Here is a 142879-nt window from a genome sequence, read left to right as displayed (position 1 = left end):
TTCTGGGATGGGGATGTTCATGGTACTGTGATGGGGTTGCCCACGGGCCATGAACCAAGAGGTGGCGCTGACAGACTGCCGTCCAGCAAAAATCACATTATTAGCTCCATCAGCAGAGGAAAGCAGACAGATACCCAGCACAGACATATTTTTCTCTCTTATCTCCATGCACTCGGGCTGGACAAGGCATTCTCAGGCACTAATCTCGTATCTGTCCTGCATGGTCTGCAGCGTCCCTGAGGAGGCAGTGAGCCACTGGGCTTAGGAGTGACACATGGCATGTGGCACTCATCTTCCAGGTCTGAAGGCCACGGTCAAAGGCAGCTCTAATTAAATTAAATTGAGGGAACTATTTTTCTGGTAAAGAAAACATGATTGCTTTGCTGAACAGTGGGGGTTAAGTGAAAATGAAGAATGCTTGCTGTGCAGAGGAGGGAATGCAGAATATTTCTTTGCCCATTTCAGCCTTTTTCTTTTTTTTTTTTTTTTTTTTTTTTGGGGGGGGGGGGGGGGCAGGGGGTTATACCTAACCATCCTGATTCTTCTTTGGGGCATGTCTTGTGGAGAGGCAAAATTCTGACTGAGCCTCTGGTTTCATAAGTTTCTTTTGGCTACTTGGCAGCTCCCAGCAGTTTTGCAGTTGAGTCTGTGGTGCACTTGAAGAAAAAGCACTTTTTTCAAAGAAAAACCAAAATCTACGCTAAGCTGCAAATGATGTCTGACAAGCAGGTGGCTGCAGGTAAAAAACACCCTGGCACATTTTGGCTGCCTTTTCCTCAACATCTTAAAGCATTTCTGGTACTAGATATGAGTCACTGGAAATCCCCACTGTCTAGCGATGCTCTTCCGCTGGGGCTCTTCTTTCATACATCGTTTGGCTAATGATGGTGCAGCTTCACGCATTGCACCACAGAGTCCATATTCAGTCTTTCCAGTAAAAATAAATAAATAAATAAAACAGCTTCACACATTGCACCACCACAGAGTCCATATTCAGTCTTTCCAGTAAATAAACAAACAAATAAATAAATAAATTTTGGTAAATGAGAGAAAGAAAGGTACAGAGGACATTTGTTTTAGACAGCAAGAACAAGCATTGCTGATGTGCCGCCTTGCAAAGAGCTCAACTTCTAGAGGGTATTACTCACATCTTTGCAGTTCAGATATTAATAGCCTGAGCTGTGTTTGCAGTTAGGAATGACTTAACTCCTTCCCCAGGAGCCTACATGGGAGAAAGTGGTGGATGTATTTCACATGGGCATCTGGACCAGGTTAAAATCCTCCTGGCTTCTGCAGGCTTGGAGGAGATCAGAGCCAAGCTGGAAACAGGAGGCTCACGTGGCCCCGTGCAGTGATACACCGCTATCTGCAGATGGGAAGGGTAAAACACAGGATCTCCTGCCTCCCTGCATCATGCGTAGCCATGGAAAAACACAACTCCACAAAAAGGTGGGTGGATTTATACCAAAAGGTGTGCATCTCCTTCTATTGAAATTCATAGGGTGAAACACTGGGCAGTGTAACTCCGTCGGCAAAATACCTATTTTATTTTTGAGGCTGAATTCATGTCATCGATGGGTAAAAGAGTCAAAGCTGTATCTCAGACGAAGACTACACAAGGATGATTGAGAGGAGAAAACCCCTAACAAGCGGGTCTGTAGGGCAAATAGAAACAAATACCCCTTTATGTCAAAGATTTGGGGGAATGTTAAGGCTTGAGGAAATTTTGGATAAAGCAGCAGAAAATTAAACTTGTACACGGAGCAAATTCCCACAAAAGCCTAATGGAAGGAGGAATTTTGAGTGGCAGAGTTGGGCTTGGAGATGGCCATTCAAAGCTTTGAGAGCCTGACCTTACAACCCCTGTGCTTTTTTTCTGACCCTGCAACATTGATTTCTGTGTATCCTGGCTCAACTACAAGTTTTCTGCTTACAAATCCTGAAGAAATCACTAGACATCCAGACCAGTTTGAGCAGGAGGGACACCTCGTCCCCCAGGGCTGTGCCTCAGGTGGCTGGCAAGGAGAATTCTCAGCCACGGAGGCTGGAGAATCTTTTGAGGACAGCATAGGGCTTAATATAATGTTTTCCATGACACTGTAGTATTTTAAGATCCTGGATAAATATTAACACCCTGGATGGGCATTGAAACCACGTGCAACCCTTGTGCCTGGGATAGGAACAAGCTTTGGGGCACATTGGTGTGCAGGCAAAGGTGCCACCCTCATAGGTGTGGGGTGAGGAAGGGATCACACCATTAGATGCTGAGATGACATTATGGTTATACTGGAGGGGAGAATGAAACTCAGCTTCAGGACAGACATTAGCAGTAACTGTGAGCTCTCCTTACCCAGCATCAGCCTAATGGGTACAAATCTGCCAATTAAGTGCTGATTAAGGTTCATCTTTAAACACGTCCTCCCTACTCAGCAAAGTGCTTGCATGCATTTAGCTATTAGCAATAGGCTGTTTGGTCAAGGTCATTGTCCCTTTCATCTAAAGGATCTCAAAGCACTTGATGAAACTCCACTGCCTTTCTCTGTGGTAGGTAAAGGCTATAATGTTATTTTAATATCATGAACCTAATTTATAAGGATAAATTACAGTGGGAGATAAAGAGCACATGGATCCATGTGGATAAAAATAAAAATCCATATTGCCCCATTATCTGGCATTGGTTAAGCTTCTGCTTGTATAAGTTTTTTTGGCTAATTTCTCTCCTTTTTCTTTTTAATGAAATGCTATTTATTTATAGCTAAACGCCAACTTTGAAGCTAGAGCCAAGCATTTGGGGAGCTGCTCAGATAGGGCTCTTGAAAAGGAGAATTATGTCTGTTTCAGATGTTTCCAGAACTTATTGTTTAAAGGCAGCAAGAACTATGACATTTCTCCCAACGAGCTCTCCCTCCCCTCAGTGTTTCTACAGGACATGGGCAAAGCAGATGTCCCCAGAGCTGGGAGAAGTGGTGACAAGTGTGTGTGGGGGGGAAAGGCATCAGGGAGGGGATCAGATGAAAGGGGATTTGAGGCAGGAAGCCTCAGAGGACAAGCACTGGTGCAGAGTTCCCTGGGAATGTCAGCCCAGCACTCACAAGAGTAGGAGATGCTCAGAGGTGGCGAGAAGCTGTGTCAGGTTTCGCCCCAAAAAGCCATCCTCCCAGTGGTCAAGACACTGGCCACCTTTTATGGTGTACCGTGGCATTCACTGGTGTGCTTAAAGTCTGTAAGATTCTTGCAAGCCAAAATAAAGCTTTTATTAGGCCAAGGCACAAGGGAGGGGAGTCAGCGTGCAGCCTTCTGGCACCATGGACAATGTCTTTGCCACATTTTCAGGTCTTTCTTTAATTAATTTCACCACTTCCCTTTGCAATGGAAAACCTTGTTTATTGTGGGCCTTCAAACACCTGCAGAGGAGTGGAAAGCAGACAGGTTCCCATGGATGCAACAAATCACACTGCATCTGGGATAGCACTTGCTGCATGCCCATCCTTCCAGGTGATAACATTTCAAGCCAAACCCAAGATGGATGACAGCACACACCGACCTGGGGAAACCCAGGGCTGCATTTCCCTCCACAGTCCTCGCATGGGGCTCACCCCGTTTCAGTGACCTTCACACTTACAAGCAGCAAGGGGGCAGCTATTTTTGGTCGCTTGTCCAATAACCAAACCATCCACATGGCCCTGGGAAGCTCTTTGCCTGGAACCACCGCCTGTTGGCAAAGAGACGAAGGGATTATTGAATTGCTGGATTTTTCCATGGCTCCTGCTCTGCTGCCTGAATTACATCATGCCCTCCTGACCCGCGATAAGGCAAAAGGCAGAGGAGCCTGACAGAGAGCCTTTGATAGTGCGGGGGGACATTGGCTTGCCTCCAAAGATGATTGCAAGCAGCACATACCTTCATTGCATCACATTCACCAAGCAATTCCTCGAGGGTGATATAACTTCCTCCAGCAAGGGAGGCTCGTGCGGGGCTGAGCTGGAGACAAACTGGGGCTCTATCTCAGAGAACAGCGGGTTTTTTGAGGGAGGAGAGGGGGAAGATGCAGGACACATCCTCCCAGTTACGTGTGTGGAGCAACCCGGACAGATCAGACATTATTTAGCAATCTCCTGGGAAATAAGGCATTTTGCTGCCCATTGATAGACTCCCCATTCTTAACCTATTCCTCTCTGCCCCTATGATTACAAACACAAATCACATGGCATGTTTTCCCCAGGAGCTTTAAAGAAGCATATCCATTTGGCCAACTAGGTGTCCTTACATAAGCAAATAGCCTACAGCTACAGCACTCCTCCTCCAGCCCAGTTGCTTTCAGGTTATGTGAGAGTCTGGGGCTGGATGGCAGTAGTTCAGGCTCCCAGAAGCAGCTAGGCTGCTCTGGAGCAATGCAGCTATAGCAGACATTGCAGCTAACAGCACTCTCTCCCAAGGACTGTGAGGTTGACATCAACCTCAGGACAAAATTGGTCAAGACAGTGTGTAACATTTGAAAGGAGAGGCTGATAACATTGTATTCCCTGTGTCTACTTCCCATGAGTGCTCCCCACTCGTTTATTTTAGAGACATCACCTGTGCATCCCTGGAAAAAATTTTCCCAGTCTGTTGCCAGCACAGAGACGCCCACTTCTCTGGGACACGCTGACAGGCAGACAGAGCCTTTAAAGCCCAAAACAGGAGCAAACCAGTGTGCTGACCAGGGGAGAAGTGCCTCTGCAGCTGCTCTGGGAGTGCTCTGCCCACTGCATTCATCCGACTGCAGCATTTTCTCCTTCAGTGGGACAGCACTGCTTCACCTTCCTCTGGTCCTTTCTTTGTCATTGCTGCATCCCACCCTTGTTCCTCAGCAGCTACAGTGAGGCAAGGTAATATTTAAAGATGAATGGCTATTTTTTATTTTTATTTTTTTCCCCCCAAAGGTTCAAAGTTGCTCAAGTCAGGAATATGTGGTAGGAGACCACCCACATCTGCAAGAACTAATTTCAGGAACAGGAGGGGGTAGATTGAGTTTCCCCACTACAGGTCCTTCTCCATTCTCTCCTGTGGAGCAGACAAGAAGCACAGCATCCTGCCCTAGCCCTGCACCCCATCCTTCAGCCCCAGCCTGAGAGTCTGCCCTGTGGATCACAGAGCAACATCAGCCTCCCAGTTGCCTTCATGCACTCTTACCTCTCAGCTTTTACAGGTTAGACCAGAAGCCCCTTACAAGACAGAGCCTTTCCTAAAGCACGACTCTCTCTCCTAAATAGCATAGCATCTCTTCTAGCTTTTTCTGAAAGCATTTTTCCTTCCCAACCCTTCCTTGCACAGGAGAAGAGAGAGATCTGCTTTATGCAGACCCAGACCCACCCATTCCCAGCACCTGCAGAGATGGGTGGTGGGGCTGAGACAAATACAGCTAAATAGCTAAAGCTGTTAGCCCTTTCCCCTTGCCCATGCAACCAGCAGGTTGGGGTGCTGCAGTGGGTGCTACCCCCACAGTCCTCAGCATCTCTGACACAGGCGGTGTACAAGTGTTACAAATACTGATGGTTACAGGGATTCTTGCCTTTATTTTATGAAATGACATGGGGAAAAGTTTCCAAAGCAGAGCTGCAGTGTTTGTAAACAACTCATTCAGCAAAACATGCCCAAAGCCAAGCTTTTTATCCTATATCCACCATACCATGTTGGGCAAGAGGAGGGAACAGGGGGGTCCAGTCCTGTTTGAAGTGCAAATCTAAGCTCACCCTTCACTTGGGAGCCATTAGCAATGTGTCCGTAATGCTCTAAGATCTCCAGTTGTCCCCCTGGAAATCTGAAAGCTATTAGCACGCTTGAGAAAGGGAGGTAAATGAAAATGTGTTTGCCAGTTTCACCAGATGTGAGGCCAGTGTCATGGACAGATTTTATTATTCTATAAATACCAGGGGCAGAAGGTTGTTATTAGCCACTCAGTAATTAATACAATGTGCAATGGCCTCAGACATGGCCCACCACTTAATGTCCAATTAATAGCGTGCTGCCCTCCTGAGCACGTGTTAAACTCCACAGATGTTGCACAAAGTCAGAAGAAGTGTAGGCATCAGGCAGAAGTATCCTCGACTGCAATCCTGAGCTCAGAAGACAAGATTATCGGAAAACAGATGATGTTAAATACTGCAGACATCAAAGCCTGCATGAACACATTTCTGCACATATTCAATATGCATGCAAGGAATGCCTAATACGAATGCACAAACCAGATATCTGTGTATTAAGAGGCAGCTAAGTGAACAAATCCCAGATTTGCAGATACCCATTGCATGCTAATAAGCTGCTTTCATGCACTATTAGCATAGCTGTAAGCTCCAGAACATCTGCATGTCCAAGGGCACTGCCTTCTGATGCTGAAAGCCACTGCTTACTGCAGCACAAGATGTGAAAATGTTCTGCTAACTCGGACTGATGCTGTCGTAAAAACATTGAAACCATTTTATTAATGGGTGCTCTTGTTCCTCTTCCAGCAAGCCAGGGAAATATCTGAAGCTGGAGGTTTGTAGCAGTGCTCCAGAAAGTAAAGACTGATGGATGGATTTTCAAAGCAAGCCAAAGGGTAATTTGAGATTTGGATATTTGGATGATAGCACGAAGGTGGCTGGGGTGGTGCTGAGCTCCTGCTGAACTGGGCTAATGCCAGGGTGGTAAGAGAGCTCATGAGTGGTATGTGAAGGGAAAGCTATTCCCACAGCAGCTCAGATGTGTTGGCATGAAAAAATGGGATAAGTACCTCGCCCTGATATGGGAAATCAGGAGCTTTCATTACCGGCTGTATGGAAAAGCCCAGTGTGGAGCATGATAAATTGATTACGTGCTGTGCTTGCCAGCAGCAGCAGGCATGGGACCCAGTGCCCTAGTATGTCACCTTCTACCCTGTATTATTGTGCTCTTGAAGCTGCCGTGATCAAAATGAATGATTTTAGGAAAATTAGGTGTTATTTGTGGTTGAAGCCACCTATTGCCTGCATCCTACCGAAGCCAGCATTTTACCCAGGGATATCCACGTGCCTGTGAGCTCTGGTGGGTCCCAGCTGCAATGTCAGCACCCACCAGGAACTTGCTCCTCTGCTTATTGATATAAGTCATTAACAACATTTCCTGAGGATAGATATGATGTGCTACCAATGATGAGCACTGTTTAACTCAATTAATTGTCTGCTGCTGGCCAGAGATGGGGTTTTGGAGCCCTTTGTCCTTCCCTGAGCAGCCTGGAGCTTTGCTGCCACACTGGCTAGAAAGGCTGAGAGGTGGGAGTCAGCAGACAACAGCAGAACAAGCAAACAGTAAAACCATTGCCACTGTTGCTTTCCAACCTAGTGCACAATAAATGTGAACACATACACCTACGGAATCCAAAATAACTCTGGAGAGGAACCAGCCGTCCTCACATAATGCCAAGAGCCTCCACAACCTACCTAAAGCCCGGGCCACTTGACAAACCTCTACACTCATCTCTACCAACAACCCCACAGAGGCTCATGTTTTGATTCCCACTTGCAAATTTGGATCAAGTACAGCTATTTGCTGTGAGATGTCTCTCCCATGTGTACCCAAAGCAGGAGGCAGCAGCCAGGGCTCAGTACATACTGACATTATCCTCTTTGAGCTTGGCCTGAAGTGTAAATGCATCCAGAAAGGTGGTGGCTTGGAGCTTAGTCCTATCTGTGTTATCTGAGCCTCTTACCTAAGCAGCCTTTCTCTTTTTACATTACATGAGGCTGGGGGGGGGGGGGGGGTTTCTAATGGTTTGTAGTGAAGAGGCTTTAAAACTGCTGGCTTTGGGGGCACAAACCCCTACCTTCATCCACATGCCCATCACCCTGCACATGGACATCGGCTCACAGGTTGCTCACACCACTGCGATGGCTTTTTGGCTCCAGCCTCCCAGTGCTGAGGTGGGAGAGAGTGTAAGTTGCAATGCAGCTTGCTCAAGTGATTTATTTTATTACATGTGTGTAAAAGAGTCTTGGCGCTTCACAAAGGGGTCACTGCCAACTTCAGGCTAGCCAGGCTATACCCTGGTGTAAAATGAAATGGATGAACAAGAACATTTTTCCATAATAACAGAGTGAGAGATGCAAGCGATACTCCTCAAACATCCATCCTTAATTCCTTGACCTTTGAGCAGTCTGGCAGCTGGCCCCTGTGATGAGCAGAGGTGATAAAAGTGCTTGCCAAGGCCTTGTTTCCCAGCTCCAGCTGGACCATCCAGCCACAAGTACTTGCATCCCCCCCCCCCAGGACCATGCAAGAGCCATTTCCAAGCCAATCCCACACGCAGCACTGGGACAAGCTGGGTGGCACCTCTTCAACAGGGTCAAGGCAGGTGCCACTATGTGTGATACGCATGCTGAAGCATCCGCTGTGTCTCTCTTTCCTTGCTGGACACTCAGCTTTTTCTAAAAATAAAATAGAGTGTCTACTGAAAGCTTTAGCTCTGAGTCTAAAACTCCTAAAACAACTCATAAAGCTTACAAATTGTTTGACAGATGAGACCAGCCAGGTCACCAAGGGGTTGCAGAAGAGCATACAAAGCCATGCACACTGAAGTCTTCGAGTGCAAGGAGGAAAATATCCGTCACTGTGATAGCACGATAATCCGAGCTGTGTCAGGCCCAGCATACCCTATGGGGTTCCTCCGATCCCCTCTGCCTTCAGCAGAGCTGGCTCTCAGCAGTGCCCCGATGCATCCCCTCCTCTTGTTTACATCCCTCAAACATTTTTGGGCTGTTCTCATATCCTGGGGTAGTCTCTGTGTCGCCAAACTATAGGGATGCAGCTCTTGTCAGCAGGGCTGAGAACAGGGTTATGGTCCCTCAGGAGGCTCCTGCTCCCAGTTCTTGGAGGTCTTGGGGTGAAAAGCCACTGGAAATTGAGATTTATCATCCAGAAAAAGGAGGATTTGGGCAAATATATGTTGTCTCTTGTTCTGCTTGGACAGCTTTTACAGTAAGGGGATTTTAACCTGTTCCTAAGAGGTGCTGCTCCAGCTGATAATAAGTAGCCCATTCATTATTCAGCCTAATTTCACTGAGCTGAGCCCACTGACAGAGAACTTCCCCTCTGCAAACTGGAGGTGCTGTGCTGCTGTGAGCCATTCACTGCCTTACCCTTTTCTTTTTTCCCTTGTTCCTATGATTTTCTCAAGTGCATGGATATAAAGACTACAAATGCCATATAAGAACCCTCCTTTCACCCCACTGCGCTGCCAGCACTGCCGATCTCAAGCAGCTTCAGGGCTGTAACATGGTGGTAGCAGGGCCAGAAGCTGGCAGGCACTTTCTCTTCTCTCTCTTCTTTTTTTTTTTTTTTTTTTTTTCTGGCAAGACGCATCCATCCCCCAGGCCACAAGGCTGGGAGCAGCATAAGGATCCTGCAGGCAGAGTAGGTCCCAGGGGAGGGAGGCATTGGGATGCGACGAGGTTATCTCTTTAACAGGTTTCTCCTGTCCTCCAAACATATGTGCGGTAACACATCTCTGGAAAATATGTGAGTGGGTGAGTTTGGACTCGTCTCTCTCCCAGATGGGACATTACACAGCCCACATCACAAAACCATCAGACGTGGTTTGACAGAGCTGCCAGCACCCCCATCCCTTTATCAGAGGCCCAGAAATGTCCATATGATCGCTCCTCTCCCCCAAACCTTCTTTTTGCTCTCATTTGCAAGCAGGAAATGTGTTGGCAAAAGGGTCTGGCCAGAGCAGAAAAAAAAAATAATAAATTAAATGAGAGGGAGGAACAAAGTTTCAAAAGGAGAATGTGGAAGAGATGAGTCTTGGGGTGGCCTGGGGGTGAATTATCACTGAGCATGCAGCATCAAAGCTGGCACCCTAAAGGGCACACATATCTGTGCTCACACCCCTAGGACAGCAAAAAACAGCTGGTTTTGCCGAATTTTCCAAGAAGAGCTATGCACTTCTGCTGCAGGGCTGTTTCACAGCATCCTCCCCATCCCCTCCTGTTACTGATACAGCACAGGGAGATGCTCGCAGGCTGCACAGCCCCAGCAAGTCCTAGCAGCATCCTTAAGATGGAGAGAACTCACTTTTGGCTTTAAACACCACGTAACCCAGGCTTTTTAGGGCTGTTGCTTAATATTAAGCACTCAGCAAACTAAGCCAATTTGCATCTGCGAAGGAGGAAGGCTTTGCTAAGACTGAAGTGACATCTGAATTCAACAGCCCACAGCTGGGAAGCATTTCACCAGCTCCAGAGATTGTTCTGGTGTAAAGAGCTATTTCCCTGCAAACAACCGAGCGTAATTCTTAGGAAAACCATCTGAGTCCTTGGCCTTAGCTCAAAACACATTAGAAAATCAAAAGCATTTATTTCATCCAATTTTTCTCCTGAGCTTTGTTCAATACTATCCAGAACAAGTGTGCTTAATAGACCTTGCCTTCTGACTGCAGACACCTTTCATAGCTTTGCTTTTTCATCACATATGAACTTAGATATTCATCATCTGAAATTCGGTTAGTAACATACTCTCATTCACTAGTCCCATATTTGCATTTTGTCCTCTGTTTCTTAATTAATTTAGTATGTCAGGGCTTATAAATCACTAAATTCATTAACTGTTCACATTTCATTTTACCCCCCAAAATCTCAAAGTAGCACAGACAACTTATAACCTACCAGGGATGGTGGTATAGGGAACAGTCTCTCATATTAAGGTTTGCTGTGTTTGTAAGGTGTTCAGATTTGCTAAGACATGGCAGATTTTGTGGAGGCTGGTGGGGAGACAGGAAGAAAACTTTGCATTCACAGACTGAACTTACAATTTTGACAAAATTTGGCGAAAAAAGAGTCCAGACAATCTAATCCCTGTCTTGTTGTTTTCCAAAAGGATGTTTGGGTGTTGGTTTGTTGTTTCTTTTTGTTTTGTTTTGTTGCGTGTGTGTGTGTGTTTGTTTGTTTGTTTTCAACTTACAAGTATCTTTTGGTCTTAAAAATGGAGCCACAATAGCAGGGTTTACTCCCTAACAAAAAAAAATAAAAAATAAAATTAAAAAAAAAAATCCCCCTTCAGGTCAAAAGAACCATTTGCTAACTTCCGAAAATAAATGAATTTGGCACATCGTACTGGTTCTCTTTGGTTTGACCTTACCTGAACTTTGCTTGGCTCCTTTTCCCCCTCGTTGCAGCATTCCTCACTGATGCATTCCCACCTGCTTTGGTTCAAATCTCACGGATGGATGCAAGGACCTTGTTTTGTCAGCCCTGGGACATCTCCATTGGCTGGGCTCTGAAATGGGTGCTGCCAGCACCCGGTTTTGAGGTGGGTGTGAAAACTTCGCAGATTCATGCCGATGTGCAGACACTCTTGGTCTTCAACACCCTGGAGATGCTTTCAGGGAAAAAAAACAGCTTCCAGGGCTAAAAGCACTGGCAGCATTAGGTGCAACAGACTGTATTCAAGCTCGCAAAACTTTCTTTTCCCAACTCTCCTGCATTTCCTAAAAAGCAGAGTTATGATGCTTTCCAAGGATGAAGAAGTGTCTGATTGCAAACCAGGACCTGCAGGTAACAGATGCTGTAATTTCTGGGGTTTTCCTCCATAAACCAGTATCAGATGAGTCAACCATACATGTGATGGGAGTGAGACGGGATTTTTTTTTCCATATCTTGAGACAGTGAACACCTTGTCACTTCATAAACTGGGCAGGCTCCCATTCAACTTCCATCAATCAAAAAGCCCAAGTACTGAAATGAGCTCACAGAGACCTTTGAAGTATACTTTGGTTTGGGGTGGGTTTTTGTCTCCAGTCTTTCAGAAAATTATTAGTTTTTAACAAACTTGCCACCAACAAAAAGACAAATTTTCTTTGAATGTCAAAACAGGATGTTTTTGACAATTTCAGGACATTCTAAAAGATTTTTTTTTTCTTTTTGAAACAGGAAGCTCGTTTGAAAGCTCTTTCCTGCAAACAGTTTCAGTTGTGACAAAACTAGCACTTTCTGACACAGTTGTGTTTAAAAAAAAAAGAAAAAAGAAAAAAGATGCCACCCCCAAAATATTAAAAATTCTCTTCCAGGAAGCTCAGTACTCAAGGTGGGTGTGGATTTTTGCCCCTAAAAAAGCCCATAAATGGGTAATGCATACAGATTGAAGCAATGTGGCAACCAGGAGGTGGGGAAGGGGACAGATGAAGTGGATATATGGAGATGAAGACCATTCCAAGTAAGTCAAGGGAATATTCCCATGACAGATTGCAATCCAGAAATCTCCCCTGCATCCCCAAAACTGAGCAGGGAGCACCTCACAGGGTGCAAGCGTGATGCAAGAGGGAAAAGGAGGTGGTGGTGGATGGTGGAGGAGCCCTGGTGCAGCACGGTGCTACTCAAAATGCTTGACTCTCAACGAGGAACTGAAACAATATTTGCAAGTCAAACGCTTTCCCCTCTTTGCACACGGGGAAATGTGGCTAGGGCAGGTCAAGGGGGGCTAAAAGACTGGTGGGGGTCTCCTGGTTGGCTACACATAGGAGCTCTTGTGCAAGGCAGGGAGGTGGTCAACACTTCATTAACTGGATGAAATCCAACCCATGTCACTACCAAAAATGATGCCAAAGCAGTGGGAGCTAAAGAGTTTTGGGGTTTGCTAAGAGCTTTTGGAAGTCCAAAGCTGGGGCTTTGGAGCCCTGGATCTTACTGCTTATTTTACTCCTAAATCATTCCGATGTTGAAGTAAGTCTTGTCCTTGCACGGCTTCTTGTCCAGTCCCCTCCTACATGATTTGCAAACTGTTTGGAGAGCCTGGGGTATGCTCAGGATGGGGCCTTGGAACATTTCCCTAAGAGGTCTCCCTGAATCTGCCACCAGAGCTTGCACAGTTTACCCTAGGCATCTCCTGCCTCGGAGCTGGAGGAGATGCCATCCACCCAGCTGTTGGAGCACCAACATCCTCGCAGTGAGGCTGGAGGATGCTGTGCTCATGCAGGATCCACTGCGGCCCTTTCACATCCCCGTGTGTAACCCTCAGCTGGGCCACATGTGGGATGCATTAACCCAGCTGCAGATGGGGAGCCTTTCCAAAGAGCTCTCCTCCTTCCACAGCCTGGGTCCCAGGAGCAGCGGGTGGAGTCGGAGCATTTCCAGGATGGTAATATTGCAAAATATTGCAGAGAGCTCTCCCAGGGCTTGTATCCTGCAGGTACAATGCACCAATGTGCAGAAGGTGAGTGCAGGAAGCACGGGTGCAGAGGATTTGTATTTTGGTTTTCTGCACTGGGTGAAGGCTACCCACGCTTGCCCCAGCGCAACCAGTGGCCTGGTGTCAGCAACCACAATGACAACTTATATACCCAGCTCTTCAGGCACAGCTGTCTGACCCTTGGGTTCATTGCAATATGGGAACAGAAAAAAAGATAACTTGTTTTATGCATGGACACATGTCTTCCAAGACATTACTCTTTTATTTACTTATAGATGGAACCAACACTTCCTGGCCTGGCTTCAAACCATTGCCACCTTCCTTGGTTTGCATCTGATCCTTGAGAGGACAAACACAGCTTCCCAAAAGCTTCAGCTGAGGAAGACTGGCTGTTCCTCTGAGACGTCCCTTCAACAGGGGGTATCATTGCTAAAGATGGCCTGGGCATTACATTTGCACAGGGATGGGAGAATACCATGAAAGCCCAGCTCTTTGAAGCCTCAGTGTCACCCACTCTCCTCAAATGAGCCTCTGCATGACAGCAAGACCCCAAAACCGATAGCAGAGGGCAAGGTAAAATCGCCATCGAACGTCAAGCCTGTCTTCTGTGTTGTTGGGTGGTCTGAAAGTTATGGGTTTAATACGATGCATACACAATACTTTGCATTCATCTTCTATATTTCTGCCAGGCTTTTGTGGTGACTTGCAAGAGAAGTCAATGTCAGAAGGAATGTAATGAAATATTCATTCCTTCTGTTAAGGAAATTCAGAGAAAGGCAGGAAGAAGGAACCAAATGTGAGATCAAGACAGGAAGATGTGTCCTGCTCATTTCATTTGCATTTCTGTAGCCCAGAGCAGGGAGAAGAGAGCTTTGGCTCCTCACCATCAGGCTGAGGACAGCAGCAGAAGGAAAGTCCCAAAGAACATGAAGAGACAAGAAACTCCTCCTGAAACTGCAAGGGAGAAAAATGTGGGTTTATCTGAAATTCATCAAAGAGAGAACATTGCTACAAGAAATACGTCTTTATTGTCTCTCACATATAAGGGCACAGAAGCAGGCAAGAAGTCTGTCTGCTGATTTTCTCCCAAAGTCCTGCTGCCCACTCCGGCAGCCCCATCCCACTGCCTACCCAGTGCCTCCCATCATTGAGCAGGAGCTGCCTTCTGAGCTTGGCATGAACAAGTTCAGCAAAAAAGAGATGCAAAAAATATTTTGCATCTCTTTTGCTTTTGGGAAAGGGTTTCTAAATATGAAGCCCAATATGAAATTTTTCCAGCCCAGCCTTTTCATTTCTTCTCCTTCCTGCCCTAACAGGATGAGGACGAGGCACATCCTTTTTTCCCCTCGAGGCAGCACAACACTGGTGACGCTGAAGGCAATGCCCACCTCTGTCCCTTCTCCTCTCTCCATGAGATTACTGAGTGGCACTGGCTGGCTGAATTAATGCTCAAGTGTTCCCCATCAAAAATGTTCTACGGGAGTGCAAAGCACTAATAAAATTGTTCCCCATATGGGATTTTCAGACTCCTTTTTCCTTGTCTTTCATCTAATTTGATTAACTTAGCTCATTTCCTGTTCTCCCTGTGATCTCGCTTATGAGATGTGCAATCACAGGTTTTATTGCAGCCTGATTAGGATCAGTAAATGACAGGAGGGAGCTCTGCAAGCACGACCTCAGCCTGGATCAGCAGTTTGATCGGCTGCTTCCATGTCCTCTGGGTCCCTCAACTACGTCCCTGCACACCAACCAGGGCATGAAGTGGCCCCAGGTACCAGGAGGGGTTTGGGGGCTCCTGGGCCAGGCAGGGCACACTGGAGCATCCCAGAGCTATGCATCACGGGTGGGGAAGGGTGTCCCAAATATTGTGCTGGATGTACCCCAAATTTTCCTCTGCTACCTTGGTGTTTGGGGTACCTGTTTTGAACTCCTCCATGCAGAGTATCAATGTGCAGAGGAAGAGAATTGGGCACCTGTGTTCCGAGCCTTGTTATCTGCTCTGACCTTACTGTTTAAACAACTTAAAGCCTTCAAAAAATAAATACACTGGGAGAGTTTGGCTTTATTCAGCTCCCTGCCTGGCAGCGCTCCTAAAACATCCAGGAGTTCTTACAGAGCTACTTAGCATAATATTTGACACTTCTATCACTTCTTTCATCCTAAAGTGCTTCTCAAGCCCAAGACCACCGCTGGAGTCAAACCTCTGGTGGGATAGTGGAGTTTTTCCCTATGGGCCAAATCCTACACCCATGCACTGTGCTGAGCACCTCAATGTCCTAAAATCAATGAGATGTTGCACTTCCATGAGGACACAGAGAGGGTGGTGCTTCTGCAGAGAGGTTGGGGAGCACCAGGAAGTGGTGCTGCTTTGGGGCAAGCTTTGTGAGGATTTACGGCCAGGGACTGTGGTCTGAGAGGGCTTGGGTTGGGTTTTGGCTGACAGTGGCTGCCTTTGTATGCAAAATGTGGCAGGTTTGGTGTGTCTCAGTTCTTCGGCTGCTTTCTCTGGGAAAACAGTGGCTTTGGGAAAATAAAAATATGCCAAAACATACCTGTACAAAATATATAGGATATTGAATTTGGCTCTGCAATATTCTGCTGCAATATTGTCTGGTAGGGTTTTACTGGTTTTAATACCTAAAACAGGGCTACCACCACCCTGGAGGAGGTTCCTACATACCTCTACCTTTGCAGCCACTTGGGGTCTGGACAGGGTGATGCTTTCTGGGCTTCAAGAGCAGTTCTCGGGCTGGAAGAGCTCTCAGGTCATCATCCTGCCCCAGGAGAGGGTCACAAGGACAGGACAAGGGCAATTATGCTTTGTGGAGAAGCTGATAATGCCTTGGAAGCAGATGATGAAAAAAAAAAAAATGACCTTGTCCTGGTAATTAAACCCCACACTTAACCAACACAGGGATGAAAGCCCTCCAGCATGCCAGGAGTTGCACAAAGAGGGTTCAGTGTAAAAAGCCCCATTCAGATGTTGCACTTGAACTCATTCCTTACAACGCAGCAAGATTTTAATCTGTTGTTTTGCTTAAAATTGCCACAAAGAGGTGATTGGCCCCAAAGTGCTCACCCTCTCCATACTCGGCTGCAGATATATTACACAGGGTGGTTAAGGTGGGAGGAGATGCCTTTGGGTCCAGCAGGAGTTTGTGTTGGTGATGAAGAAGGATGCTATGGAGCATCATGTGTCCAGGCAGCATCCTGAGAAGCACATCAGCAAATTGAGGCAGGATTGGCAGCAAAAAAAAAAAAATAGGCAAATCTGGAAAAGCTGGAGCCTGGGGCTCACTATGGAAGCTCTCCTCCTCCTCCGGACACCCAGATATTGCTCGGCCCTGGAAGCTGTCAGGCATGTAGAAATGGGGTCTGGCTGACATTAAGCAGGACCAAAGGGTTTTATTAGCAAAATGCAAGTGGGACTGCAACTGAGATCGGAGTGTGTGTGGTGGGGGAGCAGGAGACGCAGGGGACAGGCTTGAGGGAGGATGGGGAGAAGAAAGTAAGCACATTAACCCCTCCACCACTGACTGGTTCCATTCCTCTGCTACCTCAAATTTGCCCCAAATTTTGCCCTGCTCCATCCAGGCTCCCATTGTTTGGGTAGTAGAAGAGGGAACAGCGTCCAGGCAGGTCTGTCAGTGCTGGAAATTTTGTTGGAGAAGGATGGCATCCCCCTGCTAATGGTGCTGGGGATGGGAGAGATGCAACGCGTCCACGAGCTGCCTGCACAGCCTGGACTGAAGTTGGAGGGAAGGCTATTATATAATTACCAGCTAATAAAGGGCAATTGTAATGGATAGTGCTTGGAAAGCCAAACGAGGCTGACCATGGAGTTTCTAGGGAGACCAAATCATGACCTCATCTGAAGCAGCCACCACAGAGGAGAAAGGGAGGCTGCAGACCCCTGCCGTGCCAGCCCAAAAGGGCACGATGCCTGTTTGGACTCAGGCCCCCAGCCATGAACCACCTTGGAGATGTTTGGCCAGCCTTTCCTGCCCTCCCCATCCTTCTGATGCTCTGCGAGCTGTTCCTGGTTGTGCTTAAAACCAAACATTTGGGGAGCTCCAGGCATCGGAGGCACAAATACAGGACAACGTGACAGTTTACCCCCAGCCAGGTGAAGCACAGTCCCTGCATGTGCACACAGGTGCTCTCATGCCCCTAACCCCATTAACACAAGGCAACAACTTGTTAAAGCCTGCACCAAAAAGGGTGGAGACGAATTGCATCCGCTCCCCCAACTCCCACCTTCTCCCACGCTGCATTCTCCAGCCAGGGCAACCTCAGCCCTGACTGCTAGTCCTCCGAGCCCCTGTGCAGAGCCACGAGATGATGTTTAAAGTGTCTGACATGGGAGCAGGTGATTAATTTGTCTGGGGGCACAGGGGTGCAGCTCACATTACAACCTGGAGCTGCTCCTTCCAGCTGTGGAAGCGGATCAACAGGTCCCCAGAAGAAAGAACATTTATTTATTTGCTTTATATAATAAATACATTTAATCCTTAAGTTTTGGCTGGCCTCACAGCCTACGGTGACCTCCGGCATGAATAGATGCCTTGTTTGGGAGCAGGCAGCGAGGTGGCATGGCAGTGCCCACTCACCTGCATCCCACAATGGGGCGTGAATGCTGTGCGGGGTAAGGGGAGAGGGCTGGGGGCCTTTTTCTGGGCACAGGAAGAAATACAGGGAGGGCTGAATGCCTGAACTGGGTTATCCATCCCCAGCGTGCAACAGGGTTATTTCTGCTGCAGGGAGATAAAAAGCTGCGAATGTGTCCAAGCCAGGTGTGCTGGAGATGTATTTCCTGGAGACAGGTGAAATGCTCACTGGAGGGGACTGAACCTGAGGCTGTTTTTGGAAATGCACCATGGGCTTGGGCTGCTCATTGCAACTCACTGGATGGATGACATCCAGAGGGGAAGATGCTGCCTGCCCGCTTGCACCTTGCAGCAATCCTTGGTATCTCCAAGCCATTCCATGGTCCCAGACAAGGAAAAGCATCCCGGGGATTATTTCTTCTCCCCTCCCTGCCACAAGCATCCATCCTCTTTCCCCACTGCAGTGTGAGCAAAAGTAAACAAAGCAGCCCCAAGGCAAGGGCCGGTGCTGCTGAGCCCCCCCCACCAAGCAGCGGGTGGGACATGCAGACGGGAGGGGGCTGCATGGGGCTGATAACAGCTCCGGAAACCCATCAGAGACACCCGGCCCCGGCCCTCTGCGTCTCATCAAAATTACCTGCCAGAGGAGGCTCCGCTCCAGACCTGCACCTTGTCAGCTTTTATGGTAATAGGAAACAGCTGCTCGTGGGGGATGGCGAGGCGCAAGTGAAAGCCGGGAGGGGCTGGCAGAGGGAAGGAGCCATTCATAATTTTTGCTCCTTGCACGGGGCTCCGGCACAAGGCAGAGGTGGGGAGGAGGCACAGAGGTGGGGATGCTGGGGATGCTTGGCCCCCCCTGGGCTGCCTCTCGCTGCTGGCCCACCTGCTCAGCTGCTTGGAGGTTCTCACTTAGTGTGGAGCTTCCCAGCCCCAGCCCAAGGTCATGCCTAGGAGATAGTTTGAAGTTTTTTTTCTGCTCCAAAGTAGGCTTTCCACACCTGGAATTGCCTGCAGACCTCAAATCACTGCTCTGCATTGCTCTCCAGGGGGATTGAGCACCCCCCATGCAGGGTTGACTGCTGGATACAACATCACCTCCACCTCCATCCTGCATCATTTCTTCCTGCATCCTGCATCACCTCTGCCCGCATCCCACATCATCTCTGTCTTCATCCTAAATCATCTCTGTCTGCATCCCGTAACACTTCTGCCTGCATCCCACATCATCTCTGCCTGCATCCAGCAGCCCAACCCTGCAGCACCCCAAAACTTTCACTTGCCCAGGATTTCCACCCTCTTCGCTTTGGGAAGAGGCTTGCTGAGGGGTGGGGTGAGGATTTACACATGTGCCCAGGACAGGGTTCTGGGAAGATCAGGATTGTTAAGGAAGCAGCTCCATAATCAGGTTAGCTGTGCTCGTTTTCAGAAACAGGTTGCTGCTAACAAGTTTTAATTAAAACCATCTTCATGGTGTCAGCAAGTTGAAATAAAGGGCAGCTATTAATATTGAGGGTAATTCTCCCCTCTGTACCAGCAAGCAGGCAGTGGGTTTGATGGGCCATCTTCAGGCATTTCAGTTTGGGGGTGAATAAAGCAAAATTTACAAAGCCAAGGGTGCTGATAAAGGGAACAGGGGCTGGAGAAGGTCTTGGACCCTGCACCTTGTGCAACTGAGGCTTAAGGTTTCTCCAGGGCTTAAAACCACACACGGCAGGGGAAGGAGAAAGAGTTTTCCTGCTGAAAAGCCCAAATATCTACTTTTGTTTCCCGTGAAAATGCAAGTTTTAGACCCTCTGAACCTCTGGAACAGATTTTCCCCTCACTCTTTCCCAGCCCTGGCTCTGCCCTGAGATTTCACAGCTCATTGCAGCCTGGCTTTGAGTACATCTTGAGTGTTTTAAAGACGGCTCTTTCATGCTCCCTCCAGCTTTTAATGCACGAATGTAACTGTGGGCTCAGCTCCTTACATGTGAGGGGTAGGGGTGGCGTGGGAGGGGACTGATGCTGCTGAGCATCAGCGGGTGCAGGAGAGGAGCAATAGGAGCGCAGCCCCGGCAGGACCTTGTGCTTTCTACCTAAATTCACCCTTACAGAGGTCTTAGGATACAAGTGTGTTTTGGGCATGGAAAAAGGCCTCTGTCTTTCTCCTTACAGTTGGGTTGTTCAAGGGTTGTTCAGATAAGAGATTTAATTCACCAGAAAAAGAAATTCTGGTTCAGTCATCAAGTGGAAAAGGAACTCTAAACTCCAGGGGCTCTTTCAGTTCATGCCATTCTCCCACTCGGCCCTAAATACAAGAAGTATTGCAATGCTGCACTCTCATCATGGAAATGCAACATTTTTGCTCCAAAACCATGCCTGCAGCCCAAATCTCCCACTGCTGTTGGCTTTTTGTCTCCCTCTTGTGATCAGCCTGGAAAGCTTTTCCAGCCAGCTCGCTGGGAGGCATTGGGATGTTGCTTTCAGCACATTGGGCCTCAGATCACATTTTGGGGTTATTGTGAAATTGTTGCTGCTTCTTCCTTTGCAAGTGCCGAAGGCAGCACAAAGAGCTGCCTTCTTGGTGCCTCTGCAGGGCTGTGCAGAAGGAATTGCCAAGGCACAGCTCCTGCAAACACGTGGGCACAAGCATCACCTATCCTCTGTGATGCCCAAGGACTGTGACTTGCACACAGACTGGAAAAAAATGCATTTTGGAAACAATCTTAGCAACTCTGCATTGCTTACCCAGAATGAAAACACCTCAATTTGTTATGAAATTAAAGGAAAAACCTGCTGGAATGAGTTTATTTGAGCTCTGGTGGCTTTGGAGCAGGCAGAGGGATGGGTTTTGGCTGCACACGGTGCCTTTAAGACCCCAAACGGCAGCGAAAGCCCGGCTGTTCCCAGTGCTGGCCAGAGGAGCAGGCAATTGGAAGCAGATGTCAGTGGCGGCAGCTCAGTGCCCAGGGCACGGCGAGGGGCGTGAGCAGCAGGGGCTGAGCCCCTGCGCCATTGCTCCAGGAGGGGCCGAGCCCACAGCCCCCCAGCTCCTAACCCAAACCAGATGGGAGAGCACAGCTTGGTTTGGGGCTTGGGCAATGAAAATGGATCATCTGCCAAAGGAGAGTGAGATGTTCCAGGGAGGGGGATGAAACTGGGGACAGAGCCCTCTGGTGATGGGGCTTTTGCAGCATCTCCTTTGCAGGGATGCTATCACAAGGGTGCACATACAGTGTTGAAAAACATGAGCTGGCTCACAGGGTGCTGGCGTTCAGCTAAACCAAGCAGGTTGAGCTGTTGCAAGACTTTGCAAGAGGGTTTTTGTCTGCAGCTGGAGCACGCCCAGCAACGGGGCTGCTCCAGGCGCCTGTCTGGACAGCAAGAACTGTGGAGCTTTTTCCAGCCTGAGAACCAGAGCTAATCCTTTCTCGTTTCCCAGCCCCGACTTATCATGGGTTTGACAGTACACAGGTCTGCCTTTGCCTTTGCTCCCAATCGCTCATCCGGGAGAAATCCTCCTGCAGCAGGAGTGAGGCGTGAATGCAGCAGCTACCTCCTGGCCTGCTGCAGGGCTGCGATTTCACATGGGAAAAATGGCAAGGAAAAGTCCTGGTGCCCTCATCTTCGGAGAAAAAATGTTTTTTGGTGGGGGGGCTGGAATGGGAGACGACACCTCTGTGTACTCCATGCTTCTGTTCAGACAGCCCAGGGAGGATTTTTGGGCTGACAGAAGCGACATATTGCCATGCAGGATGCTATTACAGAAAAAGACACTCAAAAAGCATGGCGTAATTTCCTCTTTTTACCTTTTTGTTCAGAAACAAAAAAATATAGAGGAAATGGTGTGCTTAACTACGTCATCGCAGTAGCTGATCTCTATCTCCACTGCACATTTCATGGGCATCTGTCTATCTGTGGGAAAAGCTGCTACATTTCTACATTTGCAGCATGGCATGGCACGGCATGGGGACAGCAGCACAATGTGCTGGCTTTGTTGGAAACTTTATTCTGGGGCTTTCTAACCCAAATCTGGAAATGTAACAAGAATCCATTTTTAACCACTTTTTAAGGGGAAAAAAAAAAAAAAAAGAGAGAGAGAGAGAGAGAGCGTGAGCAAAAGAGCACTTTTCTTTTGCCTGCACAAGGCTGGGACTCCACTCTGTGTAAGCACACATTCCTCCCGCTCCCTTTCCAAACCGGCCTTGGAAAAGAACAAAATCATTGAATTAGCCAAGTTAATCAGGTGAGCTTCTGACGCACCTCATTTATCTTTCTTTCAAGGCTGAGCCTCGGAGACCCAAAGAATGGGATTAGCTGCAGTGATAAACAAAAGATCCCAGACGGCCGAGAGATTTGTGGATTTTCCCCTGATCTGAACTCTGGGCTGCACAACCCAACATTTGCTTTTTATTTCTGACTAAGAGGAAGTGACGGAATTGGGTTTTCTGCCACACTTCAGTGACCGGTTGAAATAGCCTGGATGAGATGGGATGAAGGTCCAGCAAGGTGATGACCATGGCTTTGCCCTGTTTTGGGGCTAAAAGAAGGGTTTCCTCAACTCTGCCCTCTCCCCTCCCCTCCTGCCTGCGTCTCCCTGTCTGGCAAGGCAATGGGAGCTGATTCTTGGGTTATACAGAGTGCAGGCTTGGGGTGAAGCAGGAGAGGATCGTGAAGCTTTCACAGACTGCCTGCAGACACCCTTGGCCACATCCATTCATCACCCTGGGCCCAGCCCCTGTATGCAATCCATCACTTGCAGGAGTCCTCTCTGCCCACAGCATCCTCCTGATGCCTTGCAGACACACAGCAAACCCCTCTCCTCCCCCTGTGTCCCTAGATTCAGCAGAAACTGCATTTGCCATTAAAAAAAAAAATGCTTTCCTTGCAAACATTCCCACCACCCATTGATATTTTATGTTCAGCTGGGGATTTGGGGTGCTGTGGAGCTACTGGCCATGCTGAACATAAGCAGCAAGGCAAAGTTGCTCTGTGTCTGGAGGATGTCATGTCAAATGAAAATGCGTCCCTGGCCCTTTTCTGCAGAGCTTATGGTTTGGGGATAAGTGGAAGTCCTTTGCGAGGATTATGAGACACAGAGACAGGGGGGTTCAAAGCCCTTGAGCCAAGTGAAAATTTTTTAGCAGCTTTCTCCTTTCACATTTGGCTTTTCTTCCTGAAATGAAATATGTTCCTTCATCTGGAATTTCCTGAGAGGAGCACAGAAACCCATAGTCATGGTTTGAAAAATTATAATTGATCTCTTTAGTTCTGTATTTTGAAGGAAAATCTGTTTAGCTGGATTTTTCAAAAAACTCATTAAAAAATAAATAAATCTCAGATGGACAGCAACAAGCATTTTTCCATGTCTGGCAACTAAGTCCTGTAAAGTCTTCTGACAACTGCAAACTTATTCCTAAAACTCCTAAATCAGCATCATTCAAATGCTGAATATAAGGAATACATCCTTATAGAAACTTGTAGGCTTTTTTTCCCCTTACTTTAAGAGAAAACCACCAAGGAAAGTGGTATGCTGTGTTTAGTTAACGTGCTTTCTTGCTTTTGAAGATGCCCTAAAACTGGTCCATGAGGGCTTGAATGGATCCGTGGTCCCCACAGGGTGGGACTGGTGTGCGCTGAGGGGAGCACGCCTGGGTCTGGAAATGAGGGGACACAAAAGACCAGGTGAGAAAATTCAGCTGCCCACGAGTTTTAAATGGTTATCCAAGCAGAATCTTTATTTCTGTAGCAATCTGTAAGAATTTATTAAAGGGATGGATGGTGGAAGGGAGGAGAGATGTTTCCCAAAGAATAATACAAGCTTAAGCATGCATTGAAATTTAACCTGGAAATAGCTCCAAAGACCCTATGAGCCGACAGGGTTGGACTTTCCTTACATATTTGTAGGGTTTGGGTCTCATGTCTCAAAGCACGAATGGGGCTGGCAGGTTTCAAAGCAACCCATTGCCTCTGCGATGCTCTGGCCCCTAAAATCCCTCCTGGAGGGCTTTGCTCTCAGCATGGATTTGCACAGAGTCCTCCACTGCAGCTAAACGAGCACAGAGCAAGGGGAGAGGAGTCCTGGGCTGCCTTTTAACATGCTCACAGCTCTTCTCGCAATCAGATCGGCTTCCTCCAGATTTCTTTTTCCCTACTTCAGCCTGTTTTCAAGGGTACCCCAACCCATTAGCAACATGAGGCATCGCCATCCCTGCAACCACTAGATGGTGCCAAGAGAAAGAGCGTGGGAGGAACAGAGTGAGGAAGAGGAGGGCACCCGCGCCTCCAGCTGTCCCCTGCCACCCGAAAGCCTGCCCGTGGGGTGAGGGACAACCCCCAGGTATGGACAGTTTGCAGCTGAAGATCTCCCAGCCCATGACCGTGGGGAGGCATCGTCCTGGCTGGCGAGTGTTTGGGACCTCACGGTGATGAGGTTGTGGCCGGAAAGTCCTCGGCTGGTTTTGTGCTGGGTTTGCCAGCTGGTATCACCCCATGTGGTTGGGATCACACCAGGAGTGCTGTCCCAGATCCTCCTGTACTGTCCCTATCAGATGTCCCTGGTTTCTGCAACCAGCAAAGATGTGGTGCATGGGAAGATGGAGATTTCTCTGCCCTCATGAAGAAAACCTGTGACTATGCTGGAATGGGACCTGGAGATTGTTCCCAGCAGGGCCCTTGCAGGCTCCCTGTGGGAGAAAGCATGGATGAAAATAGGGCTGGGGTGGGGTACATGGGTGTTTCAGGTGGGGCTGCAGAGATGACAGCCTTATTGCAATTTCTGGGTGCAATGCCTCCTCTGCCTTCCGGAGCCTGCAAGGATTTGGGCCACATCTTTCAGTTGTAGTGCAAGATCAAAAGAAAACCTCATTTGGCTTCATTTCAATGAAAGCTAGAAGTTTGAAAATGCAAAAGCCAAGTGAAATTTCTCTGTATCTGTCAGCCTGCTGAATTTGCCCATCTGTGTCAAGCTGCATGACTTTGTGTCTCGCACTTATTTCTGGTTCTCCTAAGAGACTTGGTTCCCGGAATCCCATGCTTACAGATGAGCCTCAGCTTTCTTCACTTTATTTCTTTATTTAGGGAGCTTCTAGAGCTATCAGAGCTGGCTCCATCTCAAAAACCTGAGCTTGAGACACCTTAGAGGCTCAGAAAGTTGTGGCCATTCCCAGAGGTTGCATAAAATGGGCTCAGGAGCTTTGAGGTCCCCTCCATGCTGGGGGAAGATGGGAGGGCCCACGATGGGGTTCTCATTTGCCTTTCACTTTTTGCCTTGGGAGGGATCCTGTGGCTTGGTCGGGTCAGACTCAGCACCTTGAGCCATGCATTCACATGTACAGGCTTCAGTGTCCAACTGGATTATGGAAAAAGACCAATAGTGCAGAAAAAAAAAAAAAAAAAAAAAAAAAAAAAGCAGAAGCATTGGATTTCCAGTGGGTCACCCGTCACCCTCTCCAATGCAATAACAGAGATCAGTGAGTAATGCAGGGTGCACATGGGGGTGAAGGGATGGGATGCGCATGGTGCTCTCCTGGGGAAACTGAGGCATGGAATGCTTGGGCTGTATGGTGGCACAGCTCCTTGGCAAAAGTAAAGGGGCAAAGCACCCTTTACCTACATATTTCCCACCTAATAGGGGAGAAAAATTTGCCTGCAGCATGGGCAGCTCTTTCTCCTTTTCTCTTTGTCAGTCCTGGGGTTTGCTTTCTCCTCCTGGGCTGGAAAATCAAGGCAAAAGCAGCACTAGGCTGGGTTTGGCATTTTCTTCTCACTTTTTTTTTTTTTTTCCCTCCCTTATCTTACAATCAGCCCAGCAGCAATGGGGTGGAAGAGCAGTGCATTTCCAGAGAAGGAACCACTTGAACTTGCTCACCAGGCCAAGGCGGAGCCCTCGAGGGAAGCTCTTTTTTTGTCGCCCGGTCACCCAGGCAGGGCTCAGCAAGCAGCGGAGAAGCTCCACGGCTGGGCTGCGTGCTGCTCCGCTGCTTTTCTCTCTTTAAAAGCAAGTCAAACAGGAGCTCAAAGCCTCCATTAATGAGCTCTTTTCCTCCCCTTCGCTGCCGGGATGCCCGACCCTCGAAGCGTGCCGAGCATCCTCCTCCTCGCTCCTGCGCCCGCGCCTTTCCATCCTTAGAAGCCAGCTGCGGCATGTAGGAGAAAATGCCCCTGTCACGGCTGTCTGTGCTGTGTTATTGTTAGTGTTACGTTACAAATCCCGTTTCCATGCTGAGGTCCCAGGGGGGTCATAAACAGGGGAGGTCAGGACCCTGCCAATAAACAGGACCCGAGCCCCACGGCGGCCTCCCCGCAGCGCCGCAGCCGGCATTTGCCAGCGGCACCCCGGCCACTCACAGCCCATATCCTCCGGGTGCTGGCTTCCAGCCGAGCAGCATCCTTCCCTTGCAGCCAGGGCACAGAAACCCCCTGAAAACACAGCAGTGCAGGGTGGCTGGCACTGCTTCCAGCTGCTTGCTATAATTAACCACCTTGTGGAGCCGCAGTTTTAAAAATAGGCGCAAGCAGGAATTGTTTTCCTCCCTGTTCATTTATGTTTTTGGCTGATGTTGTTGCCTAGTGGCAGATTCAGCCAAGTGTTTTGCCAGTGCATATTTGGTGCACGGCTCAGCGGCCAGTTGTAGGCGTGCAGTGCTTTCAGGGGTGCAGATATATCTGAAAATAAAATCAGGTGTGGATGGAAACTCAGGGCTGATGCTCTGGGCTGGTCCCTCATGCACACTGCGGGGTGGGTTTGCTCTCCTGCTGGTGTGTGGGGTGCTGAGCATCCCGCTGGGAGCTGGGCTCCACAAAGCAGTTGTGATCCTGAGCAGCAGCCAGGAAAAGGTTAACACAGAGATTTCCCAAGGATCCAGTGGGACAGGATCCCATCTGATCCCATGAGGAAGGTGCATAGCAGCTGATGGGGCAAATATCAGGAGCTTAGTATTCTGCAAACGCCTCCTCTCACCCTCCTCCCCAGCACTGCTGAGGATGTTTCTTATTAACGTACGGCTTTAGTTTGCTGCACAGGGTGGGAAAAGGCTGGAGAAGCAAAAATCACCCAAGTGAGGGCTACAACTCCAGCTCTGCTGCCTTTCATCCCACTTTCCCACAGTCTTCTCCAGCATCTTCAGCCCTCCCGTGGTTTGGGATTACAGCCCTGGGTAGATATATTTGCAGAACGGGGGAGGATAAAGGAAAAAAAGTGGGGCTTAAAAAGGGCTGATCCACTGCAGGGATGTCAAGCAGCATTAGGCTGCTTGGGGACAAAAATGTAAGCGTAGGAGGGAGAGAGGAGAAAAAAACTGATGGTATGAGAAGGCACAGCCGAAATAACCGTGCTTGAGCTCAGGGAGGCGTGCAGTTATTAACACTGTGCTTCTCCCAGGGACTTGGAACTGGTCAGGAATCTCAACTGCCCCATGCAGGTAGCTTGTGAGAAGGGATAGCTCAGCAAAACAGACTCCCATGGCTCTTTTTCTTTAAAATAAATAATTAAATACATAAAATCAAAAATTAAAAAAGAAAAAAAAAAAAAAAGAGGATGAAGTTTCCCATCAGCAGCAAATTGCCACCCAACAAATTCTTGGGGCTAAAATGTTGCTTTTTTTTTTTTTTTTTCCTACTGAGATGAAAGCCTTTTGAAAACAAATATCTGTCCCTTGCCTGAGCCAGGCCCACCGAAAAGCCATCGAGGGCACTGTGGGTGGCAATGGCATCTCTGAAACTAATCTCAGTTCCTCCCTCATAATGCTGTGGCCACCAAAATACTGGGGTAGGTCAACATTTTTTCTTTCCTCCAGTTAATTTAGCCAGCTGAGAAGACAATTTTACCAAAAAGAGAGGTTTATGCAGGAATTCATGAGGATATTGCTCATGTCAACACCAGCAGGTAAATCAGTGTGTCACTTGGGGAATAGTAGTAACAACCCACAGTAAAACACAGATATTATGAGGACCATATAGTAAGAAGCATTGAGGTTTCCGGATGATTTAGGTGTTGAACCCCCCTCAAAATTGTACTTGTGCTCCAAAGGAAAAAAAAAGAGGGGGGGGAGTTTGCAAAACCTCCCACCTGTGGCTGCCGTGGGAGGGTTTCAGGGTGGCAGTGGCACTAAGCTGCCCAAGTCCTAAAGGCTTTGATTGCACCTCTGCAAACCCCACGCCCAAGGAGCAGCTTGCTGCAAGCCCACGGACTGAAAGGCGTTCCTGAGTCACACACCCATGTGGCTGCCCCGAAACCATCCTGCAGGTAATGTGTTAACAGAAAAAAGGAAAAAAAAATGGAGACAGAGTGAACAAAGAAGTGCTCAGCTCAACCTTGTGATGTCCCACCACCTGGGACTGAGGAGAAGTCCGGCACCAGAGCAAATATCTGGCTGGTCAAGACCAAAGCTCCTGCGACTGTGAGCTTTTGCTGCAGCCTGAAGCTTTTCAGATTGGTGCACCTCATGCGTGGCTCACAGATTTGCATCTGCAGGAGTCAAGAAAGGACCAGCATTTCTTAAAAGACTTCTTGGTGCTTCTCAGCACTTGAGCAGAGGAGGCCTTTGGGTGCGTCGCTGCTTCAAAGCTCTCTCCTGTGCTGCACCTCTCTGAAAATCAAATACAAGCAGCAAAGAGATTTCTCTGAGTCTGCCCGGGCTGGGATTCTGAGTGTTGCCATGAACACCCGCAAAACCAAGGCAAACAGTGTGGTGACTCAGTTATGTGTGATATCAGTTTCAAGTACACGTGAGAAGAGCTCCCCGTCTCACTTGTGTGCGCGGGGTGGGTTGGGAGCAGCCCATTGTAAAGGCAGCAGCGCTTTTCTTCACCTTGCTTGGCTTTGTTTTGTTTTGTTTTGCAGGCGCTTCACCCAGAAGCTGAGCAGCACTTGCGATCAAGATAAAGGCTGAATAGCACCAGAGACCCTGCAATAGGAAAAACAAAATAAATAGGTGCAGAGAGCTAGGAACCGCAGCTGTCGGTGGCAAGAGCGAATGCAGGGTGGAGGTGGCTGAGGCTCCTGCACTGACTCTTGAGCGGTTGCATGGGGGGGAAATCTGGGGACAATTCAGCTGCGACAGCCCAGCGGAGAAAATGGCTTTATGGGCTCAAAGTCCTTCCTCCCTCCTGATGATATTTAGCAATAGGGATGGAGCATCTTCTCTGTGGCGACTCGCAGATCAATGCAAATTGGTGGAGAGGAGCTGAGGTCAGAGATGAGATACACTTTCTGTAGGCAGATTTTAATCCTTTTGCAGATCAAAGCTTTTAATTGCATCATTTTTCTAAGGAGGTAATAGCTAATGGGAAGGGAAAAAATCACTTGCAGGTGTCAGAAGATAAAATGGAGGAAATCTCAGACATTTCACCCCCGGTGATTTCACCACCTTGCCTGCCAAGCCTCCACATCATCCTACCATCAGAGCAACGAGCGGGCAGCAGCAGGCATGGGAATGGGGAGAGTGAAGTGTCCGAGACTAAATATTGGTTTAAAACCAAGACCTGATGCAATTAATCCGCACGCTCTTAAATAAACAGTCTCCCTCCTCCCTGCATCTGTCTGCCCACATTCCCTGCTGCAAACCTTTTTTTGCTTTTAGCAGAAGCTTTGCCTTCACTTCCCAAAGCAAACCCTGCAGCATCCGCGCTGCGTGTGCAATGGGGCTGGTTCGCATCCTGCTCTAGTGGTATGGGTGGCTATAAACACAGACACAAAACTGTCACATTTGGTCCTTGGCAGCTTTGAAATTCAAAGGATGCTTTGCAATGGTGAAATTTATGTTTGTATATTCTCTATTTATATAAAGAGGGAAACTGTGGCAAGGGGACATGCCCTGCTTGTGTGCACAGGACAAGTGATAGCAGCTTTGACATTTCACACTTACTGGAGGATTTTGGAGCTCGTTGTTATGTCTTTGGTAGAGTAGATGAGGGGTTGGTAAGCAAGCCAGCAAGAAATTTCTTTTGTGTCCAGGGAAATTTTGACTGCAAGTGAGTCAGGGGAGGAAACTGTGGTGAAAAGGTCAAAATCATCTCCAAAAATGCAAACTGTTCTGTACTTTGACAAAGTCACCATTTTTTGAAGGAAGCTGATATTTTCCTCTGTACAGCGGTATTTCACCCAATAAAGAGAAGTCTTGAAAACTGTTCAAGTATCCTAAAAAATATCATATAAAGGAGTTCAAGCAGAAAGAAATCCTCCCAAACCCCATGCAGACCAAAACAAACAGGCAAACAAAAAACAGAATCACATAAAAACCCAAAGATAAACAAAGGTTTAAAGGTTTTCAATTGAGAACGAGCTGAAATGGGTGAACACCGGTGTCATGAGCCTCCTCCCTGCTTCCCCTCCTTTTTCATTTTTTTCTCCCCAGAACAGGCTTTTCTTTAGAAACCAGAGGCCTCCAGGCCTCCATTTGTCGAAGCAAAAGGTTCTTTTTTTTAAGGGAAATGCTGAAGGAAAGCAATGAACTCCAGTGACAATTTGTGTTCAATAACATCCCCAATTTCAACCGATACATTTTTGGTTTTTGATCAGCCATGAGGCTTTTCCCTCCATGAGAAAATATTTTAAAGCTCTCAAAAGAAAGGAGCAAGATGTACTCAATTTGATGCAAATACCAGTAAAAAAGCAAAGCTCCTCCATCTTTCTCAGCCCATTTTGCCAGTGCTTAGTGGCCAGAGCATCCTGCAGGCTGGGGATTTCACCTTCTTCCCATCTTTGTGTGTGGAGCTGCAGTTTGTTAATGAAACTTTGCTGTAAATGTATGCCCACCTCACGCTACGGTAACCCTCACCAGTCCCAAAATGAATGGGCTTAGTGCTTTTGATCCCTGTTTTGCCTCTGGCTCCATCCCCCAGCCCCAAACTTCCTCCTCTTTGCCTCGTAAAAGGATTTCTCCCCAAGAAATGCAGTTACTGTTTTACTGATGGGGTCAGGACCTTTCTTTTTTTTTTTTTTTCTTTTTGGTTTTATAGCCCGCTAGGGAGCGAGGCTTTCCATCTGGGGAGATGTGTAATGCAATCCCAAAATAACAGCACAGCGGGTCTCCCCATGCCCCGTGCACAGAGGAGGACCTGAAACACCCGCCCCATGGTGCAGGACCAACATCACCCATGATCAATAGGAAGACTTATCTGTATCTACATGTGTATCTATACCTATATGTATATTTGTCCCAAAGCCACTGTTCCTGTGTGTTACATACATAAAGAGCCTCCTAGTTATAGCAAAATGAAGCATGTGAGGGTGGGAGTATCATAAAGTGGCTTTGCCCCCAAAGAGATAGTTACAACACCTGGCTTTGGGCTCTTCCATCCAAAAAAATCTACACTTCAGTGCAGGTGCTGGGCCAGATGCATGCCCCTATGGATTCACCTCAGTGAAAAGAAAATGGAGCTGTGGAGTATTTTCTTTATAAAAAAAAAAAAATGGGGTGGGGGGGGAGGGGAAGCTCTTGCTAGCTTTTGATTCACTCCCCATCCACCGTGAGCCATGTCCAGATGGGGGGGGGGGGGGGGCAGATGGTGACAATTCACTTGGTAATGGTGAATTCAGTGAAACACCGCAGTGCGAGGGGGGCTGTTTGCACCTATTCTTCTAGTTTTCTTCCATCTGTAAGAAAACTTCTGCCCTTGTCTTTAAAGCAAGGGACTGGTGGCATTAGTGAGGCTCTTTCTCCCATCTCCCCCCATGCGTGCAGTCAGCAGCTGATCAGCATTAGAGGCTGGTGTGAGGGTATGCACAAGTATTTCTCTTCTCATGGAGAAGCTGCAGGCCACTAGAAAGCCAAATCTGGGAAGTTTCCACAGAAAACCTGTTCAAGGAATGCACCAAGGGACAGGATGGTCTCTAAGTGCTGATGCTGAGGCAGATCTCAGATGATGCTCCTACAAAGGAGAGCTGATCAGGCACTGCAGCTCAGCAGGTTTTCCAGTCCTTTCACAACGAGGCATTGTGAAAAAAAAAAAAATATGTGTTAACCTCAGCTTTCCTTTTTCTCGAAGGAAAGGGCATATGTGTGCATGCGACAGCTGCCTGTGTGCTGCAGAGAGCAGAGAGGGAGGCAAATGCCCGGGGGAGCCGCGGGCTACCAGGCCTGCCGACACACTCATCTTGGGAGCCCTGACTCAGCCTGAGATGCCAGCCTCCAGAGGTGGGTGTGCAGGCAAACGCACCCCCCCCGCCCCAAGCACACCTTTTTTGGCATCCCATCTCCCTTATCTGCTCTTTCCATTTTGCTCATTCATCACTCGGTGTGGCGCCGTGGTCGGGCACCATTGCTCTGTGGGTCGGTGTGATGCTCAGCACTACCCAGCCACTTCTGCATTCACCTACAGTTATCATTCCTGTCAGTGTTACTCCTAGCATCGACCATTATTGTAATTAAGGAGAGGAGAGCATCCCTTCATCCTCACGGGTCTTGCCCTGTTGTTTTCAATGTGAGTTGCTCAAACCAGTTTACAGGGCTCCAGCACCCAAACCTTGTGAACGTGATCAGGATACTGGTGTGAAGCTCCCAGAGTAGCATGGCCAAACTGGTTTGCATTTGTAAATCAGTCAGAACAGCAGGCTAGGGCTCAGGATGGTGAGGTGAAGGATTTTGGATATGGGGTCCCTTACACTGGGCCTTCTAGAGCATTCCCCTGGGGTGTGCACACTGAATTGCAGTGGAAAAATACAGGGCTGAACACAGGCAGGTGAGATGACACCTCAGGCACTGCTGTCAGGCTCTGCCTGGGCTCTGCAGGTCTCGGCATCGATTGAACGCCCACAGGAGCTGCTGAGGACTGACCCAGCTCATGTCATACACTGGCTGGCACCGGGTCCTGCTGCCCCAGCATCCCAAGGGCTGGCAGAGCACTGCTTGGGCTGGTAAATCAATACAGCAGGGGAGACTTCTCTTAAACCTACTCTGAAATCCCTCTGGGCATGGGCTAAGGGTCTCCATGAGAACTTTTCTCCCTGGCTACCCATCCTAATGCCCCATGCCCCTTGTCTTTACCTCCTGGACAAGCCTGTCAGCCTGTGAAGATGCCAAAAATCAAATGGAAGGATGGATGCCCAGAGGGTAGAAATCCATTCTGAAACCTTCAGCAGCCCACGCTAAAAGTGGTGCCACTGCCTACGCCTGCTACAAGTACCAGAAACAGCTATTTTGGTCAAAAATCACACCCATAACTGACAAAGCTGCAGCAGCACAAATAACATTGTGGGGTAGTTAGGGCATGGTCAGATGATAAAGCCACATGTTCCCCATGAAAAATTAGCCCGGGTATGGCAGGCAGGCTGACTGGAGGGGTTATGCTGTTACATGTGGTTTATCTAATAAGCAAAGCCCAAATATACAAGGAGGGTGCTTTTCAAGTCACCTTTTCCCATTCTCCCTTTGTTAAAATGTTTGCTGTTTCCAGCACAGACAGGAAATCAAACTCTGATATTTTTCCCTTACAACCAAAATAAACAGCTATTTGTTTTAGAAACATGGCTTGGAAAGAAGCATGTAGGCTTTTCCCTAATAACTTGATCCCTCTTAACTCCCAGATAAGATCCCTGTAACATCAGTTCCTTTGGAAATCACAGGAAAGACAAATAGATATTAGAAAAAGAGACTGGTCCCCTTATTGCCCAGCTCGTACCCACACTACATCAGCCCACCTTTGTCTTTTCAAAAGGGATTTTCAGTTTTGAAATGAATGTTCACACATATTTGTTGGTTCAAAAGGGGCAGAGAAGGTTTTAACCAGGCTGGTGCACTGCTCTTTTCATAGGTTTATTTAAGAAAAAGAAAAAACAAAGGGGGGGGGGGGGGGGGGTGTAAGGGGAAGGTGGCTTTTGGAGAAAAATAATAGAGAAAATACTGATCTTAATTTTTTATTATTTTTTTTTTTCGTGGAACAAAGACATGTTTTTTGAGGAAGATCTGGCCCTTAGCACTACAAGCACCACTAGAGGGCCCAAAAAAGTGTTTCAGGTGATGCTGGTGCCTTCCTCCTCTACATGCTACTGATAACCGTCACCATAAAAATGGCATCGACCACTCCCTCCAAAAGAATTACAGTTAAAAAAACAGTCAGAAGAAACAGTCAAAAGAGAATTGAAATGAGAAAGGCACCGGTGGTTATTCAGAAGGATTTCATTATAAGCATCAGAGAAGTTCATAAACTTGTAGCACCCAACTCACGCACTTCAGACCTCTTTGGAAGCTGCCAGAACATTTATATCTATTTACAACCTGCATTTCAGTTGTATTCTCACCTGTCTGAAGTTGCTTTGCAGGAGCATTGCTCGCAGCAATGGCGCTGCCCCTCTCAGAGGTGGGTTCAGCTCTGCCAGCCCCACACTGACCCCACAAATGCCACCCTGGCTCCAGGCTGCTGTGGCCGAAAATTGATGATTATTTCTCATGGGCTTTTTGAATTGCTTTCCCAAATTCCTCTCCGCAGTGAAAAAGGGAACAGCTTTTCCTGGAATAATGCCGTTTGCAATATTTGGCTGCCCGTTCTGTTTTGAAGAATAGATGGTGATTTTCAAGTTAAGGGGAAAAAATAGAGGTGAAGAGACATTTTTCTTCCAAAGAAGGAAAAAAGTCTCTGAGCTGGGACTCATCCTACTGCCCACCCCTGCACAGACCTGAGGAAATTCCTCCACTTCCATTCACAAGCATCTCCTCAGGGTGCAGGGTTGATACTCTTTGCTTGCTTTGGCTGCAATTAAATCGCCTTCAGTCTCTGCTGTATTGATTGCAGCACGCTGCGGGCCCTGAGCAGAATATCAATTTAAATCCCTGTGTCCCTTGAGGCGGGGAGGCTCTGAGACATGACCCCATCTCTGTGTGTTCCCATCTTTCTGCAGCACCAAAATGGGTAGCTACCCATGCAGAGGGCTGTGCAATTGGCGGAAAGTGGGCACAGAACATGGTTTTGCCTCAAACCACCCCCAGATTTCTGGGCTCTGGACAAGCCCTCTTTGACCCCACAGAAGCAGGGATCCCAGGGTGTCTGCAATTTGGCCCCTACAATGAGGTCCCGAAGTGATGCCTCGGAGGCGGGGCTGTGGGAGCTGAGCCCTTCATGAGCTGTCACCACTAATTGCTGTCTCCTGGAGCTGCACCTCCAGCCCCCTCTGCCCCTTTGCAAATTAACCCCATCATTTGGCTAATTCCCAGGGGGGCAGAGGCATTAACAGCGAGCGACATCTCCTCGGGGACGCCATTAAGGCAGAGAGCTGGGAAATGCAATCACTAATAGGGGCAGTAATGAGGGGAGAGCTGAAGGAGAGAGGGGAGGGGGTGAGGATGGATTTACCTACCCTGGAGAAGGCGACCTCACTGCGCTGCTGCTGCTCAGCCCAGGGAAATGTGGGCATGGGCAAGCAAGCACGGCCCTGCTCCCGAGGAGTTTTGAGCCATGAAAAGTCTGAGTCTGCAGTCGGGGGGAAGCAGAGCAGATGGTACTTTGGTGCCAGCCTCATGCAGGACACCATTTCTACACAAGTCAGGGTGCTCCAGCACGCAGGCTCCAAGCTGAGCTGCCACTGGACAAAGCCCAGGCAATGACCCCAGCATCTCCCTGAAATAAGGGGATCCTGGGGCCAAACTGCACTCTGAGTGCTGCCAGCAGCACTACTTGGGCACCTCCACATAAAAGTGGCTGAAGAGTCTTTTCAGGCTGAAGAACAAGTATGGGGGGATATTTTGATGCCTGGTGCACCTCCCAAAGAGCCAGCAGTGCGTAGTAGGGCACTGAAACACTGCTGTCCCTAAAGCAGCTTCCTGAGCATCCCAGCTTGTCAGGGAAGATGCCAGCACCAGTGCACCAAGCTCCATCCCCCCTGCAGGAAGGAGCTGGGCTCCCTGCAGCCCCACACGATGCTCTCACCAGTGGTCACGAGCGGTGAAGATGTTTCCTGTGATTCTCGCCGTGACGGCCATGCCCTGACCTGGCTTTCGTTATCGAGCGAGGGGCCAGCTATCACTGACCTTCCCCGTGCACTGGCCAGCCGGCAGCCTCCCTGTCCCACTTTATCTGCCCACGACGCTCGCTTCCTTTGACGTCTGAGTGCAGAGCAGAGGTGGCTTCATGGGATGGGTCAGACGGAGCCGCAGCCTCCTGCATGCTCAGGAATCGTGGCAGCATGCAGAGATAACCCAAGGAAACACTGGGTCAGGGTGGGAAACCTGCCTGCCTCCAGACAGCATTGCCACGCTCAGGGAGAGCAACCTAAGATACCCACAGTGATCATGAGCCGCTCCTTGCTGACAGCTGCCTCTCCTTGAAATGTCACTGATGTGAGGTCCTGGCTCATCTGGGATCTCCTTGCACACCCAGCCCTGCTTGGCTGCCCAGGGGATGCTCAGCGTGAAGCCACCCCCCACCAAAAGCCTTTCTCAGGAGGGATGGCAAGGGACCAGCAAGTCCATCGGGGCCAAATGCAGAGTTTTGCACCTCAGTTGAACACATGGTACCCAAAACACCACAGAGGGCTTGTGTCCATATACTCCAGCCACTAGTATCTTAGATCCCCCTGCCAGCCCTCACCAGCTGCTTTGTCCCACCCCATCACGGCAAAACAGCATCCCACTCTATTTAGGGAATGGGAGTGGAAACTCCAGAGCAGGCAGCGGATGGGATCCAACTGCCAAAGTGACACCTCTTCAACCTACACAATGCTGCAAAGAAAGCAGCCCAACTCTGCTGCCGGGATTCACCCTGCAGCTTTGGGAAGACCCAAGAGCATGCAGCACTGTGCTCCTGCAGCCCCCTGGAGCTGAGCTGTGTTAGCAGACGTCTCGGTGGCCTTGGCTCATCCCTGCTGGCCTCTTCCCCCCTCCCTGTCCCTATTGTTCATGGAGCCTGGCCCTGACCCCGTGTATTTATAACCCCTCTTTCCGGCACCGCATTGTGTGCACCCCGCGTCCTGGATGAGCCGGGGCTCGACGCCGCGTTTCCTCGCCTTCCTGTTTACGGGGCTCGGGAGGAGCCAGACCCAGGCACTCCTCAGCTGCCTCTGTGAAATTCCTCTTTGTCCTTCTCGTGGCAAGAGACGTGTCTGGATGGTACCTTAGGCCTCCAAAATTTGGGAAGGGTTGGGTGGAGAGGGGGATGTTATTGCCCAGCTACAATTGGGGCACACATTTGTATGGGTTTGTCCTGAGTTGATGGGTTTGTCCTGAGAATGGTGACCCAAAGCAGAGGAAAAATGAGTACTGCTAGCAGCAGAACATCTCCCACATTTCTTATCTATCTCTTGAATCAAATGTGCTGCTGCTGAGTTTCTTGCAGGACACATATTCTTTACATGAAGCTGTAGGGTTTGAGCCACCTCCATGCAATGCTGTTTAACCCTAAAACAACATCCAGACTCAGATTTGGTCCCTGAATTGCCTTTTTGTTCTCTCCAATAACAAGCAGAATGTGGAACACCATTGGTACTGAATGCATGGCCATGCTTCAACTCAGGCAAGGTTTGTCCACATGATTTGCTATGAAGGAAAAAACCTCTACACGTTTTGCTCTGATATCATCAGCAAAACAGTTTATTACAGCAGGAGGGACCTTTTGCCCAAATACCTTTTATTGTTTAGGGAGGCAAATCAGCAGTGCTGGCAAAGGGCTTGCACTTGCCAAGAAGGCAGAGGCGTTTCCCTGCGGTGACCCCTGTGATGGAGCCAGCCCCAAGCAGGACAGGGCTCTGACTTAAGGGCACAAGCTGTCCTATTACCATCACCATCCTATGATTCATCCCCATTTTTTCCCCGTTTTTGGCCTAAGTGGTAGCCCCATCATTAGGAAATTTTACCCGCCCTGTGCCCTGTACAGCCATAACTGTCAGCAAAGTCTGCTCCCACCACGCAGCCCCGGCAGCAGGAATCAAACAAAGCAAAACAAGAAACCTCCCAGTGTTAATCTCGCCCTTGCAAAAGCTGGGTGGAGCGAGCGCTCCAGGAAGCCCCCATTCAAAGCCATTCATTAGTCAAGCGCTGTATAAATAATTATCTTTGCTGCTGGACTCCACTTCCCCAGCCCGCAACCTTGGGGTCCAGGTGGGGACGTCACTCCCTGTGTCCAGTCATCACTGGAGGAACACCGGGAGTTTTTTCCCCTCCGACGTGCAAACAGCAGCGTGCAAACAATAGCCTGGCGTCAGCCGACAGCAGCTGGGGCAGCCCTGGCCGTGCTGCAGCTCGCGATGCTGCAAGGTTTGTTTTTTCCCTGTCCCCCAGCCACCAGTGGAGAATTCCCTCCAAAATCCCACCTGGAGCCATCAGATGTGTGAGGCTCGTGGCCCCACGGGCTGTCACTTAACACTTGTTCTTTATCTGGCTGTGACAGGCAAGGCGAGTGTATTTCCAGATGTTTCCTACCCAGAGCTGGGACCGAGGGTTTGGGCTTTTTCGGCACTGGGCTGTCCATTCAGCCAGGCTGGCGGTGGGCTTGTCTGTGAGGAGGGAGCAGCTGCCTGCACATATCAGGCCTTCACAAAAGGTTAGGAGAAGTGCAAAAGAAAAATCAATACAACTCCTATTAATTAATAATTAATAATAAAATAAAATCTTGCCTGTCAGGTGGTGACTGTCGTGATTTGTGGGGTTGAGAGAGGAAAAAGGGGTGGAGAAGCGGAATTATGCCCCATAAGGGAGTTGATAGAAATGTCCCCATGTCATGATGGTGTTCACCAGCGCTGGCCTTGGCAAGGAAACAAAATTTCCTTTGCAGGGGTTAGTAATGAGATGGCAAAACAGCTGCAGGATTGTGCTTGCACGTCATCTGGTTCATGGCTAGGGACAAAAGCAACTCCTGGCATGATTTGGATGCGTGGATTTTGGTAAAATTGGTTTTAGGGAGAAAAATTAAAAAACCAGACCTTTAACAATGTCCAAACCCTCCTCTTTGCCTTCAAAAATATTTTAGTTTTCTGTTCCTAAATTAACTTCCTTTTATTTTATTTCACTGAATTAAATAAGCCTAATAGTGTATGCCTTTTCCATGAAAGGCCCATGTCTCAACACCAGCACCTCCAAGCTGAAGCTGGAGAACCAGCTCCAGAGTATCCCACCCATGCCCTGCTGCTGGTTGCTCGGTGCTGTGGCTATTTGCTCACCCACTCGACCTGATCAATCCCTGCAAAGTGAGCTTTCCCTTGGCACTGTGCACCCATCTGCTGTAAATCCTGCTCTGGGTTGCTTTCATCCCCATGAAACTCCTCCTGCAGACTGGCAGCAGCTGGGAAGGAGAGTTATTTCTTAGCTGTGTGGCACTGTATGCTGAAAGAAATTGTGCATCAAGGAATATGGGGGATTCTGTGATACCGGAGTGGAAGGGAATGTGCTTTTTCTGGAAAATAAGCAAGCAAGATGTTGGTGACCCACCTGAGAAGAGCTGGGAAGTTACTGCAAGGCTGATGCAGCTGAGGAGGCTTCACCTTCTTCTGCTACCATGCCAGGTGCTCCTGGAAGAGCCACAAGATCCTGCAAGGGTTTACACCAAAGTTTTCTCTCAGCATTTTTTCTCCCTGTCTGAGTCCTTACACAAGACCCTGGTGATATCAATGTTCCCAGAATCACTGACCTGGTCTCTGGAGATGCCCCGTCACTTTCTTTTTGTCCCTCCTTCAGAGGAAAAATATTTTTCCTACCAAAATCTGGAACATACAGTCAGGGGAGAGAAAGTTCACCTCTAATTAATAAGGAGAAGTAGAGAGAGGACAGGTTACACACTGATAATATAATTGAAGAAAACCACAGTTCTTCCATGTCCAAAGAAGATTTTCCAAAGCCTTCATGTACCATGGGACATGGGTTTGTGTTGAACATCTACGCAAGATATGAAACAAAGTGGTTGGAGAGGAAAAGTTCTTTGTCTGGTTAGTGGAGGCAGCAAGGCTGTAGCTACGAGAAATGGAATTTCCCTGTATTTATATTCAGGTCATTAGAAAGAAACACTCTGAGTTGTGGGTTTCGTTATCTCCTGGGCATCTAGATGAAAGGGTGGACAGAGTAAGACAAGCACACCAGGAAGCTCACACTCATGCTTGCTTGCAAAGCATGAGATCCACCTTGCTTGCTGCAGGTCATCTTGCACTGAGCTGTCTCTGGAGGACTAATGCCCTGGAGGACATGGACACATAGCCCCAAAATCAGCTTCCTGAAATTATTTGAGCAGCTTGAGAGGGTTTTACAACCACTGAGGCTGATTAAGCGGCTGTTGGGTGGAGGTGAGCTTGGAGGTGTTCCCCTGCACCACATCCTTACCACATTCCTCAAACAGGGAGAAAACTTCTGGGACACAGAGGGTCTTCCCCCAGCCTCCAGCCTTTCCTGAGACAAAGATGAAATAAATCTAAGCTCTACAACAATGCCCATGGAGCTCAGTTCATCTCGGTCTCCCTTCTACCCAGGGTCTCCCAGCTATGTCTCACCACACATCCCAAGCCAGCACCCACACAGAGCGGTGCCGCAGCCTCACACGTGGCCATCACCAGCAGGGCTGCCAGCAGCATGGCTGGAAAAACCAGCAGCTTCATCTACTACTTCAGCACTTGCAAAGGTGGGGAAGAGACAGCTACACCAATGAAGCAGGGTAGGAAATGCCAGACCATGGGAAGCCCACGGTGGATGCTCTGGGATGGTTCTGCTGGTTTCTGCAAGCTGCTGCATCCATGGAATATTTCCAGGATCTGCTTCCCCAGGGCAATCCAGAGTCTTTGGGTATGATTTATTTCACCAGTGACAGGGGAAGCCTTGTCATTTATGGGATGGGTTTTCCTTCCTATAAACAGCCTGAGTGCTGCTCTGCTCCTGGCGAAGCCTGTAGTGAATCTCCGGGGTAAACATGGACATCATGGGGATTCGGTGGGAAAAGTAGGGAGGAGGAGAGCTCCAGGCACACTGGGCAAAACCCAGCCAGGAGATGTGAGAGGCAAGGATGGGAAGCAGCCAACCACATGGATTTGTGGGAATGTTTGTTGACATCTAGAAGCTGGAAAAACAGTGCAAATGCCAAATCCCACAAACTCCCACCCTATTTTTTTCCCCATAAGCTTCTCTTTTGCCTTCCTCAGCTGGAAGCTGCTCCAGACCAAAGGCAGTACTGCATTTTGGAAGTTTTCCATAAATTCTTCATTACATGCAGAAATGGAGGTGGCTGCAGATTCCTGTGCCCAGTACGGGGGAAGGAACAGCCCAGAGGGTAGAAAATGGAGGACTACCTCCAACGGTATGGGATGTGGAGGCTTTGTGGTGGTTCCTTATGTGCCTCTGCCCAAAGCCTGGGCACTCCATCCAGCTGGGCATTTTTTAAAAGAAATTCACTTATTTTTGTCAAAAAGCAAAACCCTTCATTTTATTTTCTTCCTAATTAACCATAACTTTTGGTAGGAAAGGAAATTAGCCCCCTGGAAATGTATGAGATTTCAATGAAAATCAGATCCCTGTACCTCCTTCAGATTCACCAAAACCTCTTACAGCCATTTGCATGGAAGCATCCCTCTCCCCATACCAGGAAAGTAGCCAGCCCTTCCCCACCAGCCCTTCCAGAAACCTTCCAAAGCTCTGTTCCCTTCCCCTGTGTATCCTCCAGGGTAGTCCAGGCTGCGAAGAACCAGAAAAAGGAGAAGATTGTTTAGACAGAAGGATAAACAATGTTGTGAGGAGGAGATGTGCTTGGTACAGTGGTGTCAGCCTATCAAGCAGCATCTGCTGTCCCCATGCTGTCTTCACTCAGACACAAATCTGCCCCTCCACTATCCCTGGGGGATTCTTCCAAAAATATTCATCGTTGTATTCATGTCAGCATCACTGTAATGCTACCAAGCATGGAGAAACAACCCGCAGAGAGTTTGCCCTGCTCCTGCCTCAGTTTGCCAGCCAGTAAGCCAGGACTAATGATGTTTTCCATTCCAAACCAGTGAATGCATACATAGCCCAATAGCTCAATACAAAATATACTTTTTAATGCCACTTTGTCATTTAACATCTTAATATTCATAAAAAAGGAACGAGTAGATGGGCACCTCCTCACCACAAGCCATTAGAAACCCATTGTAAGGCTCTTTGCAGGAGATGGACAAAAAATTTATGCTGTCAGACAGCCCCCGTGGGGAGGGGAGGTTGTCCTGGTTTCTTTTCCAGTGTTTTCTTTTGCTATCCAGTGCATTTCGAAGCTTGGGTGGATATAAACAGGTCCCTGAGATTCTTCCTGGTGGTGCTCATCTCTTCCTATACAGCGATAGGAGAAGATGCAGCAGTGCCATTTATCTGCCAAGCCAGCTGGTGGACGTGAGCTGCCAATGTGAATTAATAACAGCAAAAGGTGCTTTGAAAAAGAAGAAGTAATGGAGAAATTAAGGAGCAAAGTGAGATAGCGCAATGCCCTGAATGGCCCCATAGGTTGGAGGGTGCTGCAATAAACCCTCAGTGGGTTCTCATCCTCCAAGCTGCTTCAGCAGGAGCACAGCCTTTCTGGGTGTCTGTGCAGCCCAGCCAGGACAGTAGGTTAATTCAGGAGGTACAGGATACATTTCCTATGCAGTTCAGTACAGATCATCTCACTAGTGCCTTGTATCCTCTAAAGCTTATAAATCTATTAACTCCGGACTGCTAAGCTAATTATGGTTGGTTACACTTCCAGGTAATAAAATATTTGTCATGCTTAAGGCACATGGGAGTTTTTCTTTAGCTTAACCAAATCACCCTGACAATTCCTTGAACTAAAGAGATTCCCAGCAGCATTTTTGCCAGAGGTTGGAAAATCAGATTATGCAAGATGATGAAAAGGAACATTCGGGCAGTTTTCCCAGCTGGAGCATAAAATGGTGTATGGCAGTGACTCCTGCATCACTCCAGCATCGCTCCCATCAATAATCCATCAGCATGCAGCAGCAGAGATGGAGATGCAAGGAAATCCTGGGTTTGAGCTTGCAGAGACCCATCAGACACTTGGGTTCAAGAGGATTCAACATTTTGGCTTCATCCCAAAGCCAATTTGGCATGATTTGTGCTCATGTCTTGCTGAGCCTGGGAGGATTCAAGTTCACCTTGTTGGTTATTTTTTAATTTTTTTTTTTTGGTTCATCGCCTGGTACACTTCAGACATTTTTAATTCAGCAAAGGAAAAGAAGTCTTCTGAATGAGTTTCTGCATCTAAAGACAGCTTTTATTTTCCTTCCATCTTCCCTTATTTTTTAATGGACTTAATAAAAAAGGAAATGTATTAGCCAAGTCCAGCCCATGTGTTTTTAATAACTCAATTTAATTAACATCTCCCAAACTGTCTTATTAAAACTAAATTAAATCCTTATTTGAGATCTTTAATAGATAGCACAGACTTTGTGCAGAGACAACTGCAGCTGTGGGAGTGCCAGAAAAGGGAGCTGAGATTTACCTTGTTCACCTTGCAGGGGCCAGACCTATTCCTTGCCCTGTTCCCAGCCAGGTAAATCCACACTAAGTCAAGAGGCCAGAGAGAACCAGGGGGCAGAAATAGGCAGTAGCCCCCAGAGCTCAATAGTTTGTCCTTGAAGGCCACAAAAACTGGCACCACAGTGAATTACACAGAATAAAAACCCCTTTCCACTATATTTCCCATTTATCAAAACCATGGTTATGTACAATTATATTGAAAGCATTTTGGGGTTTAAGGCAAAACTTCTGCCTGCCCCTTTTCCTGGGATTATCTTTTCTCTTCTACTTGAAAAATGAGGATATTCACATTAAATAAGAATTTCCCTAAAAAATTGCATTATTTGCAATACATCTTACACAGGAAAGGAGTTTGGCTTTGGGTTTTGCTGTAAACAAGACATTTATTGAAGATAAACAAGAAAGAGATAGAAAATACAATTTTTTCTTGGAAATGTTTGTTCCCGAACACATATCATCATGAAAGTGATGGCTTTTGTCAAGGAGCTGGTGCCTTCTGCTGGGTTCTCCAAGGCACCAGCAACTCATCCCCATCATCTTGTCTCTCTGTGACCTTCTCTGTTTACCTTCCTTTTCCCCTTTGCTTCCTTTCCCTTTTCCAGTGTGTGTTGTATTTTTTTCCCCTCTTTTTGTCTTTCTGCCTTCTCTCTCCACCTCACCCAGCTTTAGCGGATATTTGCGTACAACAAAACGTCTGGGCAAGTGCTTCTGATCCTGCTTTTCCCACCAGGACCTCCAAAGCCAGAGAGCCAATGAAGACGGCGTCTGCTTTCCATCACACCTGCCAGGCAGGGCTTAGATCTCCTCCAGTTTAAGACATGTTGGTGCATTAAATATATCCAACCAGATTAAAACCATGTTCAAACAAGACTGGCTCACGGCCGCCGTGGCCCGGCAGGTTGGAGTTCAAAGGAACTTGTTGGGGGCGATGGCCTGAGATTGCACAGCCCAGAGCTGCTGCTGAGGATGCATTGGACAGACAGAGGGACTGAAATCACTCACTGGAGGTTTTATTTGACATCTACGAGCTCTTGGTGACCACTGAGGTGATGCCAAACACACACCCAAGCTTTTCCCTCATGCTCTGGATGAATGAGTTTGGTAGCAGGACTCAGCTACTGCCCGGGAGCACCCAAAGTGGTGGGGTTGGGTAGCCCCAAGAGATAGCATCAGCCCAGAAAATGTCAAAAATGAATGTGGACAACACTGTGCAAAACAAGAGATGCAAAGCACACAAGACTTGGGCACAGTCGTGCAAGTTGGCTCATTTCCCTTCAATCCAGCTGGTTAGGAGGCTGGCGCTCAGAGACAAGCTGGAAACCTGTGGTAGGGAAAGCAGTGCCTGCAGTGCCCTGGGCAGTGGTGGAAAGTGGGTGATTCATCCGGTTATGAGCCCCAAAGACGCCCTGTTCCCATCATATCAGTGCCACATGTTAAATGAGAGGCTGGGCACACAAGGGAGGGCTGCCCACATGGGTTAACATGGGATCCAAACAGTCAGGCAAATAAACATATGAAAAACTCAATAATGTGAGTTAAAATGCCACCATTTTATCATTTTGCTTTAAGAAACAGAGAGCCAGAAGCTGGTCATTTTGCAACTCTGTTGACCATGATTTTCCAACCTCGTGTTCATTCCTGCTGACGTTAATAGAGTTATATCACCTGGAAATCTACTCCAAATGTGTTTTGAGCAGCATTGTTTACTGAAGATTTTTGATTCCTCCATTTACAGCTTCTCTGGTGCAAATCTACACTGAAATCAGAAAAGGCGTCTGAACAAAGCAAAAAAAAAAAACTTTGTAAGTGGAAGGGGAAGGAGATTTGAATCATTGGCTGCTGGAAAACTTCTCTCATCTATTTGTTTCTGGGCTTGACATCTGAAAATAATAATAATAATTAAAAAAAAAAAAAAAAAAAAAAAAACTCACAGCTGTGCCACTTCTCCAAAGTCAGAGAAGGGTCTGAAAAAGTTAATCCCAGCCTTCACCATCAGCCCTTCTGGAAGCCATGGTCCTGTTGCAAAACGTCCTCATCAGGGCCAGGATCGGAGGGCTGCCCACCACCCCAACAAGGCAATGGGGAGTATTAGCCCCTACGCCGTGCTTGCATCGTGACTGTTTAGCAGTGGAAGATAAAGATCACGCGACAATTGCCTCAGAGCAAGAACAGATAAATGCTCTTGACTTGCTGCAAATGCTTGTGCAGCACGCAGCAGAAAGTTCTCCACCCTTGCACTTACGCTGCTTTGGGAAAAACCTCCCTTTTGTCTAAAAATGCATGAAAATGTGGCAAGAAAATTAGTGCTGGCTTCTCCAGGAGAGGTTTTGAGCTGCCTCTGGTACAAAGGCCGGGGGGTGTCCAATGAAACGAGGTGCAGTGCAAACCCTGGATCTCCTGCTAGCTCCTGCTAGCAGGGTTGTTTAGGACCTGAGCTCTGCGGCTTTTCAAGCTGCTGTTATTTTCTCTCTAGAAAGTGTCCTCAGAGGTTCTTGCTTCTTGGTATTTAAAATCTGCTTTTCCCTCTCCTGGTAAGTCAGGCTAACAACTCCGGCTATGCCAGGCATTACCTTTCCACCATCCCAAAGAGGCTGCCTACTGTCATTTAAACACACGTGCAGAAATTCAGGCCAAAAAGCAAAAAGCACATAAACTATTCTCCTCTTTTTTTTTTCTCTTTTTTTTTTTTTTTAAATACTTTTCCCTCCCTGGCACTGCTGTCTTTTTGTTCTGCTGCCTTTCCTTTCACAGTGTGGTTACTTGTGTACTCGCTTCACCTTCTCATTTTCAAATCAAACATTTCTGTTAGAAGAAAAGTTTTCAGTTGTGAAAAACCAGTTCCAGGAAAACAGCAGGGTAAAAAGAAATTGCTGTGCAAAGTGAAAAGTAACGGTGCAAAACAAAATTATGAAAAGAACTCCCTCCTGTGCTATAACCAGGGGACAAAGTGCAAATATCCCCCTGAGTTTTATTTCTGGGATCTTTTCCTTCCCTGAGCTGCCTTCCTTCACCCCAAGCATCCTTTTAACCAAGTGTCCATGGGAGCGGGGTCCCCTCGGCTGGAAAAACTGGAGCCTCCCTGCAGCAATGCGGGGACCTGGAGAAAACCAGAGGAAAGCAGTGGGAGCCTGGCACACAGGGCTGGGGGCTGGCTTCAGGGGCTACAAACAACAAAAACCCACAGCAAATCTCATTTTGAGCCATAGAGGTTAGCGTGGCTGCTTATAGATGGGATCAGGAGATTAGACATTGAAAGGGGAGAGGAGGAGGCACAAAACGTTGCTTTTGATCCTTCTCCGGCGTTCCCCAAAAGCCACCATGTGCCCAGCACCTGATAAATGCTATTTATAAACCTGGAGGAGGAGAAGGCAGGCCATAAATCTTCCTGCTTTTCTTTTCTTTGCGGATCAAGAGGAAAATTAAAACCATGCGCTCCCTTTCCCGGGGATACCCCATCCTCCAGCCCACGTGGTCACGGTGGTGGCGTTTCGCCCAGGTGAGACACTTCCATATCAAACTCATGTAGAAGAAATTTTTTGGATGCTTTGTTGGGTTTTCATGAAAATCCAAAGCTCCAGGGCCATGAACTTTGCTGCTGAAGCTCCTTCTCGCGCCTCTCCTTTGAGGGCCATATTTTCTTGTGTTACTAACAAAGACACTTTATTGGGAAGCAGAAAGCTGATCACTTCTGGTAGGGAGCCAAACCCTGAGTTTTACCAGGCAGGAACAGCAGGATCCACAAAGTTTCCGACTGGCTTGTGTACTTTGCAGTGGAGATTCTCTGATGTCTGATAAGCGGTTCAGCTTGCGCTGCAGCCCGACACCTCTATGCTCATGACAAATTTGGCTGCTGGATCCAAACTGTGGGGTATGAAGGTGGAGGCCAGGCAGGCTCATGTAGCACCAGGCTCAGAGATGCACTGCACCTAATTTACTAATTTGGACGGAGTCATCTGATGGGGAAAGCGGCTTTCTTTGTGCCATGGCTGGGAGAGATGGGTCAAAGGCCAGTGCCTTTGACCCAAACAGATGACCTCGTGTGGGGGCGAGGAGAACATCAAGATGCCAAAACTCATTGCAGGGCGTTGGAGGCAGAAATGGCAGAGGTTGGGGTAGGAGCGATGCTCATGCTCCCTGTCCCCACTGAGCAAGCCAGGGTGAAAGGGGAGGTGTGCTGGGCCGAGCCCATGACCCAAAGGCCACAGCAGAAGCAGGACCAGATGTTAAACAGAAGCCCACAGTGTTGCTGTGGCCAGCAGGAGCCTGCCCCAGAGGAAATGACCCCACGTAAGATGCATTGTCACTGAAATTTCTTAACATGGGATGGCAGCTAACTGATTAGGATGAGCTGGCCAGGGCAGGGAGCTGCTAAAAAAAACAGGAGGCAGAAAAGCTGGCTCCTCCTGTCCCTGCAAAAATGGTGCCATCAGGGACTCGCTGTGCAGTGTGCATAGGAATGGAAATAGGATTTTTCCCCAGTATTATTATTTTTTCCATCATTTGCAATGATGTTGTTCATGTCCATGCCCTTGGTTTAAAGTGCAGAGCCTCAGGGATGCCTTCTGCCAAAAAAAATTCCAAACAAACAAACAACAAAAAAAAAGACATATAAATGCTTTTCAATATAATTTTGAAAATGGGGAAACTGAGGCACAATGTTCACTCTCCCCCTTGTCTTCTGGGGAAGAGATGAGGCATTTTGTGGAAGCTGGGCTCCCCCGTCTAATCTTGGCCAAAATAAATACTGCAGCCTGGCTCCCTGTGGACACGTGCAATGTGTCCACCCAGAGCGATGCCACCCAGCACTGTGCTGCCCAAGTCCCCTTGCAACCCTATGGAAAAAAAAAAAAAAAAAAAAAAAAAAAAAAGCAAATCAAATAAGCCAAGTGGCCAAATTCCCTCCTAAAAGCCCAAGTTCTCACGGCCAGCAGTGACCGGCCGGCAGCGAGGAGCCTCTGTACGCAGCTCCCCCGCAGGGCTGTCCCTGGAAAAAAAAACGTGGGGTTTTATTTGGGCAGCACAATAAAAGCACGAAAGGGCATATTTCAAAGCCACAAGTCCCACAGGGAGGAGAAACCTGTGCCGACCGCCAGCCCCTCCAGCGTGATTTTAGGTAGCACAGAGCTGCGGGGAGGCTCACGGCTCCCCGAAGGGAGGGCACGCTGCAAGCCCCGCGGTGATGTATGCATCCCCTGGGCGCCATAAAAGCAAAAGCCGGATGGATTTACATTATCCAAACATCTTGCTGCCCCCATAACGATCCAGGGGTGATGGAGGAAGGGAGGCTGCACCGATGCCTGTTTTTTTCCAGCTCTCCCCCCCACAGATAAGACCCTTTGTCCACCCCGGGCGCAGACATCCTGTAGGGTTTAGGGCCAGCCCTGTGCCCCAAAGTGGCTGGCAGCTGCCCGCTGCATTCTGGCAGGAGAAGGCAATCTTCCTGGCTGGAGAAATGAGCTCAATGTGTGCTGTTGGCGGGGCCAGTGCCTGGCTGCCCCCTCCATGCATATCTGCATCCCACCGAACTGCAAGAACCGCACTTTTGGGACAGGGTTGTGCTTAAAAGGGAAAAAGCAGCAAAAGGAAGAAAACCAGTAACAAATACCCCAGCACCAACCAAGCATTTCTCGAGCCTCCTGTACCAGCGATCGCATGGGCTGGGCACGCAGGGAAACTGCAGTCACTCAGTAAATAGAAGGAGCAGGATCTCAAGCATTGGGAAAAGCAACATCTGAAGTTTCCAGAAACATCCCACAGCACCTGCGTAATATTTTTTCTTGCTGCCTCCCCCTAATTGCATCCATCTGGGACAGAGTATCTCTTTCAGTGCTGCAGTGCGTGGGCAGGAACCATTGGTTTTTGCCCCATTTTTCTCACAGATCGCATATAAACATGACCTCTTCCCTCTGAGAGGCTCTTAGATGCCACGCTAATGCAAATAGGCTGTATTATTTATTCAGGCTCTTTCAGCTGAGCCTTTAAAAATGAAGTTTTTATAAAATAACTGCTTTTCATTCTCTTTTCTTCACATTTTTGGGGAAAGGGGGGAAGATGCTGAAGACAAAGAGGAGGGGGCAACCTCAGCTGCACTCTCCCCATAGGATCAGTGCAGAGGGAAATCCTGCTGCCCATTCCTATGTCTTGATTTCCCTTCTTGTCTTGGGGAGATGCTGCAATCTGTGCCCCAAAACAATGTTTTAAGTATCATTTCTGTGTGCCGTCCCCAGGAGTGACGTTCTCCCTGTCAGCCCAGCCTCAAGCCAGCAGGAATTTAAACAGAAAGGGAAACTGCTCCTGCTACGCACTGAAACCCCTGCTGAAGGGATAATTCCTGCGAGAGCAGGAGCTGGGGCTCTTTCAAGGCTTTTGGAGCTCAGCATCCCTCCAGGGAATGTCCTGAGGCTGCGCAGGGGCTGGGATTGTCGTCACATTTTCAGGGTTTCTATAAAATTGCCAAGATTTCTTCTGGTGGGAAAAATCTGCTGCAAGGGACAACAGTTGTGTAGTGGCTTGGGGTGGGATTTTTGCCTCGTTGCAATTTTATTTGTGTGGATGTCAAGCCTTGATACTCCAAAATGCCCCAGCAATTCCAGATGCTTAAAAGATCTTTTGTTTTTTTTGGCACCATCTGATGAAGTTGGGGAGAGATTTATCTCCCCATCATGACCCTGTATTGATCACTTCCTAAATAGTGGGGAGAGGAGCTCATTTAGCTGCCATTTCAGTGAAACCTCATTAAGCGTTTAGAGAGTCCATCTCTCCTAAGTGCCTGTACAGTCCCTGGGACTGCAATTAGTCCCGCAGCAATCTTTTGCTGAGCTCATCCCTCATATCAGCACCCTGGGGCAATGCAATGTGCCTGGGGAGTAGGGACTTGGACCCAAAACCTAGGGGACACCTCTGCTTCTCATGGCAAAGTGGCTGGGGTGCCCTGTACTGGTGTCAAGTGGTGGCACCTGAAGCAGCTGTGGGACTCACAGGGGTCCCTTGGGGTGCTGTGCCCCACAACCTCATCTCAGCACTCTTTACTCCAGGGTGCTGCAAGGGTCCAGCTGGACCTACAGATACAGCTTATCAGCCAGGTTATGGGAAGCATTGCCTGGCCCAAGGTCCCTCCTGGACCCCCAGCACACCTAAACCTTGGTGCCACTTGTAGGGAGTGGGAAGGGGCAGCAGGGGAGGCAGAGGATGGAGGTGGAGGAGGGAGGAAGAGGATGGAAATGGAGAAAGAAGGTTTGAGTCCAGCAGACCATTGGAGGACTGAGGTTTCTGCTGTTGTTGTTGTTTCTTGTTTCTATTTTTATTCCCTTTATGTTTTTCCAATTTCAAAATTCCATTAAAAAAAAAAAAAAAAAAAAGAGCCCTGCCTGGAATTTCTTTCATGCCCCGTTCTCAGCCTGCGTGCGTATTGCAAGGGTTGCATTGACTCAGCGGGGACAAGAGCCAGTTCTGGTTTTCATTACCAGTTATTAATGCCAGGGAACATGTTTTGACTCCCAGGGCTTTGTGCTGGTCAGGGGCTCAGGGAGCTTGGGTCCCAGCTCTGGTAAAACCTCCCTGTCCAGCAGCAATACCTTAGGGCAGTGACTGTCCTCTCCTCATGCCCTGGCCCCAGCACCCTGCAGCTAACTTAACCCCTGCTTGCACCCTTCCCTACCGAAAGGATCATTATGTTCAATCTTTCTTTAGTCCTTAAAATCTTGTTTCTTTATTCAGATTACAAAGACCAGAGCTGACTGCTCCCATATCGTAGCTGAAGGGGGAATTTTAGGAGAAATGGGGAAAGCTGGGTAGATCTCCAGGGCTGTAGGATGGAAGCAACCCCACCCAGCCCACGCACACCACTCGTGGGGTTGGGAGCCCCTGCACCAACCCTGGTTCCTCCTCACCCAAAGGCATCCATGGACCCAGCACTCTTGCTCTTGACGTTATAAATCCTTCCCCAGGCTTCTGGCCAAGGCAGCTGCCATCGAGGGGCTGATAGCTGCTCGCAGATTTAATTCCTGCTGCTCTCCCATCAGTCAACCTGGACCTGTGGGGAAAAACCCAGGGGGTTCCCCATGTCCAGGGCTGGAAACAAGCATCCCTGTCCACGAGAGAAAAGCAAGCTGGCCTCAGAGGTGCATGAGTTATGTGGGGTGCATCAGCAGCACTGCTGTGTACCGGCAAGACCTCACCATCTGTTGGGCCACCTCCTCCAGACAGACAGACAGAGGTGTCCTTCCCTCTCAGTTGCCCCCAGTTGCCACAGATCCACCAACATAATCCAGCCGTTGGTGTTGACCTCTCCCAGCAATTGCATTGGGTCACTAACCCTTCAGAAATCCCAGCAGCTGATATTTCCATAACATTTTCCCTCTTCATTTCCTTCCCCTGTTCTTTCTGAAAGCACTTTCCTTCCTTCGGATCTGGACCATCTTTAGACTCAGAGATTTCTGCTGCCCAGGACATCAGCATTGCTTACAGACACAGGGGAAACACCAGTGACCAAATTATATCTGATTTTCACAGCTAACACTTAACCGACCTGCTTTTCCCACTGCCTACCGGTGATGGACAACTTCTCTCTCACTTCAATCTTATCTGCATTTTTTTATCAGCTCCATCTCAGAAGACACAGCTCTTTGTACCCACTTGCGGTCATCTGTTTCTGAGCTTTCAAAGTCATCTTGTTGCAGGTTTGCTATTCTCAATGCAAGGCCCAAGCTTACTTTTTGCAAGCAGAAAGGACTACAAGATGTGGGAAGGGTGGACAAGAGAGCTCCTCTGCCATGCTGGGAGAGCTGCTGGGGGTACGGCCTCTGATACTGGGAAGTCCTTTGGAGACAAAGATGCTGGGATTTTTTGGAGAGCTGGTCAAAACATGTTCTGATTTTTATTTGGTTCCTCTCCACCCCCAGAAAATAGATATTTTTCAGCTAAAAGTCAAACTCTACCCAGTTTACTCCCACACAATATTTCTGTGTAAGTCTGTGTTGATTCCTTCCACTCTTTTGTAATGTCAATCCTATAATTTCTATGGAAAGCAGACATCTTAAAACAAACAAACAAACAAACAAAAAACCTACTAATTTATCACAAATCCTATACTTCACCTAGAAATTTGTCTTGAGGGATTGTTGCCTTTTTCAGGAATGCTGATACTGCCCCTTTCAGGTTTTTCTTTCATTCAGCAGTCGCAATGACCAAGGAGTTGGCAGAGCAGTGGGCTGCAGGGTGTCCCGTGCCTCCAAGCATGCTGTGTTGGAGAAAAGAGCACACACATACTGAACTACTTCCCTCTGCCCGAGGTCATGGTCCTTATCACCCTCCATCCCTGGAAAGCAGTTGGATATTGTCTTCTCCATCCAGATTTTCACACCGGGCTTCTCGCTTTCTGGCCCACCCCACACACTCCTGCAGGTCCGAGCAACCAACTCGACCCTGCTTGTTTTGGGGATGAAGTGCCAGCACTGCCTCCTGCCAGCCGTGCTCCTAAATAGTAACACACACACACACAAGCGAGCACTTCCCGCTGACTTCGGCGAGACCTCTTGTCTGCTCCCCCCCGTGTCCTTCATGGGGAGAGAGAAAGTGGTGGGAAAGTTGTTTCCCAGGGCACCCAGCTGGCTGCAGCAGCGTCTTCAGGCTTGGAACAATGCTTGGAAGGGAAGATGAGGAAAAAATAGACTGGGATGACGGTGTACAGACTTATCCAAGCAGCAGCAGTGCATAGTTTGTGGTGGAAATGTCCTGGAGTTATTTCCTACAGAAATCTGGTTTGGGTTAGTCAGCCCTGCTAACAGGCTGAGATCTTCACAGCTCCAAGTTCCTCTACTGGACTTTCATGTATTTACCACCAGCTTTTCTGCTACAGGCTTTGCTTTTCCCAAAGGAAATCTGTTGGCCTTCTTCTTGGATGGTTTTCCAAGGAATGCTCCCAAAACCACAGCTGCTGGTGGATCTCATCCACTGGAGAACATCACCCTCCACCTGGAGATACAGGGCTACAGAACCCAAGCCTCCAACCTCACTCATAGCATCCATCTAGGCCCTGTGTTGGGGCTTCAAGGATGAGTCAGGGACCATGCCAGCCACTATGATGGCTGCAGTTGGGTGAGATGAACCTCACAATATGGGTTTGTCCAGCAGAGTTAGGGACATGTGTGGTTTGGACCTCTTTGTGTCATCTGAGCACGACAAGAAAAGAAAATGGAAATCTGAGTCTGGGTACTGCAATGAGTCTCAGAATTCAGGGTGAAAACAGGGAAGGCAAGACCTAAAGACCTGTCAGCACTTCTAATACCAACCAGGATGCAAAACACATCTACTAGGTGTTTTCTGAACAAATCAACACTTGAAGACCAACTTCATGATTCATAAGAATTGCACATGGAAAGTCACCAGCATGTTCTTGCGTTGCATCTTCATGCATATCACTAAGCTGAGAGCCCTCTGCGTAGCTTCAGCAGCACCTCCTCAGTTTTAGGATCCCACTTTGAATGGCTTAAACAGCCTTGCCTTTCCCAGAACACATCGGCAGTGCTCTCCCAAAAGCCATCCTCTTCTGGAAGTTGGTTGGCCAAAAAAACACAAGTTATTTATCCACTACCAGAAACTCCTGTGTTTATTTCTGTAGTTACAGCAACCTAAAATGAAGATGTCTCAAAATGACTGTTTGAGAAAATCATTAACAAGTTTGAAAGACCAGCCAGGTACAAGAGGGCTGAGCTCAGCAAAAGGGATCTGAGCCCTCACACAGCACAGGGCTGGAGGACCATCACCCACCCTCTGCTGCTTCTCCTCCTGCACCATCTCCTTTTGGTCATTGTCAAGGCAATATTTGGGCCTAAATCCTTCAAATCCTGCTTGTACCCACTTTCCCAATCTCATCCAGCCCTTATCTGCTGGCAGGCTGTGTCCATGCATGCACAGAAGGAGCACGCACCGGCTTGCAGATTCGTGCAAACCCATCCGGCGCGCGCATACCAGCTTACGACTGATTTGTATCAGTTTTGCTTGTGTGGTTAAGCGAGCTTGAATCATAAACCAAATTGTTTATTAAACTAATTTAGCTAAAATGTGCAACTTCTGGAAGCAGCCTGCACTCGATTTTTTTCTCCTCTCCTACAAGTCAAATACTCATGGTGGGGGAATCGAATGCTCCAGCTGCTGAGATTTCTAAATCCAGCCATAAAATTTTATTTGTTCTGTTTCTGTTTATCATTTCCATAAGCAATCCCGGTAGGGATTGCACATTCCTCGTTGCTAATTTTAATGGAGAAGGACTGCACAGATCCCCAGGCTGCAGCCAGGAATGCTCCTATGGAAATCACATCGCTGTCCCTGCCAGCATGCTGTGTCCACCAAGTGACTCTTCCCACCTGGCCCCTGGAGAAGGCTTGCAAATGCCTTTTTGATAACTTTTTGGGCTCACCTTGTTTGTTTTTTTTTTTTTTTTTACTTTGCTGGTGGGTGAGCAAGCAATTGGCACAGACTCACCAGTCTTGTTGCTGATGATTCACCACAACAGGCAACAGCAGCCTCGTCACTCTGGCTTTTCCCTGCATGTCTGGCTGCCACCACCATTTTGGGTTTGGGCTGAGAGGTTTTGGGGACTGGGACCAGCTTGATGCTGGGTTTGTGCAACCCAGGGCAGTCAGGAAAGAAAACGTGCAAAATCACCTCTTGTTACTACTGCAACACTGTAATATTGGTGTTTGCAAGGAATGGGCTTCCCATTGGCACTGAGATAAGTTTCCAGCCCAGAATAAGATTCAGCTGAAAAAAAAGAAAAAAGAAAAAAAAAAAAAAAAAAAAGCTCACAAAATTCATGAGAAAAGCCCTGTTGGTTTCTTCTATTTATTTTATTTTATTATTATTATTATTATTTTTTATTGTCAGCACCTCTGCCTTCACAGCCTGGTGGTGCCACCACAAGAACTGTTACACATGCTGCTATGCCCACTGCTATGACGCATGACCTCATTTGGTTGAACTAGAAGGCTAGACAAGTAAACTAAAAGCCACACAGGGTCTGTTCGAGCCATGAAAACCCCCAACAAGTCCCTCCAGTGGCTGATGGACCTCACTGGTGCACACGTGCTCCTTGCTTCCACTTGTAAAGCCCTCACCATGCAGATTTGCTGCTGCATCCCTCATCTCTCCTCTGCCAAATGTCTCATCCCCATGGAGGAAGGGAGCCTGGGGTCTGCATGAGACCCTCTCTGCCCATGAGGAGTAGGATGGAGCTCCCACCACCTCATTCCAAGCCTTTCCAAATTTCCTGTCTCCCCGACTCCAGCTGTAAATAGCGGTGCTGTAGGAGCCCAAAAGCTGTTGTGCCACGGCCAGGCAGCGCGGGGATGTGCCTGACTGCTCCTCACTAATATTCCCAATTTCTCTCCCCAACTCCAGGCTCATGCATGCCAGAGCAGTAAGCCTGGATGGCCATCAGACACATGGACGCCAGAACTGAGGACAGATCTCACCTGCCCACCAAAACACAGCAAACCCCACGGCAGCACAGAGCAAAACACCATAGGGCAAAACTACAAGCAAAATCTTGCAGAACCGGAGAACTCATCTGCAGAACTCCAAAATGAATTCAGTTCTTTGAATTTCTAGAGAGTCTGAGACCTATCTGCTGGGCTTTAACCCATTTGCTCAATTTTCAGGTTTAGGATTATCCTGAAATAGGGACCAATCCCTTGACCAGCCATATTGCCTTGTCTGGGGGTTTAATTCAGTCTCCAGACAAGTTCATGCCATGACATGGGTATTTTTCCCTGGAGTTTACCAATATAATAAAGTTTTACCATTTAAGACAAATTCTGTCTGCTACTGACATGTTTACAGGGCAACATTTACATAAAAGCAACTTCTAAATGAAGCTGGAGTTTCAGATCAAATTTTTCTTAAATTTGCAGCACATTTTGAAAACCACCCTTTAGCTGCAATGCCAATATATTTGGGGAAAATGTTTACATAGGTCAAAATATGCCACTTCTATTGAAAAGCCAGAATTAGGAAGAAATAACATGTGGTTATCAGTGTCGGAAGTGCTTGTGGACATCACAAGCTGCCTTAAAACTTGCAAATTGCTTTCATACCCTTGCGTGACAGTGGTAACAGAAACCCATGCTGACCCAGAAACACACCCATGTATAGGTAGGTATTAAGAAAAAAAAAAAAAAAAAAAAGTACTTCTTGATGTCAGTGTTGTCATGATCTGCACTCAAAATGAGAGCATTGTCTCTCCCTTACATCTGCACCATGTAAAGCCAAAGGGGGCGTTTACACTTGTAATGGTGGACAGATGTGCTTGTTTTGGAGCCTGGCACCGTGATACACACAGCAGTGACCAGCAAACCTGTGTGTGCTGGCCCAGGATCACAATAAATTGTCTGAAAACCTGGAAAGGGTCTCTGTTTGGTGGCAGATTGCTGATAAGCAACTCGAGAGCTCTTTAGAAAGAAAAAAGGGAAAGCAAAAATCACTGCTGATCTGCTATCCCCTCCCAGTGCTTCAGTGTTTTATCCAGCCATTTCTGTGGTAAATATTTCTGTTATAAAAAGATCGGTTCTCTCCTGGCAGGGCTATTGCTGGAAAGCCCCAGAGGCTCTGACAGCTTCGCCGTGGGACCCTGGCACGGGGCAGGCACCTTCAGTGGGGCTGGTGGGGAGCAGCCAGGACAGAGTTGTGCCAGCATGTGTCCCTGCTGTGAGCTGCAGGGTAATGGCTTCAGACTAAAAGGGGGCAGATTTGGGTTGGACGTCAGGGAAAATTCTTCACTCAGAGGGCAGCAAGGCCCTGACCAAGGCACCCAGAGGAGCTGTGGTGGCCCCATCCCCGGCCATGGCCAAGGCCTTGGATGGGATTTGGGCAGCCTGGGCTGGTGGGAGGGGTCCCTGCCCATGGCAGGGGGTGGCACCAGGTGGGCTTTGAGGTCCTTCCCACCTAACCCCTTCCATGGTTTTATTGGAACAAGTTGAAGGGACCAAGGGCTGTGCCCCAGCCAAAAGCTCGGCGCTGCCTCTGGCCAGGCCAGCAGTGGCAAAGGTTTCCAGACTGCAGTGGGCTTTAGGGTTTACATTTAGCAGAAGAAAAAAAAAAAAATCACTTTTTGCCCCAAACAGCCCAACTAATCTTCACCAGCAAAGGGTTCTTTCACCCCCTCCACCCAAGGACAGTAACAAAATCCCACAATTTGAGACCTTCCCCTGAATTAATAGCCATGGCAGTGCAGTGAGTGTGAGGCCACTTGCTTCCCTTTCTGGGTTTATGTTGCATCCCCCCTGCCCTTCTCCTCTCTTCTTAGCTGGCACAAAGAGCTCAGTGATGATTTTTGTTGGTGGGGATTGGATCTGACATGAAAGAGGCCGCATCGGATCTCAGACAAGCAACACCATGACCCCAAAAGGGAGAAAAGCAACAACTAGCTAACTAAATAAATAAGTAAAAAACGCACATATTGCCCACCCCAGCCTCCTGGACCAGGGTTTTAGAAGGAAAGGGGAAAGGTGACATGGAACTGGGGCTGTGCTTTGCCATTTCATTCCCTTTCCATGCTGCCCTCCACTCGCTTTTTTCTTTTGCATTCGCGATGAAAAACGAGCTTGCGGTGATAGAGAGCCCGGCAGCTCTGCCGGTGATTTACGGGGAGCTCTGCTCCGACAAGGGCCTTCCGCTGGCCCAGACGGGGGGCGCGGGGGAGAGGGGCTCTGGGGGGGCCGGGGGCGGCGCGCAGGCTGGCAGGCGGATTGGAAACAGATGCTCATGGTGCTTGCTCCAAGGGATGCAAAACGCCTGGGAGAGGAAGGGCCACCTTGGCAGGGGGACATAGTGCCTCCATCTGCCTTTGCTCCTGGCGAGGTGCAGCCACTGATAATATTTCGAGTGTGCCCGAGCCCCCCATAGCAGATGGGTCAAAGCAGGATGGAGCGATGCTCTTTGGGGATGGGTTTGCTTTTGGCACTTCATTGAGGTGCCAGAGGCTGTGAGCACTGGCGCCTTGGCAGCACCTACTTTGTTCTTGTGGGATGCAATGAGTAATTGAGGAAAGGATTTGGTGAAAAGATGTGGGAGTCTCAGGGCTGGCAGGAGCAGCAGCACCCAGCTGGCTCCCAAACAGGGAGAAGTGTTTGCGTTTGTATGGTGCTTTTAAGCCGAGCAGAGGAAGTGGGGTTGCAGCTGGGGAAACTGAGGCACAGAAGTGGAAGAAGCTAAACTTGGTGACAACCCTGCAAGACACAGCTGCTGCCTCCAAATCCATGCTAAATCCATGATACGACCCCTGTGCTGATGCCTGTGGAGAGCAGCCAGCCCCTTGTGTCCTTTCAGACCAGCAGCAACCCCCTTGCTGCTGCCAAATCCCCCGCCTGGCTCCTGGAGCTCACTTAGCAAAAGCTCCCCTGGCTTGAGCAGGGCACGTACTGCCATCACCAGCACAAAGGTTTCTGCAGGAGCAGCTGGGATGGGGAAAAACATAGAAACGTTGAAGAAAAGAAGAAGAAGGAAAAAAAAAAAAAAAAAAAAAAAAAAAACATTGCTCATTGTGGGGGCTTTTATATTTTCTTGGCATGCTTACCCCCATAATGATGGTGTGTCCACCCAGAGAAACCCGCTCCTCTGCACCTCTGTGTCTGCGGGGAACCGATGGGGTTTGCAGAGCACTTCTCTCTGCTGTTCCCCCTGCACCCAGCTCCCCGCCCCCCCGGGGCTGTTTGGTTTTGGGCTCGTGGCCGCGGGCTCGCCGGTGGTCTGCGGTGGGCACGCTGGTGGTCTGCGCTGAGCCGGCGGCTTGCATGGCGCTGGCTTCGCCTCGCGGTTTCCAGCTGGTAAATGTCATTAATAGAAGCTGAAAATACATGGCACCATTCCTGAGACGACGCCTTTTCCATGGTGCCGGTGCTGCAGCGGCAGGGGATGGGAGGGAGGGGGCGGGGGGGGCTGCCCCAGGCTGTGCCCCGAGCAGGCAGCGCGGTGGGGACAGAGGGTTTGGGGAATCTGGGGGGACAAGAGAGGGAAGGGGAAGGGGACGGGAAGAAGGGAGGGCAGGGAGGCAGTTAAGGAGCAGCACAGGGCTGGGGGGGTTGGGGGGAGGCGGTGGGTCACGGTGCCCACCGAGGGTAATTCAGGGGTGGATCAGGGCATCGCAGCATCACCCGTGCGAGGACAGCGCTGCCTCGAGGAAGAAATAAGCTCACAGCAGCTTAATCCACCCACCCCGGTCCCCCAAAAGGATGCTGCAGGAAAGAGGGCGATGCAGCATCTCAGGGAGCATCCCCACCCCGGGATGCAGCATTTTGGGGACCATCCACGAGCCCCAGGACCCCAGCAAGGCGGCTGGGTGCTGGTGGGCGTGTGCCCTGCCTCCCCCCTCTCCCCCCCCACCGGCAGCCGCGTTTTGGCCCCGGCCGCTGCCTCCCCCCCGAGCAGCCTGGCACAATAGCGCATTGTGGGGCCGGCTTTCAAGCGGGGCCAGGGAATGGCAGCGCGGGGGAAAGGCCGCTGGAGGAGCCGGAAAGTTGCTGTTGGACGGCGTTCAGAGGCCTCGGCGCGGCGGGAGGGAGCCGGCCGCGGAAAGCAAACAGCGCGAGGGGAGGAAAGTGCTGATGCCGAGAGGTGGCCCTGGCACCCCCGGCACCACCTGAGGCAGCGCCCAGGCACGGCGAGCCCCGGCGGTGTAAGTGAGGCCCCAGTGCCTTGCACCAGCCCTACAGCCCCAGATATTCTGGTGGAAGGTTCTTGCTGTCCCCAGCAAGCACTTGGCCATCCATGCACTGCATGTGCAGAGGGATGTGCAGGCGTGTGCGTTCACATGCAAGTGTGTGCATATGTGTGCACGCATGTGCAAGGCCCAAGGCATGGAGCAAAGCTCATTGCCACAGGGCTCAGCTGAGCAAACAGTGCAGCAAAGGGGTGCCTGTCCTAGCAGGCTCCCCCAGGACACCCAGCCCAGTCTTTGCACCCTTCCCTCTCCATCCCTCTCCACGTCATTCCCTATATTCCCATTTCTCCCCTTTAAGAGCCTCCTTAGTCCTCTCTTTTTCTCTCTCAGAGATTTCTAGAGAGCCCTTCCCTTAGTTTAGTCTTCAGTAATTTCGGTTCCTGTTTCAATCTCTCTTATTTCCCTCAAGCACCAGTTCAGATGTCTCATTTCAAGACACCAACCTGAAAAAGGCCGGTTTGCCCCTGGCCTCTATTTAAAGCAGCCATTCTTGGTGCTTTGTGTGTCCACCTTTTAGAGTGCAAAACCAGCTCCCCAGGGTCATGCTGCTGGCTGTGCATGTCCCCGTGCTGTCACCTGGAAAAGAAAACCTGTGTGCTGCTCCAGCCACGTATGTCTGAGCACCGGGGGCCAATAAGCCATGCAAAATCCTCGTAAAAGTGCCATTCTCCATGCAGGCTTGTTTCTCCTCCTGAGGAAACAAAGCTGAACGCGGGTGCATTTTTATTAACTCCTGGCTTGCAGCCAGCTGGGTGCATCACTGCCACGAGCAATGAGCCTGGACGGCTTTTGGCAGTGGTGGTGATGCTTCTCCTGCAGCGTGAGCCCCTTCCCAAACTCTGCTTCCTCCTCCCAAAACTCCTAAGCAGGTCTTGCAGCACCCCATGCTGATGCAGAGCACCAGAAGAGGGGAGAGCATTTGCTTCATTCACCACCCCCCAATGCTTCCTCTGGGGGAGCCGTGGACGTTAACTGCTCGTCGTGATTTCCATAGCAAGCGTCGCAGGTGCACGGGGGCTTCCCCCAGCAGGCCACCCGCGTGTATTTTTAGTGCAAGCATTAAAGCAGTTGTCTCCAGGCTGTGCGTGCTGTCGGGGGGGGGGGGGGGGGGGGGGGGGGGGAAAAGGTGGCCCTGAGGGGGTGGCTGAGTGTCCGCAGGCTCAGCTTCCCATTCTTTTTGAATTCCTATAATCCCATCCTTCCCTCTTCATCGCAGCCTAGCACCACCCTCACGTCCTGCAGTGGTCTACAGAGCTTTGCAGGCACTCCCCTTGCACACCTGTCTGCAAAGGGGGCAAAATGCCCTCAAAGAGCTGGGGCACCCTCTCCCCTTTTGCTTTTCACTGCCTCCACCATAGATGGAGCAATCTGGGGGTCACCTGCCATGGGTGCGTCCCTGTTCTGGGGTCTCACCTGTCAGAGAAGCCTCTCTGCCAGGCTCTCCTGTAATTAAACCCAGGGGTTATCCAAGTTTTGGAGCAGCCTGGGGCCACACTGCTGCTGCAAGTGGTATGGTGGTTCTTGCCCATCCACATCTCAGCCTTCAGTCCCTCCCTGGGACTTCTTGCTTCCCGCACGTCTGCAAGCTGGGTGTTGCTGTAAATGTTGTTATAAATATTCCTTATCCTGGATTCATCTGTTGCATCCTGATGCAATGCACACTGATGACTCGTCCGCTCTTCTCAGTATTCACCAAGTCTGATTCGTGCATTAGTGACCGCATTCAGCGATGATTCAGGCGAACGAGCGTCAGTGACATTGTCCATGAGGAACATGGACATTCCCTATCACAAGCTCACCAGCCCTATGAATAAGTATCGTGTCCTGGGCTGCAAGAACCTCTGCAAGACCCTGACTCTGTTAATGAGGCCTCCACGCCAATGGGCTCTGCTCAGCCCTGTGCCACAGCACAGATTTCCTCCTGGCTTGAGGACAAGGTGATACCTGAGCTGCCATATATCTCAATGGGAAAATACATAAGGCATTAAAAAATGTATTTTTTACAGATTGTGCGGTGGTTCAAGATGCAAGGATGTACTGAAATGCCGGATTTGCCCCTGGGCCAACAGTGCTGAACGGTGACAGTCTCTGAGGAGCTGGAGAGGACAACCTGCACATCCTCCTGCTGCAGCAGGAGAGGCTGGAAAAGCTCCTGCCACGTCTAGGTCCGCCTTGTCCCCACTGTCACCTGAACAGGAAAAGCAGAGGCAGCACCCAGAGCAAGAACAAAGGCTCAATAAGCACACGGAGACCGAGCGTTATGAATTATTCTTCTTTTAATTTCACATGGTTTAAAATACGATATGAAATAAGGCTACAGTATATAAAAAACTCTCCAGCAAAATGATGTGCCAGCATCAGCAATTAAAACAAAACCAATCCCCTCCTTCTTTAAGTATTCAATGTAGGAGGGACTTTTTTTGTATCCTTTTAAAAAACAAAACAAAACAAAACAAAAAAAAACACAACACACGGACACACACACACATCGCTACATCTCTAAGCTACCTCAGCTCAGTTTTTTTAAAAAGCACCTGCTTTTTCCTTTTTTTTTTTTAATCTTGCTTTTAAAATTTTTTTCCACTTTTAAAAAATATAAATTATATGAAAATACAAGTTGGAAAATAGTCGAACAGCACAATATAACAATCTCTTTTTTTCTTCTTCTATGTTTATCAGCTTAAAAAAAATCCCATGTGTAAAAACAAAACAGAACAAAAAAAACTTTTTTTTTTTTTTTTAACTGAGGCAGTTAATTCCTGGAGATATTCCATTATAACATATACGTATACATAGATTTATCATTTATTTAAACCTCTTTGGAATGTAGACAACAGCTCACGGATGTTATATAGACCCTACCAGAGAGCAGAGCACGCCAAGGAATCTGAAATTTGCGACATTTATGACAAAGAAGCAACTAAGCCCCAAAGCCTCGCAGAAAACCCCTCCAGAAGAGAAATAGGCAGGAGGTGGAGACGCTTTCTGCAGCATCTGAATTTTTTGGTGCTTACTGGGACCGTTTTTTGGAGTAGGTGGTGCTTTGGGAATAGGTGTGGAGGGTAAATCTTAAAATATCTTTATTCTTGCCCTGTTGGGCATTTCTCCAGAGCGACCTCACGCTGAATGATCGCCCCTGGAGCTGGGTGGTCGTAGTGTGTAAATAATCTACACATGCACACTCACCGGGTTCTGCTCATTGTACATGGGGATGAAATGGAGAGGCACAGGCAGCAGCAGATAGATCTGCTTGCTTTTTTTCATCTTTTTTTTGTTGTTGTTGTTTGTTTTCCACCTTTTACTGAGGTCCTTTTCCCCTCATGTTCGAAATGACCCGTTCTCTGGGAAATGCACCTTAAAAAGCCAATGGGGAAAGGAAGGTCCCAGCAGGGCCGGGTGCTGCCTGCCAAACCCCAGGGACGCTGCTCGTAAGCGCTGCGCCCCCACGGCTGGGCTCAGGCTCTGCCAGGGGACGAAGTGGACAGAGGGGGACAGAGGGAGACGTGCCCTGCGGGGGTCAGACACCAAGAACAGCAGGTCACGAGCAGGACACAGGAAATACCCAAAGCCACCAAATGCACTGGAGAGGTTCCACACCAGGACACAATTACCGGCTGCCAAGTGCCACAGGTATCTGCTGAGGGTGAAGCTCAGCTCTGCACAGAGAAACCAGCACAGGAGTGAGCCCCGTCCCTGGCAGATCTCTTGTCCCTCTCAAACCCATCCTTCTGGTTCAGCATGTGCATGGGTTAACCAAATTTTCGTGGCCTCGAAGAAGAGGAGGTCAGAGGGTTTGGGTTCCAGCACATCTGGTTCACACATCCCTCTCCACCAGTCAACATGCAATTAAAAAGCGGGAGAAAATAAAAAGAAACAAAAACAAAAACAAACAAATCTGCGAATTTCCAGTGTATAAAAACAGCACACAGCCCTCTCTGGGATGGTCTCTACAACGGGAACAAAAAGTAGAGGAAAATAGTGAATTATGAACCTGGCTAAAGAATGTCCCTAGGACTGCACTGCCCCTTTGCTGCTGTACTCACACACAGGCTGTGATCCAGGGTGGCAAACAGCCATAAGAAATGGTGAGGAAGCTCTGGCTAGGGGCTACTTCCAGAAAACAGAGCCACTCTCCATGACCTGCCCTTTCTAACCTTTAACCAGTCTTCCCGAGATCCTTGGGCATGAACTCTTGTGGTCGGTGAAACAGGTTCATTTTGGAAACCTTCAAAAAATCAGCAGAGCAGAGCAGATGAGGGATTTTGCCTGGCAGAATGATGGGAAACTCTGTTTCCTTCCATTCGAGTGAAATGTCATCCCTGTTTTCTGCTCAAAGAAGCCACTTCAGCTACAGCTGAGCACCTGATGGGCCAGGCATGGCAGGAGGCACTGTCCAGGGCACAGCACAGTGCCACAGACAGGACTTCCAAGGGCAGAAGGAGCAACTTTCAAAGCCATGCTGGAAGCAGCCCTTGAAGGAAAAGCTAAGGACACTTGGCAGCTGCATGCAAGACAGCAACCAAAAGCCTACAGAAACTGCTGGCTGCTGAAAACCCCACCCAGATGGTGTGTCCCATTGGGGTGCCCTTGTGCTCCTCGCCCGCTGCACATTTCCGTGCTGTTGCACCGTGCCTGTTCCTTGGCGAGCTGGTCCCTGCCAGGTAAAGCTGTGGTGCCTCGCTGCGGTTCCCCCCCAGTCTACATTTTCCTCTCTCCAGCTCCAAGCTGCTCCCTTCCAGCTAAGGAGACCACTTAAGTTTTACCTCCCAGCAGGCAGCGTCTCATTCCTCCTTTGGTGCTCCTTTCACCTTCCTCCCGTCCCCTTTTCCTTCCTTTCCATCCACCCCACTACTTTTCCGTACACTCAGCGGGACGGTGTGCAGCCCCAGCCCCATGAGCATACCCCACAGCCTCCCTCACCTAAGCCCCTGGCTGCTTTCCCCCTGCACCATCCTGCCTGCCCTCGCCTGCCAAGCATCTCTGGAAGGCCTCTCCCTGCCTTGCCCCCGCGCCGCTGTCTCACAGTGCCTCTGTGTTAACGCAGCTACCTAAAACACACAGATGGACAGACAAACAACACACAAACAAGGTACTTTTGGTTCAAATGCATAATACTGTCTTTAAAAATAAAATGCCCAACAGCTTTCCAGGGCAAAAGCCCTGATTCTGCAGCTGGATCCGCACGGGTCCGGCTTTGGGGTCATATCTAGGAATTTTAACTTTTACTGCCCTGTCCTCTTTGTCGCATTGAGCCCAGCCCTGGCATCAGCCTCGGTTTGCTCAGAGCATCCCAGGGACTGCTTGATGAAGCAGGAGTTGCTGCTCTGCAGGCAAACCAGCTGCAGAAGGCTCAGAGGACAGGAGGAGCAGCTCCCCCCAGGACTGATACTGCATCGGTCTTGTGCATGGGCAGGCACACGAGGCCTCTCATTTACCCCAGAGACAACAGTCATATGCTTCATGTTAATCACACCCTGACACGGTTTGCAGGATCAGCCTTACAAAGGGCAGTAAAGAGCCCATTTGCAAGGCCAATTTCCTTTCTGCATGTGCCCGGCTGGTTAAGACATACAGCAATAAAGGTAAAGCTGGTCAAAACAGGAAGGAAGAAACACTTCCTTTTGGTTTTTCAACGTTTTCTGGATTTTTTCCCCTCATCAATTTGTATGTTTTTCAGTTACCACATTCAAAATATGGGAATTTCTCCCCTGCGACCCCCCAAAAAAGAAAAAGATCTTGAAAGCACCAGAGTGTTCCTTGAGCGAAAACGCGCTCTGGAAAACGTGAAAGCCATTTTCACTGCAAATCTCAGTACATTTTGGAAAGCCACTTTGTGCACAAAATGCAGCTGTAAGAAAAAAGGGCCTATTTTTAACAGCAACAACAACAAAAAAGCGCTGTTTCAACCAGCTTTATCAGCAAATGGCGGAGCAAAGCGCGTGGGACTCGAAGCAAGAGCGGCACACCCAGCCAGCATCACCAGGAGCCAGTTTGGAGTTAATTTTCCTTCACATACGATTCAGAGATCACGAGTCGTAGCGCTACACTTCTCCAGTGGGGTCTACATAAACTTTGTGTTTTGTTTTTTTTCCTCACTGTGATAAAACTCTCTGCTGGCATAACAGAAACAAACACACACAATATTGCAATACTGAGACCATCTTAGAGCTTAAGACTATTTAAAAAAAATACTGGCACAAAATTTAATAAAATAAAACTTTAACAAATTTAAAAAAAAAAGTCTTGATCCCTCCTAGCAAAAATTCTGCCTTTTGTATAAAAGAAGACAACCGACAGAAAGGCGATGTTACAAGAACAACAAACAGTTCTTGTTTTTTTCCTATATTGCCCCTCCCCAAAGCAGGAAGTTTCACCCACTTTTGTTTTCCCTCCCCCCCGAAAAAGTTTAAAATCTTCAAATCCTTAGGAATACTGTCATTTCCTGAACTGTCAGTTTGTTGTGCCAACAGCACAATAACCGAAGGGATCCGTTTGTTAATAGTTTTCTAAACAGCAAGGGATGGGGAGGATTTTTTTTTCTTTTTTCTTTTTTTTAAAGTGAGCTACATTTTTCTGGCTTTCTTAAAACTCAGAATTTCACCCCAAAAAAGCCTGTCTTGGAGCTTTCAGAAAAAAAAAGGCCCATCCTTCTCCAAAACAAACTTTTTAGGTTTCGACGAAAAGTTTGACTCATCCACCACCCTCTCTCCCAACATCCTCAAAGCATTAGATCTGAGTTGCTCTTAACAACAAAAAAAATAACAAAAAAAAAAAAAAAAAGAAAAAAAAAAAGATAAAGTCCCATCAACTCTCCAGAATGACACGAGGCCATCGGCCACCCCAGCCGGCTGCCTTCACTCATCGGCATCCGGCTTGACGTCCAGCATGGCATGGAGCTCCTCCGGCGTGTAGCCCAGCAGGCTCTGCAGGTCGCAGACGAAGCGGTAGACGTAGCGCTTCCCAGCCGTCTTGTGGATGATGTTCTTGTCATAGTAGTAGCGCAGGCCACGGCTCAGCTTCTCGTAGTTCATCTTGGGCTTGTTTTTCCTCTTGCCCCATCGCCTGGCCACCTGGGAGAGGGGTGGGGAGAGTTAGAGAGGGGAAGGACCGCATGGGGATGGACAGGGAGGGGCTTTCTGGCTTGCTTGGGCATCCTTTGGGTACAGAAGCCAAGGAAGGGAATGAACAGCCCACCCATTTCCCAAAATCAATGGGAAGACCCAAGTCCCACCTGCACATCTTATTTGAAAAGTTCTGTCACCATGCCTTTCTTTACTGTTTCAGCTACTTCCCACCAAATGTGGGTGTGTATTACTGCTTCCGACATATATATTACTGCAGCCCAATTTTTAACAAGTTTCCAGCTGGGCTCTAATTCATTGTTTTTCCCTACATAAGACCAGAACAACATGACTGCCCCAAACTCAGCCATGAAGGGTGGAGAGAAGAATTATCCTAGCAAATATTTTAGTGGTGTTTGGGCTGAGCACTGAATTCCTGGGTACTCTACCTCATCTGGATCGGAAAGTTTGAACTCCCAGCCATCACCCGTCCAGCTGATGAAGGACTGACAGGACTTGTCAGTGAGCAGTTCCAGCAGGAATTGCCACAGTTGGATGGGTCCGCTGCCTAGAAAGACAAAGGAAACATGAGACATCAATGCCAGGAAAGCACAGCCCCTTCTATCCTAGCCCAAGGGGGAAAAAAATCACATGCAATTGGTGCTCACTGGAAAAGAAAATAAAACCTACCAATGAGAAAAGAAAAGTCAGTGGCTGCAGGGCAAGATCTGGGCTGGGATGACAACTTGAGAGTTAAATCCTGCAGGTAAAAGAGCTTCCTATTTGCAGTAAGAGCTGAATATTCATGCACTGGAATGCTTCACTTCGAGTTACATAAATAGGATTATTTTTCTGGCACCCAAACAGCGAGCAGTCGTTGTCTTGGCACAAGAGCACCACCGCTTCCTACGTGCCAAAAACCTCCTGGCCATTGAATGAACTCCGGCAGACTCCTGCTTCCCGACCTTGACTCTTTGCTCCGTGGCTGTTTACTGAGATAAAGGGGACCCAGGTATGAAAATTATTTGGCCCCTTTCCAGGGCATGTTGCTGCAGGCACAGACTGCGCTGGCTCACTGAGATGGGCAGGGGCTGGCGGCTCTGGCAGGCAGGGCTCAGCCCCACGCTCCCCAGGGCTGCTGGTTCTCCTTACCCAGCAAGGCAAGAGCATCCCTCGCCACGGTTGTTCAGCCTCTCTTTACAGCTCCATGGTCTCCCTGTTTCACATGGATGCTGATTTTGGCCAAGAGCAATTTGTCTCGGGGTCCTGGGCCCAACACACCTAATGTGCAGTAGCTGGTGCACCGCATTGAGAGACTAAGGCTTCACAGCCTGGTTTTGTCTGGATTAATGGTGTATGTGGAGTGATTTAAACAAAAAACAAAAACACTTATCTTTTCTGTGCACTTGCATCCCAATCAAAGGTAGAGGAGAAGCCCTCAAGCCAAAAGCTCTTTGATGAGCAACTTTCAAATGTGGCCACAGCCGAAATATTGTGCTTAGCTCTAGGAAACGTGTTCTGGGAAAAATTCTGCAATGTTTTAAATGGAGCTTAGACAATCTCAGTAATAATAATGACAATAATAATAATAAACAGAGCCAGAGGTTAGAGGAAATGATTTATCACCAAAAAAATTGTGCTGGATTAGGATGGCAGGCAGGATGGGGTAAAGCCGCCTGCTGACACCAATGAGAACAAGCTTCAAGCGAGGAAAGAAGTCATTTAGTCAGAAAAAGGGATGGAGAACAGCCTATTTCCATGGATGACAATGGAGATGTCAGTGCTGTGGCTGCGGGATAACCCGCTGAGGGAGGAGAGGGGTGTTCCCCCTTTTCCACAATGTTTCAAATGACTCAAAAAGCAGACAGGCTGGTAGCGAGCAGGAAATGACAGCTCCAGGACAGGCGCATGGGGACTGGGGAATCACTGCGCCCCGTCCAGCCCACCCCGAAGGGCATAGCTCTGGTTTCCCCTATGAAATCCCTCCAGGTTTTGTGGGCTCTGGGTCCTCCACCAAGCCACGGGGAACAAATGAGCCCTGGCCGGCCAGCAGCATCTCATCCCTGGTACCCTGGCCCAGGCTGTGGGCAGGACAAAGCAGAGGGCTCAGCATCTCTGGCTGTAAATGAGGAGACACTTGGCAGGGAGAAGCTCCTGCCTGCTGTCCTCAGCTGCAGCTTGCCAAGAGGCTGACTCCGAGACCTCCGGCAGGGTGGAGGCAGAGCCGCCTCGCACCACCCGCAGCAGAGCAAGGGGGGAAATGCAGCTCACGCCTTCGCCTTGTGTCCCAAATGGAAGAGGCAAAAGCCCGGCCCAAAATGTCATCACATCTCAAAGACTTGGCCTATGTACAGTACCAAGCTCTACGTACAGGGAAGCTATTGGGCAACAGGGTATTTCAGCCTCCTGAGGCCCTCCACGGGGAATTGCAGGTGAATTCATGCAGGGACAATTTCTCATCCCATCTCACTTTACACCAATCCCCTACACACGTAAGGAGAGCAGCCAGTGCCAAAACCAGGTCAACAGAAACACTCCTAGGGCACAGGACTGAAGCACAACCAGGTTTGTCACCCTGATTTCTCTCTTGCCTAGAAAAAACAAATACTCCTCCTCTAATATATAACAGATGGAAACCCACCGCTTGGGCACCAGCTTCCTGGAGAGCGAATCCCTTCGAAATCCCCCTGGGCCACCCTGGAGGCTTTCGAGGTGTCGGGGACTCGATGCGAGAGGTGCCGCTATGCCCCAGCCAAGCGGCCGGTGTGGTTTATGCGCAGTGCTGGCGGCTCGGCTGCCAGCTGGCGTGGGGAGGTGTTGGGAAACCCAGTAATTCCTCGCCCTCTCTCCAGCGAGCAAGGTAGGCTCCTGCCGCTGTGCCGGGTGCTGCTCTGGTGGGTATTTTGGGATTTTGAAGGAAGCGGTGTAATGCAGCGGCTTGTGCCTTGGAAGAGGGATTCCCAAGGTCTATTCCTAGCCGCCTGTGGGACTAGTGTAAAACCCCAAATTCCTCCGTGTTGGACAGGCAATTATGTCAAGAATGTGTTTACTGCACAGCTCGCAGGCATGTCTCAGCTCCTATAAACACACACCCTGCCAGAGGGGAAGGCAGCGGAGGCCCCGCAGATGTGTTGCCGCTGGGGTACGATGCTGAGATGTCAGCAGGGCTGACACGAGGTGGCAGGAACCAAGCCCCAGCACATGCCCAAGCCTGCGTGCCCGAGAACAGTACTGGGGAGACCATGGGAGCGGTGGTGTCAGTGGAGGAAGGAAAAATGATCAGGGCAGGGGTGCATGGGCTGGTTGGGCAGAATAGCTGCAATTAGTGCTGAGAAGGCTCTCTTCAGAGCTTAGTTTCTTTTGCCTGCTCTGCAGCAAAGCAAGGCACAGGGAAGTGTTTCTTCCACCACCTAGGAGAGGATTTCCCCGTGGCACTTAGCTCGCACAGAGACATCCACCCACCCACAGCGCGTCCCCAGCGTGATGCTGCCGGGCTCATCTCCGCTCCCTGAACCTCCACCCCAGCAGCTGGGAGCAGCGCCCATTTTCCATCCCTTCTGCTTACACTCATCCTCCCACCCCTGGCTGAGGCTTCAACTCCCCACCCAGATGCCCGGTCCAGCTTCCTGTGCTGCAGAGATGCGCCAACACCACCGCTGGCATAGCTCAGTGACTTCACCCCACCAGGAGACCCTGTTGCATTGCTCACCCCCCCAAACACCAATTTTACACCAATCCCCACTGGAGCACTCCTGCAGCCTTTTCTTGGATGCAGCCCCAAGCGTGGGGTGCAGGGACACAAGCCACCCTTTATGGTGCCAGTTTCTCCGTGCACACCCAGGGACTTCCCAGACCAAGACGCCCGCCCCGCCGCGACCCCTGGCACCCGCGGAGGCTGCTAAGAATAGCGCCCGCCCGGGGGGCTCACCGCCCAGCAGGGCCACAATGGGGACCCTGTCTCGCCTCGGTGGCACTGAAGAGGGTCCTTCAGCAGGGCCCGCTGGGGAGTGTCACACCGCAGGAATTCTCCCACGTCAGGGGGAAAATATGCCTCTCATGCTGGATGACAACCGGCCTCTGCTCAGGCCTCCTTGGCTGGTGCTGCACCAGTCCTCCAAAGTCCTCACAGCATCCTCGGACAGGGCTGGAGGTCCCCTTCTGCCTTCTTACCCCTGGCTCTGGAGGTTAAAACTAAAGTGCACCATCTCCAAAACCCTTCCAGCCCTTCTGCAAGAAGTGCTTTGCTAGCTCCAGCCTTTAACCCAAACTGCAGGCTGGGCACACCAACCAGCTCTGCCACCCTAAGAGTCCCCCACGGCATCAAATAAATGTGGTTGTGACTCTGAATCCTAAAATTCAGACCTGGAGAAGCCTGCCCATGTCAGAAGTGACTCCTAAACCTTCCGAGAGCTGGAAGTGTTGGCCCCATTGGACAGCCATTTGTGGCAGCGCCTGGTTTTTATACGGAATTTAGGAGCCTCTGCAGTGTAATGCAACTGCTTGCATCTCAAAGGCCCTCTCCCAGAGAGGGAGGGGACAACCAAGACAAAAATTTGGGCAGGTCTGAGCTGGTTTTGTATTTGTGCCTGCAGCAAGTGAGTCTGGGGCAGGCGATGCCCCAGGCCCTCGTCCCAGCCCAGCACACCCCTGCCAGCCACTTTCCCCGTCGCCGGCACAGACAGGCGTGTGCACCATGCACGGGAGGGCCCAGCCCAAAACGCACCATCCTCACCGTCTCTCGAGCCGGTTTCACACCCCCACCCCTCTCAACGGCCTCTGTTTGAAAGAAGGAAAACAAAACAAAACAAAAAAAACTTCAAAAAAAAAAAACACAGCACACCTATGCTTTTTGCTCTGTGGTTTGTGGTTCCAACCAAACAGAGCGACTGGGCACAGCAACATCTCCAAAACAGCCTTCGCCTCCATCTTGTGCCCACCTTGCCCAAGCCCCCTGTGGTGCCGATGCAGTGCCGGGGTCCCGAGCCCCCCCTTGCCGTGCCAGGATTGCAGAGCTCGGCCCCATCGCTGCCGTGTCAGCCCCAGCCCTTGCCCAGCCGGGTCACACCACTGCACAGGGCAGGTTTTGTGCAGGTCAGAGGACACCGGGGTGCAAATCAAAGCATCTCCGAGGAGCAGGTGTGAACGAGGTGGGGAAGGACCCAAAAAGCTCCTTCCCTCCATGTGCTTACGGAACATCCAGATGGGCCACTCCGTGCTTTTTGGCTTTCCTGACCCATCTCCTCCATCTCAAGGAGAACCATGAGTATCCTGGCAAAGCATGAGGGGCTCAATAAGCTTCATATCTCCCTCCTGACGGTGGTCCTGCCGGCACAAGCTGCCATGTGATGCCCCGAAGGGGGCACTGAGCAGCAGCTGCTGCTTTGCTCTCACCTCCAGGCTGCTGCGAAGCTGCTGAGGGGGCTGCAGCAGCGCTGGGGAGAGCTGAGCTGCTGTCACGGTCGGGCAGCAGTGCGTGGGGCTGATTTCACTGTCATTTGCACATGTCTGGCAGGTGGAGCAGGAGCCACTGAACCAGCCCCGTGTCCCACCCTGCAGCTCGGGAAGGGCTGCGGCGCCCAGACAGGCGCTGTGGGGGAGGCAGAAAAGCAGCAGGAGCTGCTGCTGGCCACACTTCAAGTCCACCTACAAGGGCGGGTAAAGCACAGGACACAAAACGAGTGAGCTAGCACCATCACACCTGCATCTCCAGGGCTGGAGGGGCTGTTGTGTTTCTTCTGCCTGCCAGGGCCAGCTGGCTGCACCTCTGGGTTGCCCTAAGCAGAGCTACAAGCACCTGGGATGCTCATGGAGGCACGCTTCTCCAGCAGTGCGGGGCGCAGGAAGGAAGGATGCTGATGTTTCTAGGAAAGCAACTGCACAGGCTCTGGATGCCAAGGACACCCGGATCTCCGGAGCACAGCAGGAGAGGGGCCAGGAAAGCAGCTGCTAGTGGATTTTTGGATGCCCACAAGTGCAGCACATCTGGGGAGCTCGCTGGCTGGAAGCTGCAGGCCAGCAGCGTAAGCAACAAGAAGGGAAGAAGCAGCACACAAGCTCTCTTGAAAGAGACCCACTTTCTTTGGCATCAGCTCGACTTTCTTGCAAAACAGCAGCTGCGTGCTTTCACTTCTGTGTCACAGATAAGCATCGCTCAGAAACGGAGGCTTGTCGAAGGCACAGCTTCGGGCTCTACACCACAGACACTTGGGACAGGGCAGACGGGTTTACCCAGCACATTTGGGCCATATCGACACGGTGCCATGAGTGCTGATAGCAAGGCTTGGGGCTGGACCCAGCCCAGGCAAAACCGTTAGCTGTGCAGACACGCTCCTGGGTGCTCGGGCCAGATAGCATCTCAGAGGGGTCGGCTATTCCCAGCACTACTTTCTGTCTTCTCTAAGGGCAGCACGATAACGAAGATAGCATCAATCTGTCGCTAAGAGAGACGGTCAGGTCCTGCGTGATATTAGCTGGGAAGGAGGCATTAACTCTCTAGGTGCTGAGATTGTCTGTAAAGGCTTCAGCAACTCCCTAGCCAGGCCTGTAGTAAAGGGCTGCAGTACACATGCAACACTGGCCTTGCTGACAAGGGATCGAGCTCTGCTTTGCAGTCACCTCACCCTGCTCATCCCTCTTTCCTCCCTTCCCCTCCCAAATCCGAGGGGAATTGCTGTGCTCCGCTGGTTTGGCTATTTGGAGCAGCACATCGCAGCTCAGCAGCAGGGCTCGGGCGTTGCAGCAACACAGGCAGTGCTGCGAGATGGAAAGCCCCAGCCTGCACAGCCCTGCATGCCACAAAGCCAACACGCACATCTCAGCTCCAAACCCACGCAGGTGCTCAAGAAAAGCCGAAAGCAACTCAGCCCAGGGCGGCGATAGCCAACCACCACAGGAGCACAGGGTCAGAACCTCCGCTGGACCTGCACCACCGAGGACAGCAGCACAAGTAGGTCAGAGGAGTGGAAAAATAAACACAGGGCAGAAAGGCCGAAGACCAGTGCGGTCAGACCCACACCACAGGCAGCACTGTTCTCTGCTACGGCCTATTGGTGTTCATCCACCAGGTCTCACAAGGGATCAGGGTGGCTTGTTGGAGCCAGCAGCTTGCAGGATCCGGCTACAGCGCAGCCCCAGGCAGGGTGCAGGTGGCAGGGAGGCGAAGCTGAGCTCGCTTTAACCCAGCTGAGCTCAGGTATGGAGGGATCTGTGTGCCAGCGTGCACCTAGCACGAGCCACCCGCCCACGCTAAACGCTGTGCGGCTGCACAGACCCGCTCAGATAAGTCAACGTGAGACCTAGCACATCTGCCTGCAGAGCAGATGCGTCCTGATGCACCCCGGATGCATTCTCTCTCCGTTTCCTAGGTCATTTCACACAAAAAAAAAAAAAAAAACTGGCTCATTGTAAGACTCAAGTTGGCCAAGCCCAAGAGCGGCTGCCCCAAAACCCAAGGTGTCCAGAGTTGGCCCTCCCTGCAGCTATGGAAACTGAAGTTCACCAACTCCGGAGCAGTTACATCTCTCCTTCAAAAAAAAGATAAGAAAATTGCATCAACCTCTATCTGAGCAACCATGGCAACTTGTTAAATTAGGTCAAGATGTGGGGGCAGATAACACAGCTTTGAAAAGCTGCTTGCGAGCAGGGTGAAGAACACATCAAACGCAAATGGCGCTTCCGCCAAAATGCACCTTCTCACCAAAGCATGCGCCTCCTAGGGCAGATACCATCAGCGATCTGCCGCGGCTGCGATAAAGCACTGTGCCACCTCCCAGGGCCACGGGCAAAACAGGCACGGTGACAAAACCCAAATGATATTGTCAGGTTCCTAAAGTGAACCCAGAGACCCTGGAGATGAAGGACGCTGTCTGCCAGGCTTTGCCCTCCTGTTTTCACTCTGCGAGTCCTAAAAGGCTCACGCTGAGCCACCGTGGTGTGTCTGCTGGGTGCTCCAAAAGGCTGGCGACGGGATGCCCAGCACTGGACACATGCTCAAGGCATCACCCGAGTCAGAAATGGGAAGCAGGGGTCTCAGGCACTTTGGGGTGACACTGGGCTGGTAACCCCCTGCTCTGCTCGTTTGGAGGCTCCACTGCCTCACCAAGCTGCATAGAGCCCAGAATTCAAGTTCCTCTGCTCTAGCCACTAGACAGCACTTCCTCCCCTGAGTAAACGGCAAGTAAAGCAAATCAAAAAAAAATAGTAATAAATAAAAAGAAGAAGAAGCCAGGAGTTCTGCCTGAGAGTCCCCACTGTCCTTGCTCAGCTGGCCCAGGAGAGGTCCAGCACTTCTTCACGGCCAGCCTCAATTTTTTTTTTTATTTTTTTTGCAGAAATATGCTACTGCAAAGCAGTTTCAAGAGGGCCCAGTCCTCCTATGGTCTGTAAGGCAACATGTTCTCACTTGCTCTCGCTGTGACCTGCTTTCACAGCAGCCTGGCTTTGCCTTGCACCCATGCTGGGCTCCCTCTGCACAGAAAATATAAGGTGCTGACAGGTCAGTAGGCTTTAAAAAGGGACAGAGGACTTCCCTGGAGTCACACATCTGCAAAACTCATCTGTCCAAAGGTATTTCCCAATGGTCAATGCAGGCTGTAGTGGTTTCAGCACTGAATCACTGCTTAGCAGCCTCCGGGGCAAGTGCTGCAACCAAGAATTTGGAAGTGGCCGATGTTTCTGGAAACCTCCAAATTTCCTTTCCCCCATTTAAAGTTTCTCAAGTGAAGCAATGAAAAAAACTTATTGATCATGTCAAAATGCTTGGGCTGAGGGATTATCGTCCCAGCTCAAAACGGGGATTGAAATGAGGCAAGGGAAAAAGTTACGTGGCGCAAAGCCTTTGGAAGTGTGCTCTGGCACTGCATTAACTGAGGTCTCGCTTTCCTGGTGGCAAGAGTCCAAGGACACTCTTTGGGGTGCTAATACCCCCTGGCAAAACAGCGGCTCCAGCTTCAGCTCTTTGCTGGCAGATCGGGGTGGGAATGCCGCCTCTCCACAGGGGCAGCGCTTCTCTTCCAGGAGCCAGAGCAAACAGGGAGGGAAGCAGCTTGGAGCAGCTAGGAGCTTGGGCAGCACAGCTCCTAGCTTTGCCAGTGCTCCTGTGCCTCAGTTTCCCCAGCTGTTAAAAAGCAACCAGTGCTGCTGGCCAGGCACTGAGCACCCAAAACACTTCCACAGCCCTGGTGAAAGGCGTTATCAGGAGAGAAGAGGAATAAAGAAGTGCATGGAGTGCTCACCAGTCTCTTTTCTTATGAACATCAACTTCTGTGGCAGGGCAGAGGATGGTGTCTGGGGGCATAGCCCCTCCTACTGCTCGTGCTTCTCCCTTCCACATCCCCCAGCCAAAAACCATTCAGGAATGGCAGAGCACACTTTTATTTTGCATAGACCTGGTTGAAACTGGCTCATTCAGCAGGCCAGGCTAAGCGTTCTTTCTAACTAAAGCTATAGCAACAAACCACTTCCTTTTTTACACATAGCTCCTAAAATTATCTCTCCACCTCTCCTCCCCTCTGCATTTACCCCCAACAAAAACTAGATATCAGCCCTAAGACGAGCTGTGCGTGGGAGGAGATTTCAGGGACAGTCGCACCTCAGGATCTGCTCTGAACCTTTTGATGATCTTTATCTGCACAAACTATTTCCACTGCTTGGCTCCTCTGGGCCACAGCTGCTACCAGCTGGGGCAGGAGGGCTCAGTATGAACAAGGGAGAGGAACAGGCAGGAGTCTGTCCTACAAATTCTACCTGCAATTCAGGGAAGAGATACGGCACGGAAGGACTGGAAAGGATTATCCCAACATTAGCATGAAGCCCTATCCCACTAGGTTTCTCTCTTCTGGGGAGAAGAGATGGCCAGATTGCTGGAGGGCTGTCACATAAAAAGCCAGAGTTTCTGTGGTCTATCACCTTCTCATCTCTCCCAGCGCAGGGAATGGAAAATATTTGGGTCTGCTTTGGCACTGTCCCATTCCTGCCTCTCACCAACACAAAGAGCAGAGCACAGTCCGTCCTCGCTGCTGAAAGGGGATAAGATCATTTTGCATCACGCACAGCAGTGCTGAAACACAGTCACTCCTGCCTGAGGTGGGAAACCACAAGCACGTGGCCAGCACGTTGCATAAAAGTGGCGGATGGGGAAACAAAGGCTCTCTAGTACTTTGTGTTCTCAACAATACACACCAGACACCAGCTCCTACACCAAACTCAACCAGGAGGCATCCAGGTGTAAATGAAAACACAAAGCATCAATTGCCCCGTGCTCAGCTGTGTCCTCGATCCTCCGTGAGGGCTGGAGTACCCACACTCAAAGGACCTGCAGCTTTGGGGGGTGCTCTCACGTGTGCACACATGCATGTGGTTGGGACATCTCAAAAACCCTTACTCACAATGATGCAAAATTGGGCAAACCAAGACCCTGGAAGCTCTGACCTCTGCCAAAGTAGAGGTTCTACCTGAGGTGCCCAGCAGAGAGGTGTTTTCCTGAGGACCGTGACCCTACCTGTGTAGCCAGCGAGGGCAGCAGCAGGAATGACAGGCTTGTCCTTGTTCATATCGGCCCGATCTCGAACATAGTCCTTGAAGGTGCCCTTGGGCTTGTGGTTGGGCAGGGCGGCGGGGTAGTCCTCCGAGTCAAAGCTGTCGTAGGAGGGGACGCGCTGCAGGCTCTGGAAGGAGGACTGGCTGCTCCAGGACTGCGTCAGGCGGTCGCAGCTGTCGTAGCTCTCTATGCTCTCAAAGGAGTCCTGGCCACCCAGTTTACCTGGGTAGAAGGAAGGGCATGTGAGAGGTGCTTGGCCAGCACAGGGATGCTCCACCTGGCTGTGGCTATGAGCGGGATGCTTCATTTGCCCACAGCACAGGCAGAAGGCGGCCAGGCAAACACTGCTGTCACACCGCACCTCACATCCAACCAAACTCAAAAGTAAGCCCTGTAACTGGGATACTTTTGGTATCTTCACAACTCAAAAGCAGGGCCATCTGAGCCCTGGAAAAGTTCAGGCAGCAGAGCAAGGCAGGCAGAATTTGGGGAAAAGCTCAGTCCCGACTCTATCAGAGAGAGATGTTGGGGGCTAACTGGAAATTGCCCTCCCTTTCAAAAGGCAATGGCAGAGAAACAAACTGCTTTAGACAGATATTTGGGGCTTGGTTCAGGTGCCTAAACATGGGAACTGCACGGCCTCTTGCTCTTATTGCAGACCTGTATCTTTCTGCAGCAAGTCCTATACTGGAACTGCCAGCCCTGTGCAAGTGCTCCTCAGGCATGTTCAAGGGCACCGGACACCTGGCTTCTTGACTTTTCACATTTCCTACAAAACTCTACAGCAGCCTTTTATTGCCATATGTTACAACCGACTTCCACCTTCAAATCCCCAAACAGCAGCAGATTTGATGGAGGAGGAGAGCAAAAGGCTGAGAGCTCAAACAGCTATTTTTCCAGTTCTGGTAAGGTGAGCACAGCTGGCTTGTATCAAGGCTACTCTCCAGGGTATTTTTAGTAAAGAGCAGAACATGAGAGGCCAGATCCTCAGCAATGCTATGCTGATTTACACCCTCTAGAAAACAGCACAAGTATACCCTCTGTACTTAAAACAGAGAGCTAAAAAAGGATCCGAAGAACAAACTGAAATTGCTCTCTCTGATCTCCCTTACACTGACGATTGCTCAACATCTTTACTGACAAACTAAGTGCAACAGGATCATTCAAGTTCACTAATTTCCCAAACTGGGCTAAAAACAGCTGCTGGGATTGTGCAAGAGCTCCTGGAGAAATTTCCATTGGCAGAACTACCCACAGCTTGGGCCCAGATATTAAATCACAGGGGAACAGGAACGTGGAAGGACACTGGCACGTTCCCCCAAATATTTGTTGTGCTGTAGTTTGAAGAGCACTTGCTGCAAAAAGGCTTAACTACTGTGGGTGCAGAGCTGTGCCAAAAAGTCAGCTCTGCCCTGATTGCTGGCCTCAGCTACAGGCATCTTCCCCTTCATCCTAAAAAGATGCTCTCTCTTCAACCAAATCAAGTAGTGTTGTAAGCCTGGGATTCCAGCTTACGTTCACCTTCCCCTTAGCATGATTTCACTAGACTCAACATAGTCTTACATCCAACATTTCCCCTTAAAGGCCTTCCTGGTAGTTACTTCTAGCGAGTCCACGCTTCAAAATGATTCTCCTGATAATATCCACGCTAAATTCATTTATTTATTTATTTGTTTCTTTGTTTAAGGACTTCACAAAATATACTTGAATTCTGTAAGGGGAAAATAACACCGTTTTGTGCACGTTCATTGGCATAACCACTTCCCTGAGAAGTCCTGGGGTACGATCCCTTTTAGAAAAGGAATTAAAAGTCTGCCAGATGAACAGCTTCAGTGCTGGGGACGTGACTTTTGCTGTTTCACTGAAAATTCACCCAAATTTGACCTAGCTGTGAGCTTTTGCAAATCACGCCTTGCACCTACTCAGGAGAAGTTTGTTAAGAGTTTGGCAGCTACGCTTTCTAACCAGACGCCTTCACTGATAAGGCAGAGTGAAAAAACTCCCAGGGAATCACAAAATTAGCTCTTGCTGCCCACACAAAGAAAGGCGAAAGGCGACTGTCTGGAAAACCTTCACCCTGACTCTTGCTTAAGTGTTTGACTTTGCGACTGATTAACCTTATAAAAGAGTGGAAGGTAAATGTGAATGTAAACATAAATAAGCTGGACTCTGGTTTATATTAAGGCTTCTTTATACCACTCTGGGAGTATTTATGCCACCCAAAGGCCCTTCTGGGTGGCTAAAATTCAGTGTTAGTGTAAGCATGGCCAGGGCCTGTTGCATTTCTTCGACCACAATCAGTAAGTTAAAGTGCCTGCTAAAACCAGGGGCACTTGGTCCCCAATGCCAGGTTAAGGTCTCTTTCTTCCTTCCCTTAGAACCATGTTAGGCTTTCCAGTAGGAACATAACTGCAAAAGCATTCCTGAATCATTGCATTTCAATGAGTATTATTAAAAAATCACAAATGTTAAAGAATTCAAGAAAAGGGAAAGACAGAGATGAAAGATAGCCAGAAAAGTAATCCCAGAAAGGGAAGCTTACCTAGAATTATAACACCACTACCCTTTTGATTCACTATATCATCCAAGTCACCTCTCTCATATTAACACTCAACCAGCAGAAGCAGAGGTAATAATACAAATAATAACTTTCCTGTCATTAGCTCTCCCAGACTTGAAAAAGAATGAGCAACAAAAAATGAGCGCCGCTGTGCAAGGCATATGTGATGCAGGCCTGCAAAGGGGCTCCAGCTTTCACAGGGAACCAGCACATCTTCAGCTCTCGGTGCTGGATGAATGAATGGGTTTAAATATTCAACATCAAACCCGGCTCACAGCAACACGTTAGTATAATGAATTTTAGGCATAGAGACATCTGGATTCTATTCAGGGCGCAATCGCAGGCAGGTCAGATCTCTTCCCCATGCCTCAGGTTCCCTACCTGGAATCTGGAGATAATGATACCCCTTTGTAAGTGACTTTGAGCTCTATGGATTAAACTCTTTCTTTGAATATATACTGTGAGCCAGATCCTCAGCCTCGTTTTAAGCAATGTAATTACAAAATAGTTGGGCATCTGGGCCCCATGTGTTCAGAATTTAATATTAATTGAAAAGGCACTTGGCCTCAGATCCTCAAACGTGTTTAGGTGTTTAAAGCCCATCGACTCAACCAGGAATCATGTACTTATAATTATAACTCTTTGGAGATGTGGGGTTGTAGCACAAGGATTCAGGGGGTTCTTCAGCTCTGTCATTGACCCAACTCATGACATCCGAGTCTCCTAACAAAGCATAAGGCTTGGGTTCACTGGAACAGATTATCGGTTCAAGCAAACAGCCATCAAACTCAATGGAGATAATGCATAAAGACTGGATCATCAAGTGTAAAACCTTTCATAGCCTCAGACAGTAATTCCTGATGAGAACTTGTGAAGGATTTGTGGGTTTTTGCCTGGTCTCCTAGGAAAATGAGATTTATACAACCACGCAGCAGTCTGTCCTCCCTAATAACCTTAAAGCCTATTTCAGCGTCACTCAAGTTTGACATCAAAGTACAGAGCCAGAAATGCTACATTTTCGCAGATGTAAAAACAGGCAGCAGAGTAGAGACAAGGAACACCTTGTCTCCCCCGGAGGGAATTATCTGGGAGTTCAACCCCATACGAGATACATGTAGGGAAACAGCTTCGCTACTGGCATCGCACGGCTGCCTGTTGGCTTTGGGCCCCGTCAAGGACTATCTCTACAGAGGGGAAGGCAGCACTTGTAGGTTCATATAAGTAAAGAAAGCAAGAACCCAGGCAAGCCCTGGGAGATGCCCAACTGTACCTCGACTGGCACGCCCCATGCACATGTTATCTGGCGTTACTACTTCTTGCTTGATCGTGAAGTAGTCTGTCTGCAGGGAGTCCGTCTGGACGGGGTCACGCAGGATGACTGAGTAGTCGTTCTCGTACTTGAGGGACAGAAGCTCTTCCGAGCTGATGGGATGGAGGGTCTGGTAGGACTCTGTGATGAAGCTGGGCTCGGAGAACTCGGAGGGAGGCACGCACTGTGCATGCTCTATGCCATAACCTGTTGGCAGGATAGGAGTGTCAGAAAGCAACGCAAACACGATCAGCTTGAAGAAACCAGAGCACTGCTCACTGCCTCTTCAATCTTCCACAGCACAGTAAGACTCAGGGTCTGTGACGCAGGAGAAGACTGTCTTTGGATATAAAACACCTGGCACAATTGGGGAATACTTTTGACTAAGGTTTCTAAAACCTACTTACAGATGGTGCCTTATAATTGCAGTGATTTAAAAGAATAAGACATCATTAATTACACTGAAGTCCTCTCAAGCAAGCTGGTAGTGGGAAAAGCTGAAAAACCATGAAGAGCATACTCTCAGCAAAGAGCTATAGGTAAGAGAAATTTCACTGATGACTGCAATACATGAGTAACTTCCAAAGTCACCTTCCAGAACCTGGAATCCCAATTCAAGTGATTTTTTTTGTTGTTGTTGTTTAGTTGGTTGGGGTTCTTTTGCTGGTTCATGAAATACATTACAAATCTCAAATACTTTTCTCTTAAAGAACATCTCTAAATCAATGGCAATGGGCAGTGCAGGAGTTTGGACTGACGACTCAACTCTTTCTTTGCCAGGTTTGTACCTAGAAATCCAGAATTAAGCCTTCTTGCCCCATTTCTCCCCTAACCCCACACCTTTCTTGTTAAGTTTTTAAAAATTCTCCACGTTCTGGAGGACCTGGCTTTCCAGGTCTGCTGAGATATGCTGTCAAACTAACAGTGCTTGCAAAGTCACATTACAGCATATCAAGGCAGCTACCAATAAATAAAGATGGCTTCTACATAAGTCAACCCAAAGCAGCAAGGAAGACTGAGTTACACATTTTGCACACTCTGCCATGAAGGGGAAGTAACTGCACGGTGCAGTCCTCATGTGATGCAGACAAACCTCTAATAGGGGGCACTTTTACACCTGAAAGCACCACAATGATAACAGTAAGTGAGACTTACTAATGAAGTAGTCTGAAGTATAGCGGGATTCTGGATATGCTGCATTCACTCCGTTTGCGGGATACGGTTTTATCTCTTCTGCAAAGAAGAAAAGGAAGCAAATGTCACATGTCCATAGACATACCGTGCCTTGCAAAACTTGCAAGGTTGAAACTTCCTAAAATGCCCCTGCCAGGGTTAAACTGGGACGTTCAAAGAACAGAAGTGCACAGTTAGCTGCTGAAATCCCACTGAAACATGTACTCGATGCATTTGGGTTCCTTCAGGAATTCTTGCTGCAGGCATGCACAAATTTAAACAAAACAGTAGAAACAACAACCGTCTCAATCAGTGGCTCCAGGTGGTTCTGAAAAGCTAGTTAAAAATTAAAGAAAGCACGGAAATTATTTATTGTTTCTTTTTGTTTTCTTTTAAGGATTGTTGATTACAGTTACATGTATGAGCTCATAAAAAACAAAAACAACAACAAAAAAAACACCATACAAGGACACCTGCTTTCCTGACAAAGCCCCTATTTTAGACCAGCAGTAGGTGTGAGCAATTGAGCGGGTTAACGCATACCAAACCAGCTCCTACAACCCTAAATTAATGCTAATTCCCAGCCTACATGGCACCTTTACCTTACACCTGATGAAAGCGGAGGATCCCATGCTCAGAGCAGTTTTGCCACCCTGCCCATTAAGCAGCTCCTGATGCACACTCCATAGGGAATACACAGGCAGCACCGCAAATTTTAACCTTTCTATAGGCGTGATTCACTGAGAATGAGCAAATATCACATCAAAGCACAGATTCTCTGCTTTCCACTGCTTTTTCCAAGAACTTTGGTACTCCTGGGCTTGGCGCTGAATTTGCTTTCCCATGTAAAAGCCGCACTGTTCCTCCCCTCACCAGTTTTTCCATTAACACCTTACTCATTCCAGCACGGCATGCGGGCAGAGATACCAGCATGGGAGATTTTATTTTCTTTGCAGAGGGTAACAAAAATAAAAATAAAATAAAAAATAAATAAAAAACCACAGACAACTCTGGGTTATGTTTATTTCTGCTGAAGCTAAAGAGAAGTGAACCGAAGATAACGCACGTTTGCTTGCAAGGAGCCTAATTTTGGCCCTCTCCTGGGGATTGCAGGGTGGAAAATATTCTCTAACAAAAGGAGGTTTTGTGCAAACAGAGAGACCTAATGAGAAATTCTCTTTTCCTCTCCCCACGGAGTCTGCCAAGGGGCAGGGTGGGTGACCACAGAGAAAGAGAGCAACCTTCAGCTATGCTTACAGTCAAGTGGAGGGCACTGCTGACTGCTGGTAACTGAGGAGCTTATTTTAGGAAGAAATTTGGAAAAATAGGCCTGAAAATACCCAAATCCATGCAGGGAAAAGTCGCCCATCTGCTGCCGTTTTTAAACCCTGAGCCGGCTGTGGTACATGAGTCACTCTCTCGGAAAGAGCTCACAAGGGAGGCATGTTAGCAGGAGGGACAACAAGGTCACAGCCTGTCCCAGCATGACCCCACTCCAGCAGTCACACCACCACAGGTAATGCCAGCCATCGAGGGGTTAACCACCACTCTCAGCATCAACACCCCTGAGCAAGGATGGTGGGCAACTGGGGAAGGCAGGAGAGATGGGAACTGGCCAGTTGGCTGCTGTGGGCTCACCAGCACTGTGACGCTATAGGTGAGCCTGGGGAAACGTTGATCTCTTCACGTTTCACATCCCCAGCTGCAAAACGGAGAGGCACATCTTGTCTCACATGGAGAGCGATGTGGCAGAGGCCATTTTGCAGTCTGTTTGTGGAACACCAGCACAACAGACCTTGTCTGGCATTTGGAGATGTAACACAAGTAAGACAGTCCCATGACTTACAGGCAACAGGAATTAGTCCTTGGGGTGAAGTTGGTTATTTCCTGGAAGCCCTTCTCAGTTACTCTCCAAATACTTCATAGATATTGCCCCTCTGGGAAATGTGTTAAGAACCCACCATAGAAGCTAAGGCTCAGATAACTTACGCAAGAAGTGACAAAGTCACCAGTAAAACAACATTGAACGGAGGTTTCTCGGTTCCCAGGGCTACACCAACAGTATTGACACAAACAAATTGTCTTACTCTTTTTCATCCTTCTGGAGGAAAAGCTGCAATAGGTGGAAAGATTTCCAGCATCTTTGTAAAAGCCCTTATCTACCTCACACCTTTTGCATCCTCATAACTGCAGCATCTGAGCACCCGCATGTGTCAGTGCGATCAGGAAACATGATTCCTACTTTACAGTTAGCAAATCTGCATCGCCAAGTTCATCTGCTTGCCTTGGGGGATCTGCAGGAAGAGCAGGGCTGGGAGCAAACCCAGCCCTGATGCCTCAGTTGGTACCTGCAGCACATCGCGCTGCTGTGGGTTACAGCACAGACAAATGAAGGAGGGTTGCAGGAAGGCAGAGCTGTGTTACAAGCACTGGCTTACAGCAAGTAGAAACTGGACTGACCACAACGCTTTGCTTTGTTTGGTTATTCTGATTGCTGTTGATATAAGCACTCATTAAAAATCATGCAAAACGAGAAGAACTGAACAGATATGGAGTCAAACAAAGAGCAGAAAAACAGCCTGTCATACACAGAGCCTGGGAATAGCCATGTTTACCTTTTGCAAACCACAGGTAGCAGTAAAATTAGTAATCAGCAATTAACATCCATCTGTCAATGGTTTCCTGGAAGGCATAACTTTGTTTCCCCTCCCCTTCCTGTCACCAATACAAGCCCACTGACAAGCACACAGGGTCAGCAAGGCAGCACAAGGGATATTCCAGGAAGGCAATTAGCTCTGCACAGGAACACACTAGAGAAGGACCCAGATCTGCTGCTGCTGCTCCTGCTCCTGACTTGGTTAAAGGTCTTAAAATCTTCACCTACTCTGTAGGAACCATCCTAGATGGGAAAAGCGTTGCTTCTGCATCCTTCAGCCACACGCCATCCAAATCAACACCTAAAATCAATGCATATCTCCCCTACCCAACTAAAATAAATAATTTAATGCCTTCAAATGCTTGCAGGTGGTTTCTGCCATTCCTTCCTGTGTGGGACACAGCCACTCAAACTCATTGCCATTACACTCATGAGACATAAAACAAAGAAAAGCCGCTTCCAATTGCAACTGGGAAATTAGGGTGGGATTTCGGTGATATTGTTGTACTTAGTTGCACTGGAGGAAATAGTAAAATTCACAGCAGGAGCTGAACGATCTGATGAAGAATGCTTTGGAAAATCCCAACGTCGTTTCCAGGCAGGCAGAGTGTCCCTGCCTGCTGTGGATCCCGGCCAAGCGGCTGGCGTAAACACCCTTCCTCTTTCAACGAGTGCCAGGATTTGCACTGCCCATAGCTGGTTGGGATGCCCATTTGAAACCCTACTGGAAAGCTAGGCTTTCAAAGACACTTTTATTGGGATTGCAGCCCAAGCTGAACACCTCATTGCACAGCCAGATTGTAAACCAAGCTCTTTGGAAAGGCCCAAAGTCAGAGTAGCCAGGACCGCATGAGCTATTCACCTTGGAGACCCCAGGACTCACCTTTCTGCAAGATCTCCAGATGTTCCCAAAGGATATCTCCCACAAAGTCAGGCGCTAGCTCCAGGAAGCACTCCTTGCCTAGGGCGCAGAGGGCAGCACCATTCATGCAAAACTTCTGGAAATCCACTCCCTTCAGGCTGAACTCATTCACTGCCCACATCACCCAGTCCCGCACGTGCGTCTCCGTCCACTGCTGGGGATCTGCACCAAAGGGTTGTAGAAAAGATCCATTAACGAGCAAGCACAAGCCATTTCTCCAGGAAAACAGGACACTAATGGTGCTACAAGTGGATAAGCACCTGCACAGCCTCATCCTGTAGAGACCGAAAATCAATTGGAAAAGGGCAATATGCAGTGGGGGAACACTACATCTACAGCCAGTTTGGATCAGCCCTATTTGAAGACTTATTTCATACAAGGAATGAGCTTTGGATTTGTTTGGGACTTCTAATAATCCTAACGCTTCTCTGACTCCTTTTTCCACCCACATCTTACTTTGTTTCCCTGTTATCAGCCTCTTGTAAAGGGTCCCAGCTGCTTTTCCATAGTGGACATGACTTGTAAATAGAAATCTCAGTCTCAACAAAGTGGCAGGAGCAGTCTCGCAGCAGAGGTTATCTCACTCTGTTAGCAGGACAGACAGGCACAGTCTGTCAGAGGGGTACAGCTTGCAAGCAGTACTGAAAGGTTTTGCCTCTATGTCTGGATTTTTCCAGCTGATGCTGCCTATAAACGAGGCAATGCTGCATGGAGGGAACCAGTCAAAGGGATGGCAGATGTGGGGCAGGGCATCCTGGCAGGCGGACACGATCTCTGTGCCTACCACAGCTGCTCATCAGGAAGCCGTGTCTTACCTTTGGGGATTCCCAGCCGCTGCTGCTCTTTTGCAAAGCCGCTGAAGGTGGCTTTCAATGCCTGAGACATCATTTCTTTGCTGCTGGGAGTTAACAAAGGCACATCTGCACATTCCATATCTGAAAAAAGCAGGAGAGAAAAACGTTCATAAGGATTGGGAAAGACAACAGAAGTCCTCTCATTACACTGTCCTTTGGATTGTTAAAAAATGAGCAATCCATTCATTTTTTGCTTTTGAAGTTTTTCACACCCTCCAGCACAAAATCTAAGCCCTGAGAGTCCATAACCAGACTTCTTACACAAAGAAGAAAAAAAAATCGTGTGCTTAAAGGGCACAGACGAGCCCTGTCTGGTAAGCTGGGTTACACGGTGCATGTGGTCTCCCTGCAAGCCAACCACAAATGCGCTACTGGAAATTTGACGGTGGTATCAAAGACCAGCACAGACAACAGCTTACCCAGCATCATCACCCAGGTGGCTTCTGAAGCCTGGGAGATAGCTGAGAGGTGCCAGACACCAACGAGGGTAAAGGGTCCCACACCAGAGTGAACAAGACAGCATGGATAAAAACATCCCCCAATTACCGCACCACTTCTGGGCATCCCGGCCCATAGAAAAGCAAAAGGAAAAAAGTAATTTTGAAGAATCAACAGGCAATCCTGGAAGAAGTAAGTTCACAGCAGGATGAGGCATGATGAAGAACCGGCAGAAAACCCATTCAAGTAGGGAGGGAAAACAAAAGAGCTGGAAAATCCCACATTAGCACAGAGTTACATCATGCAAGGCCGTAGCACGGCGGATTCGGAGTGAGTCACCGAGCAGCGCGCAGCCGCCCCCATAGGAGACGCGGGGCCAAGCCAAGAGCCGGGCCTTGGAGTCAGTCCTGATGAGAAGCAAAGGTCTTCCTCTCTTTCTTTCCTTTCTCTAATTTACTTGGAAGGAGGTGGATATTCGTAGCCAAAGAGTTTCACAAACAAAAGCAACTGTTTTTTTTCTTTTTAAAAAAAAACAAAAAACTCCTCATTCTGAATAAAAGGTTTGGCTCTTTTTCATATATTTTAGGCATTCCTGAAAACCATCATTTGCGGAGAAGGAAAGCCTCTTACATTCACCATCTCAAACAACTGGACTTTATCAGCCCCATTGTAATCCTTCCGCCTGAGGCTGGTTTAACTCTGTAGCCTACTGGAAATTTTTCAATGAAAACTGTTCTCAGTGGAAAAATGACAATACGCACAAGTTTTTTTGGTGTTTTCATCAACATCTGGACATGAACATCAAAACTCATAGTACTCTCTGGTTTGTGGAAACCCTAGCCACTGTCGCCCCGCGTCAACTGAAGCTCTGGTTTAGCAACCCCGTACACCCGCACAGCAGTGCTGGCTGCGAGCGGTGGCCCCGATGCGGGGAGAATTGGGGTGCAGCCACCCAGCAGAGGGGTCCTGCTGTGCTCACAGGCAGCCAAACCTGCAGGTATCACCGAAACTCCACACAGCTGGTTTTTTTTTCCCCAAATGATGACCTGGGGCTGTGTCAATAAGCGCCCGTGTTTGGCCCCACAGCCCAGGGCTGACCACACTGAAGAGCCACCCTAAATCTACCCAACCCTACAGAGCTGCTTCCCTGCCTCCATCTCTGCACCTTCCACCTACTGTCCCCAAGTAAAAGATTTGCAAAATCAGCTCCCCTGTTTCCAGCTGCCCCTAACCTTACTCATCCCCTCACCTAATGATTCTTTGTTCAGGTAGCGCCAGTGAAATGCCCGACACCGAGCCTCTGGGGGCCTGAATCCTCCCCCCCAACCCCACCACATAAATCAAGGATCGCCTGCCATGGTGGAAGTATCAGGACCTTCAAAAGCAAATAATACATTCAAAGGCTATTTGGCAAATTACACTTCATTATTTACTGGATTTGGCTGGAGAGGGCACGGAAAAATGAGCAGGCACCCTCCCTATCTCTGTTCTCCATCTGCTGCTTTGAGATAACACTGGGAGAAAGTGGTTCAGTGCCCCTTTCCCTTCATCCTCATGTTACATTTTAATGCTTTGCTTTCTGTGCTCTGTGGTTACAGGGACCACCCAGGAATCCGCTCCCCTCCGCGGCTGGTTAAACGGCAGTTTGCTGCTCCCAGTCGCTATGGGAAGATGAGTCAGAGTTAGGCTACGAAAACGTTTCTAACCCCATTTTACACTGAATCACCCACGAAGACCTGTGCAAAGATGACCTCCTTAGGCACACCATGAAGGCAAGGGGGGTGACAAGGCTTTCGGCCGTGCAAAAGTATTGCTCCATCTCTGCAACACGAGCACCGACCGCTCATCGCTCCTGCCTTCTCCTGCAGGATCCACGCGCTGGGGTTTGCACAGAGCCAGCGGACTCAGTTTTTCAGTAGCGGGGGATAGGGTTTCGGTTTAGTTAGGTGAACGCTGAGCTCTGCACAAACAAAATGTCAAAACAGGGAACACTTAAAAGCGATTCCCAGAGAGAGGTCACCAGAGAAGCAAACGCCCTATTTTCAAATTCAAAAAAAAGGCCAAGTGCCAAAGGAGGTTTTCTATTTAAACACCAAAACAAACCAAAATGTGCATTTCGAGGCTTCTCCTTCAAAACAAGTTGCGTTGGGAAAATTCAGAATTGAAACATCATCTGCATTTTTTCCTGTTAGACCGCTAGTTGAAATTTCTTCAGAACACAAAACAGCCAAAAAGCCCCAAGCCTGCAAACGCTTGCAGAAGCCTAATTTTAGTCAGCAGTGTCCCACATCTATAGAAGAGCTCACATGTGTAAAATTAAATGGGTTTGTAAAGCTCTGCATACGTGTTTGTGGACAAGTCCTGGCTGCGTGATCGCGGCTGGGGGGGGAGGAGGGACTGGGGGGATGGACAGTTTTTATCTCAGTTCTGCCTTCACTGGTTTTGAGATACTGAATTTACCTCGGTGGCATTTTCTTTGCTGATTCCTGTGTGTGCCAAGATTACAAAGGGCTTTATCCTGCTCTGCCCGGTGTGACTTTGCTGGGCACAGGGACCTGGCAGCAGGATCGAGCCCTGGTGCTGTCCTCCAGCGCCCACAGAGGAGCCGCTCGCCTGCAGCCTGGGCTGTGCAAAGGTCAGAGCCAAGCAGAACTTCGGTAACAAAAGCAAGGCCAGGCTTAGCTCCCCTGGTTTCAGCTTTCACTGTCATCTGAAACCCGTTTCCAAGATTTTAATCAAATCTTACATAAATAAAATGTCCCCTTTCGTGTACCTCCCACTGCCCACAAAGCACACGCACGCACACACGCGTGCATGCACACGGGCTGCTCACAAGGAACGCACGGGCACAGAGCATCGGCCAGCGCTGAGCACAGCTGCTGCACCCAAGCCTGGCTGGGAAATGTCGAGTTTCAATCCGAAAAGCAAGCACAGCAGCGGGGGCCAGCTTTGCATCCCGGGCTGGGGTTGCTGCCTCGTTTTTACGACGCCCATTAAAGCCTCATCTACACGGCTCGCGCGTGCAGCATGCTGCCTCGATGCCACGTCTCCTGCTGCTGCCGTTGTACCGACAGGGAACTGCATTTGATTTTCCTCCTGGGAGACCAGGCAGGGTATTATGGTTTGAGTTTTAAATACTAACAGGAGTTGCAGGCACTCTGGAAAATTATGTCACATCATCTCCAGCATGTGTAGAGCAGAGATAAGTAATTTGCCTTACACGGTGGGAAAGCAGGGAGGGACATCTATGCAAGTGGCTGCAGCTTTGCAAAGCAAGGAGGGGTCTGGGGGCTCAATTTAAGACATGGAAGCTTCTCAAAACCAGATCCCTGCTCTTCCTCCAGCTCCCTGACATCCCTGGGGACCAAACTTCAGAAGGGCAAAAGGATGCTAACAATCCTGCCACGGCCAAGAGCACTGCATCCCTACATGGCTTTTAAGCTAAAGGGGAGCTACCCCAAACCCACCACCCCGCTGTGCTGGCTGTTGGGCAGATGGACGTGGAGCCTGTGAGAAAACCAGACGGCAAACGGACCAAGAGGCCAAGATCACCGAGTTCATCTCCCAGCCAAATTCCTATCCTGCTCTCACCAGGCTCCGCATGTATAAACTATTTCTACACTTCTGATCTTTTTAAAGGGCTACGATTTACAAACTTTAGGGATTTTGACCTTAAAACACAAGCGACTCCGCTGCACGTCAAAACATTAGCATCTGATTGCATAAGCAAAATAAATGGCAGTAAAGAAAAAAAGTGGGAGGATGGGAGCAAAGTCATTTTTCTCCCGAATTTCCACTCGGAGTCAATGCCCCCTTTAAGCTCCCTGCAGCCACTCACTTTGTTTCCCATCAAAAGCCCCAGTGTGGCCTTGTCCAGTCCCCGCAATTTTACACAGTAGCCTGCGTGTAAATGGATGCCCAGCGGGTCAGAGCGGGGGCAGCTGACCCGGCAGCCCCCTCCTGCCCTTGCTCTGATGGATGGACACCCGGGTCAGGAACCCAGCACGCTGCTGTCGCAGGTAAAAGCCCGCTCCCTGCCCAGCCTCCTCTCCTGGGGTGGAGGCAAATCCCACAGCCTGCTGGCATTGCCAGAATTTGGGGCACCTTGAAGGCCTGAAGGAGGCATGGGGTAAATTTTGGGGAAGGTGTGTGATGGCGTCGAACCAGGTCAAGTCAAGAAAATCAGCTCTCCAGGACCACGCATCCAACGGCTGCTGATTTACTCCTGAATTCCTCGTAAGAGCTCAGCCCTCGAGCCCCAGCGTGTGTCCTGAGCTAGCCAAGATGCTCCTGTGAGCACCCAGAGCTCCAGGATGCTCCTACAAGCACCATTTGGCTCTGCTGGAGGGCAACCAAAGGCCCCAGGGCAGCAAAGAGGCTGTGTCCTCCAGAAGCCTCACTCACAGCATCGTCCTCCTCAGCTAAAGGCTTCTGCCACCCCTGGGTTGTCCCAGTGCTGCCCACCTCGAGGTGCCCACAGTCCTGCACAAGTCTCCACTTCTGGATGCCTGTGATGGAGTGAAATGAGTTTCTCAGAGGCCCAGCAAGGAGACACGAGGATTTGCTCTCCTACCTTAGCCTGTGAGCACCCAGCTCCAGCCCTCTCCATCTCCATCTCCAGCTCACCCAAACCCACCACCCTGGGGCTCCTCTACCACAGGCACCAGGAGCAAAACTAGGGTAGAGCTAGTGATGGGGGAGGCTGAAACACGGACAATTCCCAAAGTCTCCCAGCTGGCAGGGTTCAGCAGCTGAGAAACCTTTCTCAGGAAGAGAGGAGGCTGGAGAGAGGGGGGCCGGGAGCTGAGACCCTTCCCACGCCCCCCGATGGAGCAGAGGCAGCCGGGGCACGGCAGCACCATCTCCCATCACCTCCCACCACCTCCCACCACCTCCCATCTCAGGTTTTCCCCCCCAGGGCAAGGTTTGCCTTTCCCAGGTACCCGGCTCAGCAGCAGGGCAGGAGCGCCTTGGCGCATAACCCCAGCTGAGCCCCAGTTATTTAGGCAGGATTAGGCAAAAATTTGTCTGCACTTTTGAACTGTTTTCACAAGCGTAGCCTCTCACTCCCACGCAGGAAGCAGGAGCGGAGCCGGCCTGTTCCAATTAGGGCTCCTTGGACCGAAAGGGCAGTGAAACTCAGGGGGAAGAAAGGAAAAACGGGACAGAAAGCTGGAAAAAGGAATAGAGGGAAAATTGGGGAACAAGGAGGACTGAGGAGGAAGGACAAGGACAGGGAGATGTTGGGGACAGAGGGCAGGGAGAGGAGAGAGACTTGGTACCCCTTCCTGCAGCACCCTGCCAGAGACCGGCCCTCGTTCTCTCTCCAAGGCATGGCACAAAAGGGACTGAGAGTTGCTATTTTAATTTAAAATAAATACATTTTTTTAAAAAAAAAGAAAAATAAAGTTTTTTTTTCCCCTTCAAGCAGTGAAAAATAAATACTCTGAGATGAAAGCTGGGCTTGAAGAGAAAAACAAGAGAGGAAACCGAAAGCCCGCACTGCTTAGCGCTGCAAAAAGAACAACAAAGCCAGCTTTCTTCCGGCATTCAGCAGCTTTCTTATGGAGATGCCATGTGTCATGGGGGCCAGTTCTCCCACTAAATAAAGGGCCTGGAAACTTGTCTTTCCTAAAGGCAGATGAAAGCATTTCTTCCAAGTTTGCACTTGGAGCATCACAGCGAGTGGGGAATGGGAAAGGTTAAGAGGCGGGTGGGACTGGCTGTCGGGGTGGGATGCTCTGGGATGGGATGCTCTCGCTGTTCAGCCTCAGGCTTTGGGATAAATTGTGTCACTCCTCTGCGACAGGCAGCCGGGCTCACAGGGCTTAGAGCATCTTCTGAGAGGGTACTCGATGCAGCCGTGTGCCCACTGCAGCACGGTGGGGCAGGAGGGCTTTAGCAGCTGCTGCCACGTCCTGCACTCAGAGAAAAGCTGCCCGGCACTGGATTTCCAAACCTGCTGGATTTCCACCTCCCTGCCCTGCTCACCAAAGCCCCCAGGAAACACAAGAACAGCCCTGCCATCCCAGGCTGTGCCCCGCAGGCAGACGGGCTTGGGGAAGAAGTCCCTCTCACCCGCAGGGTGATGGCCCCCCAGACCATCTCACCACCAGGGTGTTTCAGCTCAAAAATCCTCATTCTGAAGAGGACTAGCTTTAAAGCAAGGATAGAGAGGAAAATGGGACACGGAGCAACCTAAAAGGGAGGGAGGGGGTGTCAGGATTTTTCTGGCTCTGGTTTTGTGCGGCTGCCAAGGAAGCAGGCAGCAGCACCGGCTGGTGAAAGGATGCTTCACCCACCATTCAAGTGCCATCACGCTCACCGGCAGACCCTGCTTCACCCTCCAAGCCTGCCTGCTGCCCTTGTTAATGTGTTTTTGTTTTTTTTTTTCCATTCCCTCAATCACAGCTTTATAATGTGGGTGTTGGACAGAGATCCTGGGAAAGTGGCATCCCCTGCAGTCACAGGGGCTCGCTCCTCCCCGGCTTTCATGGGGGAGAAGCACAAGAGAAACCCCTGGATTGAAGCAAAGCAAAACCACAGGGTTTGAGTCAACGTTCACTGCAATTATGGGAAAGTTTCCCCCGCCTCAGCAGGCAGCACAGGACCTATGGATTGTCCTCCTGCAGCAACTGGGAGCTGGGCTTCCCTTGGTGCAGGGTGTCGCTCCATCCTCCCTGTCCCGGCTGCTGGAAGGAGTGCAGATGGCTAAGAGCAAGCACTGAGAAGATGCAGCCAACTCTGGGGTTAGCAAACGCGGCCAAGGTTTAACGACACCCGTCAAAACTATGCAAAGCAGTCAGCGAAGGCAAGCAGAAAGATTTTTCCACCAAGATGAAGCAATGGCAGAGGTTAGGCCACGCTATGAGGCAGGCTGGTCGCAGCGGTTTAGCTGCAGCAGCATCACTGTCAACCCAGCGAGAGCCCCCCACAAACAAACACTCGTGAAGCAGCTTCGAAACAACTCCTCTGGCTTTACGTCTCAGAGCATCATGATTCAAAACTTGTGCAAGCCTTTCCCGAACACGCTGGCTGGCCTGACCGCAAAGCCCGGGTTTCATTCAACCCGTGCAAAGCCCACGCGTGTGCAGGCTGAACCCGCGGGTCAGCACCTCGCAGGTGGCCACGGCGGGAGGCTAAGAAGAGGTGCAGCCAAGAGAGCCAGCAAAAATCCTCTCCATGTGCCCCAGCCACTCCTGCCCAGGTGTGCGAGCCTCTTCATTTGGTGGTCAGGCCCTTATCACCCTACACACTCCTAATTTTCCTTGCAAACATCGCATGAGCCAGGGCATCCCTCTGATTATGGGATTAGCATCTCATTTGTGGGCTGCTTTGCCTTCAAGCCCCCCATAGCAGGGCCGGGAGGACGTTCCCTGCCTCTCCCGAAGCTAAGGCTCTCCTGCGAGACGTGTTTCCCCTGTGCTAATTCACTCTAATCCCCACTAACCGCTTTGCTAAATAGCTCTAATCCTCATGCACAGGCACACACACACTAATGGGAGCGCGGGGTGGGCTCAGCAAAGCCTGTAATGGACACCCAGCCCCGGCTGGAAGGAGGTCAAGTGTGAATAGCGAGCCCAGGTCACGCCTGTGTCAGCCGCCCCGCATCAGCGCCCCGGCTCGGGGAGATGCTCCCCCACAAACCAGCAGCAAAAACCCAGCTTCTCACACCCCGTGTCCCTGCAGCAAAGCTCAAATTGCTCAACAGCAATGAGGGGGGGGAAGGGAAAAAAAAAAAAAACACTCCCCAAAGCCAGTGATTCTGACTGAGCAAACAACCAGATATGCGTTCGCTGCTTGGATTGGTGCCCAAGGTATTCAAATGGCTCACCCCTGGGCCCAGAAGCCTCTTGAAATTCCCTGCTCACTGCTGGTTCGGCTGGAAGCCCTGCGAGGTTTAATGGCCCTTGAGGTTTGCGCACCCACAGGAGCATGGCCTGAGCCCATCCCAAGACAAACCCACGTCTGGGCTCTGGCGCTGCAAGGAGGAGACAGCGGTCCAGGTCTGTGCTCAGCACTTCCCACCGTCCACCAGAGCCTCCTTTCTTCCCAACCAGGTGAAAAACAGGCCTCGTGCTGTTCTCACCTCGGGCCTCAGGCTGGCAATGCCACCTTGGGCACCCCTGATGAAGTGACATGACCGGAGGGTTCATCCCTGGTGCACGAGGCACCCCAGCACCGTGGCACAGATTTGTTGGGGACTGCACGAGCACGCACAGGTGCTATCAAGGCACTGCTGTAATTGCACCCAAGCAGTTCAGAATGCACATCTCCGTCCAAACGAGCCCTGCGTCTCTCCTCCAGATACCAATCTCTCTCCTCCGCCTCCTGGACACGCAGGCAGGTCAGACGTGCAGTGGGCATTCGGCTACATCGCCTCCAGCTTCTCGCTCCGATCTGCCCCGTGGAGGCATCGTGCTGCCAAACCGCACGTGACAGCCTCCCAAAAAGGGAGAGCAGCGATGTCGCAAGCCAGGGCTGAGGTTAATCGGCAGTACGTTGTGTGAGGAAGATGCTGTCAGGATAGGAAGTGTGAAAAGGGAAGGCTGAGATCTCTTGGCAGGGCTGTCCTCTCGCAGCAGGGATACGGGCCAAGGGACTTTCGGTCATGTTTAGGCCTTCCACCACCCCACAAACAGATCCCAACCCCCAAGTCTGCTCCGACACACCTGAACAACGTGTGTGCCAACATATTTTGTTAGCAGCTACACACAATCTCACAGCCCGAGATGGTTTCACTGCATATCCGTGGTCACAAGCAATGACTCTGTGCCCAGAATGAAAAATGGAGCGGCCGTTTGTGCCATCCAGCACCAGGACATGACACCCCCACAGTGCAGACGGACTCCAAGGATGTCCCTGCTACTGGGAGTCCACTGCCAGACTGGTCCTGTAAGGGATCGCGAATTCTCCTGGCCTCAAAACGGGATTAGACATGAAAGGAGGGGCTTGGCTGCGTGTCTGCTTTTCCTTCCCCTCCAATCTGTCCCAAGGAATTCCCCAACCTTCACTTGATTTCCAGCCCAAGTCCTGCGTAAACGGATCTCTGTGTCTCAGCATCAGCCCTTGCCCCGGGCTGCGTCGGTGCCACGTCACACCCGACACGTGGGTCCCACATGGCATGGCACAGGCTGAAGTGCCCTCAGGCCAGGATAAGGTTCGAGCCCTGGAATATCTCCCTCCACATCAAAGCTGCTCTCCTCCACTCGCCAGCTCTCCTCCACACACCACGGCGTGTCTGAGCTGAAGGGCAGGACCTGCCGCAGACAGCTCGGTGCTGGTGTCCGCGAAAGCAAAACACAGACAGACCTCGAGGGGAAGGTGCCTACGGATACTCCTACGGCATTCCTCGCGCCCAGGACACGTCCACGTGATGCAGGAAGCACGAAGCCAGCCAGCCAGAAGCGACCAAGCCTCTGGCGAGGAAGGAAGGCTCGGCAGCTCTGGGTCACCTCCCGAGCACGCACGCTGCCCCAGGGCAGCAGGGTACGGGGGCGAAGCTTGCCACATCGCTCTGCAGCTGCAGATTCCTGCCGCCCAGCCCACCCCACCTCCGCAACCTCCCCGGCCAACCCTTCGCTCCGGGGCAGCGCCAGGCAGACGCAGAGCCAAGCCTGTGATAAACCGCTGCCGATTGCTCAACGGGACAGCGCAAGTCGCAGCGTATCACATCCCCGTGGATTGCACAGGACCGCCGCTGCCTTACCCGGAGAAAGCCCTTCGTCCATTATTAAGCATGTGATAGCATCTTTTTCTCCCCATGTAGCAGGGTTTTGGCTCAGCCCAGGAAGCACGGGCAGCACCCACGGAGGAGGACAAGGAGCCCGGTCACACCGCGACCACCAGGACCCCGTCCCGCTGCGTCACCTCGACCCTCTCTGCCCAGGGACCTGTCACGGGGCACGAGGACTCCAGGTCTGCCCTCCCGTATCAGGCCGAGCCGTCCGGCTATGCAGTTACAAAAGGAGAAGAGGAGAGATTAGAGTATTTAGCTTTGAAATCAAATAATTGCACAGGCTTTGGCAAACAGATTGGGGTTGGGAGGTCAGAGCGCGGCTGGTAAATCTCAGCACTGTTTGCTCTGACTAAATAATATTAGACCAAGGATAATCAATCATTTTAATCTACAAAATTATTTATAACTCTTTAGAACAAACAGTCAACTCTGCTGGCTGCTGCCAAGAGATCGCAGGTAGCGTAACGATCTGTATACCTCCAACTCCCCTGCTCTGTACGTGAACTTACTTCTTTGCATCACTGGATTTACTGCCAATGAAGGCTTGCATTGGCTAGTACCATGAGCTCTCCACTCTGGAGGTATCCTCCCTCCCTTTCAGTGACTCACAAATACACACAACAGCCCCCTGCAACTGAAATCAAAACCAAAGTAGCTTGCAATGTTCATTGCACGGCCCACGCATCTCCCCTGAGCTAGCTGCATCCCTCGGAGCAGCATCATTTAACAGGAGGGGAGAAAACACAACCCAACAGAAGGGGCTGGAGATCCTCAAAGCAAAGGAGCTCTTCTCTTGCTTGGTGCCTGGACAAAAAAAAAAAAATTCATCACCTGGGCTCCCCCAGCACCACAAGCATCAGGCACCCCTCAGGGCCGTGACTCCACTACTGCCACCCCACAGCTGCGAGAGGTCCTGAGCCCCAAAGGACACCTCCATGAGCACTACGAGCACCACAGCAGCAGCCAGCTCCATGCTGTCCCGTCCCATCCCACAAACAAGAATCACATGTGCCCTACACCCGCTGCAGCTAAAACATTTCCATGTAGCAGCCGGGACACAGGCAGGCTCCAACAGACCATCTCAGCAGCCAAAAAAACGGGGAGGATTTTTCTGGCTGGGCTAAAAGCCGGACAAGTGAAAGTATTGCTGCAGAAAGGTGCACAGGGATCGGCTGCAGTTGGCCTTGGGGCAGCGAGGGGACAAGGGACAAGGCCACGCTGGGACGCTGCCTGCCAGCCGGGCACTGTTTCACCTCCCTGTCCCCGCTGCTGGGTCGCACGGCACCTCTGCGGGGCCAAGGGCAGCACCGGGCCGGCTGGCACACAGCCCGCTCCCATCCCCAGCTGTGCAGAGCTCCCTGAAGTCCACAGAAAGAGCCTGACTTCTCTTCTCCATCCACCTCAGAGAGCTGATGCATCCGCTGGAGGGGACCCTGCGTTGGTGTCAGGCACGGAGGAGACCAAGTGTGCAGGAAATCACCTTGGTTTAAGATGGGAAGCATGAATCCAGCCCCACTTTCTTTTCTCCACACTACAGGTTTTCCATCTGGGGTAAGAGGAGAGTGAACCAAGCTCAGCTCCTGCAGTGGTGGAGGCCAGAAACAGCCCTGGGAGAAACCTAGGCTGCAGAGCTCTCCAGCCCGCGCTGGACAGTCCTCGGGAACACTGGTGCCAGACAGAGCTCATTTCACAATGTCCCAGAACAGTTCTAGTTCTCCTTCTGGTTTTATTGTTTTGAAGCAGACAAGGAAACAAAGACAAAGAACAAGGGGATTTTCCCAAGCACAAAGGCGGCTGAAGAGCCCTGGAAATAAACCTCCTCCATCGCTCCCCCCAGCTGTGTTTCAGACACCAGGTAGGCAGGAGCACAGCCCTCCCAAAACACAGAGCTTTGCCCCATTCAGGCTGCCCCATGCAGACTCTCAAGCAGCCCCACGAAGGAGAGCAGGGGTTTTCCCAAATGACCCCAGGAAGGTCTCCTCTTCCAGCTCCGACTTCTAGGAAACTTCCCACCGGGACAGGGACCAGAGCAGCGACTGGGCCAGACGAGGGAGGTGGGAGTGAGCGGGGGAAGGCAGCCAAAGGCAGGCTGGGCTGCCCCATCGGCTTCAGTCATCCCCATCCCGGTGCCAAGGGCTGTCCAGGACGGGGATTATGTCACCTACTGGCCTCAGCCTGGACAGCTGAAGGCTGGCAGGGACAAGCTGGGGGGCTGGAGGTGCTCCGACCTGCCCAGAGGAAGCCCCAAGTTTGGAAACCTCAGCACGGGCTGCGGAGAAGAGGGGGGAGAGGCTGAGATGCTCGCAGCCTCACATCCACCCTGCGCGCAGCATCCGGAAGCTATTAAGGAATTACAGCCTCGCTGGCCCCGAGCCTTCCCCGGCAGAAGTGCCTGGGAGCAGATGGTGAAAGGGCTGATTGAATTCGGCTGCTCGGGCCAAGAGGCTATTAGGAGGAGCCGCAAATGGAGAAGGGGGTGGGGGTGTCATTCGGCTACTCAGGAGCTGGGAGCTGGTGTCAGGAACTCCGGGAATCCTCCGAAACAAGCCCTGGGGTGCTGCAGCAGGGACCGGGCTGGGTGGCTCGGGGCAGCGAACATCCCCGCTGCCCTCAGCCCCAGGATGCTCAGGGGCTGGGGTGAAACCAGTAAGGGTACAGGGAGCAGGAGCCACGGGCTGGTTCCTGCCTGCAGGCATCTCCAAAGGCAGCAGGGACGCCGGCACAGTCCCTGAGGTTGCAGCCTCCCGAGCCTCGAGGCAGGGAGAGGAGGACGAGGCACCCAGAGCTGTCAGCTCGGCAGCCCTGCCCTCCCACGGGGCCAGCAAAATGCAGGTTTGCAAAGGTCCTTGCTTACCGACCTGGTCTCATCCCAGCCCATCCCCAGAGGCTGTGGGAAGGCACTGGGCAGACCTCCCAAAGTGCCTTTCAGAAGAGGATGGGACTCAAGGGACACTCGATGGGGAGGAGGTGGGGGGAAATGGCCAGGGTGAGAGAGACATGCAGTATCAAAAGAAAAAAAAAAAAAAAAAAAAAAGGCTAAAAAGCATAAATATGGTTCATAAGTTGCCCACGGTGCCTAAGGCTGGTGCCCGACAGGCAGCTAGCAAACACTGATGGAAGAAACAAAATTGCCTGGAGGCAAAGGAAGGGTTTTAAAAACCCTGGGAAGTGGGGGGAGTAAAAGTTTGAATGACCCAAAAAGCAACACAAAGCCCGGCTCTGGGCTCCCTGCCCTGGCAAGCCAGCTCTACATCCCCACACCCCCATGCCCCGGGGGTGGGGGGGGGACAGGCACCGTCTGCAGGGCCCCGTTGTCTCCAAGCCCCCCTCTCCTTTCCGAGGAGCAACTCCCACCAAGTGCCCCAGGCTGCCTTGGCTCGATCCCCAAGGTTGGGAAATCACAATCCTCGTCAGGGCTCTGACGAAGGCGCGGGCATGGAGCACTCCGTGACCGTAAGGGGATCTTTTCGGAGCAATCTTTTCCGAGACAAGTCATGAGATTGTTTCTTGCCTGGAATTCGCTCCCGCGGCTCCCATCGGCCCCGGACTGCTGAGTCAAGAGACCGCCGGGCTGTGCCCTCCAGATGAGTAAATAAATTGCCACGGGGAGTGGCGGGGCGGCAGCGGGATGAAAGGAGGGAGGGGTCGGCTGCGATGACTCCTCGGGCCCCGCGCACGCATTCGGCGGGACACGGCCGGGCTTGGCCGCGGGCTGTGCGGGGAATTAGTCACCGGGTTAGCGAGCGCAGCTACACGCGCTGGCGCGCAGCTGTTTAAAGGCACACTATCCCTCCCCTTCGCTTTTCTTCTTTTTCTGGATTTTATTTTTATTTCCAACTTCCCTTTCTAATTTATTTTTTTTTTAGGCTTTCAACGAACGCTTGGGACTGGCAGCCCAAGCACACTCAAAGCACGCCTGCAGATGCCAAGGGGCGCAGGCTTGGTGCTGGTGCAGCCCTGGCACCAGCAGCCCCTGCCAGCCCTGTCCCTCCGAGCCCTGTTGACGTAACCCACTCCTCCGCTGGTTACGCCGGGTCACTCTATAGGATCCATATGGCAGCGGCTGCTCGGGGTTCAGCCGTTTGAACGCAGGAACATGCAAGAGTCATCCAGCTTGAAGGCAAAACACACGCACGGCCGGGGCCTTTCAAGTCGCGAGCTTTAGAGCCAGCTCCAAATCTGGAGCCGCTTAAAGGGATGGAAAACAGCGCCAGTGACTAAGTACCCTGCTGGGCTACGGCTACCGTGACAGCCCCGAAACCCCACTGCTGACGTTGGAAATCGAAACTTTCCCAGCACCGCGGCACCAGGCGCGCGCGGCTTCGTGGTGGCACCGCGCTTCCCAGAACCGGGGACGGGACCGCGACGGCGAGCCCGGATCTCACTGCTTCCCTTCACGGGCAGGGCTCTGAGAAATGCCACTGCATCTGCCCGACGAGGATGGAGCAGGTGAATTTTTCTCCTGCTCCAGCTCCAAAGCTGGGGTAATTGCATTTACGGACCCCACTGAGCTGTTTGGAGGGACGCAGGGATGGGTAATGAGCCTTGAGCGGTTTAAAAGAGAAAGCACTTGGCACTGCGCTGGAAAACTGCTTCTAACAATGATGTGTAAAAAAAGCCTGAACTTCACGTGTTCCACTACAGCTTTTTTTAATTTTTTTCAGTGGAAAAAGCCAGGAGTGCTCAGCTTTTGCAAGTTGTTTCTTATGACGGTTCAGGTTTCGGTAAACAATTTCTCAAAGCTAAAAGGTAAAAAAAAGAAAAAAAAGAGAAAAAAAAAAAAGCCTTGCTGTTCGACAACTTCCAGAACATTGACCAAAACAGAGTGGTTTTGCACAAACACATGCAGACACCTATGAAAAAAAAAAAAAAAAAAGAGAGAAAAAACTTTCATGTGGGTCAAAAAGCCACATTTTGATTACTGTGATAGATGGTGCTAACAGGAAAGAAAAGAAAGCAACACAAAACAAACCCCAAAGCACTTCCCAGTGTCCGGCTCCAGTTTCTGGGGCAGCTTTCCCTTAGTCAGCACTTTTCATCCACAGACCTCCCTCCAGAGGCAGCATCCTCACCTCTGGGAGTGCAAATCCCAGCCCAGTGCCACCAAGAGGACACACAGCCCTCATCCTGCTGCGCAGGACTCTTGCTTCCCAGGGGGAACCAGAAAACCTACACATGGAAAGCAGGGGGTGACCGGGAGCATGCAGCAGGGGATGTCCCCATGCCCTTGCTGCAGCATAATGGTGAAACCGTGCCTCAGTTTCCCCTAGAAAATAGGTCTCTGAGCCCTTCTCCTTGACATCTTCTGGTGTCAGATGACAGAATCAGTTCCCCTGAGGTTTTGGGGCTGAGCACCCCATGCATGGTACACATGAACACACGGCAAAGCCCCACTGGCTTGTTCCTCTTGCAGCCATCTGAAGAATGCCCTGGAACCACGTCAAATATTTTAAATGAGATGGGGGGAGAGGGGGCACTGGCAGGGGAGGGAGCGGGGAGCCGCTCGGCTTTTGACTCAGTGTCTGGCTTCTTTCATCAAACCCACATTCCTAATCATGCCATCACCCTCCGGGAAAGTGCGACAACATACATAATCCATGTGGAGCCAATTTAAAATCCCCTCCATGTAAGAAAACGCGTTTCATTCATTAACAAGCTCTGAATGCTTAGCTGGGGCGAGGAGCTGGCCTGCAGCTCCGCAGCCATCCCAGCAAGAGGGAGGTGTTCCTACACTGCTCTGGGGCAGGGCCACATCCTCCAGGGGACCAGTCCCATGCTACAAACCCACCCAGGGTGCAGGGCTCGGTGCACCGCAGGCACTTGTCGCAGCCCGAGTTGTGCCGTGAGTGCGTGCACCGACCACCTGAGATGGATGGAGGGCTCTGCTTTTCCCGTAAGGCCAGGAGAAGTCGAACACCTGGAGCAGGGGACGGCTGCTCCATCTCGTTTGCAGCTGACTTGTTCCTGCAGAGAAGCTGCTGCCCTGCTACATCAAGCATCTCAAGCAAAAAGTGCAGCCTCTCGATCTATAATTAAGCTGAAGAGGTGTTTCAGTGGGGATTGTGGAAGCTCCCAACATCCAGTGAGGACAGTTTCCTAACGTAGCACACAGCGATCATGGGTCAAAACTAGAGACTCCAACAACCTGCGATGCAGCTTCCCCATGCACAGGAGGTCTCCAAAATCCTCTAAAGACCCACAACAGTGGTATCCCAGAGAGAACCACAGAAACAAGGGGGTTTCCTTTCTAGGAAGGAAAGCTGCTATCTATTCCTCGTGTTTGCACGCGACTGAGATCTAGGAGGGTATTTTTCAGGCCAATGTTTTGCTCCACAGGACCCAGATGCAAGACTGCACAGCACAGCAGCCCGGCTTCTTGCAGATATACAGCAAAGCTGGCACGCAGTGCTTGGAGCAGGGCGCTGAACGGAGGGTGCCGGGCATCACCCACAATTCAAGACATGCCCCAAAGCTGTGCAAGATCAGCGAGATCGGGGAGGTGATGGGGAAAAACGTATCGTGCAAACATGGCCCTGCACAGGCAGACGTCGTCAGTGACTTGATGCCATTCATGTCACCAAGACCAAACCAAACCTTATATATTTGCCGGTTGAGTGGCAAAAAAATAAACTAAAAAAAAAAAAAATACACCAAAGATGTGCAGTTTCACCTCACAGTTCAGAAAGAGGCGAGCAACGGTGAGCAGCCCTGGGTTTGCTCCCCAGCTAAATAAGCCAGAAGTTACTGAGCCACCCACCACAAGAGAACAGAATAACTCTGAGCACTTCTGAACGCAAGCACCGCGAGTTTTGCTGCCTTCTGAACACTCGCAGCCCTGCAGAAGCTCAGGTTTTGCATGCAAACTTTTGCAGTCTCTTAATGTTACAGGCACATGCTTTCAGACCCAGCAGTTCTCTACAGTCTAGATACGAAGGCTGAGCCCTTTAACCAAATTACTAACTGAAACCACCCTGATTTGTGGTTTTTTTTTTTTTTTCATTTTTATTTTTTGCCATCTCTCTGGACCAGACATTGAACTACGGATCGCCTCTGGACAGGAGTCACTCCCTTATTCAAGGAGATATTCAGGCAGATAAAGCGACTTGTAGATTTGCACATTTTCACATAATTACCACCAGAGCCTGCAGCAGTCACGGGCACAAATCCTGCAACCTGGGGCAGTCCAGACAGGCAGCTGAATGGAGCAGAACTACAGGCTGAATGCCTGGAGACACAGAGCGGTACCAAAACCAGCCTGCGAGGCTCCCCTTCGCATCCCAGCCCGCAGGAGAGCTGCTATCTCCAGAGCCATCTCACGGTTTTGTCATCAGGAGGAGCAAAAGTAAATTCCACAGAAACCCGGCACAGCCACTGCAGCCCAAAAGAAGCCGCTTTGGGACTCAAGTGCTCTCCACCCCCCCAAATTCCACCGCACCTGGGAAAAATGTAGAAGCTTGTAGGAGAATCAATAAATATTTATTGTTTAACCAGCAGTATTTTGACTGGGGATGTAAGCATGGCCCGATGCCAGTGAAACCAGAGCCTTCTTGGCCAGCATTGCAAACAAATTTTTTTTTTTCTGTATCTAGTTGGGAGATTATAAACTACACAACGAAGGAAAAAAAAAAAAAAAAAGAAGAAGAAGAAACAAGGCAGTGAGCAGCTTAGTCACGGAAGAGGAACAAAAGAGCTGCGATGCATAACTATGTCGCGGGTTAAAAAAAAAAAGGGACACAGGCCCAATTTTTGGCTGCCAGACAGCTGTACAGTTTGTATCAGCTACAGCGCTGAGGCTTTACGCTGGATCAGAGCATATATCCCTGGCTTCAGCAGAGCAAAGCTGATTTGGACAAGCTGCAAACTGGCCCGTAACTCACAGCCGACAAGTGAATCTGGGGAAAACAGATTTCAGTCGGTCCCCACCGTTCCTGTCGGGATCCCCAGCTTCACAGTGCCATGAATGGTCAGCCCCTGCTCCCAGAGGAATCTTCACCTTCAAGCAAAGCTGATCACCCCTCCCGTCTTCACTTCAGTTGGTGCCCTGGCACCACCCTACCAAGCTCAGGTCTTCCCCTGAGCAAAATGCATAAGCCTGTAGGATGCCAGCAGCTCGATCCTTTCAGTTCATCCCAGGGATAGCAGTGACACTTGCTCTCCTAAATCTATCCTAGATAAGGTTTGCTCACCTTAATACAGCTCACGTGCCCATGCAGGTACCAGCTAATGGTGTAGAGAGGAAAAGACTCTCTTTAATTGCCTGAGACAAATCCACATGGATTTGTTCCTTTCTTCCCCCAAATCCCGACCGAAGTACTACAACTGAAAGCAGTCACTCGGCCTGACAGCCCTGCCTGCTTACACCCCTACACCAGATTCAGACAAGTCTGCTCTGACTCACACCTACCTCTTCCCTGAGAGGTAGCACCTGAGATGCATCTGAGTGCCTGAGACACGTCTGCTCTCACCACAACAGCACAGGAGGACACCAAGCCGCCTTCCATCTCACCTCCAGCATCAAGCTGGCATCTCCAGGTCTAACTGCAGCAATCTCTTCGGGATTTGGGGTAGCGGAATGGCAGCTAGCTTGCTCCTCAGCTCCCTTTGGAGAGCTTGCTCCTGCACAGGACTGTGTTATCCCTTCATTTTATAAGGCTTATCAAAGCATAGCACGCCATAATTACATGGCAAATTAGAGGCCACTTCGTGTAACTACACTGCAATTGCACAGTTGTTACATGCTTTGGGGAGTACACGATGAAAAAGAGGAAGAAATGGGGCTTTGCTCCTCTTTCTTGCAAATATCACTGCCCTCTGTACCGAAGCTAAGAACGCCGCAGTCCGGGGCGTACTTCATGCCGTGGATCCCTGAAGGATGAAGGGTGAGAGAAGGCTGCACAGGGCATCATCAGCTGCCCCCTTCCCAGCTCTTTTCACAGCTTTGTTCCTTAAGTAGACACAAGTTGACACTAAAAAAGCTGGTGAAAGACAGATGCAGTCTCCTCCCTCCTGGGAAACTGTTCCCCCATCCTAGCTGGATACCACAGTGATGGGCATTTTGTAAGTGCATAGGAAGATAATTGCTCTTTTTCAGCTCAAATTCTCACCTCCTCCACCGGCAATCAGCATCGAAAATACCTCAGGAGCCAGAGGCCCTCAATTTATTAGAGTCTCCCTCTTGCCGGCTGAGGATTCATGCCCACACTGAACAATCCACAACCGAAGAGGAGCTCTCACCTTTGCTGTCAATGCAGATGCAAAAACATTCAGAAAGATGCCGGATAAAATTCTGTGCTGCCCTGAAATCTCTTCACCCTTCAGCGTTTCCTTTCTCCGGGCTTTCCTGGGTTTCCAGGCAAACCCTCTCTCAGTTTGCATGCACACAGCCCGTCCCAATGGGTGCAGGCAAGCAAATGCTCCTCCAGCACCAGTACGCAGAGGAGAGAGGGGTTAGAGGATAACTTGAAGCAGAGAGAGGCAACTGCTGGTTTTTTTTGGTGCTGGGTTTCACCTTGTATGCAAGAACGTGGCCATGCAAGCCACCAGGACCAGTCTCCAGACAGCAACAGGGAAACTGAGTCAGGCAGAAATAGGAGTAGTCCCTCGGATGGGTCGCTGCTGCTGTGACCCTGTTCTGTGCACACACAGACTGCAGAGCAGAGGCGTGTTTGGGAAGCTGGGCTCTCCAGGACGCCATCCTAAGATGTGTAATGAAGACACATTCTGGCTTGTAAAGCACTTGGCTATTTCCCTGCAGCAAGGCACAGCACAGGTGGGCAGATGCTTGACAGAACATTTGCATTAAATACGAACTCCCTCATTTGTGTATGTTAAAAGTGAAAGCAAAGGACAAGAAGAAGAGATTGACCTGTCTAGGAGAGGCTGTGTGATGCAGCAGGTCCTCCACCCAAATACACACTGCTCAGAGCCTGTCCACTTCCCTGCACCCTGCAGCAGGAGTTACCTTGCTTCAGCCCTGTACTGACCACATCCCAAACCCCATAGAGAGGGAAGGGCTCCTGCCAGATAAAAACACACCCCTGGGATCCCACCCACACACAGGCGAATGGAAACAACGCGCCCATCTCCCGGATGTCCTTGGGGTCCACATGGGAAGCACCAAAAGGGATGGACGGGGTCCTGCCGCCTCCTGGAGCTGGGATTTCGAGGCAGACTGAGTCCTGGTTTCATGCCAGGCAGAAGCAGGCCCAGCACCAAGCTGCACCTACAGGGGAAGGAAGCGAGAGGGGAGTGGATGCAGGAGAAGGGAGCCCAGCATCTCTGCCTGCTATTGCAGCCCTCCTGCAGTACCTTGTGGGAAGCCCTGGGGCAGCAAGTCAGCAGCCTCATTAGCAAGAAATGCAGTTATCTCTCCGCACTTGGGAGTCCCAATTACACACTGCCAGCTTCCAGCGAGGGTTGCGGAGCTGCTTTTAACTCTGACCGCAGAGAACAAACAGAGCTCTGCAGAACTGGAGGAAACAAATTGATTTGCAGCAGGCAGCATTTACCAGTTGCAATGTTAAGTTCCCATTAGGGTTGATTTTCACCTGGTTTGGGTTCTGACTTCAGAGGATGAACTTTCAACTGTCTGTGATTAAAAAACAAAAAAAAAGGCTGTAAACTAAATCCCACCAACCCACTGGTGGATCAGCCACATATTTGCAATCAAAACTGTGTTAGCATACGGTCCATCATACCATTACGAGGAAAACCCACACACACAGCCTGCACATTAAAGCAGGAGCCCACCACTGTGGTATTTGGGTTCCTGACCTACTCATCTTCCTCACACATTCTTGCTGGCAACAGCAGGGGAACTTGGCTTTGGAGCTTTGTAAAACTTCACATCCCCTTTAGGTTATTTTTAAGCCCTTTGGACACGCTGCAAACCTCGCTCCTACACACAGGGGCTGCCTGCACGTGCAGGCTTTTATTTCAAGGCATGGAAGGGACGTTGCAGTGCAGCCAACGCATCTCTACAGTTTTATAGGGCATCAAGCACCTGGCACATGAAACATCTCGCACAATTGAAAACCTCTGCCTGGAACAATTCTCCCTGCCTAGGATTAACCCTATGGATGCTGTGGAGCAGATTCACTGCCTTGCTGGCATGTAAGGAATGAGAGGCCAGACTCATTTTGAGGCCAATGCCCATTTCAAAAGAAGGACAATGGGCACACTTAGTGGCAGATTCCTCAAGGAGACCAAGGGCTGGGTGAGCAAGAGCTCAGCAGCACTCCCAAACAGACAGGAGTAGAGAAAACTTGACATCTATCTCCTATGGATGCCTGAAACAGAAGCTGCCAGCATCCATGCTCCCTCTCTCAGCATCAGTCCGACCGTGCAAGAAAGCTGCAGCATTCTCTAAAAAGTTACAGGGGAAATGAGGTTAAGCCAGCTAATTGACAACACTGACCTTTCTGGCTCAGTGTTAGCACAGCCACCAAAACAGAAGCAACTGCAGCTGAAGTCGATAGGGAGTCAGCTCTTTTTTACCTTTTTGGTTTTTGTTTTTCAGCGCTCTTCCTGCCAAAGTTTAAACTTTGGGTCAACGCTAAAAACTGCTTGCTGACATAAGCTGCAAAAGAGCTTTCTCAGAAGAAAATGAACTTAAGGCAGCACGAAATGCTGCGTCCTCACTTGAGGGAAAAGGCAATTACATTGATCCCATGCTCCAACACCTAAACAACAAAGACGCCTCAGTAACACGCTGTCACCCACGCCAGGAGATGTTTAAATTTCAGCAGATATTTGGTCTGAATTGAAAGACAAACAAACCCCACATCCTCCCGGCCCTGCCCCAATGAACCAGGTGTTCTTCCTATCCCATTTTCTTCCTCTGCGAGCAAGAAACCTGCAGTCACGGCCTGAAGCACGGCAGTGAGTCTCCAGTAAACCTTCTTTTAACCCAAGCTTTAGGAAATAGACACAGTCAGACCCTCAGCTGCACCAGAGCCTCTCGCTTAACCTGCAAAGGTGCTTTGGAAAATTATTCCTCAGCATCTCCACTGCGTTTTGAAGCCTGACCCTTCGGAGCCCACACCTGAAAGCCAGGCTCAGCCTGGTCAGGGGCAACAGCCATAACCAGCGGCCAGGTCCTCTACGTGCTGCTGTTGTGAGATGGGTCACGCACAAGATGCTGTCCCCACATCAGACCCCGTGCAGCCCATCGGTGTGGGTCCCACAGACGTGTGCAGACTTACTGGGGCTCTCTGCAGACAAGCTGATCCCACACAAGGCTCTATTTTAAGCCTGAGCGCTAACCGCTGCGCGGCCGCGGCCCCCCGCGCTCCAGCAGCCAGCTGTCACTCCGTGTCCCCTCGGCAGCCTGAAATCATCGCCTGGTGGGACATGATCCCCTTGCTGGATTTCCTAGAAGTTCACTAACTGCCAAAGACACGCACAGCTCTGTTTTCATTTCCTTCAGCACACCAGCGCTGTGCAAAACCCAGCAGCCTCCCCTTGAGCCTTGCGGGAGCTGTGGCAGGGAGAGGGAAGCAGTGGGACCGCGTCTTGTCCCCAAGGCCAAGTTCTGTCCCTGCAGGCTCCCAGCACCATTCCCTGCCCCGAGAGCGAGGCAAAAGCCACCGCTGAGAGCCTGAGGTCAGCCGGCACCAGGACGTGCCCAACAGCCCTTATTATGGTAAAAACTCAGCTACCAGCATTAACCACAGCCAGCAGCAGCTTAACTTATCGCTAGGACGACAACAACAACAAAAAAACACGCCTCGCTGCAGTAACCCGCTGCTATCATCCCCGAGAGCTCCAGCACCCTTCCTCCACCCATTTCTTCAGAAAGGGGTGGAAAATAAAAAGTAAAAAAAAAAATCAGAGCCTCGGGCTCTCCGGATTTAAACGCGGTGCATCCTCAGCACCGCCCGAGCCGTGCTCGGACCGCTCGGGGCGTTTGCAGCGGGGACCGGGGTTCCCCGCGCCCCCCTCCTTGGGGACGCTTCGTGGGGGCTCCTAAAAGCCCGGCGGGGGTCGTCGTCGCCTCCCTCCCTCCCCCGGGGGGCTTGTCCCGTCCCCGCTCGGGGTCCAAAAGCGTGAGACAAGGCGGCTGGGGTGCGGCGGTTCTTCTTTTGGAGGAGGGAGGGAAGTCTTGAAAGTGCTCCGAAAGCAACTTCGCCTTCCCCCAGCGGTGCTGCCGGGCAGCGCCGCTCCCCTGCAGCTCGCGGGTCCCCTTCGGAAGGACCCCCCCCAAAAAAAAAAAAAAACAAAAACCACAGATCTCCATCCCCCCGGCCTCCCCGGGCGCTGAAGCGGGGAGGCGAGAAGGGATTCCCGCAGCCCCCGGGGGCAATGGGGCGCTTACCGGCGGACGGGAAGAGATCGATGTCCACCTTCTCCGTCTTGATGATGGTCAGGGTGGGCTTCAGGTCCACCGCCGCCTTCATGGCTGGGGCTGGGGCTGGGACCGGGACCAGGACCGGGAGCGGGGGGCGGCTGCTGCGCCCCGCCGTGCGCGGAGCGGGGCGCCCGGGCGCCTGCTTCCTCCTCCTCCCTCCTCTTCCTCGCCTTCCTCCTCCTCCTCTTCCTCCTCCTTCCCCTGCGCCTTCGCTCCCCTCTCTCCCCTCTCCTCCGCTCCGCTCCTCGCCGCTCGGCTCCGCTCCGCCTCGCCCCCCCGCCGCCGCCGCCGCCGCCGCCCCGGCCCGGGCTGAGCCGCCGAGGGGAGGGCGCTGGGGGCCGGCCCCGAGCGGTGACAGCGGCGGGGAGGGACCCGCCTGGCCCTCCCCTCCCCTGCCCTGCCCTGCCTCTGCCCCTGTCCTGCCCCGGCCCCCGCCCCGGAGGCGGCCCCGGCTCGGTGGGGAGCGGAGCGGGGCCGGGGGGCGAGAAGCGGGGCTGAGGCCACCCCCCGGTCCCAGCAGGAACGAGGGCTCGGGTGGCGATCCCCGCCCCTGTCCCCTCCGTGGGTGCTGCCCCGCTTCTGGGTGCCCCCCTCCCACCCACGGGTGCGCCCCGAGCCGGGGTGGTCCGGGGGGGATTCAGGGCACACACGGTGCCGGGGGAGGCAAAGCGAAGTTTGGGAAGCAAGCGGGGCAAAAACGCTCCTAGAGATGCGCGATGAGTATCGTGCCGGCGGGCCGGGAGCTTAACAGAAGAATATCGGTTTTCACACAAAATATGTTTTATTATATTTAGGTAGCAAAAACTTCAGACCACAAACGGCAAAGCAGAAAGGAGATTATGACTCACAGATGGCAATTTACCGGTACAAGTGTAAAAAAAAAAAAAAAAAAAAAAAAAAAAAAGACATTAGCAACCAGCGTTTGTGGTTCTCTCACTCAGAAAGTCTCAACAGCCTCCGAGACGCTGGCAGGGACCAGCTCTGATCAAAGCTGGGCTCAGGGGAACGTCCCGGCTGTAACGGGGTGATCGGGGCCCAGTGCGTCAGCAGCTGGGCTTTGGGGCCGCCTGCAGCCCCCAGCAGGAGCCAGGGTCCCACTTGCAAGCACAATAGAAACCTTCAAACATAGAGATTGGCTGCGGATGCAAATGTTACAGCTCAGAATTATTTCTAGCTGCTTCAGAGCAGCCTTTCTCATTCGCCTGAGGCGTATTTATAGAAGAAAAGTCAGTGTAACTAAAGGAAGCTGTGAGGTGCGGGGCCAGAAAGTGAGAGCCTGCTGCTAGTCGCTGCTTTTACCTAAGCAGATCACTCAGGATGCTCCAATGCTGGCAAGGCCAGGGGGGCAGCGAGCTCCAGGTGCCTCACCTGCTGACAAGCACTTGTATTTCCAATTTTACAGGCAGCTCTGTTTCCCAGTCACCATCCACTTGCAAGTTCAGTTCCTCATTCTTACAGAAAACCAGCAGCAGCAGGGTAGGACCAGTGATTCACCGTGTGACCAGTACACAACCGCTCCCCACGGATCCCTGCATGCTTTGGAGAACCTCTGAGCTGTGCTCGGTGCAGCAGGCAGGGCACAAGGCTGAGCATCCCTGTTTGGAACCCACCACAGGAATCTGAGAGTGCAAAGACAATGGCTGCAAGAGTAAAGAGTGGTCCCCACTGCCTCTCCCCATGTAGGATAATGGGCTTGCACCTGTCCTGTGTTTGTTTTTTTCCCCTCTTCCCCATACACGATGGACAGCAGTGACTGAAGGAAGAGACTGCAGAGAGGAGGCTGAGCAGAACGTTTCTAGTTCAAAACCAAAAGGGGATTCAGAAGCAGCAGCTGCCTCTCTGTAGGCGCCCTTCCAGAGCAGCTTGGGAAGAGAAACCTGAGGCAGCGATTGCAGCCTGAGGGCCCTTCCTTTCCTTTCCCTTCCTTTCCCTTCCCACACTTCTCTCGGAGCACTGTGAGCACCAGGTCCCCGCTCAGGCAGGCTGCGGTGCACGGAGGGGAGCGGGGCTGGGCTGGGAGGGCGCGGGGGGCCCAGCTACGCAGCTGGCTGTGGCGGCGAAGCCATCAGAAAGCACCTGCGGTCCCAACCGTATTGAAATGACCCGACTGCTCCCCCGGCTCGGTGGTGCTTGGTAATCCTCGCTGCTCAGAGCGAGCGCAGCCTCCTGCAGCAAACCACAGTCCCCAGACACACACACAAGACGAGGCACGCAGTGAGGCCGCAGTGTCGCGCCCAAGCTGATAGGGACAAGCTGCTGACACGGTGCAGGAGAAGGTTCCCACCAGCAGAGATGGTCCCACATGGAGCAGAGTAGCCGCTGATTATAAAAATTAAAAATTAAGATTAAAAAAAAAGATTAAAAATCTGCACCAGAGGCTTCAGCTGCCTCTCCAGTGCCTGCACTTCAGCCCTGCTCCCGTGGGCTGATGTGTTTGGCTCGGCCTCGCCTCTGAGTGTTACAGTCCTAAGGACTGGCTCGAGTCCAATGCACCTGTAATAAGGCTCCTTCTCTTCTGGACCAGTACAAAGGCTCTAATAAAGACCTTTCTTGCAGCTTGTGTGTTTTTTATTAGAGAAGATACACACACTCTTGGCATGCCGGCTCAGCACTGATCCCGCAAAGCTGATGACATGAAGCCACAGCTTGGTGCAGCATGGCTGCGGCGAGGCTTTGAGCTCTTCCACTCCCCCACCTCGCCCCCACCCCTGCTCCCCAAATTTCTGTTTCGTCTTACTCCTGCGATGCACAGCCCCCCCTCCCTGCAGGACCAGGAGAACATTTCCAGAAGCACCTCTGGGGCAAAAGAAGTCAAAGTGGAGGAAAGGAGAGGGAAAAGAATGGAGAGGCTGTGGACAGAAATTTCCTCCCAGGGCAGCTGAATCTCTCCTTCGAACTCAACTCCGTCCTAGCGGCTGCCTTAATTTGTGTTCACTTCAGAGCCTGCAACATGAAAGCCCTGGCTCTGAACTCCAGCTGAGCCGCTCAATGGCTCAGTGTTCGCAGAAGGCATGGAAGGAATCCATTGATTAGTTTCTTCAGCTGGGATGTGACCATTTGGAGTCCAAGACCTGCCAAACATGACTTTGCCTCAGCAACTGGTTCCTATTTGCTGCTTACAGCCTTCAGAAAAATCTTTCCTCTTCAACATCCAAGTCTCACCCTCCTTTTCCACTCTGTCGTTATTCACCATTAATATCTATTCGCGCTCTCTCCTGTTGAGGGAGGGTGCTGGGTTGTGGACAACAGCCCTCCTGCCATTAATATAGTCAAAAGATCTTGCCGTTGATCGGAGATAACCATCTGCCCTCTCTCCACAATGCAGTCTGATTGTTTTTCAACAGTTTGGAACAAAGAAAGGACAGGCAATAATGCCACATTGTTCCCAGGGACGCTGACTAACCTTGGTCTAAAAGAATAATAATTATTATTCATTTAGCACCGAGAAAAGGTATTGCAGAGCCTTTGCTGTGATGTCCGAGGGCTCAGGGAGGGCAGGACTGTCTTTCCACCACCTTTTTCCAACCTGGGGCTGGCTCTTTCCATTTAGCAAGGCCAAATTCACTCCTGCCACGGCCCTTCTGCAAACTGGCAGCTGCTGGCCCTCCTCCAGACATGGCGTGGCTGTGACGGCTTCTGGGATTCACCCGCTTGGCTGCTGGCTGAGTGAAGAAGGCGCTCTCCTAGCACTGAAGCGCAGCCACCTTTGGGGTGAAATACAAGGGCTACGTACCAACGCGGAGCAACACCGCCCAGCTGTTATGGACAGGAAATGAAGAACACCATAGCCAATTAAAACTGCAGGGGGATATTTATGGCAGAACGTAATTAGCCAAATTGGAGCCTTCCCCAAAACTGCCATGGGATTTTTAATGACTGCAAGCGGTCAGGGCCTCAGTTTGATGTTTTGTCAAGTAAACAATATCCAGAGGGCAGGAGGCAAAAATCAGGAGCAAAGGGGAAGGAAAAAAATAACACAAGAGTGTCCTGCAATCCCAGGGAGAAGCAGAGACATGAAAGGACTTATCGCAAGGGGGTCATTGTTGGAAAGAGCAGCAGCCACCACTCCAAGAAAGGAAGGAGCAGGGAGGTGGCTCTGGGTGTGGAGGTGGCCCGCTGCAATGAGAGGAAAGAGCAAGCAGCTGCCATGACCATTCCCCGGGGAGATACCTTTCCTGGAATTTAAAATTATATGAGAAATTCTTTCAAGCACCGCAAGAGCTGGGAAGCATCCGAGGGAGTTGTTTTACACTGGTAAAGGGAGGCTGGGTTAGTAGCTGGCGGCTGCAGCCTCCCCTTGTTGGCTCAGTGGCTGGCATGGAAGTAGAGCCTGTCAGCCAGCACGCACTGCTGGTGCCCCCGCACTCCCCATGGGGAGGGCAGGCAGCTCTCGCATCCAGCGTTCGTGGCCAGGAGATGGTGGCCATCACGAGAGCACTGGCTGCTGCGTGACCCAGATGGCTACAGCCTCTGGGGTCCCCTGGCCGCTCTGTGCCCAGAGTCACGGAGGGTCCCCGTCCTCTGCAGCGCCTGCACTAAAAGCCAGTTTATGTTCACGCTGCGGAGACGCAGACTTCAGCCCCGAGCAGCCCAGACAGCGCTGCCACAATAACGTCCTCTGATTGCCCTCCAGGCGCGAGCAGAGGAAGCCGCCTCCGAGCCTCCACGACTCCTGCTCTCATTAGCTTCCCAGCGGAGATGGCTCACAAAAGCATCTTTGTGGCCAGCTTGGCGTCAGGAGCCCAGCTCACAGAGCCCCGCGCGGCTGCCACGGAGCCCCAGCCCGGCCGGCACACCGTGGGTACCTCAATCAGTGCTCCCGCAGGCTGCCTAAGCATCTTCGAGTGTCTCCTGCTATTGGTTTCCCAGCGATCCCACGCTGCTTCTTAACCTGATTAGCTAATCTGGGCTCAAGCGATGTAATTCTGCCTTGAATTTCGTTGGCGGGGGGTGCTGTCACTCACTTGTTACCCCGCTGGAAGAGCTGGCTGCATGGAAAATCCTTGTAAGCTGTTCTCCAGCGCTGTTTGTTCCCCTCTCCTCCTCAAGTAACAGCACCGAGTTTTTGGTAAACATAACCTGAGGACTTTTGCTGTTTAACTCATGATGCTCACGATTACCCTGAGCACGCACAGCCCGTACACATCAAACCTCATTTGTAGGGCCTCTCATCTTTGGTCAGATCTCCCAGGCAGCCTCCTCCGCAACAGAAACAGATGCAGTCAGATCAGACTCAGGCAGCACATCTCTGTTCACAGCTTCACCCATGGCATTCACTGATCTCTGGCAACAGAGGCTGCTGAACTGACTTCTGCTGGTCTCTGAACTCCCTTCCCTTGGAAAGAGGTGAGGGATCACAAAGGAGAGGCAGTGGGATCATTGCTAATACTCCCATAAAGCAAATCTCCTGCACAGCTAAATACCAGTCACTAACATTTCTCTGCTCCTTTCATCTTTTGCAAGCAACAGCAAGCAGAAAAGCCACTGTTTCAGAACACAAAGCTGCAGAAAGTATTAAGCAACATTTTATTTTTACAGAGGTGCCAGAAGCCACACAAGCACCTTCCTGGGAAGGTCAGCCCGGTGCCAACCTCTAGGATACGAACCGAGAGCCTGAGGAACAGCAGGCACAAGAACAAGGCGCCTGCACGCAGCCAGTTGGCGGTGGGAGGATCAAACCCTGGAGTGCGATGACCCTCAGGTTAACTCTGTGGCCAGGACAGAGAGGCTCAAGACATGGAAGTTTAATTCCTGGTCAATATTTCCACATGACCTCTTACAAACCTTTGTGCCTCCATCCCCCTGCTTTAATGGAAGGCTGCTTTCTCGCTTCACAAAGGGTCAGGAGCATCGGCTCAGCGGTCCCGAAGGAAAAGCTCAGGGGATGGGGACCATGACGGGGTCAAGCCACAGGGAGATTTGAGGGGGCAGCTCAGGACGGAGACGGTCCCTCCACACCAACCGTCCCACCGTGATCACGGCAGTGCCTACAGCAAACCCACGGAGATGGGCCCGGTCGGCCCAGCACACCAGGGTCACATCCTGAGCGGCGGCTGGTCAGGAGGGGGTGGCAGGATGGGGCCCCTGGGCACCCAAAGCCGCCCGCCCAGGGCACGCTGTGCCGGCAGGGCCTTCCTCCTGCATGCTGTCGTGCTCCTTGGAGGAAGGATTCGCCCGCGTGTGTGTTTCAAAGAGCAAAACCCGCACCCCGCGTCGGAAACCTCCTCACTTCCAATTGTCTTCACTTGGCAGCCGGGCCCGCTAGTGAATAAACGACAGAAACTATTCCGCTCTACACGTGTTTGGGTTTTTCGGGGTGGTTTTCTTGGACAGCGGTCCTGGCTCTCCAACAATACCCGTCTTGTTTGGCCCCGCGCTGCAGAGCAGGCTTGAATAGATCTGTCTAAAATTATAAGCGGGCAGCCCCTAGGCTCTGGGAGATCACAGGCCACATGCTGGGGCTGAACAAAGCCTCTGCTATTTCCTAACAATTAGCCCAGCTAAAAGGACATCTATCTCCTTCTATTAGAGCCACCACGTGCCTCCCAGTCAGTCCATTGTGCAGCTAATTAAATAACACGCCTCTCTCCCCATGAGGGTCTCCTGATTAGCTCGCCTCAGCCCTAAATCCTCGGTGGTGTAAATGGGCAAGAGACAGCTGGTCGGTAGGGGCCTGCGACTCCAAGCATCGTCACCCATTATACAGCTATCATCATCACCCGTTATTTCAGTTTTTTAATTATCTTCTGAAAGCTGTTGAATGGAGATCTAGAGATACAAGGGGTTCTTCACACAAACTGGTTTGCTTCATGTCCGCTTGCCCACCGCCTGCAGCCAAAGTTGTGCAAATAGCTGATTTTTTATTTTTTTTTTATTTTTTGCTTTGCTGGTAGTCAGAGAGAAAAAAAAGTAGACACAAATGTTTTTTCTAAATATGTTCTGGGTTAACGCAAACCATTTTTTTTTTTTTCACACGCTTTTCATTGGGCTAAAGTAGCTAAAAGAAAATAACGAAAATCACGTGTCATTCATCTGAGCTCAAAGTATTCATTTTTGCACTTTTCAAATGGGAAGAAATTTCAAAATGAAGAAAAAGGTCAATTAAAAATAATCCATTAACAAGCCCCCTTTGCACTCTGTTAGTTACTTCACCAAAGTTTCCAAGGAAGGGACAGGTCTCAGATGCATTTTCAGCAGGGAAGCCCAATTCATGTTTTAGCATCAAGAGTGAGATGAAACAAAACACGTGGCTCTGCGTTGTAACACGGTGCTTGAGGTTTCCTCCCAGTCTGCAAATCAGTTCTGGCCAGGCAAGCCAAGTCGTTCAGAGATCATCAAACATCACGGGAGCTGCCTGAAGCATCCTGAGCGGTGCTGCTGGATTCTGGGGCCACCCCCACCCATCCCCTGTCCCTGGAGGGGATCACCACGGCTCTTCTGCCGAGCCCGACCTGCACCTGCTCCAGCCGAACTTGCCGAGCACCTTTTCTCTCCATTCATCCTCCCCAATTCTTTAGGATGAGTTACTCCTGCACCCCGCAGCCTTGCACGACAGCTCAAAACTGCTAAATCACTCCAGATGTTCAACACCTCAACCCACCGCTTCCCACACGCTCCCCAGACCCGGAAGAAATACAGCTTCTCTCTGCCAAGTCTACAGTCAGCAATAGCTGCAAATATTCCCTTTACCTCCTTTAAATCATTATTTTCCACCCTTGGCTATTTAAATCATTATTTTCACACCAAGAGAGCATGGCTGGAGAACTGGAATGTGGGTCAGCAGACAAATGAGCTGATTTCCTGTGGACCTGCGGCTCCAGGACTGGAACAGCTGGACCCGCGCAACAGCCAGGGCTCTTTCCACCCAAGGAAAACAGAAAGACCCCAGCCCTCGGCTCTGCTGGTGGGGAGGCAGTGGGAGGAAGGGCCCGGAGGAGGAGGCAGAGCTTGGTTTCCTTCTGATGGGAACGGGGAGAGCTGACATGAAGCTTGCTCCTGGTTTCCCAACCCACGAGCTGCCCTCGCTGCTCGCAGCCATGCTGGGCAGCAGCTGCTGCTGCAGCCTGGGTGGGAAAGTGCTGGGAAGCTCTGGAAACACATCAGAGCTTGCCAGGAAATGTATTAATTAGTGTTTGTGTGCGTGTGCACGTCCATAGGGTGTTATTGTAGAAAGCACAAGGATCAGCTCATTGTTATCTAAACCGTATTTCCCCTATGCTCAGGCAATGCTAACATTTTACACCAGATAATCAAATTTTAAAAGGATTTATCAACAGGGCCGGGTAAATTGTCATTGAAAGGTGCTATACGACTTGGTTCAAGGCCTACGAGGGGCTAGTACAGGAGTGAAGCCCAAAACACAGCCTCAGCATGCCACTCAGCTCTCTGTCCACTTTCAAACCCAAGCAGCCAGGTCTGACTGCTCCACTCATCGGAAACGTACAAAAAAAGGGGAAGAAAAAAAAAAAAGATGCCTTGTGTTAACTGCCTGCCTCCCCTCACCCAGCTAGTGCCCTTTATCCCAAAGCTATGGGAATGGCTCCACAGGCCACTTGATTAATAAGAGCCCAGGGGGGAAAAATCGTTTATATAACCTCGTCTTCTCTAAACTTCCTAAGTGCTTCAGAAAGTGGCTGCCCTGGAAACCCAAACTGGAAACGAAAAATATTATCTCTTCCATTTATAAACATCTCCAGTGCTAATGAAGTGAGGAGCAGCAGCGGCGGGGAGGGGAGCGGCAGGATGCACTTGGCAGGCGTGGGAGAGCCCCGATGAACCCATTTCGCTTCAGGTGGGTGCGGAGCACAAAGTGCCCCCGCTGCAGCCTGGTGCCACCGCTCGCTGCTCACTGCTCCCCGGCGAGGCCCCAGAGGCATGTTGGAAGACGGATGGTAAAAAAAGCATCTGCTACACCAAACACAGAGCTGGACCGACAGTCTCACGGGGTGCGAGTGTGGGGGAAAGGAAGATGGGGCGACACACAGAAACGCGGGAACAGATTGGTGAGACCCAAAAACAACGGATCTCATAGCTTGAAGCTGTGGCTCGGATGAGGCGTCACATCCCGGTGGCTGGGAAGGAGGGAATGAGCATTGCTGCTCACTGTGCACACCTTGTGGCACAGACTGGGCTCTTCCCGTGTGCCTGCGGGGCTGCTTGAACCACTCTGGTCTGAATGAGCACTCCGAGCGATCCAGATTAACCTCCTGGTTTCAACCACCTCAGCCTCACCGCCCCTCGGACACACATTTAAACGTGAGAGCCAGGGGAAGCATTCTGCAGAGCACTCCAATGTATTTCCCCATTTTTGTTCCATGTTGGCATTTCCCACGGAGATTTGCTTTTGCATCAACTCAGCCAGCACCAGAAAACGCTGAGTTTTGCCTGGAAATGTTTGGATTTCGTTTTGACAAAACATTGATGATTTCTGCAGAACAATCCGTCACTTTTGGCAGTAACAACAGAGAAAAAAAAAAAAAAAAAAAAAAAAGACAAAAAGCAGTATTTCATCTAGATAGGGACAGAGCTGACACCCAGCCTGGAACTCAGCACAAGTGGAAGGCGAAGCAGGCTACACACTTGCCTTGTTATCCTGTCACTTCGATTACTGTAAAGCGAGGGAAACTGCTCCTACTTTCATCTAGTAGCTGTTTGCCTGGATAGGAACACAACAAAAGCTGCCAGACAAAGGGAGCCTCTGGTCTCATAGGGTGAGGCAGTAACTGGATGCAGAGCAGGGGAAGAGAAGGTTTGAGCACCCCTGGAGCCATCTCACAGCACACACGGGTACCCCAGGCTTGCAGCGCGGTGAAGAGCTGGTCCAGGGCAGGACTAAGATGCCAGCTTAATTTCCATCCCAGCCTTCCATAATTATTCATGCCTCTCCAGCCTGCAAAACTGGGTTGAGATCTCCCAAGCGCAGGCTCCTCAGTGAGATGCCTGTAGCTGACCAAATTAGAAATTTTCCATGAGCAGGCTCCCTTGGGGCACCTCCTCCTTTTTTCCTATTCTACCTCAATGCTGACATCGCTCCAGCTAAACCAAGTGCCCTCTGCCCCCTTGAACTTTGCATGTGGAGAGTGAATCATGCAAACCAGGGAAGAAAGGCATTTCTGACTCCTGAAAAGTCATCGCTGATAAGTTAGGGAGAAGCAGCTTGAGCCATTGCTTTTTTAAAATCTCAACCAACTTTGGCAGAGCAATTTATTTTGCTCCGTCCCACTCCCTCAACGGGAAGCACAAATATCTACAAGTGTTTTTGCCATGTAGTGCTGCTCACACAGCATATGCCATGTCAGCGGCCTTGTTTCCCTTTCCAGGAAGGGAAGTCCTGCCATGAACTGTTGATCTTCACTGTATTGCTTTGCAGTGCACGCACCCACTCCCCTTCACCGAAATCAATGGCAGCGTTCCCACTGAGCGGGGAGAAGCCGGCCTGCTTTTCAGACACGCTACAGCTGGCTTTGGGGTTTCAAGACTGGATCCTGGCCTTGAACCTTCAGCTGCCCTTGCAGCATGGCAGGGGAAGGAAAACCACCAAGAGGGAACCCTGCCTCCAAGAGGGGAGGGGACCAGAGGTCTCCAAATGCAGCTCTTGAAGGATGGACCAGCACTGACTCATGTCAGCTAAGAATCTCCTCATGCCACAAAGAAGCCTACATGCAAATCCCACCTCAGGCTTCATCCCAAGCCTTTCCCACACCTAACACGAGCCACTTGGAAGCCGGTGAGCCTCCCACTGCAGCTCCCCAAGGCAACTCCGCTTGCTGGCAGAGAAACCATCCTCCCGACGCGCTCAGCCTCAACAGCCCTGCCTGCCACGGGCAGCCTCCCCTCCCTGAGCCAGCTGCAGGAGAGAAGCGGTATTTACTCCATTGTGAACCAGCCAACAATTGACCCGCTGCAACTTTTTTCAAAGCCTATTGATACAAATCCCCACCGGGGAAGGCCCATCCGGTGGGCTGCGTAAACTTCAGCACGTGTTCCAGCAGCTATACATAGCTTCAAGGGGACAGCCCCACCAGTGCCTCTTCACTTCAGATGTCTGTTCTGTTTTTTTCCCAGTATTGAGCACTTCTACAACACCATTCTCTGGAGACTTCCAGCCACTTGCCTGACCTCAATGAATTAAGCATTGCAATAAAATGTGCAATGAATTAATCATCTGTATCTCCGACGTGAGAAACTGCTCACAGGCAGGCTTCTGAATGACTGAGGCATCTAACTCCAATAGAAAGCAGCATGGTTTAAATGCCTAAAGATTTTCTGTTAAGTCGTGTAGCTAAGGTCTTCCAAACTCCAGCTTTTAGACTCGGTCAGATCTCCTAAATCCACTTTCCTTTTCCCCCAGAACCCTTCCTCCAGAAGATCACTGTTGTGGAAGAGCCACCAGGACTGGGAGCTCAGGTGAATGAAACCACCCCACAGGCTGGGAAGGGAAGAGGATGGTGCTTTATACAGTCCGGGGCCCCTGGGGTGCTTTCAGTCAAACAGATCATGGCTGCAAAGCAGGAACGAAGAAAGGAGATTCTACAAGAGTAACAAGAGAGCACCAACCCCAAACAGCCCCCAGGAACTCCGGGCAAGGTAAGGAACTTCACTTGCACAAAGCAGGGTCTAGGAAACAAGGCACAGAAAGCAAACCACATTTGAGAAATCTCAGACCTGGCTCTGCTCTGAAAAGGAGGAATCACATCCATTCACAGTTGACCACACAGGCAGCTCAACCTTATTTCTATTCAATTTTAGCAAGGGAGCAGAGAGATGCCATCCCTCATAGAGCTTTCAGGGAACATCAGTCCTAACCCTGCCCTTACAACCGCATGGATCTGAGCAGGGCATTTCTCCTTCCTGCTCTCCATCTATCCAGCCTACCCACAAGCTCTTTGAGCTGCACATGGCACACCACAGCCCCGTCCTGGAGGTGTCTGTGTGTTAGAAATAATAAAAAAAAAGACAGACAGACCATCCTAAGGCAACTCACCCCCGCCCCAAACGTCTGACAGCATGGTTTCTCAGACTGAAGTGATGCAAATAGCTCAGATAAGGCTCAGATAAAGTATCTGAGCTCTCCAGGGCTTATCTGAGCTGAACACCAACTCGAAAAATTCTGAAATTTGCCCTGTGGGACTATCTCCATACGGCCTGATTTCCATCTGAAGCTTCGACCTCCAGAGGCTGCAGTAACAGCTCCTGTTCAAATGCATTCTTGAGATAGCGGGGTGGGACACGCAGGTCTGCAGCGCTGCCCTATTGCACGCTATCGGGGGCTTTGCCTTCTGGTGGGAACGCTGCAAGGGCCTGGCTGACGGCTCAAGGAACCGGTGACGGCACCTTTCACCGCCAGCGCTTACGCTGTAACAGATGAGGTAAAGCCTCCTGCAGCGGTGTCATTGGGAAGATCACTTTCCCTTGGCTACAAAGTGCTCTGTGCTGGGTTTTCCTCTCGGCTGTGCTCCCTCCCGGTGATTGCCAGCAGAGGCTTGCAGGGAGAGCACAGTCCCAGGGTGCCGAAGCGCAGCACCACGAACCCCACCAAGGACTGTGTCAGCATGGGCATCGTGCTGAGCACACGGGGCTCCTCTGAAATCTCAGCCTGGCAGGATGGAAAGGATATTAGCAATCACAGCAAGGAGCGCTGATGAAACAGACCCGGGCTTGTGGTAACAGACGATCTCTAATACCCATTTACAGTGATAAACATTCATGCTCAGAGATCCAGCCCTTCTGAAACCCAGATAGCTGCAGCAGTCGTAAGATGCGTGAGACCTGGTAGCGGGTATCCATTTATAGCACGCAACTCAGAGTGTGAAAGGAGCCAGGGGAAGCCCAACACCTGGCTTAGAGAGAGAAAATCGAGCTCTCTTTGTGAAGTAGCTACAAAAGGCCAATTAGCTCACTTACACCTGGACTACAGCTATTCAGCCTGAGGAGCATCAAGGGTCCCCCATCTCACAGGCAGATCCCACATGCTGTGTGCTCTGCAAACACAGGCGTAAAAGAAAGCAGGAAGGATTCCTTCCCAAAGGGTTTGCAACCAAGTAATCAGTAATCTCATAATTTATACACCTAATGCAATCCTAATAAGGGTGGAAAGCTTTCTGAGAACTGTTCGAGGGTCTGCAGACTTTACCCCCAAATTCTGCTGACCCAAGCAGAGACAGCTTTCCTTTCTGTAGATGTCTGCAGCAGTCAGGCAGAGTTCTCAGGCAAGAATAGCTATGAAATTCTATAGGACGGCTCATAAACCATAGAAAAAAAAGGTTTAATTTCCTACTAAAAATTCCCAACGACTCATTCCCAAAGGGCTGGCATGCCAAAGGGCCGCTGCAGAGTGCTGGCTCCCCTTCCGCAGCAGCTCTTCGCTCTGGCTTCAAAACCAGGGAGCAGGGAAGGAACGCGTGGGCAGGCTGCGAGCTCTCCGCAGCTCCCCAGCGCTCAGCTGTGTTGGCAGCACCAGGGTTAACCGCGGCGGCGCCCTGTAATGCAATGATTTCTGGTTTATTTCAGCAGGGGAAGTGTGTCCCGGCCTGATTAGCCCAATGGTTTCCTCTTTTCCCATAACCTCCAGACCCCCATGGCCTAAGTGTTTACTTTCTGAAATAAAAAATCTGCCAGTGTTTTTCTTTTTTCGGGGCATGTGTATTTTGGGAGGATTCAGGGGGAGGGAAGCGGAGGGGGGAGCTGAATGGGATGGGAGGCTCGCATACACCTCCCTTCTCTCTCCCACCCCTCACCCCCAGCTCCTTTCCAGCTGCAACCTCTGAGCTGAGACTTCTGGCTTCAATGTGAGAGAGGGAGAGAGAAATGTATTAATGAGAGAGTTCAGCCTCTTGCTTCAGCAGCTATAAACACAGTGAACATCTGGAGGGAGAGAGAGGTGCTTCACGCTGCCAGGAGCTGAAAGAAACAGGCTGTTTTCAGGGTCCCAGCCCCCCATGCTCTCCACGTCCCCCTCTGCGTGCCCTGCGCATACCCAGCATCACCCAGCCAGCCCTGTCCATCCAGAGAGAAAACAGGAGCTGGTCTCGCTCCTGCTGCCCTCCCTGCTCCAGTCAGCACAGCAAAGCCCACCGAGGGCACTGCTGCAAGAAGGGCTGGCCATGTGCATCCCAAACTCCCTGGAGAAGGTGTTCTGCTGCCCAGTATCCCCTGAAGCAAACGCTCCTGGGTCTCAGCACATTTGTGTAGTCAAAGGGGGTTGGGAAAGCTCAAAGAAGCATCTGTGCTTTGCATAGCCTTCCTGAAGCAAGTGTTCGGTGGCACAGGATGGAAACAAGTATATCCAGAGGGAGATTCACTCCATCCCTACAGAGGGATCCATGCTACTCCAAGAGCAATGACAAACGAGGCATCTGCAGCCACCCTCGAGGCACTAAGGACCAGCCTGTGGCTTAGTCCCTTCTGCATCGAGTTACTCCTTCCCCACAGCATACCAAAGCTGCCAGTGCTGCTGCTCATTTTCATGATGTTCCTGGTGCGGTACACTACCAGAGCCTCACACCTTGCCTCGTGCTGAGCTCCAGCCCCCCTGTTATGCTGGAGACCCTTAGCAAATCTGCAGGTAGCACCCCCAAAAACATGCAACAGCCTTCCCATTTTCTCCCAGCCTCATCCAGCACCGACTCCCTGTTCAGAGCACAATTCCTCCCTGTGCGGCAGCCGATCCCCAGCTGACACGAGTCTGCAGCTCAAGTGGGAAAAGTACTCAGTGCTCATTCTCTGGTGATGACCCAACATGCAGGGATCTCCCTGGGGTTTTGTCTCTGAGGCGAGACAGGGATTTTTCCAGAGTCAGGCAGGAAACAAATAGAAAAGTGAAAGCCTGGATTTTTGTCATTCTGTTGCTTCAGTGCAAATAAACCTCTCCACGTTCCGACTTGCAGCAGGTTACAGCAGGGGTGCAGAGGGAGTGTAAATAGGTATCAAAGGGTCGCCTGCATGTGTTTTCCTCACCTGCAAAATGAAGATCCACACTACTCTGGCACTCAGTTCAGTTCCCACTAACGTGAAGAGCAAACCAGTAACTGCTCAGCTCCCACTAATATGAAGAGCTAACCAGGAATTGCTCAGCATCCTTCAGAGGGCCCTTGTAAAAGAGCCAGGAGAGATGCAGACACCCCTGGCAGCCAGTGGCACAATTCATTCACAAGGCGTAGAAGGATCTTTTCTCTTCACCGCTAGATCCAAGTAAGTGCTCTTAATGGAGAAAATTGTGTATGCCCTTCAACAAACCCAGAGCACTCATTTGTAGTAGATGTGACATGACTTGAACTAGAGCCAATGAAAAACCCAAAGGCTGCCAGGAAGAAAAAGGGTCAAAAAAAAACCATTCCAGCCAGCTATAAACAGCTCCAGACCCTAAGGCTTGCAAGAAGCTGCGCTGCCTCACTGGCCAGAGGATGACAGCGGTGCCCAGCAGAAAGGCCTCGTTCATGCCCCGTGGCAATAGGACCCCAAGGACCAGGCAGGGTGAGCTGCAAGTGCGGGGGAATCAAGCAGCCATGGGCTGGGCAGAGGCAGCTACACAGAGGATTTTGTTCATGGCTTTTGTTGAGCCTTGAAATGAATTAGCATCCACTGCCTCGGCACTCTCTGGTCCCTCCCCATGGTGGCTCACTCCTTTTCCCCCCACCTGCTGTTTCCCTTCACCTTCCTCCACGTCCTCCCTTGCCCGCTCCTCATTTATTTAGGAGGGAGAGGACAGGCGGGCCGGTCCAGCAGAGCCGTCACGAGCTGCCTGAGAAGTCCTGCTAGGTCTCGCAGCCGCAAGCAGATGTGCGTGCCCTGTGAAAAGACGCCCATTCATCTCTGCGGAGAGCGTGCGGGGGAGGCAGCGGCGCAGGGGAGGGGGGAAGTGTTGGAGGAGGCTGAGAAAAGGAAGGAGGCCGCAGTTAAAAATAGGATAAAAGGACATGAAAAAAATGCAGATTTTTTTTTTTTTTTTTAAGCTTCACTTGGAAAATGTGCTGCAGCTGGAGAAGCCATCGGGCTGAGCCTGGTCGGCTTTCACCTTCCCCCCCTCTCCCCCTCCCCAGGCTCCCTTCCTCCGTGCGTGGGCCTGGAAGACAGCCCAGAAAATGCTCACAGAAAGAGCTTTCCTCCGGGGATATCCAACGGGACCCAGAAGGGGAGAGAGCAGGTCTTGCTGCAAAGGAGGGCAACGTGGGGAAAAGCAGGGACAGCCTGCGATGGATGCAGGCAGCACCTGGGGGATTTCTGCCTGCAGCCCGGTCTGAGCTGAGAGCGGGGCTTCGAGAAAGATCACAGCCAGAGCAGGGTGGGTGCAAAGGGAAGGGCATCTCTACTTTGTCTGCATGGGGCAAGGCATCAAGCTGCAATGCTTTGTTTCAGCTCCAAGGGCTTTATTTTCCTACCAAGCCCATTGTGACACCACGGTGGCCCAGGCTGCAGGCCCCCAACCTAAGATGTCCACTTGGATGCAGGCTTGCAGCCTTAGGGACACACTGCCCCCAAGCTAACAACCCCAAAACATTCTGGGTTGAGAGGTGACACCAAGGCAATGTGGCCAGACAGCACGGCCACAGACTGGGTCAGTCTGTCCTCTCTGCACCGTGCCCTCCCACAGCACTGGTCTGAACTGCTCTGGGTGCTGGGGATCAGCCCAACATGGTGCCTTTTATTTCTGACAGCGTCTCAGTGCCTGGAGCCTGATCAAAATCAGCAGCATTGCTTTCACAGCAGCATAAACTAGAGAAGCAGGGTCAGACCCACAGCTCTAATTTCTCCTCTAGAAGCTTTAATTCCATTCCTCGTCTTGCAAACCTCAAACTCAAGCCCATTTGCTTGAGTGAAAACAGAATCACTCACCCAAAGGCTCCTGTAGTGTCCAAAATGCTGGAAACACCTTCAGTCCAAGAATGCTAACTCAGCACAACAACAATCATAGAAACTTCTTCCGCTATAGTCATTTCATCTTTCTCTTGCCATTAACAACAGTTTTATCTCCCCTAACACTAAGAAAAATAAACCAGTTCATAGTGGAAGGGGTTGTCAAAATGACCTTGGCTCAAAAAGGCAGTGCAGCCAGGACTATGTCAGTGCTGAAGTTACGATACTGCTATCAAATCTTTTCCTCCACTCCAGTTTTGTGCCTAACATTGTATCAGCCAAAAAATATTACCAAAGGGTAATATTAGGATACTATTGCTCCAGGCACTAAACATCTGAGTGCTAAGTGTGACAGCATCCTTTCAGTGGCCCTGGTGCATCAGGTAGATGCACAGCACCCTTAATTTTAGCTCACCAGATAATGCAACTAAGAACCAATGGCTTCTACTCTCCTGTTCCCATAGGAGCTAGTTTTCATAACCAAGCAGCTCTTGCTAGTTATTTCCTAACACCTTGGGGATGTGCCTTTTTACTTGCTATGGACCCAATCATAGTTTGTTCTCCGGGCAGTAATAGCCCCCACCTATGCATTGCAGGTTGTGATAGCAAAGTAGCAGATAAAACTGACTACATACATTTCCGATTTCTTGCCTAAATTAAAAATATAATAGTAATAATAATAATAATAAACACTCTCTCCTTGTCTCTATTGACAAACTAAATTCACATCAAGCTTTCCTTTATACTTATTACCAAATAATCTTAGCAGACTAAGTGCAACATAAATAAACACCAAGGCAAAATACCTTCTCTAAAGGCAAGCAGCTCTAGAACTTTTAGAAGTATTGCGGGTTTCTATTACAAGAGGATATATTCACACTTGCATTTTCCTTGTTGACTTGTTTCTTTCACCAACACCAGGACCATGAAAACCAAAATAGCCTCCAGTACACCAGAAGAATAGATGACAAATGGTTTTAATGTGCACCCGAAACACAAAGGAGAAATGAAAGACCGTTCCTAGCAGTGTATACAAATGAGAGTTTCCTCTCATTTAAAATTAGAAACTGCTCTAGACTGTGAAGAAACGATAGTATATTAAAAAAATATCAGAGAAAGAGTACCTTGCACTGCAACACGAAGAACTGAAAGATAATTCTTAGGTATTGCAAGAGATTGAGAGGTCTGTCCTACCAGTCCCGGTGTAATGAAAGTTGGATCAAAAACCTGTTGAAGACAATGACTTTTTTTTTTTCTGTCTTCACTGAGCTTTGAACCAGGCTCCAGACTTTGCAGCAAGAAATTTCACAGACCCAGCATGGGGTAATGAAGATCTGGGTTGCAGATACGTTGGTCCCTGGGGAGAGCACTTTCACAGAAAAGGGGAGAGGGTAGGAAAAAAAGAAAAAAAAAAAAAAAAGAAAAAGAAAACTTTCCAGGCACAGATTTGCAAAATGTTTGAGTAAATCCAAATGCTGCAAGGGCAGATTTCATCAGAGCAGAGTTGACATCACGCTGAGAGAGGTCACCCACAGGAGTTGAGCAAATAGCTGAAATAAGAACGGCTGGGAATAGACAGCAGAGTTTTTCTCCAGCCACAGCTCTCTGTGTCCATCTCCAGCTAACATACAAGTGCTCACCAAAGGAAAAAAAAAAAATCAAAATGCCTGAATATTTGCCAAGGAGAGATTTCAAACTGTACATTTGACCGCAACAGTTACTGGTTCTGCTGAACTCTTTAGCTGCAAAAAGTCTCTAAACATCAGGGCTTTTCCCCTCCCAAGGGACCAATGTGCATAACTAACGAGCCGGGAACAAGTCACAGAAGACCAGCACATGCCATGCAAAAGCTTACATGGGATTTATGTGCTTCATGATAGGCTTATGTGGGACTTAAGTGAAACATAAACTTCATATTGGCCCTTGGCAAAGGTCACATTCGTGCAACTTGAGCTCTTTCACTCAGTTTTGTGGTCGGCTTGTGCCACGGCGTACCCAAGCCCTCTCCTTTGCCACGGCACAAATGGGGAAGTGATATCTGGTGGAAGCTCTTCCCAAAACCAATCACACTGCTGTGGACAGGCAAAGCCTCCAAGAAAAGCAGCACACAGGGTTAGGGAACACACCACACTGCAGTGGAAACAGGCCTTGCACCAAGGTCCAAAGCTCTTTGCCCATGCCTTGTCTCTGGGAAATCCTTCACCACCCATTTGATATCCCCACTACCAGCTGAGTATATAAGCAGCAGCCCAAACTGCAAAGCTCTGCTTCGAGATTCACAGGTTGAATGATGTGCATGGCAAGAATTAGTCACAGGCGATTTTGTAACGACTTTGAAAGTATGAATGCATTAGAGACTAGTATCATCTAGTCAAAGCCAGTGAATTGGCTTAACTGTACCGCACACCACAACCATCCAACCCTGACAGCACAGCACGGCCACACAGCTCCAGTTGTGGTTATTTTGCACCACCTGAATACTGTACACCACCATCCCCGGAGCAAGGGAACAGATCTGAACTACAAGGGCAAGAGAGCCAAAATTATTGTAATAGCAGAATTAAAACTCGGGAGACCCAGGCTCCACTCCATGCTCCACAGAGGCTCCATCATCATTCAAAGGAAACCAGCTGAAGACTGTGCTAATGCCATTAGACACGTTAGAAGCACTGATGATGCAACCAGAAGCTGGGCAGTTCTGCCTTGCTACAGCACACAGTATCCTCTTGTAAACCCTGCGTCTATCAAGACCCCAGGGAGTAAAAAAACAGGGCAGCAATCCCTGGATGTAAGGGTCTGTGCGTGCACATCCCTGCACACCTCACAGAAGTCCCCACCTGAAAGCAGGGAGGACTAACATCACTTCCAGCACGAGAATTTTTAGTGAAGCAAAGTAGCTTTAAGTCTTTTATCCACTTTCTAGTCTCATCTCCTCTGAGGGAGACCCTTGATGGCCAGCAAGGGAGATAGAGATCTGCTTTCCAGAAGTGATGCTGTTAGCTCTTCTATGGACTCATGAGATATACACTCCTCAAGCACATTAAACCAGGACTTTAAACCTCAACTTCCCACTTGAGCACGCTGCCAAGCCCCAGCAACAAAGGAGGAACATGCCACCCCTCCTCACACACCCCCAGACGAGGGGTCCTACCCGTGCTGTAGTGCTCCAGGCCGGTGGGCACCTCCTGTATGGCAGACTCATCCCAGAGCGGGTAGCAAGCCCTGGGCTGGTAGCAGGCAGACTGGAACCCGCAGGTCATCCAGGGATCCTCACAGGAGCCGACAGCACCTTGCTTCTGGCCATGGGAGAAGGGAAAATGTCACCTCAGCAAGCAAAGCAAACCCCAAACCATCCACCCCCTTTATCTGAAAGTCACAAAGCATTTCCCTACCCATTCAGGTGCAAAATAACAGCAAATGGGAGGAAGAGTTTGCATTTTTAATGGTGGACTTGGCAGCAATTTTGATCTTAGAGGTCTTTTCACACTTAAATGGTTCTACAATTTTTGTTGCCAACAAGCAAGGCAAAGCCGCAGCAGTTAATGGAGCAGCAAGACCCATCCCCAGGATATCAGACATGCCAATTGTAGCCACCACACCACCCATAGAACCTGTTTATTCCACCTATCTGCACCTCCAGAGAAAATATTATTTTCCATAGTTGTGCTCCCTGTTATTAAACCTGGTTGTTTCCCAGGTAAAGCACTGACTGGGCCGAACAGGCTCAAGGAGCAGCCAGGAGTCAAGCAGCTGAAGAAACAGTGTCATCTGGTGTAATTCACCTCAAAACTCACCCAGCTGAGGAGCAAGCAGGTCATGACAAGGTCAAAAAGCTCCTTTTAAAAATAAAATGGAGGAAAAGAGGAGGAAGGGGGGGCTGTGGTGACCAAAATGGCAGCAGGCAGGGGCCTGGCCTGCTGCCCTCCTCAGAGAGGGTCCCAGGGCAAGCTGAGGTGCCATTGAAGGACACCCCAAAAGAAGGACTGTTATTTCATCCCTGCCAACTAGACACTTTTGGTTTTTTGGACAATTTGAGGCAAAATATCCAATAGTCTCCCCAAAATTGTGGGGGGACCCACAGTGAGGGAAGTGCTGGCCCTCAGCACTGTACATTCATGGTTGCTTGCATTGATATTCATTGATGCGTGCATTGTTCGTTAGTTGTTGTGATAATTATTTATCTTATTGATAGGTATGCATATAAATGCATATATGTGCATAAAAATGTATTATTGCATATACTTCACATAATAGACTGTTACATGCTTATGCCCTATATACATTACTTATGCCACACAGATACATGTGTGGATCATGTGTTATATAGGCATGCATATAGTCCTAGGTTGTGATCGTCGCTATATGTAATCCACATCCTTGTTTATATGGATGTGTAAAAATTTATATATATACACACACACACAAACATATATATATATGGAAATAATAACAGGATATAATTTTATATATACAGCTGTAATATATATATACACACACATATACCCTATAAAAACACATGGCATATATACATACATAGATGTATGTGCACGTATACCACATGTATGTAAAATCCACATAGGATTTTACATACATATGAATACATTGATAAGAGAATAACATATACATATGTGTAGTGAAACCTCTAAATAAATTCAGGATGCTTTCAGTCATTTAATTTATTATTTCCCACAGAAATAGTTTTGCTTCATTTCCAATCAATATTTAAATGCCTAATAAATTCTTGGAAACATTTAAAAAGAAGATATCGAGCTGTATTAGACATTTTTCATGTGTCATAGTGGCATTTTCTTCCTAATTTGGTGAAAATTTTGCTTTCTAGCAAGTTGTTTGTATCCCCTGCTGTGTCAGCTCAGCTATGGCTTACATCCAACCTCATCTAGGATCTTTAACACTAGCCATAATTTCTTTGGACAAATGTCCACTACTGTGATTTCTCTAAATAAAAGTCATGTATAAACATAAGATGACGGGCAGCACAAAGAAAGCACAGTCCCAGCTCAGGAGCAACGCAAGGCACTGTCAAACCCATCCCACAGCTGCTGGCAGTTGGCACAGGCATGCCCAGCATCACACTGTAACGTATATTACACACAACCACCCGTCAACTGCACAAACAGAAAGGAACTGCCTGGGGAGAGAAAGCCCCGTATTTGTCCAAAAAAACTCTAGCCAAACCAACTGAACCTTTTCCAAAGCTTGGTCTGCTTTGTGCTGATGCCGCTACATTCATCCACAGCAGGTGAAGGTCAGTGCGGAGAGCGGAGGCTGCGGGACAATGGTTACCCTAACAATCCTCCTCTGACGACAAGCACAGGAAATCCGATGCAGCGATCCTATTTCCAGCTTGGGCTTGCAAGCTCGAGAGGTTGAGATAAGCTCTGGGTAAACACTCAGCATTTGGACACTGCTCTGAACTACATGAAACCTTGGAACGATTTAGCGGTCAACACTGAGCTGTGTCAATGAATGGTCTCGCAATGTCACAACAGCCAAAGAGAAAACCTACTTCTAGGGATAGAAAAATAACCCAATCTCTCTTCTTACCATCACTCCAGGGCGAGCCAAAGGATAAGGGCCTGCACTGCCAATGGCTGTGTCCATATAGTAACTCATCATCTCTGAGGTGCCTGCAGAAATGGAGACAGACATTAGATGCTCTGCTGCAGGAGTCTGGCATGGCATAAAAATTGACAGCAGCAGCTAGACCCACTGCATAACCTGTGTTTTCTCACAACCATATTAAGGTGGGACCAGGCTATCATCTTAATGACTTTAAGCTGCAAACGTAAAAGGGGAAAAAAATCTGTATTAATAATTGGTGTTGTGATTGGATGTGTACATATCAACAAAGCAAATACAAATCCATTAGTGTAAACTGATGGGAGCCGGACAATGCTGAATGAATTATCACCTGGAAGCTGATGGAGCTGCTCTGGGGGTGGATGAGATCATATTTCCTTTGCTGGAGAACTAGTGGGAAATTGTTGCCAATTTTTTTCCCCCCTCCAATTTGTTGAGATCAACACCTTTCCTGTAAAATTTTCATCAAAAGCAATCCGTCTCACCAAAAAAACTTCTATTTTCCAGAAATATCTTCTGTTTACCTGACTTAGCTTCAGTCCCCCTTGCTAAAGCTCTGTATTGCTGAGACCTAGGTTCATATTCCTGACTAATGTCATTCCTGCCATGGGACATACTCCTCTGAGCAAGTCCTCCCTCCAGTGCTATTTGCTGGATACAATTTTTAATCACTGGTTAGCCCATTTTCAGAGCTGAGTATCTGAAATCTAGTTCTGTTTTCCAATAAGTAGTCATTTTACCTCCTCTCCTTTAAACGCGCAGCAGAGGACAAAGGGCCAGTGAACCTTCTGTGTTTTGAAGGATATAACATAAAGGCACTGGGAGGAAAGAGTAAAAGGGGAGTTGCCTGAGCTCAGAAGGGCTCACTCAAGCAGGATATGACTCGGAGCCAAAGGGAATGGCTATTTTCATCAGACTAATACAGGGCATAGCCCAAGAGACAGAGGAGCTGCTGCTGCTTTAACCGCTCTGAGGACACAGCAACTCCAGCTCCTCCAGAATACCTGCCCTGGGATTTCTGGAGACCTCCTGTAACTGCTGCAGGTGCAAACCCTCATCCGAGTTGTCATCCAGCCAGAGCCACACTACCATCAGCCTCCACCTCTAAGCAGCACCCACAAATAGCCCCCAGAGGCATTGGCAGCCTCCCCCTGCATCTTCCCTGCTCACAAGGCTGGGGGCTTTGCTGCTGCCTGGGCCAGCAAACATCGAGGCCAAGGGCAGAGCCTGCCTCTGCCGTGCCTCACTCACTGCTTCAGCAACAAGGGACTGCAGATAGAGTCTCCCACCACACAGTGTGACTAATTGCCAAATGTGAAACACCTGCATGTGTATGCGTATTAAATTATTATCATCATTTCCTGCTTATTATTACTAACTTTTGCTCTAACACCTTTTTTTTTTTTTTTTTTACTTCTCTTTTTAATTCTCAAAGCTGAGAACTACCAATGTGGTGAAAGAACAGCAACCCCATTTCTCTTTGCACTTAGAGCAAACCCAAAAGCACACATTGCAAGTTACTGTGGCTGAGAAGCCTTAACTAATCTTAGCATCTGAGCACACCCTCCCAGCCTGCTCTAACTAGGCGTTAAAACATGTTTGCTTAATCTCATTGCAGCTGGAGAAAACAAAGAAGGTACATGGAGCCTGTTTCTGTGACTCAGCTAACAAAGGGAAAGTCACCTCATCCCGTTCAGTCACATGCCTGTCCCCTGCTTGTAGCCTTAAACAAGCATAACCATCTCATCTAGACATGACTGATCTCCCTTATGCTAGTCGAAGCCTCAGCGCTACCAAACTCTTTGCATCAAAACATGATAGACATTGGCAAATGAAGGGAAACAGAGAAATCGTCAGCCCAATCCACCTACTTCAATAGCACACACGCCTGAGAGCAAGGAGTTACGGCACTGAACCAGCAGTACCCACGAGCAGCTCTTTTTCCTGCTTTGCAGCTTGTGCAGTAGGCAGTTGGGGCTTGGCTTTGTTTTTCTCCTTTAATCAAGTCACCTAAGTCACACCAGTTCTCATAAACTGTTTTCATGCCTCACTGATTTTTTTTTTTTTTTCAAGATACTGTTGCCAGTTGAACCTTCCAGCAAAGTACCACATGTCTACACTCAGAGCAATACACACTCAGTCATGGGAGAAGCACTAACCCCTCCTGACACCCGGGACAAGGCTTCATGCAATAAAGAATATCAATAAGATCGCTACACAGCTGCAATACGGTACCAGCAGCTCCCTCCTGAGCCCTGCACTGCAAAAGAGGAGTTATCATCTCTAGACAGAGTCCGGTGCCTCCAATAAATTTCCAAGGACAGCTTACTCTTCTGTTTTTCTTCCCCTGCACACTGTGCTCAAGGCAAGTTTACTGCTAGAAAGAACAATTTGGGGTGCAGAAGGACAGTGCAAATTCAGTAGTCGGTCGCACTTCCACCCCTGGCAGTTTAAGGCGGCTCCAGTCCAAACGCAAGTTAAATTCAGACACACACACACACACACCAGCCTGATGCAGATTTTTAGACAGTGAAATAGAACTGGAAGACAAGCCCTGCTAGGAAAAGGCAGGTGAGCAGAGTCCACGCAGACAGAAGACAAATTATGCTCTGGAAAATTAGGTGTGCAAAGCCAGCAACAGGAGGCAAGACAAAAGCAGAAAGGGAGCTCAGGAGTGCTTTGTCCGGGCTAATTTTAACAGAACTTCCACCACTTCCCATAGGAAACTACTTCACAGCCCAATACATCTCTCACTGTCAGCAAGTTTCCCTGATGTTCAAGCCATATTTTTCTTCTCTTGAGCTTTCTCTAATAAGAGCCTAAATAGTTCCTCTCCTCCCCTTGGATGCCATTAGATAGCTTTAATGACCACTCAGGAGCTTGCAGCTGAACTGAATTAAATGATAGCATTCTTTGTGTCAGGTAAGTTGGCCAAAATTAAGGAAATCACTGCAGATTTACACTGAGATAATCAAGGTCCACAGCTCGCTGCAGACTGTTAATAAATAGAGAGGAATCAGAGCCATTTGGTAAAATCCTTAATGACTTAACAGTTTGACTTCAGTCTTATTGTTTGCTCTTATTATTCCTGTCTTATTGTGAAAACATGTGTGGGAAAAGCAGTATTTATTCTGGGGCTTGATCAACTACCAGCCGAAGCTATTAGACTCTTGGGTCATTTCTAAACCAAATTAAAGTTTTAATTTCATTTCAACATCCTTCCCTGAGAACTGTCCCTCCTTACATGAGAGGTTTTTAAAACAAATTACCAAGTTTAGTTTAAAAGGGGAAAAATGATTTGTCCTCTTGGTTAAATGCACACCTTTGTGACATTAGGGAAAAGTTTAAAAGCAAAGGTGAACTGTATCTGTTGGATATCTGAAGACCCTTTACAAGATTCCCTTGTAGTGTCTAAGTATTACATTGTTTGAATGGGGAAAGGGAAGTCGAGTGAGACCACGGTGACTTTCCTGTGGCAGAGACGAGACTCCCATCTCTGTTTCCCAGTTTAGCACCCTGTGCACTGGTCTCCCTGTGTTCTGTAAGACCGCGTGGCTCAGAGTTCTCCACAGTTTCTGAGCTCTTGGCCCATGCTAGGCTTCTGCCCACGCCATATCCTTCATCCCCAGGCTGGCAGCCCAGCAGAGGTCTCACTGAAGGGCAGCATGACTGGGACAGCTGCAATCAGTATTTGGGTGTTTTTTTCCATCCCAGTAAACCAACAAGGTTCCCTTTCCTTGCGGTTAGATGGGGATTCAGGAGGAAAGGGCAGCATTAGTAACCTCATCAAAATATTTCTAGTTTTCAAGAACAGGAGTGAAGACTTTAAAAATGCAAAGGAGTACCTCTGACGTGCCCATCCTCCACGGGCTGCTGTGCTGGCAGCTCACTGCCCCAAAGTTGCTTAGTGATAGCCATTTTATTTTTTCATCAAGTAATAATTTATCATCTTTGAGGGGGTGGGGAAAATAGCTCATAGAAATGACATTCTTCCGCAAGGTTTTAACCCTTGAAACCCTAACACTTTCCAGGCTGCCTGCCAATTCAGTTTTCCGGGGGAATAGTGTTTGTTGATCTGCTGGCATGTTAAAAAGCTCATTCAATTCATCAAACCCTGGCACCAGCTTAAAATAAAAGGAGCATCCCTGGTGCAGGGATACAAGCAATAGAAATGAGCATGTTTCTCTTGCTGCCAGCTATTTACAAAACATGCTTTTTAACAGATTGGCCACCTCCTGTCTCTGCTTCATATCAGGGGCTCCTACATTTATTCTGATTTAGAAACTTTGCAGTGTTCTCAAAGATAATACTTCATTTACTGAAGGGAAGCCAGGCAGGGTGGGAAATAATGGTGCTATAGTAAATAGAGCAATATATTAATTGCTTTTCTGCACCTTCAGTAAATTAAAGGACTTGCCCAAGCTCATGTAGAGAAAGTGAGGGTGAGAGACTGAGTATCTGTGCCCCTAAGCCTCTACCTTAACTTTGTAGTAGTGACTGCAGCGGGGTTGGCGCTGCCCTAAGAAGTTTTTCGGTGCTGGGTCTGGGTCTGGTGCAGTTCATGGGGTGGGGGGTTGCTTGTCTGCACATAACTCACTGTGCTAACGCCATGCCTTTGCTTTTTTCGGTAGGTGCCAGACCTGAAGGAGATTTGGTGGTGGCTCGGCAGCCTACCTATGTGGCCAGACAAACCCTAGCTGGGCAGGATGGCTGCTGACAAGGCAGCACCAGCACGGTTGTGGTTCAGATCAGTCTCATAGGCACACGCACACACCCTTGTTCTCTGCGCTTGGGTGTGGGCTGCTTTCTGCTTCAGACTTCTCCTTTACCCTGGTCATTCATCTATTACTAAGCCTCTATATTAAAATCTAGCTAAAGTAATGCCACCGTCGACGGCATCACCAAATCTATAGCGAAGTGACACCTGCAGGTGGTGCTCAGGAGGGGGTTTGGGTGGGATGCTAAAGCAGGGAGGCGGTTGCCAATAATCACACTGCTGCTCCTGGATCAGAGCAGCTATCTGCAGCAGCAGGAAGATGTGAATGGGTGGGGGGGTTAATTAGGTCATCTGTTATTTCACTCATGTATTTCCCTCTGTGAAATAACAGACTTACAGCACAGCGTCATGGGCCAGATCCCCAGGTGGGGCAAAGCAAATGGGGAAAGAACAGGACATGTTTCTGACTGTTCTGCAAGGGGTCCCCTACCCTGGGAAAGGATCTGGTGCCACAAGGATTATGCACTGCCCATGTCACAGAGCCCAAACTGCCCTGTGGGATCAAAGACCCAGCTGTGCTTTGGTGTTTTGCTCCAGACTCTCTGTTTGACCTGTGGAAGGATGCTTGGGACCAGACTGCCCAAATCTGCTGGTGCTTTGAAAATGCTAAGCATTAAATATTCAAACAGCTGTAGAAAGTTAGCAAAGAGAAACCAGTTTGTCTGCACATTGCCAGATGTAGAAAGGTGACAATAGCGCAGGGGCGTTTTCTGGTTTGGAGATATGCATGGTACCCCAAAAGCCCAGTGGTAAAGCTGAGGGCTGGGGACATGCACAGGTCCTAATGCCAGGTGCACAAAACGCTCTGCAATCTTCCAAAAACCTCACAACCACTGGATGAGAGCAGTCATTACCTGCTGCCCAAGGTGCAAATATCTGGGTAGCCCCAAATATCTGGCTTGCCAGAAAATTGTTTACAAGACAGGCAGGGGCCAGCTCCAAAATGCAGCCGGATTAGAGGCAGCATGAATGAGGCTGCAACCAGGAAACAGCTCCGGACCCAGCCCACAGCCCCCAAAGGTGTCAGTTGACAGCACAGGATGGGAAGTTGATGGTAACTGCAATACCGAGCGAGTGGCCACATGCAAAGCGAGGATTTGGAGGCTAAAGGGAAGGGGGAAGGCCTTGGGTGCATGTCTCAGGGACTCACGGCTCCTGCTGGCTCCTTGTGGCTGGGCAAGGGGTGCAGGGTTGTGCCCTTCCCAAGGAACCACAACGGCACAGCCGCAAATCCCCACAGCTGCCACGCTAAGGGCTCCTTACTCCAGCCCCTACCAAACGCAAACACTGGCACCTGTGGCACTTTCTGCCCTTTGGGGGATGCCATTGCTATTGCAAATGCACAGAACTGCAGCAGCGAACCCCCTATAGCATCTCCCTAGACAGAAACGAGCCCCATCTGAGGGGTGAACATCAGCCTGTCTGCACCCCATCCGTGTGTCTGTGCCCCCGGCTGCACTGGCTGCAGTGAGCCGAGAGAGCATCTGAGCCCGGGCACCTCGCTTCTCCCCCTCCTCACAGCGATAACCAAGAAACCACCACCCAGAAAACAAAAAAATAACTCAAAAAATAGGAGGAACTGCAAATGCAATCCACTGTAATAATGCCAAGGCGCAGCCTTCTGCCTAGATGAGGAACACAATAGCATTCTCCAAAACATGCATATAAACTTTATGTACTCTCTATATAAAAATAAAAAGGATTTTTTAAGGGAAGCATCAGCTCAGACATTTATAAGACCCTGCGGTACCATTAGCAAACACATCAATCAGTTACTGGGTGAAACTGGGAATGGGGAGAGAAAAAGTAAATCACCGGCAAAACAAATCTTAGACGTATCCTGAAAATGAACACAGGTACCTACAGCCCACAGAAGAGTTTAAAGCGACTCTCTCCCCACCGCCACTTACTACTTATCTGGAAGACCAGGGAAAAAGCTTATGTCCTCCACGGCTTCCCACACTTGTCTCCGATCTCTCTCCAGCTACCTGGTGCTATCCTCTGCGCTGGAGCTGGAGAGGATGGAAATACCATAGTGTTTGCGGCAGGGCCGCCTATTCAAAGGGAGGGGGAGTGGTCAGCCCCGCATCCAGGGCGGTGGGAAAGGCGAGCTCCACGCCACTCACGCTCTGGCCGCCACCGCCAGCCAGGAAGGGCCAGCACCTCTGGCACATGTCACGCCGCGACCCCACCGCAGGGTGCCCGGCCTCGGCGGTGGCTGCTGGGTCCACACGGCTGCTGCTGTGCTGGGGGCTTCTGCAAAGCTGTCCTGGGGTTTCGATGTGCTATGCAGGGGTCAGCCGGCCCCACCGAGTCCCCATAAGGTGGGAGTTATTCTTGCAGGGAGGCTAAGAAAAAAGGCATTCAGGGCACAACCTGGGCAAGGTTTATCCAGCAACAGCCCGAGCGCTGAGCCCCAAAACCTCAGCTCAGCCTGGCAGTGCCTGACGCCAGAAACTGCTGTTTCCTCCAAGGTCCCCTGGGCACCTCTGGGTTTCTGCGCACACCCCATGGCACCGCTGTGCTTTTGGGTGCCCACCTCACTCCCAAGCATGGGCAGTTTCCAGCCAGCAGGCTCCCCTGCTGCCACAGGCAGAGCCTGCTGTGCCCCAAAACCCTCACCGTGTGCTCCTGGTACCAGGCATGCCAAAAAAAGCCAGGGTAGCTGCTGCTTCCTTTTAAAATCATAAAGACTGGAGCAATCTCCACTTACACACAGACCCATAGCGGGGAGAGCACTCAAGCAGCTCTGGGAGCCCCTGGGTCAGCCTCTTCCTCTGCTGGAGGTGGATGGTTCCATCCTGCATCACCCCCCAGGTGGCTTTAACCCAGGCAGTACCAGAGGGCAGGGGCTCTCCGGGGATGCTGTGCATAGACAGGAGGCTGCCAGGGCTTGGAGAGCAGGCGAGCGCTCTCCCAGCTGGGCAGAGAAAGGGACGATGCATAAACACATGTTGCAGAGGTCTCACTCCTAAAACCTGGGGTTAAATTACCCGCTCTACTCCAAACAGCTCTGCCTCCTTTCTCCCGGCCTGCCCAAGCCTCTCAGCCCGGCTGGGATGCCCATGCTCCCAGTGCCACCCCCAGCCCCTGAATGCAGGAGGATGCACCCGTCCTGTGGAGCTACCTTTTCCTCCAGGAGAGGGCTCCAGGCTGGAAATGCGCTCTGCTCCAGCACACGTCCCTGCCACACCGCCTTCCTGAGCTCCTGCTCGGCTGAGCCCCAGCCAGCAGCACCAGCAGCGGGGTAAAGCATGGGGTCCCAGCCCCTCTTGCATCCCCCAGTCCAGCCAGCACAGGGCAGCTGGCTGAGCCTCTGGGATCTGGGCACAAGATTCAGCTCTGCAGCCCAGAATCACCCCCAAGGACCTGATTTCCCCTTCGGTATGTTCCCATCTCCACTCTGCACAGCTCCTGCTTTGCCCCGGTTGCTCTTGTCCTACAGCAGCCCCAGGCTCTCGCTGTCCCCTCAGTGTTGGCAGCCCAAACACCAAAATGTGCCATTCTGGGACATTTTGCTTATGGATAAAATGGGAGGCCAGGAACAGCTGCTCTGATTTCTCCCTGAAATCCTGGTAGTAAAGTTTAATATAACAGTGCGAGGACACAGCCATGGGATTCAGCCTTTATTGCCTCAATGCACTGACGCCAGAAAACTTGCAGAAGAGGTCAGTTTACAAGGAAGTTTGCAGCATCCTCACAATAAAATATTAATATTAATATTAATATTAATATTAATAAAATATTAATATTAATAATAATAATAATAGCAGTATTTGTATCTAAGTGCCATCACTGGGTATCCAGGCTGAAACACTGAAACACTGCGGAGAGAAGTAACTCTCAGGGACCTCCTTTCCTAGTCCAAAACCTAGTATTTTGGCTACTCCCAACTAAGTGGACATTTACAAAGCACAGTTTGAAACAATATTTGCAGAACCTGTCACGTGGATAATTTCTTAATTTCTGCCTGTACAAGGCTTCTGTGGCATCTACCACTGCCAAATGCTTCCCAGAGAAACCAAATGTGCAAAACTGCCATGTTTGCAGGCATGAAGGACCCTCCTGTTCTTCACCTCCCAGCCCAGGAGAACCAGGTCGCTCAAATGCAGGAAGCAACAAACTGCCCACCCGCAGTATTTATGCACATAAACCCATTAATGGATCATTCAAGGATTTTCACAAGCTCCTAAGTGAAGAATGGATCTGTGTGTTAGCCTTTGCTGGGACTTGGAAGTGCCCAGCAACAGGTGGCACGAGCACACGTTACCTGCTGAACTTGCAGCCGTACGGCACAGATCGCTCCTGTAGCTATTTTAACTCAGGAAATTATTTACAGGGCTCCATCTTCTCAGGAAGGTTTCCAGCCTCCTGGGCTTTGGTACAAAGGCTCGGTCACGTCTGAGCGCCAAAGGAGTGGAATGCATCCAGCAATCAATTTTTATCTGGGCAACTCTTCCTGAGGCTGCAGGATAACCCCACTGGCAGCTGCGAGCAAGATGTCTTTCCCTGGGGTGGAGGCTTTGCTCTGCAGCAGACGGTCTTTCCAATACAGCAATCTATATATTAATAGCCTCTGTATTATGGCTGGCCAATCGACTGTGTGTCTGCAAAATGGAGAGGCTTCTGGCTGGAGGTGTCTCTTCCGAGGCAGCACACGGCTGCTGCGTGCAGGTCATCTCGCTCGGCTGAGGCGCTGCTTGCACGTGGCCGCCTGATTTTGGGGTCACTGCTGCCACTTCAGCCAGGTGCTGCAGTTGGCACCAAAAAGTCGGGTTAAATTTAGGGTAGTTCATGGAACTTATAAAACCGTAGTGCACGCAGAGTACTTTCCATTCCAGATGGTTTGGATTTTCTTCATACTCATAAAAAAAATAAAATGATTCATTAGTGTCTAATTAAAGCATTTATTAATGTTTTTACTGAATCTGAGATGTCTCGGGGATGTTTTACAGGTTGTGCACAGGTAGGCTGATTAACTTCAGGGGCACACAAATGACCCCTGGGCTCCTCCTGGAAACTCCAACCCAGTATGCTGAGAAATCCTTATCTGCACTTTTCAGGTAGAGGAATGGATGGAAAGTGAGATTAGAATCACCCTGAGGATGGCTGCGACTGGGGGAGTTCACAGCTTGTGTCCCAGAGCTGGACAACGAACACTGATCCCCTGGGCAAAA

The 142879-nt window shown here is 50.0% G+C and overlaps 1 protein-coding gene across 2 annotated transcripts; it reads right to left on the bottom strand.

The window, feature by feature from the left end:
• Positions 1–62134: 62134 nt before the first annotated feature.
• On the bottom strand, positions 62135–139743 carry ETS1 (ETS proto-oncogene 1, transcription factor). Of its 2 annotated transcripts, XM_082778053.1 has the most exons (10): positions 139613–139743; positions 132890–132972; positions 130476–130620; positions 86910–87029; positions 86056–86256; positions 82499–82576; positions 81305–81550; positions 77436–77696; positions 67387–67505; positions 62135–66946 (listed from the first exon to the last, which is right to left on the bottom strand). In XM_082778053.1, exons 2-10 carry the CDS (start codon positions 132959–132961, stop codon positions 66731–66733), a joined length of 1458 nt encoding a protein of 485 aa, XP_082634179.1. In that variant the 5' UTR covers positions 132962–132972; positions 139613–139743; the 3' UTR covers positions 62135–66730. The 2 variants fall into 2 exon arrangements, with proteins under 2 accessions (XP_082634179.1, XP_082634180.1); XM_082778054.1 differs by lacking the exons at positions 130476–130620; positions 132890–132972; positions 139613–139743 and adding an exon at positions 110441–110757.
• Between the last annotated feature and the right edge of the window lie 3136 nt (positions 139744–142879).

Source organism: Aythya marila (assembly GCF_965140915.1).
Source record: "Aythya marila genome assembly, chromosome: 23".
NCBI classification, from domain to species: domain Eukaryota; kingdom Metazoa; phylum Chordata; class Aves; order Anseriformes; family Anatidae; genus Aythya; species Aythya marila.
Note: the sequence above shows the minus strand (reverse complement) of the source record. Positions and strands in the feature narration are given on the sequence as shown.

Bases quoted from the DNA above. Each gene is read 5' to 3' on its own strand.
- ETS1 (XM_082778053.1), bottom strand. From the start codon at position 132,961: ATGATGAGTTACTATATGGACACAGCCATTGGCAGTGCAGGCCCTTAT. The intron at 86,257-86,909 runs GTAAGACACGGC...CCTTTGGTGCAG, and splicing joins GCGGCTGGGAATCCCCAAAG to ATCCCCAGCAGTGGACGGAG. The intron at 67,506-77,435 runs GTAGGGTCACGG...TTGTCTTTCTAG, and splicing joins TGCCCTCGCTGGCTACACAG to GCAGCGGACCCATCCAACTG.